General features: G+C 45.5%; 3 protein-coding genes and 1 long non-coding RNA gene across 4 annotated transcripts in view; 3 read left to right on the top strand and 1 right to left on the bottom strand.

Annotated features, from left to right (window-relative positions):
• Positions 1-48,624: 48,624 nt before the first annotated feature.
• LOC115332844 lies at positions 48,625-63,563 on the bottom strand. Its single transcript, XM_040206880.3, has 5 exons — positions 63,308-63,563; positions 62,025-62,151; positions 58,113-58,252; positions 52,304-52,427; positions 48,625-49,311 (listed from the first exon to the last, which is right to left on the bottom strand). The coding sequence occupies exons 1-5, from the start codon at positions 63,375-63,377 to the stop codon at positions 49,065-49,067; spliced, it is 708 nt and encodes a 235-aa protein (XP_040062814.1). The 5' UTR covers positions 63,378-63,563; the 3' UTR covers positions 48,625-49,064.
• A 19,630-nt stretch (positions 63,564-83,193) lies between these two features.
• On the top strand, positions 83,194-115,598 carry LOC8034256 (cytochrome P450 3A24). Its single transcript, XM_029995336.4, has 14 exons — positions 83,194-83,279; positions 85,657-85,753; positions 86,709-86,761; positions 89,798-89,894; positions 92,460-92,576; positions 94,925-95,013; positions 96,949-97,094; positions 99,897-100,012; positions 101,845-101,980; positions 102,449-102,609; positions 105,453-105,544; positions 109,460-109,603; positions 111,467-111,629; positions 115,497-115,598. The coding sequence occupies exons 1-14, from the start codon at positions 83,215-83,217 to the stop codon at positions 115,596-115,598; spliced, it is 1,578 nt and encodes a 525-aa protein (XP_029851196.2). The 5' UTR covers positions 83,194-83,214.
• A 23,341-nt stretch (positions 115,599-138,939) lies between these two features.
• On the top strand, positions 138,940-140,438 carry LOC120837486. Its single transcript, XR_005714913.1, has 3 exons — positions 138,940-139,000; positions 139,804-139,856; positions 140,398-140,438. It is a non-coding gene; the product is annotated as an uncharacterized LOC120837486 (long non-coding RNA).
• Positions 140,439-143,523: 3,085 nt separating this feature from the next.
• LOC8034680 (cytochrome P450 3A43-like) overlaps positions 143,524-144,179 on the top strand; it is a 36,605-nt gene continuing 35,949 nt past the window's right edge. The window contains exon 1 of the mRNA XM_040206885.3: positions 143,524-143,773. Coding sequence (XP_040062819.1) covers positions 143,524-143,773 — 250 coding nt within the window. The remainder of the gene's footprint in view (positions 143,774-144,179) is intronic.

The following is a 144,179-nucleotide window of genomic DNA, read 5'->3' as shown; positions in this document are numbered from 1 at the left end:
TTGCGCAAAGAAAACATTTCGACCCATCTTCTGAAGTGGTCGGTCACTGCTAGCAAATATTGATTGCCGCCTGGACTGCGGGGAATGAGACCGACAACGTCGCAGGCAACACACTCCCAGGGGTACTTGCTTTCGACCGACTGGATTAAACCCGGTGGATGGCCACCTCAGGGTTTCGCCTTCTTACAAACCGTGCAGCTACGTGTGTACCTCACAGCATCCTGCCTCATGCCTGGCCACGTTCCGATTTGGAATCACTTTTCGTAAGTTTCGCTCCCGCCGCTGTTGCCTGCCAAGGCGAGGTCACGCATATATCCTATCAATGACTTACGCAGTTTACGTGGTATTTCAGTCCGGAATGGCGGGCCGCTGGACCCATCGTCCGCCTAAAGGATGTACCGCAGCAAGAGGCCGTCGCTGCTCAGCAGGCATGAGTCAGCGTCTCTGGTATTCCCAGCGTCAGCTGCGTTTTCTTCTGCCAGCTGGTGCATCACCTTCTGACGAAGTCCATCGGACAGCTGGGCCGCCCGGAGCTCCTCTCTGCTCACCAGGGTTTCCGACTGCAAATCTACTGTGATGGGTGCCGCATTGGCCAGTGCCACCAAGTCGGGATCCACCTGCATTTCCTGCCCGAGAAGTGGAGCACGGGACGACGCATCTGCAACGTGGTTATCCACTCCACGCCTGCACTCGATTGTGAAATTGTAGCGCTGGAGCAAAAGGGCCCGTCGGGCGAGTCGTCCTGCAGGGTTTTGAAGCCCTTTGAGCCCCACGTTGGGCACCAGTGTGAGAATTCTGTTTCTGCTACCGGTCTTGGGGAATGACACAGCACACCGGTTCAACAACACGAAGACATTTACTCACCGTAATCGCCTGCGCCGTGATCCCAAAAGCCCCCGCATATACGCTGCGACGGCACTTCATCAGCGGCGGAGTGCCACTTGCGTGTCCAGCTGTCCTTGGCCCCCTCGCGGTGCAGATCACCACTGACGATTTTCGGAGGGGAAACCTGGGACAAACGCATTGAATCTCCAGGTTGCCCACAACCAGAATACAACTGTAACCGAAATTGAGAACTTGGTATTGAACCCGACACGGAATGGAACAGTAATTTTATGTGGCGGTTACCGGTTCATTGGAAACAGTTTGGAGCAATAAAATGTGAGCCGTGTCTTTGCGGGATGCGGCGTGAAGCCAATTAAATATTCGCGACGGTGGCGTCAGAAGCTCAGTTGTGACTAAGCAAATGGCAGTGGCCACATGGAGACAGCGCAATAAGAATGCAACAAATGAGTATATTTCACGTCTATGTACAGCACAAATTGGCATCGGCAAGTCGGTGTGGAGGCGTACAGTTGTACACTTAATTTCACCTTACGATGGACCACAAAGTGCGCTACGAGGCACCGGAGCCAATTCATAGCTCAGAGGGTGTTACGTGTCCTTCCGATTGGGCGAAGTGACACGGGGAGCGCGAAGTAATGAGACGAGCTATATGGATTGGCTTGTGTAGGTATATTGTCTATCGCAGTGAAACCGAATTTATCTGACTTAAGACATATTGTTGTCTCAGTGGGAGTATTTTATTTTCTTGCTGATAAGCAATATTCCTCAAAGAGAAGGCGAACATAAATATCAAAATAAAAACAAAAAGTTGAAGGCTGTCGGCGTGTTTGTTCCGCTGTGGCGAAATCTGGAGGCGCCAAGAGGTGAAGCCGCAACGAGTGCGACACTACGGCGCCGGTCTCCAGTTGCCCAGTGACCGGTTCGACCCCCTGCTTTTAACTCAGCCGATCGTCTACACTGTTTTCATGAAACGCAAATAAAGAATTACAATGAATATGTTAAGAAATCAAAAGAATAGTACTGCAAACGTAAAATTTTACGTTCTGAGGCGGATCGTATCATATGGCGCTACTGTCGCTTTCACTGGCGCTGTGTACCGATTACACTTTGTCAGCGGTTTTTTGTTCTTGCCGCAGTGAATGGAGATTTGCGAGAGGTATACGCGGCGTCGCTTGTAGCACCGTACCAGCGGTGCTGTTGTGCAAGCACCGAAGCAGAAAGCAAGATATGTATTCTTGCGTCACGCACAGACTCGACATTTTTAAGGCCTTATCTAACAAATAACACTTTAATCATGCATGTGCGAGGGACGGTCTGTTTGCGAAAAATATTGGTGGTTTTAATTTTCAGCGACTGTCGCGACTCGCAAGCTTTTTACGTTCCATCGCCTTTTTACGCTCCATTGCGCGATCGATGTGCGCAGTGATACCAATTGCCACGAAGCGCTTCGTGCGACCACGCTTTGGCTCGATTGAGTGCTTTGAGGAAGCTTTTGCATATTTATGCGGTCTTTAAACATGAGGAAGATACACAGAAAGGGGGGACGGACAACGAAGACCCCTTTCCCCCCTTTCTGTGTATCTTCCTCATGTTTATTTACTGTTACCAACACGCTCGTTTTGTACTTAATTATGCGGTCTCTCCGCGTTTAATGTCAACAGCTTAATGCTGCTTTTTGTTTTCAGTAATAGAACGCGGCTGTCAAGTTTTTTTTTTTTTTTTTTTTTTTTTTTAATGTTTAGGAAGTAGAGGAATGGAATGGTGGAGTTTAGCCATTCCAGTAGCGGGAATGGGTCTAGTGTCTCCATTCCAAGAAGTTGAAAGGAATGAAACCATCGGAAACTCCAATTTCCTGGAGTGGAATTGGAATGGAATGGGGGTGCCTATTTCGCGACACTAGTAACAGGTTTGTCGGGACAGGGCGACGGAGAAGAAAGTTGACCAACTGTTGATGAACATGTTTGTTGCTGCCAGCGCCGTGTTTGCTCTATGTGACACCTAAACTTTGGTCCAACTCCGTGTCCCGCGATAACACCCTAAAAAACTTCTGTAAGTCTACTTTCACGCACAACACTCGGAGAGCCAATCACCGCAACTTACGGAGGCAGCTCAGCGAATGACGATGCGGAAACACATGTTTAGACCAAAAAACGCAGTCTGAGTTGTGACATTAAGCAGTGCAAAACGCCACGCTTGCATTGCTTAATGTCACTACTCAGACTGCGTTTTTTGGTCTGAACATATGTTTCCGCATCGTCATTCGCTGAGCTGCCTTCGTAAGTTGCGGTGATTGGCTCTCCGAGCGTTGTGCGTGAAAGTAGACACACAGACTTTTTTTAGAGCGAAGCTCCTAAGGCATTATGATAAAATATGCCTCTGTAAAGTTAACATCTGTTTGATTTTCCCATGATGTGGTATAAACCGAGTGTGCAATTGCACGAAAATATTAATCAGCTGTCTAATTTTTTAGAGCGCAGCTCTTAGGCGCCCATTTGCGGCTTGAGCGGCGTCGCCGTCGCCGTCGCCGTCAGCGTCGGCGTAACCGCGACCCCCCCCCCCTCCCCCCCCCCCCCCCCCCCCCCAAGGAGCTCGGGAGGACCTCGGGAGGACCTAGGGTTTCTTCGGGAGGACCTCGGGTTCCTTCGGGAGGACTTCGTGTTCCTTCGGGAGGACCTCGGGTACTCTCGGCGATTTCGGGGGGGGGGGGGGGGGGTCACCTCACTCCCCTCCAGGTCACGTGACCCCCCCCCCTCCCCCCCCCCCCCCCGAGGAGCTCGGGAGGACCTCGGGTTTCTTCGGAAGACCTCGAGTTCCTTCGGGAGGACCTCAGGAGGACTTCGGGTTCCTTCGGGAGGACCTCGGGTACTCTCGGCGACCTCGGGGGGGGGGGGGGGTCACCTCACACCCCCCCAGGTCACGTGACCCCCCCCCCCCCCCCCCCAGGAGCTCGGGAGGACCTCGGGTTTCTTCGGGAGGACCTCGGGTTCCTTCGGGAGGACCTCGGGAGGACTTCGGGTTCCTTCGGGAGAACCTCGGGTACCTTCGGTGACCTCGGGGGGGGGGGGGGGAGGTCACGGAAGGTACAACGACGTACAACGAAAACGCGACCTAAAATAATCCTATGTTGCTCGCCAGTGGCGCTGCCCAAAACTTGGGAGCTGCATCCATATTGCTGCCCCCCCCCACCCCCCCCCCTCCCCCCCTTTGTGATTTGCACAAGCGGGAAAGCGATTGTTTTCGCAATCTGAGAGTGTGTGTAGTGCCGATATTTACGGAAGACTTTTCGCCCACTCCAAGGGAAGTGGTTTGTCGTAAAGAAGCGTGTTTGAATAGATAGCGAAGTTTAAGGAAGGGCGCACAGGTGTCAGCCATTATGAAGGAGCCCGATCCCCGTCCGCGTCCACGAATCATATGACTACATTGAGCGTGCACGTGAACTGAATATGTAGGATAGTGGGGTGACAATGGATGACGTAACAAATCATTTTCAATTTAACCAAGCCTTTGCGTATGTAATATTTAGTGAGAGACTTGGGTTTTGGAAAGGTCTTGTTTAACGACTGGATGCCGACTAAGCACGGCATTTAGCTGCTAGATGTTTTCAGGAAAGTTGTATGCGCGAAACAGACCAACATAAAGAAGGGGACACAGACCACCGCTTGTTCGTGTCTCCTTCGCGTTCGCTTCTGTTTACAAGTTTCCTAAGAAGCATCATTAATCAACCAGCCCAACAACAAGTCTTGTTAAGCTGCAAGTCTGTTACGACTACATGGCTTTCAGTGCGGCTTTCTTAAAACTATACCACTGTACCGCAGGCTTCAATCTTCGCTCTTTATCTACTTGTGCATGTTTAAACACGGTCGACATTCGTGTACATCCATCGACTAGTTAGACGTCGAGCCACTCGGAGAGAAAAGGCCACGCAAACTCCGTCACAACCACTTCTTACCGAAAGTTGTATGAACCTGGTCACTTTTGAAAGGAAGATAAACCGACTGCTTCCTATTGGCTCACAGAGTTCAAACTTTCCCAAAGTCAGTGCGAGTCCTCCTTCGCAGATATATCCGAAACCGCTTCAAGAGGAAACTACGAGGACTGGAAATCATTTCGCGAGAAAAAACACAGAATGTAACTGCGTCGGGTTTAACAAAACGCTCGTGGTCAGGGCGTTCGACGTCAAAGTGGTTAGGTTAGGTGTTTCCTTCAGGCGGGCCGCTTACCTCTGCAAGACCAGGAAGTCATGGGAGATTACCAGAAACTGACTAATATGACTTTGCGCATTGCCGCCTCTCGGGTAAGTCGAAAACGCAGGCGTTCAACTTGCTCTTGTACGTGTGCAGTGAATTGCTTGACTGTATAGTCACTAAAAACGCAAGGAGACATGCTGCAGGGAAATTTGTGTTTTTTTTAGAGCGCAGCTCTTAGGGGCCCGTTTCCAGCCTGAGCGGCGTCGGCGTCGCCGTCGGCGTAACCGGAGGGGGGGGTGTCACGTGACCCCCCCGCGAGGTCACGTGACCCCCCCCCGCGAGGTCACGTGACACCCCCTCAGTACCCTTCCCTACTCCTCCTCAAGAGCTGCGCTCCAATTCGGCGTTACAGGGATTTGTAAACGGCTTTCATTTTTTTATACTTGCGCTAATTGAATGATATTTTTACGTTTTTCAGTGCATGACCTTCTTTTTATATGTCTGGTGTTAGTTTTTATGTAGCTTGTTTTTATGTTCAAAATGTCACGGGCATCCAGAAAAAAAAAAAAAAAAAAAAAACATGTTCTTCCGCACACGTGGGGCTTGGCAACACACTTAAAAAAGCCTAGTAAATTAATCTACTTCGCTCATTTTAAACCAGTGAGTACAAAGAACAACAGAAATAAGTTCTGCGTGGCGTATATTATTTTGTAAAAAATAGAAACCAAAGAAAGAAAAAACCGCCATTGTCAAACGGTCCACAAAATATTCTTATTTTTTCATAAATGTGAAGCAAAATATAAATCCTTACAAAACCTTAATAGTCCCCTTCTGCGTATTCTAAAACATATGCATGCCAAATTTACCCGTGATAGTACAACATTAAGAACAGCAATTCTCGTGTGCGAACTGTAGAAAACCGCGCTGGGGAGGAGACGGCTAGGACTGCTTCTCAACATAAATAGGATGTGGCGGGCGACGTTAAGATTTGAAGAGCGGCGCACACAAAGAATGGAACGAATTTATGACATTTTGAACTGCAGTTCTTGAAATGCGACTAATTTCGCGATCGTAACCTATCATTATTGTTTTTATACATAAAGTAAAATATTCAAAGATAATAAAACACCATATCACTCAAAATCAACTTTTTTTTGTTTGCAAAATATTGACGTTTTGTTTAGTTTTTCCTACCTTTAAAAAGCGCAAGGGGCGGGGTTTAATATGTTGACGCTTTCTGATTCGTCCTTCGGTGTTGTTAATTGCTAATTCTGCAGTCTGATTGGCCCTTGAGCGGTAATGAGATGATTGCAACGCCCTGTGTTTCTTAGGTCTGGTAGTGACTCTGTATCTATTCTCTCGAATGCATTGGTAAAGAAACTATGGTCTTCGTTTGCCCTATACCTGTAATAGGCACGCTACGCTCCGGAGACAAATTATGTGGAAACGGCCCTTAAACATGTCACCATTTCTTTTTTTTTTTTTTCTTTTTTTTTTTTTAATTTGTGACGGCTGCTGGAATGAACTTTTTGGTGTGCATTGTGGCGAAACCGTTTGTAGAAAAGAAAGAGTTTTTTAATAATTGGCTCTTTTGTTTCCATTCAAATCCTGGATGAGGGGCTGGCAAGGGCAATCGCGTACGGGTTTTTACCTTTCTGCTGAGCCGTGCACGCCACCCTGGATCACATTTTTGTATGCAAATAAGTAATAATAATATTATTATTATTTGAGGAAACGGACAGTCGATGAGTTTCGCAGTTCAAACGAAATGAGAATGACTTGTAGTTCTCTAAAATTGACGTTCTGGCACAATATAGCACAATATAACTTGCAAACACCCATTGTTTATTTTTTTTTTAAAGTTGCAGTGAGCAGGCATTAGCTATAATGTCACAATTTAACCAATGCGATTCATGGCAATGTTGTTAATACTGACATATAATTTAGGTTATTTATAAACATATAAAATTTAATTCGGGAACGCACAAACTGACTAGGACTAAATGAGAAACTGAACACTCAAACTAAGATACAAAAATAGATCACAGAGCTTGAAGTACAGACATGATAAAAAAATGTTTTGATGTAAATTTGTTTTTCTATTGAATATAATGCCGACAAAACACGAAGACGTTATGAACTTACCGTTAACAAGCAAGCCTTGAGGAACCAGGGTTTGTTTGGACTCTGAACTGGGAAGTTAGTCCACAAAAGGACAAGCTGCATGAGGGGATACGCAGCTAACTGTAAGCGGAAACATGATAAATATAAAGTACTTGGTAAACCACGTGTGATGTGAAGTGACGAAGATGTCGTACCTAATTTCTATAGGGAGTATTCACTGGCGGCCATAGCTGTGTGCGCAAATTCTGAGCGCGTGCTGATGGCGAGCTTCCACAGTTCTTTTGCAACGTGCATTCCGCACCATCAAGAGTGCCGGTCTTAGCAGCTATATTGATGTGAGCTCGTTCTGAGCATGCGCTTTAAACAGCACCCACAAATATGGCGTCCAGTAAATACTTCCTATATGAATTTATTGCAGTGTTGAGAAGTACTTTGAGTACATTGTGATTGAAGTACTACTTCAAGTAGGTTCTAAAAACTTGTATTTTACTTGAGGTACAGTTTCTGAGTATGTAGTTGTACCTTACGTAATTTTTTTTTCAGATACTTTCCGAGGAAAGCACAACTCCCGACATCAAAGTATACAATTCGCAAATTTGATCTTGTTAAATTTGTATCATAAGATGATGCTTTGCGAAATCTGAAGAAGTACCGGGAGGGATATTCTACTCTCACCAGAAACGCGAGCAGACGAAGCATCGTCCTGTTTGTAGGGGGGGGGGGGGGGGGGGGGGTGGCTTCCTGGCAGCATTTGGAACTCTCGCTACCTCTCGCGGGGTCAGCGTACGCGAGAAAGTTGTTAGGAGAGGACACTCCCCCACGAGAGGATTGCTTGCGGAAGCGGCGGGGCTGGCGTCATGCTCTCTCCTATTACGTTTAAACCTCTTCAGTGCAACTACTCTGTGTCCACTTCATGATTATTCTCCGCCATTCCAAAAGAACTGGTGCACACCAATTTTCCTTGAAACAATCCATACCCGTTTAGAAGAAAAAAACAACAACAGCAACAAAAAAACACTGTATACAGGGGAACGAAGGGGCATAATAAAATATTGCGTTAGAAGTACATGTACGTTCATTTGAAAAGTACATTGTATTTATAGCACTTTACTTCAAATACAGCGCGCCTGGTGTACTTACTACTTAACTTCATGTACATAACCCCTTATTTACTTCGTACTTTACTTCAAGCACTTGTTAGATGTACTTTACCAAACACTACGTATTTGTAATCACTTCCGATCAGGTGCTCAATACATTTTCAGCATTTGCAATACTCTGGCAGCGTCGGTGCAAGCTGCGTTAGCTAGAGACAATCAAAAAGTGGAAACTAAAAGTAGAAAAAGAAGTTTGCAAACGCGGAAGTACAATCTTTTTTTTTTTTTTTTTTTTTCTTTTTCCCCAATATTCTAGTTGCTTCCCCTTTCGATGCCAGAGGCTTGCGAAAATGGGAAGATAATTTTGAAAGGCCTGTCCGGGTACATGGTTCAACTCCTCTCTCAAGGCCTGGGATTCAAGTGAGCACGTTCAAGCAACACGCCCTAGACTCCGGAGAAAGACAAAAAAAATATTCCAAATGTTAACTCTTTGCAGCGACACTCACACATGCACGCACGCACGCACACAAAAAAGAACGTATTTTATCCTTAAAATTACACAGCGATAAAACAGCGTCTGGGTCAGTGACATTAAAGGGACCCTGCAGTCATATGTGTCTACTTCCTTTTCTGTTTCCAAGTCTCTTGGGGTTCGGGCAAACCAGCGGGCACGGAGAGAGTAACTAAATATCAGTGCGTCGTATTTGAACCAGACGCCGCGCAAACCTCCTCCACCTACGGGGGCGACGCGCGGTGTTGAAAGAGCGCGATATGTGACGTCTTCGGCCCTGGGCTTACTACTGGTCAGAATCGCTAAAAGCTTCTTTTTAGTCGAAATACAAAATATAAGTGGCGCGAACCGTTTCAGTTATCTATAAAAGTAGTTTTTGTTCGCTATTTTCGATCAGAAACGTAACAAATGCAGTTTAGAAAGTACGGAAACAAGAAATGACCCGTCGACATACCCGCCACCAAGTGGTGGAAAGGGCGGCGCATGTTAGAAAAATGTAATGGGATCAGGCACCAACGTGCGGTGAGCGTAGAAAGGTCCCGGATGTACGCGGTGGCGCTGCGGTCGTATGGACTGGAGGATTCGACCGGTTCCGAGCGTTCCCAAGGCCTTTAGCAAGCAGCTGTGGCTTGCGGTTTGGCCTTTTGGCGATATGGCAGCGCGAAGTGGCTCCCGTTCTGAATTGATCTTTACCCAGTGTTAGCTGTCGTTTGTGGCCAATGAAGTGTCATGCCGAATTAGTGTTTAATCGCGCAGCAAATGCAATGCGAGCCGCCCTGGCTGACCGCTGTATACAGCCTACCCAGAACATGATTTAGTGGCGCCCTCTCGAGCCGTCGACACAAAGTGCGGCAGCCGTGAGCGCTCGCTGAGCTCACTACCCCTCCTCTAGCTCACGGCCACTCAAGCAACCAAGGACGTCATGAAGGAGGTTATTTTAGAGCGCAGCTCTTAGGCACCCGTTTCCGGCTTGAGCGGCGTCGGCGTCGCCGTCGGCGTATCCAAGGTCGCCCCAAGGACACGTGACCCCCAGGACACGTGACCCCCAAGGTCACGTGACCCCCTCTGAAGGTCACCCCAAGGTCACGTGACCACTCCCAAGGTCACCCTAAGGTCGCGTGACCCCTCACAAGGTCACGTGACCCCCGAGATCACGTGGCCCCCCAGGTCACGTGGCCCCCCTCCCCCCCGAGGTCACGTGACCCCCTCCCCCCGAGGCCAGGTGACCCCCGGAGCATATTAAAGAATGAGGGGAGGAGGAGGAGGAGGAGGAGGAGGAGGAGGAGGGGTCTACCCTCCCCTCAGTACCCTTCCCTCCTCCTCCTCAAGAGCTGCGCTCCAATTCGGCGTTACAGGGAGTTGTAAACGGCTTTCACTTTTAGAGCGCAGCTCTTAGGGGCCCGTTTCCGGCTTGAGCGGCGTCGCCGTCGCCGTCGCCGTCGCCGTCGGCGTAACCGCGCGGTGCATCATGGGAAATGTCCCATAATGCACCGCGCGAGCCCCCCACCGGGGTCACGTGACCTCGTGGGGGTCACGTGACCCCCCGAAGTCACGTGACTCCCCTGAGGTCACGTGACCCCCTCCTCGAGGTCACGTGACCCCCCGATGTCACGTGACCCCCGCCGATGTCGCGTGACCCCCCGATGACGTCATCGTCACTGATGACGTCACCGGCATCCACATCGTCATCGTCATCATCACTGATGACGTCATCGGCATCCACATCGTCATCGTCATCATCACTGATGTCGTCATCGGCATCCACATCGTCATCGTCATCATCACTGATGACGTCACCGGTATCCACATCGTCATCGTCATCATCACTGATGACGTCACCGGCATCCATATTGTCATCGTCATCATCACTGATGACGTCATCGGCATCCACATCGTCATCGTCATCATCACTAATGACGTCACCGGCATTCACATCGTCATCGTCATCATCACTGATGACGTCACCAGCATCCACATCGTCATCGTCATCATCACTGATGACGTCACCGGCATCCACATCGTCATCGTCATCATCACTGATGACGTCACCGGCATCCGCATCGTCATCGTCATCATCACTGATGACGTTACCGACATCCGCATCGTCATCGTCATCATCACTGATGACGTCATCAGTGACGTCACTGATGTCGTCACCGGCATCGGCATCGTCATCGTCATCATCACTGATGACGTCATCAGCGACGTCACTGATGACGTCACCGACAATCGCATCGTCATCGTCATCATCACTGGTGAAGTCATCAGTGACGTCACTAATGACGTCATCGGTACCCGCATCGTCATCGTCACTGATGACGTCATCAGTGACGTCAGTGATGACATCATCGGCATTGGGGGTCACGTGACCCCCCCCCTGGTTAGTTTAACCCCCCCCCCCCCCCCCAGTGCCCTTCCCTCCTCCTCCTCAAGAGCTGCGCTCCAATTCGGCGTTACAGGGAGTTGTAAGCGGCTTTCATTTTAGAGCGCAGCTCTTAGGGGCCCGTTCCCGGCTTGAGCGGCGTCGCCGTCGCCGCCGCCGTCGCCGTCGCCGTCGGCGTCGCCGTCGGCGTAACCGCGCGGTGCATCATGAAAAATGCCCCATAATGCACCGCGCGAGTCCCCCCTTCCGAGGTCACGTGACCCCCCGAAGTCACGTGACTCCCCTGAGGTCACGTGACCCCCTCCTCGAGGTCACGTGACCCCCCGAGGTCACGTGACCCCCACCGATGTCGCGTGACCCCCCGATGACGTCATCGTCACTGATGACGTCACCGGCATCCACATCGTCATCGGCATCATCACTGATGACGTCACCGGCATCGACATCGTCATCGTCACTGATGACGTCACCGGCATCTGCATCGTCATCGTCATCATCACTGATGACGTCACCAGCATCCACATCGTCATCGTCATCATCACTGATGACGTCACCGGCATCCACATTGTCATCGTCATCATCACTGATGACGTCACCGGCATCCACATCGTCATCGTCATCATCACTGATGACGTCACCGGCATCCACATCGTCATCGTCATCATCACTGATGACGTCACCGGCATCCGCATCGTCATCGTCATCATCACTGATGACGTCACCGGCATCCACATCGTCATCGTCATCATCACTGATGACGTCACCGGCATCCACATCGTCATCGTCATCATCACTGATGACGTCACCGGCATCCACATCGTCATCGTCATCATCACTGATGACGTCACCGGCATCCACATCGTCATCGTCATCATCACTGATGACGTCACCGGCATCCGCATCGTCATCGTCATCATCACTGATGACGTTACCGACATCCGCATCGTCATCGTCATCATCACTGATGACGTCATCAGTGACGTCACTGATGTCGTGACCGGCATCCGCATCGTCATCGTCATCATCACTGATGACGTCATCAGCGACGTCACTGATGACGTCACCGACATTCGCATCGTCATCGTCATCATCACTGGTGAAGTCATCAGTGACGTCACTAATGACGTCATCGGTACTCGCATCGCCATCGTCACTGATGACGTCATCAGTGACGTCAGTGATGACATCATCAGCATTGGGGGTCACGTGACCCCCAAGGTCCATGACCCCCTCCCTGGTTAGTTTAACCCCCCCCCCCCCAGTGCCCTTCCCTCCTCCTCCTCCTCAAGAGCTGCGCTCTAATTCGGCGTTACAGGGAGTTGTAAGCGGCTTTCATTTTTTTTGCTTATTTTTTGTAATTTTAATTTGCCTATAACTTTTAAAAATAAAGCAAAATTCGAGAGAAGTTTTATTAAGTTACTACGTTCAATACGCTCAGGTTCGGTGCAAATTAAAAACAGTAAAGAAGTCCTTGCAGAGCCCCTTTGAGTCTTAATGCTCTTGGGTCAGGCTAGCTAGGACCAGTAGGCTTGCTCAAAGTGAAAAGCATTCCTACCCAGTGTAGTTGATCGGCACCTTTAAGGTTACGTGCAGCCTCATAATCTAAAATCCTCGATAAGGCTTTGTGTGCAATAGACACTGGGATTCGTACCTTCCTGAGATATCAGCAGTATGCGTAGACACGCGCGTTTACAGTAATTGACTAGGAGTTGCCACGCAATCAGGTCTTGAGGGCGGTTAACACCATTTAGAGGACGAGACCTACGCGTGACGTCATCATTGGTGGATCCCCAACCCACCCCGACCGGCAAACTGGCTCAAGCTCAACGAGGGACACAGCAAACCCTTACAAAAATCTGTAGTTAAATTCTTTTGAATTTTTGTTGAAAATTTTCTGGAGTCGTATTGAATTTCTTTATAAACTTTTTTGATGTTTTTTAGACTTTGTTTTGACAACTTATTTAACTCCTAGTTAAAATTGGCCACTTAAATTTTTTAGAATTCCTTCTTACATACATTCTTTTAAATTCCTTCTTACATACATTCTTTTGAGTTCCTTCTTACATACATTCTTTTGAATTCCTTCTTACAAAAATTTTGTTGAATTCCTTTTGACAAAACCGCAGATTAACGCTTAAAAAAACACTATATTTTTTAATGTTTTTTTAATTTCGTTAGGAAATAGTGTCTTTTTGAAACATACACAACCCACAAATAAGCAATGTAAACAAACACAAACACCATCAAGCACTCAACACCAGAAACACAGTCCTGTTGACAACACCAGAGCCTTATATAGCCTACATATTGAAGGTAATCATTTGGCCGGTGACCACCTCAGCACTTACTAAGTTTCCAAGTTTCCGGTCTCCTTCTCGAAAGTCTGTCAAAGGAAAGACAGTGTTTCGAAGTTCGTGGATTCTATCTCTTACTAAAAAGCATTGGTACAACTAATAATAATTTCGTGTAGTCGCTAAAACAACATCTACAAAACGGCTCATAGAACAAATGTTATCGCTTCTCTGCATAGCACCACGCGGGACGAAGCCAGTGAAGGTGGTTGCTCCACTTTAAAATAGTTATTTTGCTCTTCTTTACTAGTTGAATAGGGTCAATAATGCAACGATAGTCATTTACAAAGTGAGAACGGCAGGGCGTGTTTTTCGAACGCCTGGCCTCCAGCACGCGCCCCATGACTTCCTTCGTGCTTTGACTGCGCAGTCGTGCTTGAGGGGCGCGAGACGTTGAAGAGTTGTCAAGGATAGAAGGCTCGCTCTGGAGGCAGGAGAACGGAAGCTCCTCCCTACGGTTCTTAACTTGTCAGAGACTATTGAGAAACTTAGTGACTTTTGACATTTAGTCAAAATGTATTATGTTCAATTAGAAGTCAACAGAAAGTCTGTAGCTTTTCTTTTGACACTGGCTACAGAAAGTCAACTGTATAATTTAAACACGAAGTAAATAGAACGTCTGCAGTATTTCTGATAACACTTTCAACAGGAAGTCAACAGAAAAAGATCCAACGTAGAATTAATAGAAAGTCAATAGCTTTTCTTTTGACTCAGGCAGAAGAAAACCATAATAAAAGTTTCAACACCAAATCAACAAACTTTCTGTTGACCATGTCAACAGGAAGTAAGTCAAAATAAAGTAATCGAAGTGAACAAGAAGTCAACACATTTTCAATAAAAAGTAAAAAAAAAAAAAAATCCGTCATATCGGACCCCGCACACGACCGTAGACCAAATAAAATAATAAAAAAATGTCTCTTTTTATAAAATATTATAAAGAAATAATGTCAAAAGGTTTTTTTTATTTTTTAGAAAATAACCTACAAAAAACGTTGTAAAACTTTTTATTTTTTTATAAATAAGTCTACAAAACAAAATCTATTGTTTTCCCTTTTGAATTTTTTTAGAAAATAATCTACAGAAAAACGTCTTTACAAGTTCTTTTTTAATTTTTTTATAAATAAATCTACAAAACAAAATCTATTGTTTTTCCTTTTGAATTTTTTTAGAAAATAATCTACAGAAAAACGTCTTTACAAGTTCTTTTTAATTTTTTTATAAATAAGTCCACAAAACAATATCTAGAGTTTTTCCTTTTGAATTTTTTTAGAAAATATCCTATAGAAAAACGTCTTTACAAGTTCTTTTTAATTTTTTTATAAATAAGTCTACAAAAAAATTCAATATTTTTTCTTTTGAAAGTTTTTTGACAACAGTCAAAACAAAGTGCGTTTATAAAGGAATTGAATAGGATCGCGGAAAGTCAATAAGAAGTCTAAAAAAATTAAAAAAGAATGTTGAGACCCGTTTTTGTAAGGGAAGGTCCGTCTTGACGTCGCGGGTAGCGTCGTTCTCGTTGGGAGAAGCTGCGAGACCGGCTGGTGACGATACTGACGTGAGCTAGGCGGCGGTATGGGGATCCTCTAGTGATGATGGTTGGGGATGAAAGGTCTTGTCTTCTAGGTGCTGTATATTCACAGCTGAGATGAATAAACCGGTGGATCACCCACGGCCAAGTTGACATGTTGTGCATCTCGCCGTCCACGAGGCATGGAATTTATTGAGTAAATCGCGCAAGAAAGTTCCTGTGTTCTTAAAAGCAATATTAACAAATTGATTGGCATGTATATATGTACGCTTTAATAAAGTGTTTAATTGTAAATGTACCATAATTTTTGAAGGGGCGTGAAACAATGTTTGGACTCACTGTACGGTAAAATAATTATAGTAGTTGTTCCCTGTCATGTCTGTATAAAAGAACTGAAAATAAATGTTTCATCTTACTCATTTTTCCGAGTCTCGTGCGCAGTGACGCGCAACGGGGATAGTGAAGATCCGGTTGCGTTCTCTTTCAGAGCCTCCAGCGCGCGCGGCCTCTGCTTGCAAATCACATGGAATTAAATACTGATAATTTTTGTGTTATCATTGCATCATTATACATTTACCTATGAGCATATAAATGTCATTGACAGAAAAACTTCTATCACCTCATACAAAATAAATTTGGCTGTAGGGCAAATATTTATAGTTATTTACAATATCGTTAAAATACACGTTGAAGAGTAGTGGCCTTAATACGGCAACCCTGTGGCACACCACGAAGCACAGGTTGAGCCTTCGACCGCATATTATTTATTTGCACGACTTGGTCGATCTCGTTGTCTGTAGAACAATAACAGGAGGTTCTGGATTCGCCACGCCTTGAGTTTCTAGAGCTGTCAGTGACGTGTCATCAAGAACGAAGGCCTGTGCACACGCTTGCGTTTGACTACGACGGACTGAGTCAAGATTGGCTTTTAAGCCTCTTGTGACTTCGTAGGAACGGCTGCGCAGCAATGCAGCCGGCTTATAACGTGTTTTCAGCCTTATGTAAACAGTCGCATGTGTGTGAACCAGCCTTAAGGCCCGTTCACACACTTGCGATTGACTACGACCGACTGAGACAAGACCGGTTTTTAAGCCTCTTCTGACGTCTCATAGCCGGCTCTGCAGGAGCGCATCCGGCCGTAAGCCGCCGCAAGAGGCTTAAAAACCGGTCTTGTTTCGGTCAGTCGTACTCGGTTCCAAATATGTGAACGGGTCTTTAAGAGCGATGATCGTTCTTTATTTTCGGAGGTCCACCATCCATGTGCCCTCGGACGGCAACTGGGGAGGCCGGAGGCCGGACGGGTCGTGGGGTGGCCAGGTGGGCCTTGTCGTTCGAAACGTAAGAACAATTGTCACTTCCCCAATTATTTATGAGCGCATTTTGTCTAGTTATCAATTTTGGTTTATTAACAACCGTTTCTGTCCCACATTAAACGATGGTAGAGACCCGTCGTAGCACTCCGGCTGCGCGCGTTGCTGCACCTGCCAGAGAGTTTCAATAATGAATCGCGGGAGGTCCTTTGATGTCCTAACATGCCATGTACCGACAGACACTCTGCGTTCGAGGCAATCCTGTAGTCACATGATGTTCGGCCTTGCAAACCATGACTAACAGGAAACTTTCCCGAGCATGACCTCCTGCTTCAGTAAAAGCCTGTACATCCCCCCCAAAATAGCTTGCTATCTCTCGGTATTCCAACCTTTTCTTATTAACCACATCATTCACACAGCATAAAATAACTGAGCACAAAATCGGTATCTATATATATATATATATATATAAAAAATAAACATGGCAATGAGCGCAAGTGTCTTGTCCGGTATTTCATTTTAACTTGTCTCATGGTTTAGGTTGCGAAGCTTGACTAACTGTGTTGGCGCTACTTGCTTTCTGATTTGTGCTTCGGTGTTCTTATCGGCAATCTAATCGGCTTTAAACGACACAAAAAAGCCTGCGCGTGGCAGTCAACGATACGCTAAGACATGTCCTTTATGCCCTCAAGGAACAAGGATTTTCAGCCAAAAGTCGGCTAACGCTCTGAGTCGTCCTGGAGGTTCCTTCACATGAAATAAAGGCTGGTTCCCGCAGGCAACACAACCCAGAAGACAAGGCCTTAGTGCTGATATTTCTGCGTCATCAGGGAAAGCCAACGCAGGACACAGATTAGAAACGAGCGCTCTATCAGCGCTCGGCTTCGAGTCAAGTTTGAGCCGAACATTGACGCAATCGTCGTGTCCAATCGGGGATCAGCGAAGGTCTTTGCGGATGACGGCATCTCTATTAGCACTATACGGCTTTGTTATCTAGGAGGTGTTGACACAGCCCCGTCTTCTTACGTTGCGCGTTGCGAAAGCTTACGTCTGCTTGTGACGAAGTTGACGGTTAGTTCCCATGGCAACCAGCGACGCAAGGCTCGTCGTAACGTATATCGTAATGAGTTGGGTTTGGTACAATTTTTCCTTGTGGTCTCTTAAAGAAAGCTTTCAATGGACTAATAGGACTCGAGGAAGCACGGCGCCCGCGCATGCGCGCAAGGCTCCGCGACCAGCTGTGCTTTGCCAAATGGCGACGCCGAGGGAGGGGGCGAGGCCTCGTGGACGCCGATGGAAACCCTCGTTTTTTTCTTGAGGCGTCTACGTAGATCATTCTGTCATCATAGGTATCTACTGCGAATTCCGTGTCCTTTGTATGATGAATTAGCAGATTGACCGCGGTTACGGTATGGTGTACAATCGCGTCTCTCGTGGCGTTCCTTGGGAACGGCCATGGAGATCCTTACGATGGAAGTGCACGTATATAGTACGGAAACTGTCCCTGCAGGTGTGCAATGTGGCTGCCGGTCCCATGGCCATGAACGCGGACCGTGTGAGCGCCATGCAGCCTCTACCGGCCTACTTCTACGCGGACGCCGGCCACATGGCCGGCAGACGGCAAGTGTACAGCACCGACGTCTTCGGATACATATACGCTTTCGATGAACAGGTACGCCGTCTTACCCGTGTGCCCTTAGGGGCATCCTGGTTGCACCAAAATCGCTGAGACTGTTGAGTCACGTGAAAGTAGTCTTCGCTCCTTAAAAGGAAACGAAAGTGCGGTAATCTGATGGCCAATGACCGGGCAGTTGCTCAAGAGTGATTAAAAAAAATATTTAGACTCTTGCTGTAGAAGTTATTTGAGACAAAAACCTTTCGAAACCCAAGCCTGTCAAGAAGTATTGCGTAGGCAAAGGCTTGCTTGATTTGCGAAGGACTTGTCACGTAATCCACTGTCACTCCTATACAACAGCATCAGTTCACGTGCACGCTCCATGTAGTCATGATCAGTGGACGCGGGCGGGCGTCGGGCCCCTTGCTTATGGCTGACACATATCCGTTCTTCCTCAAACTTCGCTATCCATTTAAACACGCTTCTGTGCGACAAAGTACTTCTTTTATAGTGTGCACAAAGTCTTCGGTAAATATTGGCAACATACTCTCAGATCGCAAAAACGATTGCTCCCCCGCTTGTACAAATCACAAGCGGGGCAGCCATAGGCCTGTAGCTCTCATCTCTTGAGTAACGGCCCTGGCGAGCAACATCGAATACTTTTAGCTCGCGTTTCCGTTGGACGTCGCGTTGCGTCCTTTCAAACGCTCTGTTAGAGCTCGTGGACAGACGCTGTCAAATGCTAATTCACTCCCGTGTATCGTTCATGATGGGACATTGGGACGCCGCTTGACGACATCATTAAATGGTCGCGTCTCGCGGTCGCTAGCGAAGGTGCCTCTTTTATGATCGCGTTTCTTGGACGCTACATCGGCCCCTGGCCGAGAGAAACAAACTTATGCGGAGCACCAATTCGTCTGCTTCTTTTGAAAAGGTTGTGGTGACGTCAGAACGCCGAGCTCTCATTGGCTCCCATTGAAGGGTAGTGGTAAGCCTCAAACTTCAAAGCAAGCTACCTTGAGGTCTACCCAGTATCCTTCAATCAGAGCCAATCAGAGCCAATCAGAGCGCAGCGTTCGGACGTCACCACAACCTCTGCAAGAACAAGCAGACGAACTTGCGCCCCGCATTTTTCCTCGCACCGCAGTCACAGCTGAACTGACTTAACAGGTTCAAACCTGCACAGCTGCATTGACTGGAGAGACAGCGACCTTGTATGAAAAGCACTGATAAGACCGTGTGGCCAACATAGGTTTTAAGGTAACCACAGTGCTGATAATGTTTTAATTACCCTCGTGGATGTGACTTCAAAACCTGCCTAGAGGGCTGCCATATGATCTGAACAATATATCTAGCAGCTGCTTTCCCGCTACACGAAGAGGAAGTTCACTGATCAACGACGAAAATTATTTTAATGAAATATAACGTTTTCTATTTTCTCTACATTGAAAAATAAAGGCCGAGCAACTTTTGGTTTCCATGAACCAGATAATGTCAACAGTTTTAAACAAACACAAATTCTAAAAGAATAAAAAAATCACGTTAAAAATAGGACAGTTCATTAATATTGTTGAACAGTTGCAGAGCAAAGTGCATGTATAGGTTTAATAGGTGTCAGGCCCAAATACCTGACATAAAAACGCTGCGCCACGCAGATGGTGGCGCGGAGTTCGCTTGTATTGTTTGTCTGCTTTCAGGACGGCGCTAACAATTGCCATCTCAGGTTCTACAAGATGTCTCTAATGTTACCACTTGATGTGCTACCCGCAAAGACTTCCAAGGAGTCGGCCACGTTGAAAATAAAGTGCGCTTCTGGGAGAAAAGTACTCAAAACCCAATCACACATTTCCCTCTCTTACTACCGGGTCCTTGAGGCCTCTCAAAACGAGAGAAGACAATGACACGCTAGCGTCATCTATGTGGTGACCCTGGAACTCTATGGCATTAGACATGACCTTCGAGATTTTCGCGCGCTGGGCCAACACCTTCTAGGCTGCTTTCAAAACCTGCGCATCACGTGACATGACGTCACGTCCCGTAGACCTGAACGGGCGCTGATTGGGTGCGCGTGCCGCGTCAGCGTTCGCCCGTGGGACTCGTTTCCTATCACAGTCCCACGCGAAGGCTGACACGGCACTCGCGTCCAATCAGCTCTCCCGTGCAGGCCACCGGGACGTGACGTCACGTCACGTGACGCGCAGACTTGAAAGCTGTCTCGGAGGTGTTGGCAGGGCGCTATCCTCGCCGCGTGGCGGCGAGTACGCAACAGCTTTTGCTTGACGAACTTTCGACAGGACCGTCGGAAATCCGGCGAGTGGCTGCACCAGCGTCGGTTTTCGAAGCACTCTCTGTGGGCCTGTAAAAAAAAAAACAAAAAAAAAAAAAACTGCCACTGTGATAAAAACATCCCGTGATGTAATAAACTTAGGTAAGGTGTCGTGCGGATATATACGTACGCCGCAGGCCACACTATCATGATACATGCACACGCTTGTTCCGCTCTCATTTAAAAAACTTCTTACTAAACTAATCCGTACATACGTAAGGACAAGCGGCAATCGGCGTTCGATGTTTTGTTCAGTTGCGGAACGATCTCCACCGACGTGAGCAGTAACGAACGTACAGGAGATAATTCATTGCGATCATGCTTAACGAGATCATCTGACAGCTCGCGTAATCTTCAACAAACAAAAGACAAGTCCTTTTTTTTATTTTTTTTTTATCATACCTTTTCTTGGGTTTCGCGTTACATTTATGAACCAGCTTGTCTACAATTTACACTTATGTTTTTAAATAACAAAGGTGTTGTGCTTATGAAATGGTTTTCATATTTTGAGGTGTGGCAGCTCGAGTTACACGCATGCGCTTTTCGAATGAACGGCCTTTCAGGAACGTGTCGGCTCTGCAGCCGCAACAAATTTTATGTTTCCGGCGATGGTCTCCGTCACTATTACGTAATTTGCACAAGTCATACTCTGGTGTTTATTGACGCGTGATGCACCGATTACGAGCCTACCCGCCGGGAAATTAATCCGCTAGTGTTTGCAAACCGGGAAATACTAGCCATTTTTGGTAAAGTGGGCAATATTTAAAGCCGATTATAAAAAGGGGCTGGCTTTTCAACAAACTTTGAGTTATGAGGCATATCTGGCACAAACAATTCTACCACTCTTTGACGCAACTCGCTGAGAAAACAGACAATAAGATGTCGCGAAAAATAACAGTTTATTTACGAGTCCTACACATTTCTACACAAAGTAAACGAGAGGTTACACAATTCCTCTCTAGCTCCGTCGTCGGCGAGTCAACTCGACGCTCTTTTGAGACCCACCAAAACCAAAACCACTGGGAATAAAAGGTGGTTTACATTCAAAATAGGGCGAATAGAAAAGAAAAAAAAAAAAAAAGAATACAGCAACGGGCTAAAAGCGTCATGCAGTAGTGCTTGTATAAGACGCAGTTTCGTGAAACCGGCCTATCGTGACGGTGTTTCTACAGATACCGCTCTGCCTAGCTTATTATTATTATTTTTTTTTGTTGCATACCGTATTTTTTTTATGCTCAAGAAGTTGCCAAGAAACCTCGTAGCGTTGCTTGACGAATTCCTTGAAGAGGAGCTCTGTAGAACGTGGGCAGAAATACGTGCCCACGTGATTTCTTTAGGACTGCAAACTCGCACAGCCATCAGGCCCGTGTGGCGAGCAGGGCTTTAGCACGACTTCAGGTTTCGATTCAAAACGTCTTTATTGAGCCAAAAGATTACGGCGTAGGTTCAAAGAGCCTAAAGCGGCTGCCCTTAGACCGCCCTTTTCTACGAAGCCCCGACTATGAATTTGCTGGATTTGGTCGAGCTTAAAATCTTGTACTGACGGTGCAGATGCATAAGAAGTTTAATGATGGGAAAAAGAAGGTAAACACCATTGCTTAGGTGTTTATCTTCCCTTTCTCTGATCGCCACACGCCCGTGTTGTGGCAATCCGAGTTTCACAATGGTGCTCGCCACACGCCCGTGTGGCGAGCACCATTGTGATACTCTGCTCCGCAAGCGGAGCATGTGCAGTAACTCTAGCTTGGCTGGGTCTATGGCGCCACTTACAGAGCACGGAGGAGTTAGCATGTGACGCTCTTCCTGCTGAGGGAACGTCTCATGCTAATGGTACGGTGGGACGGTCGGTGAAGTGGAAATTTCGGACGCCATGAAGGTTTTGCGGTATTTTCGAGATCGAACGTACTATAATCGGGGAAAAATGAAATGCGAACAGAGGAGCGCGTGGCTCGCGGTACAGGCTGCGCCGCCTGGAAGTGAGCCTAGGAGCGAGGGCGCGTGGCCTACTTCGATGTGTTCACGCCCCTCCCTCTGATCTCCCCAAGCTTCAGCAGTGCGCCTCTTAGTGCGCTGAAAGCTGTGACCGCTATCTTTGCACCGCTGAGCCTGCAAAGATAGCGGCGATAGCTTTCAGCGTACTAAGAGGCGCACTGCCGAAGTTTGGGGAGCGCCGAGCGAGGGGCGTGGACCCGTCGGAGTAGGCCACACACTCTCGCCCTACAGGCTCACTTCCAGGCGGCGCAGCCTGTACCGCGAGCCACGCGCTCCTCTGTTCGCATTTCACTTTCATTTTTCAAAAAAGAAACTCCATTCACCCCTGATCTGAGACTGCGAGGGAAGCAACGACCGCGTTCGACCAGTAATACGTCGATCCTTCGCCGCGTGACCACGCTCTCGCCCACATCCTCGCGGCGTGGAGAGCTGGGTCAGGTGATGAAAGGGAGGCTGTTGATTGGTCCGGCGAGAGCGTAGCCCCCACCGCGGTCTCATGCTTAGGAGTGAACAGAGTATAGCGACGAGAAATGGTCGTTTATAACATTGTCAAAAGTTTTGTGAGCCAAAATAAAAAGAATGATGCGCAAAAAAAAAAAATGTAGAAAACACACTGAGATGATGATTAGAGTGACGTTGTGGGAAACTTGCCGAACTGTCTTATCAGCCGTGGAATTATTAGAGGCATATGAAATAAATAAGCAAGAGGGAAACAACTGCGTAAGTCAAACTTCTGTTTACTTGCACAAAAAAGACATAACCTACTTGGACACGTCTAAGTCAAACTTCTGTTTACTTGCACAAAAAACACATAACCTACTTGGACACGTGTTGTTATGACAGTGATTTAGTGGTTTACTTCGTTGTTGTCGTTTTTCTTTTCTTCTTTTCAATCGATATTTAGTTATTAGTTTAGCGCTCGTCCTGTGTACTTCTTTCACGTCTTCGTTGTTTCATATACAGTGCGATTTTTTTTAAATCTTTACAGATTTGTTTTAAAAAAAAGCCGTGAAAGTTGCACTTATAGGCTTTGGGCAGGTGAGTTATACGGCAAGAGAGACATTATGTGTGTGACTAATTTTTGCGATAAGTCGACTAATAAATTAAAATTCGTTAATTAACTTTTTGATTAGTGAAAATTGACATATGGTTCTAATTAGAAACTTACTGAGCGTAATCGAAAACCCGTAAATGAACTCTTTTTAGAGAGACTTGAAGCTTGTGGGAAATTCAAGGGCGCGCCATAATCACCCCTCGTGAAGCAGGCCCAAAGCTAGCGGTGGCGGAACGCAGATGATAAGATTATGATCGCGTTCCGCCACTGCTAGCTTTGCGCCTGCTTCACGGGAACGTCGATCTATGCGGAGAGGAAGTTTGTCTGCTTTTTGCACAGGGGTGGCGATGATATCAAAATTCATTGGCCAATTAAAAAAAAAAGAATAGTGGTTAGACCTTAAGGTATCTAGCATAGGAGGTCTACCCACTATCCTTTCAATCAAAGCCAATCAGAGCTCGGCGTTGTTCTGACGTCACCACAACTCCTGCTCAAGAAGCAGACGACTTGCTCTCCGTATAGTCACGCAGGACGGGGCGTTTTACGATCCCACTTTCTGCTTCGTGATTCGTTCTTAGGCGTCCTTATCGGCTAATGCTACGATCTCATTGGCTGCGGAGCGATAATGAGATGCAAGGGGTTCGCTAAGCCCTGCGTTTGTTTGAGAGGTCAGCGACTATACGGCGCGCAAGTTTGTCCGCCGCTTCCGCACCTGGTGCGTTTGTTTACCCGCCACATGCGTCCAAGTGCTTTTTAGAGCGCAGCTCTTAGGGGCCCATTTCCAGCCTGAGCGGCGTCGGCGTCGGCGTAACCGGCAGGGGGGGGGGGGTCACGTGACCCCCCCAGGTCACGTGACCCCCCCCCCCCCCCCAACGAGGTCACGTGAACCCCCCGAGGTCATGTGACCCCCCTCCCCCGAGATCACGTTACCCCCCCGGGGTCACGTGACTACCCGCAGGTGACGTGACCCCCCTCAGTACCCTTCCCTACTCTTCCTCAAGAGCTGCGCTCCAATTCGGCGTTACAGGGATTTGTAAACGGCTTTCATTTTTTTTTTCCCCGACCTCAGCCAATGACGGCACACGCTTGGCTGTTTAGTCGTCGCGCGTATTCTGCGTGTTCTTTTTGTTGGCCCTTTGATTGGCCTGCTGCTCCTTGAATTTCAATGCGACAAAAAACGCCTTTTGGAACACTTGCTTGCCGTACGGTCTGCCCGCAAAGCTGGGCTTCAAGATCAGTCTGAAAACGTGTGATGTACGAACCTGAGTTGTAGGGCTTGTATCTACCTTACTCTTTCAGGTGTGGATGGCACTTGGAATTGCGTTGTTCGCCACCGCAGTCGTCATGGTCCTGTTCCAAAACAACTTCAAGCGCGCCGGTGCCGTCAGGAAGTTTGTCGATTACGTATTCCTACTCTTCGCGATGCTCCTCACTAAGGGTGAGCGTTGTCTATGATTATGCCTACCTCGCATGTAACGCCTTCCGATTTGTCCATGTTTTCTTTTTAAATACGATAATGGAAGTAGATGATGCAAATCTCTGCGGTACTGCTTCTGAAGCGCCTTCTGATCATAAGCACATACGTAAACCGACAGAAATATAACGGTTCATTATTTACTGCGTGATAATTCCCGAGACTAAAGGATCATCTTTTAAGTGCGAATCTTCATCGAGGTATGCAGCATAAATAAAATTTCAACGTGAAAAGCAATAGACCCTTTCCGAAATTCTTCGCCATCTAGCGGCGGCGTTTCAAAACTACGCGCGAGCGCTGTTGGCCACCGTCGGCGGCCATTCGTATGGCGGCGAATATATATCGGGTCAGTGATCGGGTGCTCGCGTAAGCCTGGTCTTGGTCTGGCCGCCTTCCTTTGTTTTTCCTTTCCTACTGCAACGCTGTGACTGCCGCTGCTGCGACGCTGCTCGGGGTCTCGGAAGATGCCTTTACATTGCTGCGTGCCCCTCTGCAAGCAGAGAGGTGTAAAAGATAATAACGGAAACAAGGTGAGACTTCTTGTTTTGCTATTAAGTAGAAACAGCATGCAAGCGATTTGGCGAACAACGGAAGAGAGAAGCGTGAGACATGCGACGGCGACCGGCTTCGCTGTCGTCGGTCATTCGCGCGACGGGAGCAAGCGAACAAGGCGATGAGCGACGTTTTCTAGAAATGCGAGAACCGAGCGACGCTACGGGCGACAGTGAGATATTTCCGTCGCTCATCGATGATTCTCGTCGCTGTCGCCGACGCTCGTCTCATCGCTCGCGAATTCGGTTACATGCGGTTCGGCCTAATCTTTAAAGCGCGAGGTTGTAACTTTAGGTCTATGTGGACGAAAGAGAAAACACGAGCTAACAGCGCCTATGCTTGGGAGTATAAAGTGCGCCACATTGAAAGGATACGAATTTTTGAGCGGTGGCCTGCGAGCTTACGCTTCGCAGCCCATCTCTGTTTTCGACACTTCCCCAGAGCTTAAGAAGAATACGAATTTTGAAGAGTCTAGGTTGTCTGCGGGTGGTGTGACAGGCCCGTTCAAAATTCCGTGATCGCGCGTTCGCTTCAACCGTGTTTATGAGTATGATCGTGACATGATCTGATTCGGCGAACCCTATTCTGTTTATCTTTCCAGGTATCATTTTTTGCTTTCCCGAAAGAGCCGACTGTGCGCAAGAAATGGGTGATTGCCATTAAACGGGACGAAGGCAAACTATTCATCATCACAAAATACACAAAGGTGTGTTCACTACATTTTCAAGAGAAGGATTTTCTCATCAATATCGCCTCAGGTTTCCGTTTCTTGAAGGAAAGAGTTGCACCGAGCGTGTTTGGATTTAACGCCGCCAAGAAGCCTCCTAGGAGAGCGCCCCTTCAAAGGGTGCAAGCTACGAGCAAACTGACCGCTGCTGACGAAGACGCAACAGATCATGCGATCACCGACATGGACAATGTTGCCAGCAACGTTACAACAAGTGCTATAAACAGCAACGCCGGGACTGAACTCTTGACCACCGACCCCCCTCCTGGCTACGCCACAGTCCAGTTTGTGGACACCACTGTCAACGAAGACGAAATCAGCTGCCCAGTTGCCTTGAGAGATTGCACCATCGGCGACAACACAAACGACGCAATCACCGCTGCCAGGGCTGAGGACGACACCTGCAACTCGGCGGTCAACATCAACAACCCCACCAACGACGCCGGGACTGAAGTGTTGACCACCGACCTCCCTCCTGGCTACGCCACAGTCCAGTTCGTGGACGCCACCGTCAACGAAATCAGCTGCCCAGTTGCCTTGAGGGATTGCACCATCGACGACAACACAAACGACACAATCACCGCTGCCAGGGCTGAGGACGACACCTGCAACTCGGCGGTCAACATCAACAACCTCACCAACGACGCCGGGACTGAAGTGTTGACCACCGACCTCCCTCCTGGCTACGCCACAATCCAGTTCGTGGACGCCACCGTCAACGAAATCAGCTGCCCAGTTGCCTTGAGGGATTGCACCATCGACGACAACACAAACGACGCAATCACCGCTGTTAGGGCTGAGGACGACGCCTGTGACTCGGCGGTCAACATCGACAGCCCTACCAACGACGCCGGGACTGAAGTCGTGACCACCGATCCCCCTCCTGGCTACGCCACAGTCCAGTTCGTGGACACGACTCAGCTACGACAGCTCGAGGAAAAGACATCATTCCAAGCGGAGATAATCAAGAGCTTGCAAGTTCAACTAACTAAAATAGAGTGTGCCCTGCCTGAAGCCCAAACAAAACTTCAACTCGCACTCACCAAATGTAGGTCACTTGAGAGACGCGAAGCAGAGCTTGCAGAAACGAAGCAAGCTCTGTACAAAACTCAAAGACAGCTTGAACTTGCTCTGGCTAAATGCGATACACTTGAGGCAAAGTCAAGTCGTAGATTTTGTATAGATTCTTTTAAAGGCAGTCCGGCAGACATCCAGTTTTACACCGGCCTTCCAAGTTATGGGAAGTTCATGAGCCTCTGGTCTTTCTTAAAACCTGGTGAGGATGGCGAAAATGTGAAAGTGTGGGCCACCACATACAGTGGAAAGGTCACGAAAGCTGGAAGACCTTCCATCTTGTCTTCTAAAGATCAGTTATTTTTACTGCTGGTCCGCCTACGCCTCGGGCTATTTGAGCGAGATCTGGCATACAGGTTTCGAGTTTCAACTGCGACAGTCTCCAAGATTTGTATAACTTGGATTAGTTATTTGTATTTACACCTTGGCCAGATACCGCTGTGGCTGACCAGGGAGGAAGTAGATGACTCAATGCCACCAGCATTTAAGGATCGTTATCCAACAACAAGGGTTATCCTTGATGTCACTGAAGTCAAGTTTCAAGCTTCAAGTTCACTAGTACTGCAGTCAGCCACCTTTTCAGCTTATAAGTCAACCAATACCTTCAAGGGCCTCATTGGCATTTCCCCCGATGGAACGGTGACTTTTGTATCGGAGTTATTTACCGGCTCGATGTCAGATAATGAATGTGTCGAAACAAGTGGATTCCTGAAGCTGCGATTTAATAACAAAGATTCTGTCATGGCCGATAAGGGCTTCAGGATAGAGGACCAGTTGAAAGAGATCAATGTTGAACTGAACACACCTCCTTTCCTTCGGAAGGGTAACTTCACAACTGAAGAGGTGAAAGAAACAGAAGAAATTGCATCTCTGTGAATACACGTTGAGCGACGCATCCAACGAATCAAGGGATTTCACATCTTTGACCGGCCCGTTTCGATCTCGCTTGCCCCTGTTGTCATTGAAATGTGGTTTATTTGTGCCGTTCTCACCAACTTGCAAAGTCCCCTGATGAGGACAAGTGATGACTAACGGTCATCACTTGTCCTGTACACAAGCATTGAAATGTTAAAAGTTACTGTTTTTGCGAAGAAACATTTTTTTTTTCAAAAAGTAAGAGTGAGAGGTTCATTTTAAAGATCATGTTTAAATTGTTTTGAGTGCTCATCTGAAGAGTGAATTTTCAGTGTTAATGGTGGGCTCTTGTAAAAAATGCAATGTGCATAGAACTTTACTCCCTTGTCACTCCAAAACATTTGTTGGCACGAATAAAGCGCGAGTTTCTGAATGCTAAGTAATGCAGTGAAACAGAGTGGTCACCAATTTTTCATACTTTATCATTCCCCTGAGTGTAACCAAATGAAAACGAGGTGGACTTAGTATAGCAAAGGGTTACTTTATTTGTAAAAATTGCACTGCTGATAAATTACCGAAGCATTAAAAAAAATTAGTACATACACTGTATCACATCACGGAGTCTCAAAATTTATTTACAGAACTATGCATGCTGGTGCACACTACACTGTTCATTGCAAAAATGTTTTTACACGGGGCACTGTCAAAATGAAATGAAGGCTCATTGGCTCAACCTTGGGAAGTTTCATGAATAAATGGACTGTAGAGATAAAGTAGGAAACTGCCCATACACTTCTCAAGATGGCAGTGTAAACATTGATTGAAAAGCCTCTGTAGTAAGAGCGACAGCATAAACGAAGAAGGAAAGAGAAGGCAACGGTCATATTTTCTTAGTAACTGCTTATGCTGCTACACTCATCGGAAGAAAAAAAGCATGTCCACGAAGTGGCTCTCATCCCGACTTGGACCACATAAACCGATGCTTTTCGAGCTCAAATCTTGCATGATCTTATAAAATACCAAACCACTGAGTTATCTTTAGGGTTCCGTGTTTTTGGGGTTTATTTTTCTTCGAAGTCGGGGGGTGTTTTTCTGTGTTTTATTTATTTTCTAGCATTCGGTGTATATATTTAGTGCCGGGCAAGGAAAAGGCAGTTATCGGGCTTATTTTGTCAAAAGGCTTAATATCTAACTGAATGACCTTTAGTACAGATTGGGTTCAAGGTCACAAAGAAAAGAAAATGCTGACAAAGGTCAAAGGTTTTCCCACTTTGAAAAGTCGGTTTTTCCTATTTAAGGACGGCTCCAGGGTTTCTGGTTTTTACCAATCAGGAAGAAACCACCTCGGGGGGGTTATTTATCGGTATTTACCGAGAAAAAAAAAAACGCAACCCTCGCTATGATGCACGTACAAATGCCACATAAAGGGATAGCTGATGTTTATGTTCAAAAACCCCAATTCATTTTTCTCACTCTGTATTGTCTTTGTTACTCTGTCATTTATTCTAGAGTCCATTGCAACTCAAGAAGGTAGGGCAAGGGTAAGACGGACCGGGGAGGAGGAAGCAGACGGAACGCTAAAGAGAGAAGGAGGTTCCCCCTCTCTCCTCCAGCATTCCGTCTGCTTCCTCCTCTCCGGCCCCCGTCTCACCCTCGCGCTATCTTCTTGAGTTGCAACGGACTATAGTAACCAAACTAGCATGCTGCCCTCCATTCAGTCAAGATTTCACTAATCACACCTTCGTGCTAGGTATGGCAGTAGTGTCTGAAAATAAAACTTGTTAAGCACTTCCTTGCATTCCGTCCAGTCAGAAAGAGAAATTCTAATCCTCTCCACAATCAAAAACTTCTTGCAGGAAACCACAAAATCGCCCCACATTAAGCCTGAAAGCGCCATTTGCCCCAACAGTTGGTGGTAATAGTTATGGTCGCGCCTTAATCTGTATGTTCCCGAGTCGTCTTTCACCATGTAGAAGGTCTGCGAGTCAGGATCGGCCGAGTGGTACATGGTATAAGGACACTTGCCTTCCAGAACTCCATGAGGGACAGGCTCCTTGGGGTCATATACAAGTCTGTCCGGAGACGCTCCCAGCCATGGCAAAGATGGATCCACCATAATGCCACAGCAGGTAGTCTGGATGCTGTGGCCACGACAACGAAGTGCTCTTTCGTAGTTCCTCACTGCATGGGGCTCGTGAGTGACACCATGCCTGCAAAAGAACAGGGCAATGAAAACATTGAAAAAAGTAATTTTCATGAATAGTTACAGAATGGACGGAGGAGATGCTCGTACCAGTTTTAAGTTCATATTAACAGTTACAACAAAACAAAAGTAATCTGCTAGGGCAGGGATTCTCTCTGTGAAGCGCTTCAGCGGTGTCCGCTGAGCTGAGCGTGGGAAAGCGGAGTCAGGCAGTTAGGTTTAACCCTATTTCTAATGAAAAGGGGCTGCTTCATAAGCCCCTGGCTCTGGGCAGTACAAACAGCTGGTCAAGCAACGCCCACGACCTGGCTATGCCCACACATCAATAACGGCTCCTCCTCGTAAAGTGCCGACTGCGACAGAAAAAGCGGAACGCAAGGCTAGACTTCACGCAACAGCGAGGGAACATCGGGCTCATCAAACCGAAGAGCAGAGATCATTGTAAGCAGTTCACCGTCGCCGCCAGGAGAGCACTGAAGTGCGTGCCTGCGATAATAGCTGCGTTTACATGAATGCGACTTCAGCATATCGACTCCAATCGGCCTTCGAATGAAGCCAACGTGGCAATGTTTGCATGAATGTGCACCAAGCCCTACGCGAAGGTGGCGCCATGCTGTGTCAGAGCTCAAAGTTAAAGCTGTGTTTCCGGCACCGGCTGCACCACGTGACCACATTTTCCGATGCATCGCACATGAAGGCTTTTCAACACTTTCCGCAAGCGTAGATTGTGCCCGCCGTCTTCAATGCTGTACAAGAAGTTATGAGACGGAAGGAGCATCAAAACCCAAGTGTTTTGGGTTCCAGGTCGGACCGCTAGGTCACTCTGGATCAGAGGCGACGTACCTGTGCACGGCCTGGCGAGCGAGATCATTTGCAACCATTGTGAGGACGCCACCACGCTGCGCCTCGCCAAACCTTGCCAACCGCGACCGGACCCCGAGGCCAAAAGGCTCCAGCACAGCCAGGAACAGCGCCGAGGTAGGAGCTGCTTGTTCTGTGCTAAAATGCAGTGCTAGGAGCTCTCGGCGTCGTTCGTGCTTGCGCCGAAGCCTCTTGAAACGCCCTCGGATGCGCAAGTCGCATTTCGCAAGGCTTGGACGGGGGCGACCAAGCTGCTCACCAAGCTGCTCAGCTATATTCCGCTCACTTATGATGGAAATAAAAGCTCGCGTTTCTTCTCGGGAGAGAACTGGGGGCGACCACACAGGACCGCTATCTGCCGCCGCCAGTAAGGCTGGCTACCGCCATATTCTCAGCTGTTCACTCGCTGCCACAGCGAGCGCTTTCCCATAATCCTCCCCGTTCCAAAATGTGATGCGAGCTCCGTTTACATGGGTTAAATGAATGCGTATTTGCCATCTCGATCCACCTCTGTCTAGCGACTTGAATGTGTTGCACTTTCCTAGCGCATCATACCATTTACATAACTGCATTCAATACAACAACTGCATTTGATGCGACTAAGTCGCATTCATGTAAGCGATGCTAATGAGGGTCCGAGTGTGGTGTTGCAGCTATCGCTGTGACTCTACTGTGGATTCAGACATGCCGTTTCATGTTGTACTGCAAGTATTCTTGTGCATGCATCTTTCTATCAAAAAGAGGAGTCTAGTTGAAGAGTGTGTTCTGAAAAGAGAAAAACTATCTTGCCCGCAAATAGTGCGTAAGCACTCACTTGACGGCTCTCACTCGAGAAAGATCTCGTTCTTCAGTGAGGTTCCGTAGCCCCACATTCGTCCACGACTCTCTGGTTGCAACGGTCCCGAATGAAGACGCCGTGAGCCTGTTGGTGCGGGCAGCCTTCCACGTTGCGCTTTTTGCTTGTTGGCGGCTGTCCTTTTCCAGTTGGCGTGCTTCTTCCGGGGTTAAAACCAAGCTCTACGTAGACAAAGACAAGGTAATGCATAACAGGAAGATAAATATAAAGTGAAAATGTGAAGCAAGTGGAACAATACCTGAAGAAGCGATGTACTGGTAGCATTTAGGAACTCCGTCCCGAGCTTGTAGGTGTTTGACGAGGTGAACAGCACCGGCCAGGTAGGGAGCACAGGTTTGGAGGCATCTGTGCCACACTGCACAATGTTCGGGCTGATGTATGTCTTGAATCCATGTGGAGACACTGGGTGCTGGTAAGATATTCCAGAGCCCTCGGGGACTATGCCAAACATTGAATCAGTGCCCAGCACTTGCAGGGAACGCAGATGCTTCGCAAAAGGCGAATCCTCGAGGTGGCCGAGATCGACGCCCAAAGTGTGGAGGTCCTGCTGCATGTCTGTCATGCTCCTCTTGCTTTTTCTCGCGTCGTAGAGCTTCGAAGAAAGTGCTTCGGAAGGCCCTCCTTCCCTCACGCTCCTCCAGTCCAGGTCGCTGACGCTCCCAGGATTGATCTGCGATCCCCGAGGACGACGCCACTGCTGCGGAAGTTCCGTGCATGTCACTTCCAGGGGTGCTTCCCTGTACCCTTCTTTCTTGAGAAGGGCAATCATTTGTAGCAGTGCTAAAGAATGATTGCACAAGCCTTCTTTGGCAGCGCAATGGCAGGTACTCGTCGAGACCGAGCCGTCTGCTGCGATCGTTGCAGTTGCGCGGTAGGGCTTGGATGACTTTCTCTGGCTCGCGTAGCACTGCCCGCGCGCCACGACGAAGCTCACATTCCTGTGTATAAGAAAAACAAGTTTTGAAAATGCTTATCGTACACTTTATAACGCGCAGTAGTCGCTAATGCAGAATCGACAACTTACCCGTTGTTAACTATCGCAGTTTCGAGCGACGACGGCTCAACGTAGCTTTCGGTCATGAATTTGTAACTACGTCGCCGGTTACGCTCACTCGTCTTCCGGGCGGCGTAATACTTATTCACCTGGTCAGCAGTGAAGTTATCCGGAATCGTTGTCAAAGTTTTGCTCCATAGTAGACCGGCAGCGATAGCGCCGGGCGAACTAGACGCTGCAGCGGCCGCCATACCAATGGCTGCCCCCCGCGCCCCCTCGATATCAGTGTTGTCTGTCGTGTTTTGAAGAAAAGCCAAGTTCAGCGGATCATGGTTGCCTGCCGCAATTTCGGAAAGGGTCTATAAAAAAAATTCTAAAATTAACTTTATTTGTTTTCACAAAAAGCTTTACGAAATTCTTACGAAATTCCTACCTCCCGTTTTAATTGAGTAGAAACAAAATATATATAGACATACCACCGAAATCTTGGCATTAGCCTTTGTTCCTTCTTCCTGTCTTCCTGTCTTCCTTCGCCGTCGGCAATGTTTGGCATTCAGCAACATGCAGTGTAACGGGGCGCTAGTTAAACAAATATAGGTGGGCTACAAATAAAGAACGCAAAAGGATATCAGACGTACATTTTCTTTCTGAAAGGTCAGGTGCATCATTCGGCGTAACAGTGATTTCGGTTAGAATGTTATAATAGCTATAAGACTTATTATATCTCAATCCTGGCAATATATGCCCGCGATAAAGCATCAAGAGACGCGATGGTAAGTGGGCGCTTCTTCCAGGTCCGTCACGATGTCCGGACAACACGAGGGTGCTCATCGGGGTCTGGTGGGTGGCCGTCATCTTCACGACCACCACGTTCACGAGTTACATGCAAGCCAGCATGACGGTCAAGACGGAAATTCCGCGCATCGAAAGCGTCAAGGACTTCGTCAACAGACCCGACATCTTGCCCATCATCATTGACGGCATGTCCTTCGACATCATTCTTAACGTATGTCCTGCTAGATGTTGCGCAACATTTTAGTCTGAATCACAGGTTCAGTGTGAATGAAATGTTTTCAGTGTCTTTCCCGACCCCCCCAAAGTCACCTTGGCGATCACCCTCACGGCATGATTATAGTTACAGAAATGCGTCGGGTGAAAAATAAAACTAAATAAAAACAACGTAAAAAAAAAGACGCCTTTACAAAAAAAGAAAAAAGAAAAAAAAGGCTTTTCTCTTGCAAGGCGCAATTTAGGTGAAGGTGAATGCCCGCTGTAGCCCTGCCCACAGATCAAAGGCCCGCCCATTAACATTGGATTGGCTTGGCTGCTCGGCCAAGCACGCTAACAAGCCTATAGTGTCTCCCATTCGCGATATCCGGTGCGTCTAGACTCACGTCGGACACCGCCTGCTAGTTGTGCGGGCAGACGCGCGGCAGGACGGATGCGCGGCAGCCACAGGCGTCTACTACTATATCACCACCGTCTATCGTCGTCTGCAATGCCCCTAAAACGCAGACTTCGTTTTCGTCTTCGTCCGTCTGCCGATCCGCCCCCGTCGAACAACGTCAGCAACGCGCGCAAGACGCGACCACGAAAGCGGCGTTTTAGCGTTTCATCACGCACGAGCCACAGTCCAACAGAAGCGTTTTTCAGCTTCTCTCGATGTGCGGCAACAAGCGACCGGGAGGACTCCGAACAACAAAATTAATACGCAGTCATTTTAGCTTTTCTATTCTTGTTATTTTGTTTTTCACGTGACATCCGCGAGCAAGGTCAGCGAGCGTCTCGACGCACAATTAAAACGCGGCCTAAAAAGATTCGCTTTGGTAGACCAGGTGCACTGGAAAAATTGAGGGCTTCTTGCCTTTCGAATCGAAATGACGTGAACATATCTGGACAAGCTTGATGCGAGCCGAACGCCCGATTGCCACCAGCGAAATGGCTCGCCAACTCTTAGCTGTGTAAGTATCGATGTTGAAATCGTGGTTGCAATCACGACGGTTGCACAATTCACAAAGCAACGGTGCCGTTTTTACGGGAACCAATATCTTTGTTCAGCATCAACACACTCAAACGAACAAATCAAGCCGGATTGACCAACATGGTTGGCGTGGGGCGCCAGGCTTAGGCCATTCCCGCTACGAAAACAAGCACCCGCCAAGCGTTTCCAACGGCGCCTACTCGTGACAATTGTTTGTGGCAAATTACGTCGGACGAGGAGATCTTCCTCTAAACACCTCGGTTAACGCAAAACGACTCGCACTCATACAAATATACGACCTCGACCAACTGCGCACGTTCAGCACTCCGCAAACGCCGGCAGCTAAGTTTGTTATCGCTTGAAACCAATGCGGAAAAGGCGATACACTCTAAAAAAAAAAGCCCGTGCGTCTGCTTTCCCGCACAACAGTCGGAGAGCCAATCAACGCAACTTACGGAGGCAGCTCAGCGAATGACGATGCCGAACCATATGTTTAGACTAAAAAACGCAGTTTGAGTTGTGACATTAAGCAATGTAAGCGTGACGTTTTGCATTGCTTAATGTCACAACTCAGACAGCGTTTTTTGGGCTAAACATATGTTTCGGCATCGTCATTCGCTGAGCTGCCTCCGTAAGTTGCGCTGATTGACTCTCCGAGTGATGTGCGGGAAAACAAACACACGGGAGTTTTTTAGAGTGTATTGGGATACTTCTGAAAGCAATAATGACTCTTTTTAATTATTTGTTTCTGAAACGTAAGAATGTTGTCGATTAAATTGATACTACGGCACGTATGAACAATTTTACAACGAACAATCTATAAATCAATCATCTCTCCAACCAGCGAGAGCCGAGGAATGGGCTATAGTTACACGTTCCTGGGAGGGGCCTAGGACAGGCTACCTCCACCTAAATTACGTCTAGGACAGGCTACATCCACCTAAATTACGTCTAACGGCGTAAATACTGCGCAAACTTTTTTTTTTTCGTGGGAAAAAAATAGGAAACAGATACATGTCCCAACTGAGCCCTTCCAAAAAAAAAGGATTTTCTTAATTTTAGCGTCCCTCTAAGAGGGGAGCAAATATGTATTTCTCTGTTTTTTAGGCTAGGTGGCGAAGCTGCTACTCGTTATAAAGCATACAACTGTTAAATCAATCCATTCATCTGGTCCTGGTCGAGGTTTGTTTCTTGGGATATTTTTTTTTCATCCAGTCTCAGAGTATAGTTATTCTCGCGGAAAGTATCTTAGCCCGAATACTCACTAAAAAACTGCCTGCGCGTGTACTTTGTTACAAAGAACGTAATGGCCCAATCACTGCCATCTGATCAGTGAGTCCAGCGAATGAGGAGCCTCAAACTCGTATTGGCTCCTATACTCTGTTTCACCTTATGATGTACCGTAGGAAAGGCTGCAAGCGCGAGGTCCTTGCTGTGGGGCACATCTCGGCGGCACAAGCTCTCGTGAATTAAGAGCGGTTGCCAACGCTGGGAGCACGCGCTTATAGCCTTCGCTGTGGTACAACATAAGGTGAAACGGAGTATAGAAGCGATTGGCACAGGGTCATTGAGAGCGAACGTTTTCCTAACTCGATGTCTGTGCGAAAAAGACCACGTTCTCGAGTCAACCGGTTTTGTGTACCTCACCGTCGGTTGAACGTACTGCATAGAATGCCCTATCTGGCGTACCATGTGCTTTGTGGCGACGTGGACGCCTTGGTTTCGTTATTAGAAGTACTAGCAGCAGGACATTACTGCAACTGTTACGACTTGTATGCACCAGCAACTCTCATGAGCTTTAGCCTCGAGTTCTACACAAACACTTCCTCCTCTACCGTGCAATGAGTAGAGTTTTAAGTTCAGAGTCGCTTCACCACCGTTTCGCAAACTAAATTATGCGTTCGCCTAAAATTCACTATACTCACTGACAGGATATAAGAACAGCACTTCGGCGTCTTGTGAGCTGCGAGCGAGCACGGGCAGCCAATGCACGACTCAAGGCAACCCGCGCGAGCTGGAGGCATCCAAAAACACTCCCTGTCGCTTTCATCCTATCAGCGACTAAGCATTGTCAAACTGTCTGTACAGTGCAATCGGAAGGACGTGTGCGTTCATCTTCATTCTCTTGGGCAGCTTATTAGACCGCCGTGGGTGACGAGTTCTCTGGCTATATGATGCACAGACGTGTGGTGATCTGCATACAAACACCCTCCCACTACGCCAGCGGGAGGTCTTGAGCATGACTCGTGCCACCTCTTGTGCGCAGACCTCGACCTTCCCCGAAGATAACCAGCTGTGGCGGCGCATCCAGAAGCTGCAGAGCCAGTGGCCCTTCAAACGTGTCTTCTCACAGGACACCTACGAAGACGTGTTGGACGGCAAGAAGGTCGTCTTCATGGAGCAGTCTCTGTACCACTACGGCGTCCAGCTACTCTACCCCGATGAACTACCCAAGGGACAGTTCTACTTCGGCAAGGAGAAGCGTGTCACGCTCCCTGCCTCCATGTACGTCAGCTACGACGCGCCTCAGCGTGTCAAGAAATCTCTGCACCGAATGTACGTAGCCATTTTTGATTCACTTACAATCTTTGCGCATTTTGTTCCGCAGATCATTGCCTCATCAAAGGCAGGCGATAAAGTAGCTATCCGACCATATAGCATTTTGCATCTCATTCGGCATACCTACGTAGAACATAGGGTGCACGCTAAAAGCCTTTACAAACTTAAGGGTGTAAAAACGCACTTCCAGAAACTTAGGCCCACTGCTTCACCTCTTCAGCACACTTATTTCGACTCAACTACTTAATTTTCAATCGTAAAATAGAGCATGAAAACACTCCCCTAAAGTTACAGTCCCATTTGGCTCCATTGGATTCTATATCGTCGGCTGCATTCGGACTTACTTTGAAACGAAGTACAGTCACTGATAAAACTGAAATACTTTCACAAGACTCCGCTCTAAGGGACACATTTGCTTAACCCGGCTCTGCAGAAAAATCGCGAAAACATGACGACATATCCAAGTCGGACGAGTATCGCTGGCTGCTAATGAAACATATATACAGACACGTCAGCAGTACCTATAATAATCAAAACTTGCGAACCTCCTCTACCTCTCTATACCTTCATAGAACGTCATCACCCTATGGCATAGCGCCAGATCAGCAATTAGGCTCGAGCCTGCGACTGAGCGTTCTTGGACGCATTGACTGGAAGTGAGGTTCAGCCCAACGCTAACAAGCGCTCGTGTTCCATCTGTGTCTGCGCTAAATCTCACTATGATGACATAAACACTTTAGAGTTCCCGGCCTTTGATTGTTCCAGGCGGTGTTAGGCAAGGTCCCCGGTTGATCACCCGTGGTATATAGTATATGTATATATACATACCACTCTTCTCGCAGGTCCCGCTGGATCTGCGAGTCCGGCATGATCGACATGCACCTCAACAACGTGCTTCTTAAGACCTGGAAGATGCTCGACTTGCAGCAGCTCAGTGCCAACGCCCTAAGCCTGGACGACGTGTTCGGTTTGTTCGCTCTCTTGGCCATCGGCATGGCTCTGGCAGCGACGGCTCTCCTGGTCGAGTGCGTGCTCGTGGCCATCCGGAAGCTTCGAAAGCCCAAGATACGACCCACATTGCGTTCTCTTACTATCGTAGACGAATAGCCTGTGCATTGCTCAAAGAGCATCTTTAGAGGGAGAGAGAGGGAAAGACTTCTCAGGAGTCCTACAAGCACTGAGAGCTAGTCTCAAGATGGGAGCGTCATGTCTATGCGGATTGTAAGTACGTCTGCTTCTTGGGCAGGTGTTGCAGTGACGTCAGAACGTCGAGCTTTGATTGGCTGCAATTGGAAGGATAGTGGGTAGACCTCAAGCAGCTAGCATTCAGATTCACCCACTATCCTTCTAATCACAGCCAATCAAAGCTCGTCGCTCTGACGTCACCGCAACCCCTGTGTAAAAAGCAGACGTACCTGCGCTAGGCATAGTCACTAAGAGCTTAAAAAAACGCAGGGCTTGGCGAACTCCGAGCATCTGATTATCGTCGAGTAGCCAATCAGAATGCGGCATTAGCCGATAGGAACGTGGATGAACCAACCACGAAGCACTCAAAGATGAACGTTTTGCGTTTTTCTAAGCTGCCTAGATGAGCGGCCTGAACATTGAACAGATGGCATTTGAAAGACAAAAAAGAAAAGAAAAGAACCTCCTCAAGAGGTATAGCCTCCTGGAAACCTTTGCACAGCGGCTGTACGCAAGTGGAGGTAATTTTTAAAAATTCGCGCCCCGCGCTCCTTTAATGGGGGCTGAAACCGCGTGTACATCCAACTCTACAGTTGAGCTTTCCGCTCTATCCATGAGATGGCGCAAGCTGTCTGCCGTTTTGAGAAAAACAAAAATGGCGGGGAATCGATGCACCGGGGAGCTTCGCCATGCTCGGGTTTTCAGTAATTTTTTATCACTACTTCTATTTTGTTTGATATTCTAATCCACGCTGTGCAGAGTTAAACAAGATGTCTGGCCCACTGTCGACACAGCTTTGAAATCTTTCATCCGAGAGAAACCTTTAAAAATGTGCTGGTGTACAGCTGGCTGTACTCCAGGCCTCTTTTCATTAGTTTTGTGCGATATTTTGTGAAAATGAGCAAATTGCATTTTCCTCACTCAGTGAGCTGTTTGAGGAAAAAGTACAACTTTTCATGTTCATTATCTAAATCATGATGAAATTATGAATTTACTCGCTGAGTCGTCTGATATCGAGGACTTGTCAGACGGTGTAATCAAGATTACACGGGTCCTAACGGTACAGTTGTACGAGAAACCAGTGAATGAAGCTCCTCCACCCCAAAAGAACCTGATGTTGGGCCCCCAACCCAAAGAAGGGCGCCAAGTACATCGGGGCGTCATAAGGAAGCTAGATGGAAAAAAAAAAAAAAAAAAAAGCAAAATAATATTTTGCGAAAAAAAAAATGCAATGAAAGTTTCCTAGATTATATTGTTTTAGTTCCACATCTAGCTTTCATTCTACCCGGAAATTGCCCGTCTTTTTTTTCAAACGAAGCTGAGCGCACAAATGTTGCCTTCAGTTAAATTTTTGTCACCTAAACCCAGTGTACAGTTTACTGTACGGGCCATAAAAACAAATCAAATAAACCGATCGAGCCAAATGAATTGCTTTGCTCTCCTCCGAACCGCAGGGACACCAAATTGCAGTGCTAAGCAAATATTCTTCTGTCAAATATTCTATAATATATTTATCTCAGCCCGGAAGCATCCTCACTAATGAGAAATATGTTATGTGAGGTTATATCCAAAGTTAAGCCAAACTTGGAGATTTTACGTGTCGAAGCAACGACGGACATCTGGCACGCCCCAGCGGAGGACTGAGAAATCATTTGGACCACCTGGGGATCTTTTGACGTGCATCCGAAAGCCAGACGACGGGGGCTCACGGCCGGAATTCGAACCCCCACCTGGGAGGTCATACCCCGATAAAATAAATTTCTAATAGATTTCCTTATTTGTAGCTCATACCTCCCTTCGGGCACCCGCAAAAGTGATTACAATATCCGCTACTACGACCTCGCGGTTCATCTTGCACTTGAAGAGGTGTCGGCACGAGTTCCATTCGACGAAGATAATAAAGCTGCGTGACAAAAGACTCACTTCCGAATGTGTAAAGAGCGCTGGATTGTGACGAGCAGACCGCAGTCTCTTATCAGCCTTATTTCTAACGAGGGATGTGGACGCGCCTATGGTGTAACCGCACATCCCTCCACGAACTTCTCCCTTATGTGGAGACCACTTTAAGCACTTTTACACTCGAAACACAGCATACAAAAGACAGTCTGCAGGGACTGTCCTTGTACGACGTTTCTGTCACGTTGGTCAGACAAGGGTACATACGAACGAAGTAAACACCCTTGTGACGTATCCGCAGATAACTTTGTCATCATGCCTGCTGCTAACTCTTTATTTATTTTTATTTTTGTTAGCTCCTGAAGTGCCGGTACGCCATTGTCGCAGGGAGCGGGCAAACAAGAAAAATAGCGTGTCATCATTTTCGGCGCAAACCGTAACTTCATCAGGCGGATTCCAGTCTTTGACTGTTTTAACAAAACACAAATCGACATAGCTTTGTCTTGGTGCGTACTCGCAGATTGTGTGCATATGGTGGTGTTTGCGATGAGAAAAGTGGTTGGTGCTAAAAAGTAAGATAAGCTGTCAATACCACTGGCTTCATGATGCGTACCATATACCAAATTTCAAGCTTAAAAAGTGCGGGACAACAATGTTTGCACTTTGGCCAACTCACTGCGGGAATTAAACTGTGTCCCATACGAAACGAAGGACAGAAAACCGTAATTTTTTTTGCGCGTGCTAGTTCTTTTCTGTAAAAAAATAAAATAAAGCAAATCTAAGGTCGAAGTGACTCTCAACTCTCACGTCGCCTTTCGAGTGACGTACTTTGGGGGGCCACCTGGTTTTCCGTTGGGTTCTCTCTTCAGCGACTCCTGCTGCACCCTCCGCGATTGTCTGCTCTTCAAGGGTTAGCTTCGTCGAGGGTCGAGTCGAGCGATCGACACGAATGACGGTTCGCCATGGGTCTGGCGGTGAGTGTAGCAACGGAGGGGGACAGTTTTTGTTGCCTCCCGCTTGTCCCCCAGAGACGTGCCACTGTAGTTCCCGTAACCACCATACGCGGCTGCAGATAGGGAAATAATTCGTTTTTTCCTTTACGATTACGCGGCGGAATAGCAGTTTTCCGGGGCAAGATGACTCGTTTCTTATCACTCGTTGTGTCTAGATGAACAATAGAAAAAATACAAACTACAAATCAGCGACGTAGTGTTCCATTTTCCCGGGCCGGGGGGGGGGGGGGGGGGGGGGGGGGGGGTGTTGCACCTTTCGCCAGAACTCGAGATTGAAGCCAAAGAAAGCACGCTGGGATTCCATTTCCAATGTATTTTTGTCAATAAAGGCAACGCGAGCGTTATTTTGTTTACATGCCAGTGCTAGAAGCTCGTTACATGGCACATAAACAGCGTCTCGGTAAGGATCATGGCCCGGGAAAGGGGTGGGGGGGGGGGGGCTCTGCCTCCCCCCCCCCCCCCCTTCCCTTCGAATTTTATTAGGGGGGCACGAGCCCCGATGCCCCCCTGAAGTCTACGCCTATGCTACAAATCCTTTCGACATTAAAATCGTTGCACTATCCCTCCGATGGACACCAGCCTAGCAATTTTTTTTCATATTAGTAACTTTTGAAAATTTATTGTACTGGCCCACAACACAGCGAGTGCCACGATTCTGTATATTCTTTTCATACCCTCAGTGTGATTTTCTTGATAAGGGTCCCACACAGTGCAGGCAGTATCTAGAATAAGCCGTACGTAGACAAGGTACGCGAGCCCCTTTATTTGCCGTGGGTCATTTTTCAGGTTACGTTGAGCGAAGCCAAGTACTCGAGCCGCGCTTATATCGACATTGTCAAGGCGTAGTCAAAAAATGAAATAATCCCGAAATATTTTTATTGAAGCCTCATTTGACACCATATTATTCAAATAATTCAAAATCTAAAGTTTTTTGTTTGTTTTTTACGTGTGAAACTGACATTATTAATCTTACTTACGTTAAGCGGCATCTGCTACTCATTGTACCACTGTTTTACTCGATCTAGATCAGTCTGCAGCTGCCTGGAACCCTTCTCATCTTTTTTTTTTTTTCATTTGTAAGCAACACCATAATCGGCAAACAATCTTAAATGGGAAATTACATCATGCTGAATATTGTTTACAAAGCTCCACGTCTTTTGTATGGCCTTTGATCCGTGACACTGAGGCGGTATGGTGTTATTCGAGCCACAGGCAAGTTAGAGCCAAAGCCAAGTCGAAACCCCTACTCCCAAAATGGTCGTGTAACTCGAGATTATATAAACGATAATTAGGGACGTCAGGAAACTGTCAAGGGTCAAGTTGAACGCTTCGAATTTTGTACGCAAAGCTCGACAGAAGTTCGACAGAAGTTAAACTTCCCTTTGGTAAGCTAAGCAAAATAAGGGAAATTTGGCATGATTTTCGTTATAACGTGTAAAATTTAAAGCGAACTAAAATATTGCGTTATTTTTAACCCAGATATCTAACAATTCCCGTATATAAAAGTAGGGCATCACTGTTCAAGAGTCGAACTCCGTCAAAATTTGAAAAAAATTCGAAGGTGTCGAACCAGTCGAACATCAGTTTCGACAAACGCTCGCAATATTCTTAGTAATAATGACCTTCAAGAGTAGGTGGCCCCCGCTAAAGAGTTTTAGTAGATCGTTCCGATACCTCCGATAACGGTGCCCGACAACGATACGAAGTACTACGCGCAAAGGCGTCGGCAGGGTATTGGGCGTTCTTATCGGGGCCATCGAATCTACTAAAACTTTCTGTTGAGGGATTAGCAGACAGGCCGCTTACAAGTCTAGTGGGGGTGACAGTAGGAATATGTATACATAAACACGGTGCTTACAAATAGGGCAGCGTTAGCCCACAGTAGGTGTGGGCAATGCCCGTGCGCAGAAACCCCCTTCGCGTGCAGTGATTCTTCTGCGCATGCGCCGTGCCGACAGCAGCGCCACCGCAGCCGAATGACGTCAGAGCCACGTTTTGGCCACGCCGTAAAAGTAAGCGAATCCGCAAAGCAGTTCCTCGTAAACGAACCTTGGTCACTTATACGAATTAGACCAAGACGGTCGTCTAGGTTAAAGACTACGAGGTTTGGCGTTTCTTTCTCATAAGAATCGCTGTTTGAATGTACCGGCGGTTCCCGAGGAAACAGAACCGTGCTCTTCGGCACCGGTAACTAAACTATATGCATCGCAGAAAGCTCTAACTCCGCGAGAATGTTACTCTAGGGGTCGGGATGAAACGCCAAGGTTTTAGAACATGACTTTACCTGGATCAAAGGAGTAGTGAAAAATACGAAATTTTTTTATGGGCCCCCCCTTAACCCTAACATCGTCAAGACGAGAAATGACATTGTGGGCGGCATGTATTTCAGAGAGAAAAACGTGTCGCCAGAAAGAAAACAATATCAACTTTCTTCTTGACAGATGCATTTCGTTGATAGAAATCCCACTAGGGTCCACAATGTCGGTTCTTGTTTGGACGCGATATTGGGCTACAGGTTTACGTCGGCTCACAAAGAAATTTCATTTTTCTCAAGAATATTTTGATCCAGGTAACGTCATGTTTTCAAACTTCCACGTTCTATTCCCAAGCCGAAAAACAATGTTTTTTTTTTCTTTTTTTTTCTCGGGAACTGCATGTACATATTCCATGGATTTAAATACCGTAGGCCGTCTTTTTTTCGCGCACCTGTGAAAGTACTTGTTTTTGTGGGTTTGTATCTTGTAAAAGTCCTTTAGTCGGCACATCTGTTGTTTTCAGTCGATATAAGGTGAAGCAAAAAAAAAAAAGAAAGATAAATTAAGCGGAATGCTTTGTTGTTAGTGTCCATACGCAAACACTCCAAACTGCAATGCCGTCTGCAATATGTGCACGAAACTGACTGCATAACACATGCAGAAACAGCCCGTGTTATATTTGGACATTTAGAGCCCACAAGTGTACACGTACACAGGAAGAACAGAAAAGAAAACGCGCTACTGCTTCAAAGAGCTAAATAAATCGAACTCAGCCTTTGTGGCCGATTTTGCTTGACTCTAAGGCGAACGATCTCATGGACAGCAATCGTGATACACAATTACAGAAAACTCAAAACAGAAGTTCCAGATTATCATAATGTTTTTTTTTTAGTTCAAGTTTGTGCATTTAGTTTTAGTTCACATGTCAGTTCAGTTTATTTCTATGTAAACAAAGCTAACCTGGTAAAATGTAGCGCCTGAGGGCAAAATATTTTAAATAAATAAATAAAAACAACCACGTCGAATGGACGGAAATGATTTATGATATAAATTGAGGTTCACAATTGGATCTACCTTTTGCCTAAAAGCTACACAAAGTTAGTAAAATTTGAATGGGTTTTTGACAGATAAGACATTGGTCCCATGAGGGATAGTTAACACGTGCCAAAACAGCAACGCCGTGCTGTTTTGACGCGTGCTGTTTTGTCGCCGTGCTGTTTTGACGCTGTGCTGTTTTGTCGCGTGCTGTTTTGTCGTGTGCTGTTCTGTCGTGGTGCCGAGACTCGAGATAACACCCCCAAAGAACCAAAGCAAAGACCGTCTCCACCAGCACCAAGCTCGACAGCATGACGTACATCGGGCAATATTCAACCATCTAAAAGCTACAGGCCACCAAAAGCTCCTCAAGCTTTGCATCTTCCACGGCTTGATTCGCATCAACAAGGTGATATGACCAAACTACTGATCCCTATGTTTTTTGTAGCCCTTCAAGTCATCCTCTAAACAACACCAGGGCCCGTTTGCTCGAAGCACTAACCGCGGCTAAAGTTAGCCGCAGTACCTAGAAGAGGGATTTTGAGATCACGTGACTGGCTCGGTAGGGATGCGGGGAAACATGGCGGTGCCCCAGTGAGTGAGTGCCGCTCGCTTTGGAACTAATATGTCGTTGTGGTTGCTATATCGGGCGCGTTAGTCAGCAACGAATGGTGCAGGAGGCTTTCGCTTTGCCTTAGCTCACTTAAACTGCAAAGCACGGGCAATGACATCGCCGCATTTTTGAGACAGTGTTTCGATTCTGGGCACTCCTAGGCCTAAATTAACGCGATAATTGTCGGCATAGCAACGTCTTTGGAAAGTGGATTGTTGATAGCACACAAAAGCAGACGGCGTCCCAACAGACCTTTTTTTGTAAATTATCCAAGCACCGAGGAGCATGCTACGACTGTAGTTGCACGCGTCGCACGCGCTGGCGTCTGCAGTAGTAACCGTTCTAAAGCAAAAAGTATAAAACAAATTTTGCCTTACACGCGCGTTCGTCAGGGCCTTATTATGAGTATTCAAATCTTTTATAAGAGGAAGGCCAGCGCGCGTGAACAGTAGAATTACACTTCCAGCGTTCTCCTCGCGATGCTTGGATAATTTAGAAAAAAGTCTGTCGGGACGCTGTCTGCTTTTGTGCGCTATCAACAATCTGCTTTCCAAAGAGGTTGCCATGCCGACAATTATTGCGTTCATTTAGGGTTAGGAATGCCCAGAATCGAAACACTATCTAAAAAATGCGGCGATGTCAATGCCCATGCTTTGCGGTTTAAGTGAGGTAAGACAAAGCGAAAGCCTCCTGCATTATTCGTTGCTGACTAACGCGCCCAATATTGCAGCTACAACGACATATTAGTACCAAAGCGAGCGGCGCTCACTCACTGGAGCACCGCCATGTTTCCCCGCATCCCTACCGAGCCAGTCACGTGGTCTCAAAATCCCTCTCCTAGGTACTGCGGCTAACTTTAGCCGCGGTTAGTGCTTCGAGCAAACGGGCCCAGATGCCAACAAGTTCCATGAAGTCAAGGCTTTTCTTACTTTGGAACATCTAATATCGTAAACTTGGCTTTAAATCAATAGAAAACAAGGTCCCACGTAATGGAAGACATATAAGGCAGCAACAGTATTTCAATGGAATGCAAGCGGGTTAAGATTACGACTATCTGACTTCCGTCAGTTGGCACTCAAGTATAAATATCCCATCATAGTGATGTGTGAATCGAAGTTACCCCAGAATCTACAACTGTCAGATTACGAAAAATTTGATTCATCGCGTACTGCTGGGGAAAGCCGAGTTAGGCTATTCATCCGGACCTCACGTACATGCCACATGTCATTCCACCTCATGAGGACAACGAGTACGCGTGTGCTTTAATCTCTGACGATAAGCTCTCGTTCACAATAGCTGCAACGTATATACCGCCCAAATCGAAATTTAAGAGACGTCTAGAAAGCATTCTAAATACGGTAACCCCACCTCACATTATAACTGGCGATTTTAATGCTCATTACCATCTATGGGGTAGTGTTCGAACGACTCCTCGCGGGAGATGCCTTGCTGATATAGCTGACGTCCATAACGTATTGATCCTGAATGATGGAAGTCCCACATATCTACATGGGACAAGTGGCAGCAGTTGCCTTCACTTGACATTCGTGTCATCGAGCTTGGCATAATCTGTTGTCTGGTTCACAGGTGTAGAAACGCGCGGGAGTGATCATATCCCAACCTACACAATAATTCAAGATTTTGTCAAAAAACAAAAAGGCAACATAATCCAGCAAGTGAATTGGTTGCAATTTAAAAAGGCAAGGAAACAAACTTTCAGCCTTTCCACTCTGGTGAAGGAGAAAGACCAGCGGAACTGTACAATCGGAAGTAATAGCCGGCCGCAAATCGGCAAGCCAGAGTGGAAAGGCTGCCGCCACCTATGAACGACGGCGGCAACCAGATACGTGGCTTGCCGCCGTCGCTCATAGATGGCGGTAGGTGTCCAGAGTTCGATTTCTTCATTTATTTATGGGGGACATGATCCTGGAGAAAGTAACCCTTAACAGCTCCGCTGTAAAAACAGAACAATGAACAGCCTCCATGAATTTGTAACTGCAATTATACTCCGTTTCATACTTAGCGTGCAACGCTGCCAAAGCTACTGGCGCGAGCGCGTGGCTTCATCTATGGTTTTGTTTGCGCGAGAACGCGTGCAAATGATCAACGAGATCGAGCACCACGCTCGCGCCAGTAGCTTTGACAGCGTTGCACACTAAGTATGAAACGGAGTATACGTATTCTGCAAAATCATCAACGCACGGTTACAAACTTCCAGGTCATCGAACAGTGATCGATGCTGAGTATGCACATCTCCGCGCAATACGACGGCAGGCAGAACGGCGCGCTAAACAATTTAAACTTAAAGGGATACTTCAACGAAATTTGAAATACATCCGCAGTGTTCAGAAGTAGGTTGAATATGATCCACAATATCCGTTAATGACAATCGCACGTTTGTATTTTGAGCCTGGTGACTGTATTTTTCGTTATGAACGGCCCACTGTGGCAAGCGCTTGGAGAACAGCCAGCGGAGAACGTGTGACATTCAACGCAATCGTGAGATAGTTCGTCTCGGGACGAGCAAAGCTACGGCGAGGCTGACGTCGAGAGGATGGCCTAGTCGTTCCAGCCACCGAAGCGGCTGCTTTTGTACGGATTTCGAGCGACTGGTTAATCTTCTATAATCTCGTAGGGGGACAATAGCGACTTCTGCGACACACAAAAGGGATTCTCGGAAAGAAGGGAGTTCCTCCTTCCCCTCTTCCCTCGTCATGGCCGGAGGTGAGACAGTTACCGTCACTAGCTGTCAAGGTTCCTAGACGGGCATTACAAACGAGGAGTTAGCGACATCCACCAGGTGCTTTTTGTTAATCGCTTAATTTGTTTTAAAATTCCCTTTCGTGACTTTTTTAACAAGATATTGGTGTGTTCGTTGTGATCCTGGTTCTTTGAACGCATATAGACCAAAAAATGAGCGCCGAAATTTCGTTGTAGTATCCCTTTAAGGATGATCTTCGAGCGGCAAAAAGACTACAAAAAAAAAAAAAAAAAAAAAGTCGTCATTGAGGTAAAATCGGCAGGTCATTCACAGCGGAACGTGAACGAGAATTGAGCGGTCGTGCCTACATTAATAAAGAAAAGTGAATATAAACCATACAATGATGAATAGCACTTCATTTTGGGACAAATGTAGTACATCACAAACTTATTCAAAGCTCGAAACGAACTACTGGTCAACATTTTATTCAATGATATATAATCAACATAGGAAAGAATAATCCGTCTATTTATGTTATGGCTCGCGTTAGCTCCGCTGCATCTATCGTATTCTTCGAAATTCAGAATACCAGGACGTCAGGGCTGGTTTGGATAAAACAGTCTTTGCGAAGAGTTCGCGAAAGAAAGCGCTTCCAAAGCTAAGGGATGAACGCAGTGGCAAGTGAGGTCGAGTCCAAGTCGAGGTGCCCCAAGTGCTCACGCGTCTCGGGCTTGGCAGGCTTTCTTTCACGCAGCCTCAGCTAAGACGTCCATTCTAGCAAGCCGGCTCAGATATCTTAACATGGCGTAGCTGCGTATAGAAAGCGCTTTCTCGTTGTTTGCAGAGACTGTTTTTTAAGCGTCCGGAAAGGAAGGCTACGAGCGTACAATGATGCTGAGTTTAGCTCTAAGCTTGCAACATGGGTGCTTGATACAAGAGTGGGTACAATAACGTGGAACACAGGGCTCCCAAGATCACCGAGTTCCAAGGTGCGGAAATAGAGCCCGCGTCCCCGCCGTCACCCAGAGTCGGACATCTTTCTAGCGCTAGAAGGCCGCGGATGAATTCTTTCCTGGCCTCTGTTCCTGGCTGGGCAGCTGGGGGACACCCTGTTGTCGCTTGCAGCGTGCAGTCAAATTCCGTTTTGAAGGCTCTGCAAGAAACAAAAACAGGCGGGCGTATGGTATATGCCATGAAGGCAAAGACTACACTGCCCTGTCCGTACAACGCAGACAATCGGTATTACGTCACAGTTGCAGAGTAAAGATGGACGACCCTTTTGGAGCAGCGTTCTGTCAGTGAAGAATATTGAAATTCTTCGTCGACTAAAGCTGCGATATGCTGAAGCTTATCTGTCACTCTAGCAAGTGCACTAGGAAGTTCACAACTGCGTGAGTTCCGCGACAGTCTCTCCTGGACAGCACAGGCACACTGAGAGGTAAAAACAGTTCATTGCAGCGAAGGAAGTCATCTTAATGTAAAAGAAAGTCACCGAGATACTGTGAATATCAGGTCATCGTTCTCGCCCCTAGTGATTACCACATTTTTGTACCGCTCAAGACAATGGGAGGAATGCATGTTTGGTTGAATGAAAAGCTGCAACACGCGGTGTATAAATGACTTTGCAAGCTACAAAACAAATGTTGATGGGAAATTTCGGCAATTATTCAGCGCTAAAAGCCTTGTATTGTGCGGAATGGAAACTTTTTAAAACATAGTGTAGACTCAGTGTCCCACTTTTGGGTGTAATAAATTTGTAGCAAAAATAATTTAAGGTTCTTATTTCACCGTCCCCCGTATCTGCAGTTTTAATATGATAGGGAACTCGTGCCTAAGATGGCAAAACATCATATTAACTTTTTTGACATTTTAGAGCGCAGCTCTTAGGCGCCCGTTTCCGGCTTGAGCGGCGTCGGCGTCGGCGGCGACGAGTAGCGAGGGCCTCCCGGAGGACCTCGGGTTCCTTCGGGAGGACCTCGGGAGGACCTCGGGTTTTTTCGGGAGGACCTCGGGAGGACGTCCGGAGGACCTGGGTACCTTCGGTGATTTCGGGGAGGGGGGTCACGTGATCTCGGGGTGATCACGTGACCCCCCCACCGCGAAATCACATCACCCCCCCCCCCCCTCAGTACCCTTTCCTCCTCCTCCTCAAGACCTGCGCTCTAATTCGGCGTCACAGGGAGTTGTAAACGGCTTTCACTTTTTAGAGCGCAGCTCTTAGGGGTCCGTTTCCGGCGTGAGCGGCGTCGCCGTCGCCGTCGGCGTAACCGCGAGGTCACGTGACCCCCAGATCACGTGCCCGTGACCCCCCCCCCCCCCCCCCCATCGAAGTCATGTGACCCCCTCCCCCTCCCCGCAATTACGCATTTGTTACGCAATTATTAGCGCTGGAAGACGTGTATTGTAGGGATTGAAGAATACTATGTCCAAAGATAGTAAATAACGTGTTTTACTTTTGTGTAATGAATTCGCATAAAAAATAACTTAAAGGACTGATTTGGCGGTCCCTCGTACCCTAGTGAAAAATCTAATACGTATAAGAAATTTCTTTGTTCAAAGAACGCATCTGATCAATGAGATCATATCAGTACATATAATAAAATACAAGAGTATATAATAAGTTTTAAGAAACGGATAAGTCAATTCTTACAACTTCCTAGATAATATTATATTGCTCTTATAAGGTTTTTATATGCTCTTATATGATTTTATTTGATCCTACGCGTTTAATGCACGAAAGTATTTCTTATGTACATAAGATTTTTCACTAGGATACTTCAGTGTTTATTTGACAAAGAACGCGTGCCTATAAGATGGCAGAAAAAAACTCAAAGGAAGAAAGAACGGAACTGAAATGCAGAGGCTGATTAATGGGTCATTGTCCCGGTTTGGTTCCTTTGTGCCGAGGGAAGGGACGATGGTGAGGCTAAATGAGAACTTGAAAGAGGAGGGGAAAAAATACTTAAAAGTGACACATTCTGACCACTATATAAGCACGGCACACTGTTCACGAACACCGAGATTCAGCGTCTACAAGTAAAAGCGAACGTGTGCTTCCTTCCAAGCCGCAGTCTCCACTTCTCGTTGGTTGTACGAAAGGCCCTTCCGTGTTCGTTTCAGGCAGGATAATGACTGAAGCATCTGCGGACAAGCCTGAAGCCTGTTCGAAATAAGTTTGCTTTAAGCTTCAACATGTTTGCACACAGCTTTGCTTTAAGCTTCAACATGTTTGCAGACAGCTTTCATTTATTTTTTACCAATGTCACAGGGCCATGCGGATTCTTGGGCGAGTTGGAACTGAAACTTGGAGAACATAATAGCGCTTCACGACAGGGACGAAGAGTAGGAACGAGACAGCACAATGCGATTGTGTTGTCTCGTTCCTACTCTTCGTCCCTGTCGTGAAGCGCTATTATGTTCTCCAAGTCACAGGGCCGTCATGCAAAGAAAGAAATACGCCCCATAGAGTGTCGGCATGCAGATTGTTTTTTTTTTTCAATTAATATTATGTACGACCACGGCTTTAAGCTCTCAGTGCCGGTCACACAGAGGACAGTCTTCAGACACTGCCTCAGTCGTGTTTCACCCGTGTAATGATGATCCAGTAATGGTGATGTAAAAGTTGCCTCCATACATGTTTCAAGTATGTATGAAGCTAACATGTTACTATAAGATGCTCGAGGTGTGCGTGACTGCAGCCCCAATACCGTGTCAGTTTAGCACGATGTATATATGAACAGCGTTTACCACGTCCAACAATCTGACGTCCATCGAAATACCCCTACTTTAGCCTCCTATATCCTGACAAAGCCTGGCAGATCGCCATGAGAAGCGGCCGCCGAAATAGAAAAGGTGGAGCGGAGGACAACGGATGAGAGGAGAGCCACGTGACTGGCGCCCCGCTGCGGCGAGACGCCGAAACACACTTCTAACGAGCGAACAAGTGTGTTTCGGGTCCTCGCCGCATCAGAAGCTGTGCGCGGACGTCCAGGTTCACCGAGAAATGGCTCTTTGATGCTCGGTGCTACCAGATCGTCGCGGTCCAACTCTACGACCGGGCACTCTATGGCTCCGTCGTCGAACTGCCAAGCTTTGTGAATTTAGAGGAGGATATGTGCCCCTACACACGAGGCCGGGAACGTTACCTGCACTTGGCGTCTTCGGAGAATGTGGTCTTGTTCCGCGAACCCTGCTTCTCGTGGTGACGGGCTGCCGTCCGGCACGTCTCCATGATGCGCGCGTCTCTGCACCTGCTGAACTCGATGATGCCTGGAACCAGCAACTTTGATAATGTAGACGCGGCCTTCAGTGGCATCAAGCGGCAGCGTGATCTGAACCTTATGTAATGCCCTAACTGGGCCTTTAAGGTGAAATAAATGAAATGTAATTAAGATGAGAAATGGAATGGGGGCGATCGAGAGAGGGGGAGGCGATCGTGCAATCGAGTACTTTTATATATTGAGGCTCGCTCGTACACTGGCAACTGCTTGAACACGTAGAGGTTTGAGGCCTGTTCACGCGCTTGCGTTTGACTACGACCCATTGAGACGATATCGGTTTTTAAACCTCTTCTGAGGGCTTACGACCGGCTGCGCAGCACTGTAGCCGGCCGTAAGCCGTCACGAGTGGCCTAAACAAAAGGTCTTATCTTCTCTGGTCGTAAACAGTTGAGTGTGTGGTCCAGAATTAAAAACGGGTTTTTAAGCCCGTTGCAACCGCTCACCTGGCTGCGCAGCTGCACAGCCGGTCGTAAGTATAGTCGCAAGAGACTTAAAAGCCGGTTATAAGCCTCTCCTGTTGTAAGCAGTCGCAAGCGTGCGATCCAGTTTTTATACCACGAAAACGAAAACATATTCGAGCGTGAATTCTACGCTCGAATATGTGAGTTTCATGTCCTCGGTTTGAAGGACAGGCACAATGTACTTGAAATAATTGTCTGCGCAATCAACATGGTGAAATTTCTGCATTGCTTCGAACGGCGACCGTTTGGAGCAGTTGCAATCGGTATTCCTTTAAGGTTGTAGCTTCAGGTCGCGCAAGTACTGCTGCGCTATGCTCACTAAGGTAAGCTTTCACGCCGGACTTGAACTTGGAAATCTTCCGTTCAATCGGGTTGAAGAACGGACTGTATGCCCGTAAGTACCTCAAAGAGTGCCCCTGGGACAAGGCGGCATCTGCGGCTCGTCGATGTGCGGGAACATTATAAAATATTATGACCACACTATAAAAAAACGCCCGTACGTCTACTTCTTCGCACAACACTCGAAGAGCTAAATACCGCAACTTACGGACGCAGCTCAGCGAATGACGATGCCGAATCATATGTTTAAACCAAAAAAATGCAGTCTCAGTTGCGTGTTTAAGCAATGCAAAATGCCATGCTTCCATTGCTTAATGGCAACTCAGACTGGTTTTTTTTTTTTACTATGTTTTGGCGTCGTCATTCGTTGAGCTGCCTCCGCAAGTTGCGGTGATTGGCTCTCCAAGTGTTTTGGGGGAAAGTAGACGCAAGGTTTTTTTTAGAGTGCAGGAGTTGTTTGCCAATATCTCCCTCGAAACTTCCTCAAGGAAATCGTTGAAAGTCAACCAGGGAACTTTTTCCACACTTCTCCACATGAACCCTCTTGTACCTGCCGTTCTTACGACGGCGTCTTTCCTACGTCTTGACCTCCCAAGCCTTCGACTACACACATATTAGAGTTTGAGTCGTCAACGTAATATTGAAGTTGAAGCGTGCCGTCTCCCTGCAGCCACGAAGCGTATTCTTTTCTTGCACTTGTTACGCCATCGCGATATTAGTCTACGGGCTGCAGAGAAAGTTTTTGTGGTTTGACCGCCGGTTCATCCAAGAGTTTTTCAATTGTAGATAGGCTGATTTTAATCCCTGGTCGAGTCGCTTCAATTTCTTGTTTGAGTTGCTTCAGCGTGTAGGTTGGGTGTTCATCCACCATAGCTGCCAGATCCTGCACAACTTCGGAGTCGCATGTTCTTTTGTTTTTTTTTAGCCTCCTCTGGGTTTTAGTTCATTTCTCAGTCTTCGCAACTGAACGAGCAGTTTTCACGTAAATTCCTAGTGTTTCCGCAAGTTGCTCGATGTTAGCGCCTCGTCGCCAGCAGTCAAGCAGCCGCGCCCGATCTTGATCGGATTCCTTTTAGTAGGATTGTTTAGGTATGTTTGGATCCTTTCGAGAGCAATCTCGGCACCTTGCATTAGGTAAACCCATTGCGAAGAGCGTTCACAAATGCGGGTTACTTGCATGCAAATCGTCGAACCACTCCAATCATTTTTATCTGCCTCGGAGACTTGAGAATCAGCCGATGTCTGAAACCAAGAAGGAGATGCCAGGTTATCGTCTCGAACCGCGACACGGCGCGTGTTTGCAGGCAATTTAAAGTAGCAGACGAAACCCGTTGATGAAGCAGCGGCCCAGCTCAAATATATTGCGAAATTTACGCTGACGGTCACTGTGGAATTGCAGACGGCGTCCGTTGATGAAACCATAGGACAGCGCTTCTTGCGTCGTCTGCAAGCACTTCGTGGTATGCTTGCGCAGTGCCGCGGTTGCCGACGATAACCTGGCATCTCCCTCTTGGTTTAAGGTGTCGGCCAACTCTCAATTTTCCGAACCAGATAAAAACGATTAGAGCGGCTCGACGATTTGCACACAAGTCACCCGTACTTCTGAACGCTCTTGGCAATAAGTTTGTCTAAGGCAAGGTGTCGAGGTCAGCCTCGAAAAAATTTAAACCTACCTAAGCAATCCTACCAAAAGGTATCCGATCAAGATGTGGCACGGCTGCTTGACTCCTGGTGACGAGGCGTTATCAGCAAGCAACATGCTGAAACACTAGGAATTTACGCGAAAACTGCTCGGTCAATTGCGAAGACTGGCAGAGGTGAACCGAAAGCTCACAGGAGGCTCAAAGAAGATATTCGCCTCTAATGTTGTGCAAGGTCTGGCGGCTATGATAAATGAACATCCAACCTACACTCAGAAGCAAGCCAAACAAAAGCTTGGAGCAACTGGTCTAGGTATTTAAATCAACCTATCTACAATTGGCAGACTTTTGGATGGACACGGTTAAACAACAAAGCAACTTTCTCTGCAGACGGTAGACCAAAATGGCGATGATGTAAAAAAGGCAAGGAATGGATCCTCTTCGTGTCTGCAGGGGGACGGCCCAATTCAACTTCGTCATTATGTAGACGTGACAAACTCTTGTATTTGATGCATAGTCGAAGGTTTGGGAGGTCGGAATGTGGGAAGGACCCCGTTGCGAGAACTAAGGTACCAGAGGGCATAATATCACAATCCTCGCATGCATGTCTGCTGACGGGATCCTCTTGCGGAGAAGTGTGGAAAACGTGTCCTTACTGGTGGAGTTTCAGCTACCTCCTGGCAAAAGTTTCAAGAGAGATCATAGCAACAGCTGCTGACCAGGATGCGGGCAGTATATTTGATAATGCTCCCGCACACCAACGAGCCGCAGACGCCGCCTTATCTCTGGGGCACTCTTTGAAGTACTTACTGCCATACAGTCCTTTCTCCAACCTAATTGAAGGGAGGTTTTCCAAGTATAAGTCTAGCGTGAAAACTTACCTCAGTGAGCCTTGCGCAGCAGTACTTTCACGGCCTGGAGCTACCACCGTGAAGGAACACCGATGGCAGACGCTCCAAACGGTCGCCGTTTGAAGCAATGCAGAAAATTCAACGTGTCGATTGCGCGGCGTAGGATCGCAATCATTTCAAGCAGATTGTGCTTGCCCTTCAAACCGAGGACATGCAACCCGCCTATTCCAGCGGCGAATACACGCCGTCAAAAATCAGCATCTTGATTTGCAATGAAAATGTTTCATTGATTTCATACGCTTAACTGAAATCCCAACTTTCCAAACACGGTTTCATTGTCAAGCTTTTGAAAAATTTCGTTACTTTTCTAAAACCGACAAAACACAGTCTCAAACTTACGTAATATGGTCTAAGAAGTCCCTCAAAATTCAAGAGAGAACCAGTCACGCATGACTTTCAAGCAATTTAGACCTCTAAAACGGTTGTAACAGACGAGTTAATACTCACATTTATTTGACATATTTTAACGGATTAAATTTAGCGACTCTCGAATTAAAATAATGGTATTGGGATTAAATTGTTGGACACTTGGCTTAAATTTATTGACACTTGAATTAAATTCGTGTAAAACTGGAATAAATTCAGGTACACTCAAATAAAAACAAAAAAAAAAAAACTGGCACTTGGATTATTACGAGCGGGAAAACCCGATTATTTTAATATGACCGTGTCAGGAGGAAGTCTATACTTCTTCCTACCTTAGCATGGACTAACTGCGAAGGCTGTTCAAGCGCGATTGGAGCACTCGCCGCACAAGCGCTTGTGCAGCCGGCGAGGCCTCATCCAAAGCAAACAGCTCGCACTTTTAGCATGCGCGGCTAACAATAGTTCATGCTAAGGTGAGGCGAAATATAGAGACCCTTTTGTCGGACGCGGTGAGTCGGAGAGGCATTCCAGGCCATACAGGTATTATAATATACACTAGAGGTTCAACTGGCACTAGGGTGCTGTCGCACATTCAAGCAGACAGCAACCGGTGGAAAATTGACTTCCGGTAATGAATTTCTATGGAAAAAGCGAGTGCATTCTCTTTCTGCGCTCGATTAGAAATGAAAATATCCCGAATAATTTCTTCGGACTAGGTATCCTGGAGCATTTCTCAGTCAGGCGGGCAAAATAATTAATCATTTACGGCGGTTTCCATTCAAAATCATTGCATTTTAAGAGCGGTGCTAAAAAGCCTTAGTACATGCATTTATGTGCACTGTCGGACATTGTTAGCGCGAACACGACGTTAGCGCTTTTCAGCATGGGGGATATACTTGCCAAACGAACCAAGGAGATGTGGAAAACCAAAAGACATAGCAAGAACTACGCAGTAACACTAGATCAGTAACTCCCTGGGCATGTGCGATAAAAATAAATTGAAGGCCACGTAACATAGTCTGATTTTCAATAGGTAAGTACTGGATTATTCTTTCTGCTCTGTTTGAAGACGCTTTTTCTATGTTCAACACCTAACCCGCACGCTCGAAATCTTTGAGAACAAGTGCCCGATAAAAGCTGCCTGGGATAGAAAAGAATAAAACGAGACACTTTACATAGCCCACGTCAATATGAACGCCAAACACACCCTGCTACTGGAGCCTGTCGTCTAGGTTGCCGCCCGCCGTAGACCCTGGCAAGTTTCTTGGCCCTATTTTTTTACTAAAAGAGATCTACGCTTTGTAATTTTACAAAAAAAAAAAAAAAAAAGACCAGTGAATTACACTTTAGACGAAAAGTTTAGATCGCTACGTGCAGGCGTCAATTTTTACGGTCCATTTTAGATCGAGCCTGCTGACTTGGCACCACCCTATAGACGCTTTCAGGCAGCTGTGCATGGGCGCCGCCATAAGCGACCTTCAGTTTTTGTTTCCTCTTATTCCGTTCGATCCACTTCATCATTACCACAGCAGGACAGGTAATTGCCATTTCAGATTCTACCGTGTCCTTCTCCCCAGCACAGGCCTTTGTGGAGACTCGTCAACGCCCGCTTCAGTCGCTCGACATCTCGGTAAGACAAGAGAAGGTCGGCTATGGCGGCTGAATTTGGCGCGCGCTGAAAGCGTCTTATAGACTCGTTGCTGTCTGCTTCTATCTAGAATTATAATTCCATGTTCCGGGCATTATATGGACAGCTTAATAATTGCAATGCATGGTGATAATTTCCTCTCGTCGCTCCGCAGGAAATGGTGTTTCTTCGTCAGTCGATTCGAATGCCCAAGAGCAAATCATAGAGGAAGAAGCGTGATCAGAATGGGCATCGTCCGTTGTTTCTTAAGTTCTGATTGACTGTATTGTCTGATATGTCAGAAGGCGGAGTCGACGAAAATTTACATACCCACGAGGACGTCTTTGCCGCAGAGAGTATCGCGTACGAGACCAAAGTTCGCTTGCACAGTAGGCAGAGCACGTTTCACCTCTTCTGAACATCCATCGACGATCACCTCGTTCGTGCACGTCAGTGCGTCGTTCACCTTACTGGAAATATTAGAGGTAAAAGAAGATCAGGGACTATAGAAAATATCTGTCGTAGCAACAAAAAAAAAAAACACCGAAAAAAAATTTAGAACGTGTCCTAAAAGGGAGTATTCACTGGACGCCATATTTGTGGGTGCTGTTTAGAGCGCATGCTCAGAACGAGCTCACATCAGTAGGCTGCTAAGACCGACAGTCTTGATGGTGCGGAATGCACGTTGCAAAAAAACTGAGGAAGCTCGCCGTCAGCACGCGCTCAGTATTTGCGCACACAGCTATGGCCGCCAGTGGAAAGTAGCGCGCGCCCTCAAGCGGCGCGCGTGAGGCATTATGGGAACAATGAGGGTCGCTGCTCCGTCGTCTGCTGCAACAGCCGTACCACCTGCGTGGACCACGTTAGATACGTTCGCGTTCGGTCCCTGTGTACGGCAGACGGTAATCATTGGAGCGCCCCGTGCCTCGCGCTGCTTTTCCCTCATGATGTCAGAAACCCCCAACCGCACCACGTCTGTCCACTCTCTTTTTAGAGCGCAGCTCTTGGGCGCCCGTTTCCGCGTTTCGCGGCGTCGCCGTCGGCGTAACCGCTCCGCTAAATTTAGCGGAAGATTAAATTGGTGTTGAGGTCACGTGATGTCAATTTTCCCCCTATATCTAGCGTAGAAACTGTATTTGTTCAAAGGTGATGTGACATGAGGTCTTGGGACGTCATTTTCTCCGCTAAATTTAGCGGATAAAAATTACCCGCTAAAATTATCAGCAAACTTTCCCCGCTAAATTTAGCGGACAAAATGCTTTCGCTAAATTAAGCGGGGAATTTTGTCGCTAAATTTAGCTGCAAATTTCCCTGTTAAATTTAGAGGAAAAACTTCCCCGCTAAATTTCGTGGGAAATTTCCCCGCTGGGTTCAGCGGGTTAAGGAGAAGGGGGGTAGGGTACGGAGGAGCCAACGTTACTAAAACACTCAGTTGGGAAACTCCCATAGAGGCAGCTTTGATAAAGTGGCCCCAAACTGTCTCCGAGCACCGAGCTAATGACGAACACAACGCCACCATTTCTCCCGCAGCGGCCACCAGAAAAACTGCACATGACTTCTATTTTGGCTTTAAGAACAGATACAGCGGTAGAGGTTACAGGGATGCCACCCCCGTCTCCCCGGCGGACGCGCCGCGTTGAACTACAGAAGTTAAAATGCACCTAGGGCGGGACGTGCTACCTGAAAGGCCCGCCGAGGCATGGTTGTATAAAAACAATATTAATTGTGCCGCAAAACCCTGCAAACTAGAGATTTTAAAAACATAACGCGCCCCTCTTTTGGTACTAAACTCCAATAAATTTCATACAAAGAGAGTCTTTTTCGTTTGTTTTTACGCAAAAACAGGCTTTCAAAAAGCTCAAGGTGACCACAGTACAGACAAATGATAAAGAGTGGCGCTGTTGTCGCATTTAGCTCGGTCTCGGTCGACGCCAGCGGCCCAGTTTTCGACGGCGAGTTTCCCAACTGAGTGTTTTAGTAACGTTGGGAGGAGCATAACCTCCTCAAGAGCTGCGCCCTAATTTCGCATTGCAGAGATATCTAAACGTCTTTCATATTTTAATTTGGCCAACATTCTGGATAAGCCACCGTTTTTTTTTTCTTTTTTTTTTTTATGGCTTATTGCACGCGGGCCATGCGCCAAAAGAGCGAGGTATTACTCAATCATCCATGGGTTTTTCTTCTTTTTTTTTTTTTGCTACGGAAATTAGCTTAGCTATACATTGTTTCACCATACGATGGACCGCAAAGGAAGCTACGAGCAACCGGAGCCAATTCATAGTTGAAAGGGTGTCGGGTGTCCTTCCGGTAGAGCGGAGCGACGCGGCGAGCTCGAATTCACAAGACAAGCTACGAACTATGCATTGGCTCGTGTAGGTCGTCGCGTCCATTGCGGTACATCGTACACTGAAACAGAGTATAGTTGGTACATGTTGTTTTTCCTTCGCCAACAAAAATAAAAACGCAGTTCGGGAAACAGCGTTCGAACACCGTTAAAATAATAAAAAAAACTGGGGTGTGTGTGGGTTTAAACAGCCTAGAACTTGGTCTGCCTCAACGGGCCACTTGTCTCCCAGCTGTAGATGAGAAATATAGCCAGTGCAGTACAACCGCTAGCTTTGGGTCTTTAAAGCGGTATTCACGCGAGGCACGCGCGCATCACGAGATAAAAACGCGAGGCTTTTGCACATCGCATAGCCTGACGTTTTCGTCGTGGGATGCGCGTGCCGCATGTGTGAATACCCCTTAACGTGCATCACGCAGTAGTGATACACGACCGCACGCCGGTACGATGCTCATCCAGATCGAAACGGGCAGGGGTAGGGATTAAAGGCACTGGATCCTGAGAAAGTAGTGCCATTGCCTTCTTTACCTGCTAGCCGGACACAAACGGTTACTGACATACAGACAACCAAAACCTCGCAAGGCGATTGGCTAACCTGGTCAGAAAAGTTTATTTACAACAGTGGTATCATGACTAGGAGAAAAACCTGATTATAACTTTTATTTACAACACTGTGGACAGGACTTCGTTGCCATGGAAATAGCCATCTCAGTCCAATCAAATTATCGAAGCTTCCAGGAGGTCGTTCTAAACTTGTCGCGTCAAGATCACCATGGAGTATCTTCCTACTGGAAGCGTTTTACGCCAATGTAAGCGTTTTCGGCACTACGTATGCAATCGACTTATCAATCATGCCCATGCCCATTTATCTCTTACAATAATAGTGTTCTTCTTGCGTACTTCAATACAGAAAAATTATTTTTCAGTGCCTCCAAGTACCGACACCGCATGTGGTAGTGGTACGAGGATGTACGCTTGTTTCGTCGGTGTGTGGATAGCGAAATCTCGGTCTACAAGAAACGTCTCCATAAAGCTACTTGTCAACAGCGAATTTAGATCGGTTCACCGAGAACGGAGGGGTCATGGAGAAGTTGCTTATTTCACGGACCGAACTGGCGACCACACAGGGAACTTGGCGCGACTTTCCCAGGGCCCAGTGGCTTTAGTGGGAATTGAACCCAGGATCCCTAGGTAGTGCAGCGCCAACTTTCGCTCCATGTGCTCCGAGCTGGTGTGCTCTAGCCCAATCGACCAATTCCCCCTCGCCTGGTTCCAGTAAAGCCCCATGATAAAGGCACTTTTTTTACAAGTACCGCCGACCATTGTAGTGGAAACGCGCAAGGCACGTGCCGCGAGCGGGTGCTCCGCCGCCATTCGCTTCAAAAAGCCACTCATTTCAGTGCTGCGCCGCCAATTTCTTCCAAGAGCCGCTCGAGAGTCGGGCCTCGTGCACTGGCGCATTTGATGCTACTTGCACGACAAACGCGAACACATTGAGGGGCTTTAAGTTCCGGCGGTAGCGTGAGCTACTTAGCATGCAGAAGCTCGACTAGTCTAGACTTGGTTTGGCTAAAGGGCGCGACACCCTCCCAGTTCCCACAATGCCCCGGAGCACTCACTGGCAGCGCTGGCGTTTCCAGAAAGGTCCATTCGCGAGACACACGGGCAAAGTTTCATGACGGAAGCCATCGCGTTGGATCATAAAAGTACCTCATTTAGAGATGCCAATAGGCTTATTTATGTTTCTTCGAAGTGTTATTTTATATATATATATATATATATATATATATATGTGTGTGTGTGTGTGTGTGTGTGTGTGCGTGTGTGTGTGTGTGTGTTTGTGTGTGTGTTTGTTTGTGTGTGTGTGTGTGTGTGTGTGTGTGCAGGAAGGGGCTTACTTGCAGGAGTTAATCACGTCGAGTTCTGTGCTGCCCTCCATAAAAAGCATATGGGGATTTATCATGTTCTTCGTAATGCAGGAAGCAAGTTTATCCGCCTCGCAGCGCGACACACTGCCGCATGCAGCTGAAAAAGAAAAACACGGTGACATGCTACGAAGAAGGTAGCACAAAAGACCGAAGGGATCCTGGAATAGACCCTTTTCAAAAGACCATCGAGCAACATGCGGTCGCCGCTTCTTGACCACAAGAGTTGCGATTGAATCCAAGTTCCTGCCGAATGCTGACGCAGCCCTCGTGTCCATTAGATGGTCAGAATGCGTACCCAAGCGCTGGCGGACTGTGATAATTGGAGAACCAGGCTACTAGGTGGCGAACACTTTTGAAAAGGGTTTATTCGGCAGGAAACTGGCGGCGTCCTGACTGAAGCGCCGAACATAATTATACAGTCTCGTCTTGCAGCTATCGTCAACAACAGCTTGGCTATTGACACGCGGGGCGTGACAGTAAGTTCCGAGTTTTGTCATTGTCTCCGCAGCCCGTGAAGCTGTCAGGAGCGGATGAAAAATGGCCGAAACAAATCACAAAGCAAGAAGGTAATACCGACCTCAAGCCGCTCCTCATACAAATAGTTCTTTTTCTTTATTCCACACTTTTTGAGTTGCATACACCCATTCAAGAAGCATATTTATCTTAACAGCAAGCAGTTCGTCATCTTCTCTATCGAACATCTCTGCTGCCATAATGCACGTATAACGGTTTCATGAACGCCTCCATTTTTCTGCTATCGTCAACACGGACCGCGCCCTGCCGTTGAGACAGAATCGAAATGATCGTCTGCTAACATTGATATCCCCCTCGGCTCCCCGCCGTTATGCCTGAGACATGGAGGGAATCCCGCTGGTTCTGCAGATCACTGACGTCACGCACATCTTTACCCGAAAAGTATTCACCGTGTGAATACCCCTTAAGCCGTTACAAATATGTGAACTAACGTTGAGATTGTAGAGTGTGTCATCCCCTCCTCCGTGTGTGCGCAGTTGCAAATCGAGAGAAAACCCTCGGTTAAATGTGGTCTCGTGTTGCAGGGAGTTTACTCGGGAAGAGGAGGGAGGGAGGGGGGGGGGGAGGCTGAGGTGTCTGGCCACTTCCACAGGTCATAGATATCGCATGCAGTTTTGAGGGGGGGGGGGGGGGGGCTGAAGCTTCATAAGCCTCCCCTCTGGCAACGCTACTGCACACATGGAATCGTATTTTTGCACCTGTGTGAACGATTTGCTTACCTCTTTGAAGCAGCAACATTGCCCAGAGAAACATGAAGAGGGTGAGACTGAACGGAGCATGAATGCCCATGGTTGTGTCTCCGAGATCTTGTTCGCAACGTTCGCAACTCCAAAGACGATCGGTTTTAGCGCAGCCTTTTACGCACCCTTATCTTTTGCTCTGCGTGTGCACGGATTACGATAAAAAATTTTCCGGAACCATAAACGGAATTTCTGTCCCAGACAAAAGAAAAAGAAAAAAAAAAGAAGCAAAGGGCACTTGAGCAGCGTCACTATAACGGCGGTAACGCCTGTATCACGGCAGAGCGAACGGCCAATCATCGCAATCTATAACCGCTGATAAGCGAATAAAGTGAAGACAATAAGGTATACCCGATGATAAACGAATACTCCACTGGGGTCACGAAGCAGTTCTCCTATCGCGTGTTGCAAGAACGACATTCAATGATGGTCCCGATCAAATCCTCATATCAGACATCACAAGGGCTCGATTAAGACCTACGGCTGCATTACATAGAGTAGCAGTCCTATATTTGGAACAAAAAAGGAAGGATAAGGTGGTCGGGCGCGTTGACTCTCCACAACTCGGAGCACCTGGGGCAAAAACTCTCGCTATGGATTGCGGTAAGGGGATCCTGCAGCTCCATTCCCATGCCCCCCCGTTTGGATGTGGATTAGCATCGTACTGGCGTGGGGTTGTGCGTCATCTATTGCGTGATGCACATTAAAAAGCTCAGGCTAGCGCGGGGCCCGAGACTGACTGAAAATGTCGTCTACAGGAAAGACCCGTACCAGGGCCGGATTTCTAGGAAAGAAAGCACTGCCAAATTTTGCGCACGAGCGGAGAGGCGTCTCGAGTCGAGTCTCAACAGCTCGCACGCCTAAAAGCCGGTTCAGACACTTGCGTTTGATTGCGTTTGACTGCGTTGCGTCGAGTGCGGAAAGCTAGTCACCAGCACATCTGTGCTTCGTATGAAGCGTGCAATCCAATTCAAGGAATCATCTTGGCACGCGATATAAGCAGCAGGGATGTCCTGGTTTCTCGCTGCCGCAACGCAGTCAAACGCAGTCAAACGCAACTGTCTGAACCAGGCTTTAGGCTTGGCAGGCTTTCTTTCACACGCTCAAGTTTTATGTATTTCGCTCAAATACCACTTAGAACGGATCCCTGACGTTAAGGACCTCTGAAATACCCGTTTGTTTTTCACCACACGCAATCAAAGTTCCATAAATAATTTAAAAAAAAACTAGCATCGTTTATTTCTCAACTCGCAGCCAGAACAAGCGGCCACGTGATCCGGAGCCGAGTATATGCCGCCAATGTTGATCATAGCCATGCGCTGGGGTTGGCAAGGCACAGAGCACGCGCTGAGTACCAGACATTGTTATGGTTCGTCTATTGTCGTCATTGCAGCAATTGGACACAGGACACTACCCAAATTCTTCTTGCAAGTGGGATTCCGGCTTAACCTCAAACCGCGCGCCAAGGTGAGGCGGACCTACTCTCCAGCTGCAGGACGTTCGCTGGTTGTCGTACAATGTTGCCAAGCGTCTCTCGCCGAAGCGTACACCACTGAGCGCAGAAAGAAATTTAAAAAAATAGTTATAAAACGTACACGTGTCGTCTTCGACAGCGAAATAGCAAGTACAATTAAATAAAATGCCTAAAGCGGTAACAAATCGAAAATTTTCAAAAAGATCTAAAGTCTCAAGGCGCTCTCTTCAGAATGCGCCAAAAGTCGCAGGGCTTTTGCATCAACGATGGCTGCGCTCGCGGCGGCTCTGGCTTCCACAACATGCAGGAACAGAGGCTGCGATCGTTATAAAGTCAGCTCCAACCCTGAAAGATGCCCCGTCCTACAATATGTGACGCTACGATTCTTTGTGGATACCTCCTCCTGCGTTCCGAGACAGTAAGTGTGCCGCTAACGTAACCCATCGGCGATGCAGCAAACGGCCCCATCTCATCACGCACCCCACTGACGTGCCCCTGGCGCACCCCAGCATGGCGGAAACGGTACGGGGCGCCAGCATCGCTCAAAATGGCAGCGCACAGGAGCCTTTCTTGCAAACGTGTATAGATTATCACGAGCTCAAATCGAGTGCCCACGCAATGCTTGGGTCCAATCTATGAGCCGCATTGAAATATCGTCACTATGCGGTACTGCTACCGCCCAGCTACGTCATCAGGTTTCGCGAAGGAGAGATTGAATGGAAACGCTCGGTTTTGTCCTCGAAATTACAGCGCAACGAAGGAGTTTCTTGTTCAGTGGCGTTACGTGCGAGTTTCCTTGAGTCCCACTAGTGCCAGTAAGCTTGTGTGAAGTGAAAAATATTCGAATTGAATATCGTTGCACCGCCCCTTCAAAAAAGCACTGAAGTCATTTTTGAAAAAAAAAAGATCGTTTTTGATCTTATATTGTTTAAAAGGTGTTAGTTCTCTCAAATAACAAAGTCCTATAATACAATACTGCCTATTCATCTCAGGACAATAGAAAAACATCTGGACTCTTTTTTTTTTCTTTTTCTGGCGGACTGCTTTGTGCGGACCAAGGAAACCCCTTCAACACGCGCAGATTCCGAATGATTCTATTATAACTCGTTTTGAGGAGAGTTTTATAGGTACAGCATAGGATAATCCTCCTCTTTTTCTCTGCGGGTAAAGCTATCGCTTGCAACTCGCCGACAAGCGCCCATAGAAAAGCGCCACGGAAATTCACAATTTTTCATACATTGCAATTCTGTATATGACGATTCGATCAAGACATAGGAATAAAGGGGCCAATTATTTATTCCCAAATATTCATTACGTAATAGTACTAACAAAAAAAAAAAGCAAAGCAAAATTATCTTGAACCTTTCTGAACCGGTTACCGTTATAATTTTTTCCAGCTCAGTTCCGGTTCCATTCAAAGATGGCGGCGAAGATTTCGGTTTGGTTCAGTTCCGGTTTGTCTGAAAATAACGGTTCGGTTCCGGTTTTTGGTTCGGATCGAATCGGTTCCGGATCGACACCCTGTCGCCGTCTAGAACCTAGAACAAAACCACCCTGTGCATATATTATAGTATAGTTTTTGTTTGTTTTTTTTCCTCAACGATCCCTTATCGTGGGCGTAAAATAATTCCGATAGCGAGAGAATATTCCTTATACTCCAGAAGTGTTTCCGCCGATACCCGGTGGATGGCGCCGGGGTGCCAGTGTGCTCTCTTGCCGTACGCGGTTAGAGCGAACGCAACGCACCCGAGCACACTCAAACGCACATGTGTGAACCGGCTTTTATGCGGCCCGAGAAGCGCATCAGTAAACAGAAATATAAAAAAGGGCCCCGGAGACAGAAAACTGAGTGTTTCATTGGCATTTCCCAAAGGCGTTTTAAATACTTGGGATTTATACTGCGCCCTCGAGTGGGCACAGCAGAAAAGAGGCCGTTCGAAGGCGCATTCCGAGGGTCTTGCGAATACATAAGGCAGTCACAGTGTCACGCGATACTCTGACGTCACATGACGTCATGATATGCCACGTGACGACGTGATGTCGCGTGACGACACGATGTCACGTGACCTCGTGATGTCACGTGACGCTGTAATGTCATTGAGGCTCCGCGCCACGGACACACAAATCCTGAGGCTGGCACTCTTGGGCCCCAGTGACACTGCTCATTACATAGTGCAAAAGACAGTCTGCAGAGACTGTCTGAAGCGTTGTACGACGGTCATATGGGTCATACAAACACTGTCTGCGGACATGTTCAAGCATGTGTGAATCAAACGTTACTCGAGGCGTTCCGAAGAGCCTTCTTTCATCGTCTGTAGCGAACAGTGCGTCTCTTGTACGATGTAGGACAAGGGTGACTGCTGTTTTGTTGCTCAGCATTTAAAACTCATTGGTTTCCGGTAAAAGGCGGACAAAGCGACAGATGTGTTCCATCCTCTCGGCGATCAAACATCCGAACAAATGTCGGCGAGGCGTCTGCACATCCGGCCATTTAGGGGCACACTTAGGATGACGAGGGAGGTCGTAGAAGCTTTTCACATTTCCTGTCACGGGCAATCAACACTCAAGGATGGTTCAGACATCTGCAGCGGGCGCGTTAGCTACGAGTCATTACGCACGTAAACTGCCAGAAAGTGTTCAGTTAAGCAGCTGACATGTCGAGTGCATTAAATACTACTTTGTATCATTCAACAAAAATCGCCAATTAGCAAGGCTGAGGATTATTTGGAGAATTGAGGTGACCAGCATCTTATCAAGAACGAACCACAACAGCAGGCTATGCCGCTTATCCTAATTCCTGTATAAAAAAAATGTTTACTTGGGTTTGGCGATATTTTAGGCCAGATTCAATCTGAGCAATCAGAAAAACAAGCATTGTGATTGCCGCTTAGTGTTCTTATAAAAGATAGACTGAATGGGCTTGTCTTCAAACTTTCAGAACAGTTTGAAAATGTTTTTGCTTTTAGATCAGTTGTGTCACCATAATACTGTGAATCGTATTTCCTAAGGCATAGCTCATAATATATATGGTGACGAGGTGCCCTTCTCGTGATTTTATGCACGGTAATGAGTTTTTAGCTCAAGGGCACAGCCACAATTTAACTTATAATACTGCGCCGCAAAGTTGTACCAATCACGGGTATTTGATACGACCACCACACTTCGCGACGACGTTTTGATTCCGGGCTCTGGTAAACAAACAGATGTTGAGTTTCGTATAAACACGACGTTTTGTACGTTAATGTAGATTTTCTTTTACTCCTGTGTTGAAATTAAATAACAAAGCTTCATAATTTTGGTACCTGTAAACAAACGATAGAAAAGGCTAGCTAATCGTTTGACGACGTAAATAGTGCCTATTGCCAAAACAATGCGTAAAATGTATCGTCACTTTAGCAGTTCAAACCAGTTCTAACCAGTTTGAACCGTTGGAACCGTTAGTGTTGCTCTTCCGAACTGTACCGGAACTGAACCGAAAGCCGTGAACCCGAACCCAAACCGAACCGATCAAATTTTCGGTTCTACACTCTGGCATGGCGCTGCAGTGTGCAAATGTGTTTCCCCAGTGTGATCGAGCACAATGGAACGCAAAGCACTCGAGCTCATTCAAACGCAAATGTGTGAACCACCTCTCAAATGGAAAGCTAACATTCGCGCTAATGCACTCTTGATTATGAGATTGTGCTATATTAGCCAACAATATTGCGGGAGAGTGCCGGGACCAAACCGAGTGAAGAAAATAAGTTGCACTCTGCTTTTCTTAAATGCAAGGCTCACAAACTTGCGACCGCTTAGGACCAAGTGTCTTAAAACCTCTTGCGATCTTTTACCACGAGAGAACACACTGGCGCCGTCTATCGGGAAGCCATGGGACACTTAGCATTTCCGTACATTTCTACTTTTTTAACACATCATTCTTCTACTTTTGCTTAATTTTTTTTTTAAAGTTATACACGCCCATTTTACAAATTTCGTGCCCATTTGATATTGCAAATACTGCAAAACCTTCACTTTAGCGAAATGCAGTTCCAGGGTCAGCTCGTAGATGGCGCCAGCGTGTGTTCTCTCCTCGTAAGAGAGTCCAAGAGCTCGGTCCCCAGTAAAGGCAAGTATGTGAAGGGGCCTTGAGGTTTTTAGGAACAATACATTCGAACAGAATACGCGGTGCACGCCGATCGCTGCAATCCAGAACGTCCAAAGTTTGGGATTCGGTTTTCTATCGGAGCGCATTTTTGCAGCGGGGGTCCTGCTCCCCCGTGGTCAAAGCGCGCTGCTACCGCGTCGCCTACCTGGTAGGAAAGACTGAAGGGAACTTGGCGCGAGGCCGCGAAATGAAATGCTGCGCGGTTGGAATGACAATACAAGAACACGCCTTCATTTTTGGGTTCACCTCCATCATACGAAGAAGGCAGTCGAAGAAGGCAGTAAGGTACTTTGTTGGGCTAGTTGGTTCATCTTAGTAAAACATATAAAATAGCGCAACAGACTTCTTGTCCTTGTTTCTGTTGCGCTATTTTATATGTTTTACTAAGGCGAAGAAGGCAGGTTGCACGCTTCGGCCACGGCGGGAGGGGGTAGGACTGCGGGCGGAGAAGTACATCTTAATAGGAAGCGGAAACTTCAAAATGCTTCCAAATAGAGCGTTATCTTCAGAACGCTGAAAAATGCTCCGCAAACTTTTTTCTTTAAACTTGCTGATAGATTGGTTTCGGTGGTTCCCCAAAAAAAGCCCATACCTTTGAATTTATCACTTAAAAAGTTGAATACTGAAAAGTAGTAAGCTCATAATTACATCGAACGTTATTATGTTTCCTAATATGCCCTTGGCAGATACCAATGCGATATCAGCCTTCTTTCTGTGCAATGCGTACTCTTTGCAGAAACAATTTGGTCCGCTTTCCGTGAAACGCCCTTTAAGGCTGAAGTCCATGGGACGAATACGCTGCGAATAACCGACGGAGTTTGCCCGGCAGCTTTTGCTCTGCGGGTGGAATAAACACAGTGGCTGCTACGTCGCGCGCAAAGCAGGGATGGGCAATATTTCAAATACAAGTATTTGAAATACGCATTTCAAATACTTTGTGTATTTTGTATTTGTATTTAATTACAAATTGGGTAATGTATTTGATGTGTGAATTTAAATACTAAAACGTGGGTATTTCAAATACAATTGATATTAAATACAATTTTGTGGGCGAAAATACATCCCTCAAATTTATTGTCACTGTCCAGAGCAGAAAGAAAACTACGTTCTGCACCGGATGCAGTGTATTTCAATCAAGCACAAGTGTTTAGTGACTTTGTGATTACGTGCTAGTCCAGGGCAAGAATAGTGACGAAATCGACGTTCACAGGCAGACTGGCTAAATAAGTGCCTGTGACAACTTGTGATGCTTTCCAGCCTGATTTCCATCCATATTTTTGCCCATGGAACATTCTAAATGCGCGGGTCGTCGAGATTTTCGTAACTGGTGCGAGTTGCAACAATAAAAATTTGTCTAGCTAGTGCTGAGCGTCTTGGTCGTCTTGGTTCTTTGTTACAAAAATGTAATCGACAAAAAAAAGCTGCATGAAGCTCTGTACTTTTTTCACCTATTACGTCCCAGCTGATTACAATTTTTTGTGATTATATTTCTATTATGTTACTAGAGCCTCGCACACCAACTCCAGAGTGTGCAATGCAAAATTAAAATGAGATACCCAGAAACCCGTTGCAGGTGCCCTGAAGTCGCTGTCGCAAATTTCGAGGAATGTATTTGGAAAAGTATTTGGAGGAGACCAAATACAATTGGTTGTATTTGTATCTTGTACTTAAATGCTTTTTTTTGGGGGGGAAATGTAATTAGATTTGTAATTAAATACATTTTTGACGAAGTATTTTGTATTTGCATTTCGATACATATTTGCATGTATTTTGCCCATCCCTGGCGCAAAGCGAGCGCGCCGTAGGGCGGCGTTTGCCAGTTATTCGTCACATAATTCGTTCCATGGAGTTCAGCCCTTATGTGGAGATAGTTTCGGCAGTTCGGCAGTAGTGCCCTTTGCCAACAAGCATCCACCAACAAACTTCGAAATCGCAGATACCGCCGAAGTACTGGACTCATCACCGGGCAGGAAGACCTGCAGACCGTCATCGCTTTACCGACAGGTGTCGAGGATCGTAGCTCCCTCCGGCGGCCATCTAGACCTGCGACACTACAAGCGGCGAGAATCCTGGATCGTTCTCAGTTCAGCAGCAGTGCTTTGCAAACGGGCATCTAATAACAAACTTTAAAATAGCAGGTAAGAGCGCAAGCTAACCTTTTCCTATTCTTTTTGTTTTTGCCCTGCTGACGTTCACAGCTGTATTTACTTTTCGGGTTGCATGGTGTACTGCGCAACTTCGTCTATTTTTAACGTGAAAAGTTTATAAGACTGTAAAAAATAATTGTGTAAAAAGAAAAAAAAAACAGAAAAAGCTTGGCAGCTCTTTTGCCCTAAATTATCTGTTTTCGTCTGTTTCCCTGTTTCCGTATTTTTGGTAAAAAATAATCTTTTCGGTTCTTGTCCTTTTTCTAAAATGATAATATTTTTGTCGCCCAGCCTCCTACAAAAACAGTTTCTGTTCTTAGAAATAACAGATCTTGAATGCAGGTTTCCATTGTGGAAGTTTATGAAAAAAACAATTTATGTTTTTATAGATAACAAACATTTTGTAAGCAAAAAACGGGTTTCTCTTCTGGAAGTTAGTGAAAAAAAAGTTTCTATTTTTTTCCAGGTTTCGAAAAACGTTGTACGGCGAACTGTGTCGCTGGTGTTTACCCCGCCCTTCAGCTCCAAATACACACAAAAAAAGCGAGAAAATAGGATACATTGAACACACACATACACACATAACACACAAATTACAGCAACACAACTGCTAAACGAATCACGCACCTTGCATACCAAGTTCACCCGATCGCTATATGCAGCCTTATTTCTTAATTCGACTTGGCCGGTGACTGCGACATTTGTCGCATAAACGTGTCGAGACTTACCAAATATGAATCCTACTGAATATTTCTTCGACATTTTCGCAGTGAATAGCTAATATCTCTTAATTCAGCGCCTTCATAAACGTCACGCTTCGCTGCTCGCAGCAGGAGCAAGCTGCTTGCGCGCGCGTCCGTCCAGCATGACCGCAGCGTCATGCTCCTTCCTTACTTGCACCGTTCATTTATTTTCATACGCGTTGTGATTTTTTGTATGAAGAGTATAGCAGAAACGGTGCGACATTCGATAAAGAAGAACAAGAGGGTACTCAAGGCGGCTTCTGACGCCTACGTGAGGTAAATCACTCGGCAGACTTTTATATATATGAGCTTCCAGTGTTCACTCTGTATCCCCTCTAGTTCTTGTGTCTCGTGTGCGGCCTTAAGATTTCCAAAATACAGGTCCACCAGCTCCTGCATTCACCACACATTTGAACCAAATGCAGTAACTTTATCATTGGGGACTTTTAGCAAACCGTTAGTACCGCGTACCGCACTACCAGAGCCTTAAAAGCATGCTTTTGAGCGCGCGCACCGTTGTCACGAAATCACCCGGGAGCGCACTTAAAAGCCTGCCTTCAAGGTTTGGTGCGGTACGCGGAACATGGTAACGGTTTGCTTAAAGTCCTCATTTGAAGCCACATTTCGCAGTCAGCTATAATGTCGTTCAGCGCGCCTATTAAATCTTCACCCCGTGTGTCAGAAACGTGAAATAGAAGTTAACAGTTCGTTCGTTCACAGAAGACGTGTGGAGCTTGATTGGCGTCTGTTACCAGAACCACGCTGATATCCTTGTGAGAAACCGAGAGCTCATGGCTCCTGCGAAATAGCGCTCTACGGAACTTGCTTTGTTTGACTAAAAATAATTTATTATAGGCAACATTGAAGCAAAGAATGTAGTCCTGGCTCCTGGGTATATTTATTGATTTTACGAAAGTGTTCGACTACATTAATCATAAAGTGCTCATTCGAAAACTTGGAATTTATGGTACGAGAGGGCATGCTGGGGGGGGGGGGGGGGGGTTCTTTTAATCAAATCGGCTTTAGAAAATCGGCACCAATTTGTTAATATCCACAATCACTCCTCTGATATTAAACCAATTAAATCTGGAGTACCACAGGGCAGCATACTGGGCCGTTACTTTTTAAGATATATCTTAATGACATTGTTAACGTTGCGCAGCAGGTAAAGTACATAATTTACGCAGATGACAACAGCCACTTTTTTTTACCTAAAATTTGTAATGAGGTGTCGCATGTGGCTACACTAAAACGTCTCGAAATATGGGATACCACAAATAATCTCGTATTATATAAAAATAAAATAAAGGCCATCTTCTTTAGCTTCCAAAATACGAATCTTTATACAAGTGATATTTAATTAGGCTCCTCGCCTATTTAAGTAGTTTGTACGTTTAAAAGCCTTGGGGGTGATTTTCACGAATTGCATAACTTAGACTGAACATGTGGAATATTTTCTAAACTCGCTTGTACTATTCGTATATTACATAGACATCGTCATGTCCTTCCAACACCACCTAAGTTGCTATTCTATAACTCATTATTTATGACCCGTCTGAACTACTGTAATCTTAGTCTGGGGTACGACAACCAAACGTAATCTCCAAAACCTATTCTTACTTCAGAAAAAAGTGATAAGAATCGTGTGCGGCGTGCCTTATAATCATCATACTTACCAAGTTTTTGATAAGCTGGGTGTTCTAAAAATATTTCAATACTATAAATTTTGACTTTCTATGAAGTATAAACAGTAGCTTTTTTATTCTTTTTGGCATCACTTAGAAACAAACCGAAACAAACAAACCTCGTATACAGGGTGCCAACAAGCATCTACCAACAAACTTCGAAATCGCAGATACTGCCGAAGTACTCCCCTCGTCACCGGGGAGGAGAAGCTGCGAACCGGCATCGCGTTAGCGACAGGTGGTGAAGATCGTAGCGCCCTCCAGCAGCCGTCCGGACTTGCGAAAACTACAAGTAGCGACAATCCTGGGTCGTTCTCAGTTCGGCAGCAGTGCTTTGCTAACAAGCATCTAACAAAAAACTTCGAAATCGCAGGTAAGAGCGCAAGCTAACTTTTTCCTCTGCTTCTTTTGTTTGCCCTGCTGGCAAACACAGCTGCTTTTCCTATCCGTGTTGCATCGTGTACTGCGCCACGTCGCCTGTTTTCGACGGGTAAGGTTTATAGGCTAGGTCTTAGCAGGAACTCAGACCCTTTAGGAACAGATTTTTTTAGTAACCGGAACCGGAACGAAATCGTGATTTGAAATTTATGAGAACCGTAACCGTAACTATCACCGTAAATTATTTCCCGGTAACCGATACTGACCAATATTAACCGAAAAATAAATATATTAGTTTTTATCAAGAATGACCTTGAGGGGGATCTTAAAATATCGTGGTTGTTTGAGAGAGTTACCGCCAGCGAGTGATGCATCTGGTATTACATTTTTGTTCATTATAAATTTAGGATTAAGAATACTTAGTTGGAATCAGTTGGTTTAGGCTTAGAATTAAGGATGAATTAATATACGGTTAAGAATATATAGTTGGAATCGAACCGGTTGATGTTCCAGTTTGACCAAGTTCGACTTTTTAGAAATTTAGTTGGAAAGTTCGAGGAGAAAGTTCAACTAGGGTTCGACTGTTATGCGCATGCGCGACGGGCTGAATTTGATTTGGATAGTGATGACTAAATGATCAAGTCAAACATTCTACTTTATGTGATTGCCCATTGGGGATACCACGTAGAAATACAGAAATTTTCTTGGATCCGTATAATGACGTGTTTATTGACGATAACGCCACACGTCTGCCCGAGGGCCAACAGTGTCCGAGATAACGGCGCTGTCTCTTTTGACTGTATCACCACTCGGAATCCGCGCGGCCGACATTGACAGTATAACGGAAGGGGGAGGGTCAGAACAAGAAAGGAAGGCTCTGTCAAGCAGAGCCCCCCCAGCGAGAGTCGCCCCTAGCCGTTGAATTTGGCCGTCTTATATGGCCTGCGGGAATGGACGCGCCCGGGGTGATCGGACGTAGGTTGGCTTCCCGGAGGGGAGACGCATCCAAGGCTCAAATCTTAAGAGGTGTGCCTTCGGCAGGTCACCCGAGAAGGGCGAGGAAGAGTCCTCCACAAGGGAATACGGCCTCACCTCGCATCCGAAGCGAGCCCCGACATGGTGACGCTCCACAACCTGCCTGAGCTAGGCCTATAGATAGGGGTCCGGAGAACACGTGGTTCCCACAACTTTTAGCAAAAGCAGCACAGTATAGTAGTTTTGGTAATATAGCAAGACTAAATTTCGTTATTAACTTTTAAGTTATTATAATGAAGTTGCGTTGATTTGAACTTTTTATAAAATAAAACAACCTATTCCATAAAAACATGTTATCCAAACCTAGGCACGCTCGTATGTAAGTCTAGCCACACTGTTCACAAAATCGAACCTTGTAGACCCTGATTAAAAGTTCGAAGGTTCATCCACCCAGTCGATCCTTAAGGTTCGACGTAAAAATCCGGGTCGACGAAAGTTCGTGCAAAACTTGAAAGAATAAAACAGCGAGGACGACGACGGGAACACCCCGTCCTCGTCCTCGCGGTTTTATACTTTCAAGTTTTGTATCTATTAACTAATACGCTCGTTTTCACTTGGAAAGTTCGTGACATCCCTGGTTAAAACATATCTGCAGGAAAAGCTCCGCCACCAACCCCCGGAGAGAAATGGCACTACTATATAAATGCACAATTTTTCTAGTGCCACAGAATCAGACAGCGAGAAACTTGCGCTTCAATAATCACATGCATTTGCTTAGAAATAGCAAATACGACGTAGGTGTAGCAGCGCGCAACAGCAAAGACTAGGGAAAGGAACCAGCAACACGTGACATATTGTTACAGCTTCCTATGTTGTTCAATCCTCTCCTTGGTCTTCCTTGTTTTGCGCTATTGCATTTACACTAGGTTTGACTTTCACCAACTCTCCCTCTCAATTCCATTACTTTACTCCAGTTAGCAGTATTTTACTAGAGGAAGGTTATAGTTCTGTTCCTTCTTTCAAAGTGTGGCCTAAGCCTTTTCTGTATATCTTAGGTTGCAACAAACTATAGCGACGAGAAGGTGCGAATGCTTCTTCCAGCACTGTGGGAACTTTTTGAAGGTTGTTTACATAAGCTGCCGAACAACAAAGTATCGATGTTTATTAGTATCTTTATTATATAGAATGAGATGATCCCCGAGTAGCGGGGGTAATATATATGCTTGGGTATCAAGCTATATAATGCAAATAGATGTAGTCAACAAACCTTGGAGCTAGAAACGTGTGCAACTTTTGACCATTTAGAAGCACTAACACGTTTTTGAGTTATTTGCTTTGCGAATGTCTTGTTGTTGGATAGCTGGGACTATTTTAAACCGTCTATTATAAAGCGGTGTCTAGCATTTCATAAAAGAAGTTATTGAAGCAACCGAAAAAAAAACATTTTTTTTTAGAAAAGTGTAACCAATAACCGAAACCGTAAAAAAACAAAAAAAACTAAGCGAAACCGATATGAACAGGAAACAGTAACCGTAACGGAAACGTTACATTTTTTTTTCGGTATGAGTCCCTGGTTTTCAGACGAAGTGAAGCCTCAAAAAACGTAACCGCAAACTTTCACGCTAGATTTCGCGGATAAAAGGACGTCACATGGCGTCATCTCACGTGGCGTATACGCAAATTCAGTTTCCCCGCTAGACTTAGCGGGAAAATTAACGTCACATGACCTACGCATAAATTTAGTTCACCCGCTACATTTACCGGGAGAATGGAGAAGTAAAAAGTGAAGTTAACACCACTAACTCCGCTAACTCCGCTAACTCTAGCTAACCTTAATTCTAACTGTAACTCAGACTCTAACTAACTCTAAGTAGCTCTTACTCTAACTTTAACTAAAACTAACTCACCGCTTACTGCACTAAACACTTGGTTTAGCGCCAGTGGCTTAGCTCCACCAGCGCTAAACCAAGAACGCTCCATGTCGCAACACAATTGCGGGGCTTTTTGTAAAACATTTGTTTTTCCTTATCATGGCGAAGAAAAAAAAAACATTTTGCGAAGGAGATAGATGATCAACGCCATCAGATTAGGGCTGATCTCCGGTCAGCCTAATTGCATGCGCTTTCTGTGGCGTTCTATAAAAAATGCACTGTTCATAAAGGGAAAAAAGCGGCTGTTTGCAACTGAAACACTGGGCTTCAGTGGCCCGGCTAATGTCGTTTTTATAAACGAAGATTACACGCAACAAAACAATCAGGTGGTGGGCGCGGCTAGCACAAGAAAAGGGGACGTCGGATGGAAGTATGTTTGGACCACAGGCGGAAACGTTAAATCACGCGGGACCGACGACTCAGATATCTTGAGGGTTGCTACCCTAGCCGACATAGCAAGGATGGTGCAGGAAGGAAACTGTATAGATTATGTTTATTAAAGCCACCTTCTTTTAAATGCCGGAAAAACAGCCATGTGACTTTACAAAATAATATTTCGATAAACTGAGGGACACTTTCCATCTGCGTTCTCAGCTGTTCAAATAAGCGCAAGAAGTATTAGTGGCAAATAAGACTCACTTGATATATTTCTTTTGTTCGCTTTATCTTCGTTTTGGCGTCATTATTTTTACCCAACCGTTGTTGCGCAAAAATGATCAACCGCCGCATTTTGGACACTAAAGTTGCGTCAGCTTAATGTGGGCACTAAAAGAAGTGGGGGAATCCGTATATATGTCAGGAAACAGTTACTTTTATTTAGTTATCAGCGCTTTCTCGTTCATAAACGAAAATGTTCAGTGTCTCGCGGTACATCTAGAAGGTACACTAATCGCTGCCGTGTTTTGACTTTCATAAGAAAACAAAAGGAGGTATTCTTGAATTTTACAATGGCTGGTTCGGTTTTTTTTTTTTTTCACTTCAGAATCACTCTCATATTTTACAATGGGTGATGTTAATATAAACAGCTCCTCAGACACACTACATGCTACAGATTTGATTGATGTGACAATGTGCTACGGCTGTAGCAATTTCATAACGCTGCCAACTAGGATCACATTAGAAAGCGACATATCAATGATTCAATCGAGACCTGTGTAACAAATTTAAGCACGAGTGATGTCATGGCCGTAATGTTTACGCAGGATATTAGGGACCACTTTCCCCATTTGTTGGATTACCTCTACCCCCAGCTATTGCAAAGTGACAGAGTAACACTCACTTCAATATCGCAGAATCGGTGATGAAGCAATGGACAAATTCAAGGGATTAGTTGATAATGAAGACTCCAGTGCGGTATTTTTTTGAAGAAAATCCTAGCCTGCCTTACAATGAGTTTGTCTGCAGGAACTCAGCATACAGAACAAAAGCTTGAGCGGCGTTAAACTTGCTGACACAATAAACTAACATTTTATCAATGTACAGTTGCCAGATAAACCTCCAATTACTCGTACGTGTAACAACAGAGCAAGTAGACCTTGTATACCGGGATCAATTATGCTGGCGCCGACAACTCCGAGTACAGTACACAAGCAACTAATGTGGCTACAAAAGATGTAACTGATGTACTTGAGAATATTAAAGACGTAACAATAAAGAAACCATATTCTACAATAAGCATCATTCTACCAAAATTAAACAGCATGTTCGCGTTCGGAGTTTTTCGTTGTGACTTAAAAGCAGTGTTGTTCGAAACGACGTTCCTGGAACGCGTTCCTTTTAGGAGGAACGTGGGAACGCCATCGTTCCATTTTGCCTTGGTGGTACTGGAACGAGAGCTCGTTACATTTCTGCTGGAACGGAAAAAGGAACGGCATTCCTTTTTTCGTTTTGTGGGGTGATTTTTAATTTTTTTTTCTAATTGGGAAAATCTAAACTTATAAAAACAATATTTTTACGAAGAGCAGTAACTCGTTAACTTTTGTGTTACTCATCTTAGGTTTTTTTTTGTGTGTGTGGTCCTCGCTTGGTAACAGTCGGGTGCAGGGGAGCTAATGGGTATTGATCCTTTTTTCAGTGCCGAGGCTGCGGTACAAAAAGCAAAACATTTAGTCAAAGAAAAAGACAGAGAAAGAGGGAAATTTCAAACTCTGCTACTTTCCTTGCTTCCGTGGATCCTCATACACCCAAAAATATAAGGCCGACTCCAGCCATCACTGAATTTCCACAAAGAGACCTACAGTTACAAGAAAAGAACGAGTTAGCAGTCATCGAACGCACCCTTGTATACCGAACATTGGTCACTTAAAAGATACGCAAAAAATTACTTTTCTTCTTCTCCCCTTGTCCCCCCCCCCCCCCCCTTTCAAACGGAACATCGAATCCAACCTTCACGAAGAATGACTTGTAGTTTGCAAGACTGATCTTCCAAAAGCATTACCCTCTTCTTCACCGGCTCGTCTTGCGTACAGCAACATCAAGAAGCAACTGTTGTTAAGTTTGAACAAGGGACTTCGTTAGTTCGATCGAAACGTGCGAGGTTGCGTTAAAACGCTGGTGCAACCGGGGGTAACAGTACATTTGGCTCGTCTGAATCGCCAACCACAAACATGAATATGGCTTAAGGCTGAAAGTTTTAGACGTGAATATATCAACAAATGAAACTTTGCTTCCGCTTGTTTTCTTCTCCTGCTGCCCTTCCATAACGGTATCCAAATTTGTATGTTGCCATTTCGTGGGATAGGTAAAAAAAAAGAAGAAATCTTTGTTGGATCTAACTAAGTATGTTAATCACCGAAATGCAAATGTAATGTATATGCAGGGGCGGATTTAGAGGGGGGTCCGGATGTCCTGACCCCCCTCTTGATTTATGCATGTGTAAAATTTAGGGCGTGCAACGAGGGAGAGGGGGAGGGGGTTCCTAAACATATGGTACGCTGACCAACACCTGACCCCCCCTCAGGAAATTCCTGCATCCGCCCTGTGTATATGTAACGATACGTTCCATTTGTTTACTGTAACGGGAACGAGTTCCTTTTTTACATATGAAACGGGGAACGCGTTCCAAAAATTAGAAGGAACGAGAAACGTGCTTTTGTTCCTTTTTTTTGAGCAAGGTGTACAACATTGTTCAAAAGTAGCTTGTGTTAGCCATGTATAAAAAGGCGGAGGAGAAAATAACCTGAAAAGCTATCGTCTTATATTTGCGTCGGCCGTCTTCTTACAAAAAAAAAAAAAAAATTGAAGGTGTGTTAAATGATAGGCTAGTAAACTTTTTCAATACATATAATGTTATTACCGCCGCTCAGTATGGCTTTCGAAAAGGAAAATCCTCCGAATCGGCACTCAAAAAAATCTATGATAGAATCGTAGATGACACTAAAAACGAAATACTTACCATAGGATTATTCTGAGACTTTAGAAAAGCCTTCAATAGAATTCAACACAATATACACTTTATTTTAAATTGCAAAATTATGGAATACGTGGTGTCGCATATTGAAACTATAACATCATAGCTAGAAAACCGTTTTCAATGCGTTCAAATTCCAAACAAGTCTCAGAAAAGCTATAAATTAAGTGTGGCGCCCACCAAGTTTCCATTTTGGGACCAGTATTGTTTCTGGCATAAACAAACAAATTTAAGGGCCATTCAAGATTCACCAAATCTAGTTATGTACGCAAATGACACAAATGTATTTTTCACTGGTAAGACAAAATCCGCTCTAGGATTATCGGCGATTAAAATAAATCTAGCTGTCGTCCTGGCTTCAAAATAACAAATTGCAGCTAAACACGGATAAAACCAAATATATGATATTTAGACCTCAGAATAAGCCCAGTGGGGGCTTAATTTCTATTAAATATGAAGATTATTTTATTAAAAAATACGGAATCAAATAATTCTGGGTGTTTGTTAATAAAGAAATAAAATGGAAAACCAATAAGACAAAACGCAATCCAGAATTAAGCAGATCGGTTGATTGCATACAAAAAAATAGCCAATTTTGTTCTTATCTGGCTGGAGAAAATGCTGCATGGTTCTAATTTAAAATATGCTGCGTACTTTTGATATGGGGTGCAGGAGGCGTTACGAATTAAAGCAAATGAATTGTTGTACAGAATAAAGCGTTACGCCTGCCCGAAAAGTACAAAGGAAATATAATCGAATTTAAAAGTTCGCATAATTTCAGAAAACAAGCAATTCTTAAGGCAAACCAAATATATATTTTAATTTATTGCAAGTCATATATATATATATATATAAAATAAACTTTATGAAACAGATAAAGACAGTTCAAATAAACGATTCCCATTTGGACATAACACAAGAAAAAAGCCGAGCATACTTACCAACTGTGGTAAACAAAAAGAAAAATAGTTATCAGGCAATCAACTTGTTCAATCAAGTTGATACTCATCTCAGTTTTACTCAGTCTTATTTAAAATATAAAGACGTTACGAAGAATACTCTTATATCGCGCAATATTACTTACTTATATTTATCAAAGGTTAAACGTACCAGCATGTATAGTATCTTCATGAGTCGGCGGTGTGTTTATTTTTATTTCCTTTCCTATGTCACCATTCGCTGCGGATATGGAATGCGTCTTCTAACATGCTTTAGGCCGCGTTCTTGCTTTTTCCTTGTGCACGTTTTGCTTTTGGTTGAAATATATATATATTTTTTTGTCATTTGGGTTGTTTGAACGCGCAATAAATGCCTAATATTTTATTATACATATAAATATATATATATATATATATTGTTTCACTTTCATATTGCGATATCTGCTGTATAGCCTGCATTTTCTTCTTTGCATTTTGTGTGTGTGATACTAGACAGTTTACCTTTCATGAGGGCGAGGATTTTACAATTTACTTTTCGTGTGTGGGATGACACCATTCCGATTTTAATTAGGGTGAGTGTTACCCTCCTGTTGTTTCTCTTTCGTATTTTATTTTATACTGCTCGGCGTTTCAGTTATGTAACATGTTAATGGCGTATATTTAGTGTGACACATGTTCCTCTCAAGCACGTAGCGAGGATTTTTTTTGGGGGGGAAAGGGGGGGGGGGCGCCGTTGATGACAAAATGTTGTATGAGGGGGAGGGGGGAAAAAGGCCCCAGCAAAATGGCAGATTTCGGGGGGGGGGGGGGGCGGGGAGGGGGGGGGCCTCATGGGCCCCATGCCCCCCCCCCCCCCTGGCTACTTGCCTGGTTCCTCTGCACGATGATCTGAACTGCACAGGGGGTGAGGGACCGGTTGGGCAGCTATGCCTTTTGTCCCTGCCTCCTTACTTGGTTATGTCGGTGAAAATCCAAATAACAAAATAAAGAGAGACAGCATGCAAACGCATGTTTCCGCAGCGGATATCTAAAAAAACAACAGCGTTTTTTTTGTGTGTGTGTGCATTGAATATTTAACGAAGTAGCCATCGTTTGTTGGTTTTTCGCAATTATTTTTGTTTTTTCGCACATCGAAAGTTCATTTAACGGCATTGAACGAGATAAAAAAAAAAGATCTCCGGCGACCTATTTTATTTTACGTCTGAAGGCTCGTCTGTGGCGTCGCAGTTTCACAGAAAGAATCAAAACGATAAATTTCGCGTAAAATGTTATCGCCTTCTTTGCACCGGTTGAATGTAAGGCTCCTTCACCCTCAGTAAACATAGTCACTGCCTTTACTCAAGTTGTTGGTGAGTAACACTATTGCTCCAGTGGCCGCGTGTCATTCGCCTGCGAATTTGAACGCGGTTTGCTGGAAAGGATCCTATATTCAACACGATTTCAGAAAGTGCTTGTATTACACCATCGACTGTCCACTCAAAAACTGACTTAAGGTAACTTATCGATTAAAGCAGCGTGGATCCATGCGGGATATCTCTTTCGCGCATATTATGTAAATTAAGTTGTTGCAGGAAACATGTTAAGTGCACTATACTGCGTGACAATCGTGCACTTAATGCCGGAATGCTTTACCCCGTGTTCGCACGTTAGATTACGGAATTAAATGGTTTTAATGACTGCTTATTGGTGAGTAATTGTATGCGCCATCCTGTCCTCTTCTTCAGAAAGCCACGCATATTTTTGAGATTTCAGAAGTGTTTATTTCTGTATTTTAATATTGTAATATTGTTGTACCTTACCAATTTGTTTGTATGAGATTTACCCCACTGCTACATTTCAATAATTTCGTAAGTCCTCTCATGCAAAAGCTCATATATCTGTAAAAGCATCATGGCTTACTGTGAAGACAGTAGCCCTTGTTGCATATACGTACATAAACATGGTTCAAACACGCGATCGGTGTTAATCCTCTAAAACGTCTTCGTATTTTCTTTTCTTTTGCAGGCGTTGTATTTCAGATTGACGTTCTTCTTGTCCGTGTGCGCAATACAACGTCATCGGGATGCTGTTCCTTGGCTTTGTTGATTGGATTATTTTGGTTGTAACAGCAATTGCTCTGCTGTACTTGTGAGTTACGATTCTATTTGGTTGTTGTTTATACATAACCCCCGTGTAATTTCGTCTTGCCAACTCTATACCTATCCTCATCTAAGTGTATATCATCTGATGCTAATGGCTGCCTTTTGATGGCTAATGAAGGACAAATTTAAAAACAGGCACCTATGCGGAGCCTGAACATTGCAGACGATAGTTCCCTACGAATATAAATGTGTGATGTTAATCCTTTGAATGCTTGGCTTTGGAAAGCTCCAGACTGCGCCTGACAATAAAATGTGATTCATATTTATTAAGGGATATACTCAAGTAAGCCCTTCGTACAAACTGTTACATTTTTACGTTATTAAACATGAAAAACATGAAAAAAAAACTGTACATTGAAGAACACCCCAACGTTCGTGCGTCGGCCGTTGAGGAAGCAGAACTTTGCACTGATATTTGAGTCACTAGGTGGCACTGGATTTTTAAAAATCTATTAAACTACCCACTATAATTATTTATACATAATGTACACTGACAGAACGAACGGCTAACATGGAAGTCGTAGTTTCCCGATTACAGAACTTATCTTTCGAGACAAAGTCTCGCAGAAGATTAGACTAGAGCCACAGGATGAGCCGCGCCTCCGGCTAACAACGGTTAAGCCATACTGCTGCTTCAAAGTATTAGTGCCAATTATCTGAAGCTCTATCTAAAATAGCGGGAAACGGTTTCCTGGCCTCCAGAAATCCTAAAGCAGTCACGGCTAGCAATCACCAATTTCACGAAAGATCTGCTTAGGGGAGTCGTGGGACTGAAGATAGTGGTGCGTTTATTGGCGTTATACACCAACTGAACTTTCTGATGTCACAGCATAGTAATGGCTTTGCTGTCGGCACAGCGAATGAGTAGACGTTTTGCTTCACGGAGATCTGGTTTCTTGGGAAGCGCTGGCTTGCTCGCAAAGCTGTGCCCGTTACTCGAAAAATGGAATGGATTACAATTACAACTCACCGAGCCTAAGAAGTAATGGATTACCGTTACAAATTACCTTTACCGAAAGGAAACGGACTACTTTTCTCTTTACGTTACCTTTTTACTTTCAAGTTACTTTTCCCCTACAGACAACACTAGGAACAATTTTGATGTTTTCGAAAGTGTTCCGCAACAGTACTTTCCATTTCTCATACGTGGGAAAAGAAAAACACGATGGAAGGCGATGGAAAGAGGGAGAGCCTATGTCGGCGTTGTGTTCTTGATCTTTGGTTTTTCGATTGTCTTTCTATCGCTTCTTGCGAGCGGTCCTACAAAATATCGTGTTTCAGTTTTCGGTTATTCTCCTTTTCGAGATGTTTTCTATCTCGATGAACCTGCTATCTTTCTGCTGCGGAATCGCCCGCTCAAATTGATCCTGTTTCTGTATTAAGTTCATATTTAAAAAATAGTTACGAGTAATTAAAGTAATCCGTAACCAATATTTGTAACAAAATTACTTTGCATATTATTGCCGCAAAAAATAATGCTCAATAACAAGGTTACTTTTAAAAGTAACGGATTACAAGTAATCGTTACTTGTAACTGATTTTATGCAACGTCTGTTGTAAACTGCGCTCTGCCATCTTTGTCTGCTGGACTGTGCAACGCGTTCTAAGCATGCGCTGTAGCTCCCTTGTGCGGTATACCAGACCGTGCGCATACGTCCTCAGTTCAGTGACTCAGCACATTTTTGACCGGGTGATAAGCGCTGGAAAGATGTATTCAGTGTTCGTTCATTGCCTCCTTTGTGAGATATGAATGGTCGCGAGCAAGGAACGAACAAAAAAATAAAAAAAAATAAGAGAGAGCCTACAACCTATGTTGGAGTAGGTTTGATCATTTTACCTTGTCACTGGCTATAGTGTTTACGTCTATGGTTTATGCATTTTCAAGGTGCTTGGCCCTATAACAACTTAGATGAACTTGGTATTGATATTTTTGGATGCGAACGAACATTTAGAAAGTGCATCGATGTCTTCCTTTCGTTCTGACATGTCAAAACTTGTTCTTGAGATGCGAATTCTTTTTATTTAGACGTAGTGCACCACTAAGAAGGCGTATAGCTGTTTGTGCGGCACCGAAAATAAAACAAATAAATGAATGAATAATGCAAACATCCTTTCTGTCGCTCGGTTACTTTTGAACAGAGCTTTTTACGCGCGCGTGCACACACGCACACAGACACACAGAGACACACACACACACACATACACACACATATGTTATTTTTTACACTCGCGAAATTCTTTAAGGATATTAGCGCATATTTTCGATGTTGTTTTGCCGTGCGAATGATCATATTGATTGTGTGATTGAGAAATTTCTTGGCTGATTAGTTATTTGACCAATTTCAATTTTTGCGTCATTCCAGCTACGCGTCAAGGCACCGGAACTACTGGAAGGACCAAAATGTCGTCCATGAAAAGTATTCTTTGATATTAGGACCCATCAGTCGATTCTTCTTCAAAGTAAGTCTCGTTTTGAAAAAGAAATTGCGGCTGTGTTTTGGTCTCTAAACCGTTATACGCAAATTGCATTTTATGAGGAACGGATGCTGACGTCATCTCTAGCCCGGCAATCGCCACCCTGCCATTATTTTTTTCTTTTTTTTAAGGCTTTTGGAAGCAGAAGGCACAGGCATTTTCCCTGTTGTCCCGTTCCGTTTTAAGGAAACCCAGTTCGGCAACCCCACCAAAACCTTCCTCTATTATAGATTAAAACTTCTAGAATCTAGACTATAAAGTATAGACAGAACAAGATACAACACAGCACGAAAGTCATTTAACATTTGTGGAAAAGTTGCTTGGTGTTCGCTCTTTATGGTAATCCTTTCACTCTTTCATTTTTTTTTTTGTGAAGATGTTTGAGGGAACTAAACAAACAGGAATTTCGGCAACAAAATATCAACTGTGTTTTTTTGTTTTTGTTTTACTTTTGCGATATGTCGCTCCCTGTAGTTTCGGTGTTTTCGTCGGTTCGACCATCATCAGTTTGTTTGCACCTTCCTGTTCCAACTTCGTTTGTCCCCCCACGGTACCTACCATGTTCTATGTTTGGGTTCACCTTATGCCGGAGCGCTGTCAAAGCCAGAAGACGATCAAGGACAGAATACAGACATTAGAGGACACTGCAGAATAAAAGCTCAAGGTCGCGGCGCTCTTCCTGGAAGAGCCGGCGGATATGCACGAATAGAGAGACGGCGAACTCCATGGCGTGGCAGTTTCGGCACTGCTTGACTGGCTGGTGACATCGGCCGCGCTCCGACCTTCAGGATTTCACCGTCAGGATTTCGGACAGTGCAAAGCGATATTTTTTTCTACCTCTTTTTTTTTAATTGCTTCTAAAAAATGAATCTAAATTATGCCTAAAGTATTAAAACACACGGCGCATATACCTCACTTCAAATATCCCGTCACTTTCCAGCCTTTCCATATGATGAACCATGAACGATACATCAAGTACGGGAGATTGTTTGGGTGAGCTGCTTTCACACTTCAGTATTTCGCCTATCTAATTAACCGTGCTTTGGCCGTCAGTTCAAAGCAGTAGAGTGCGCTCATCAAACACATAAACATTCTTAACCATGAATTATTGTTACAAACGCACACTTAATTGCACTATTTCTAAGTTCCTTTATGTTTCATTCGTCAAAACATTTAACAGGGGAAGAGTTTCTGAATAAATATCTGTTAAAACAAAACAAAAAAAAAATAGATACGTGCGTTGTGCCTAGTTCTAATCTCCTAATCAGGGCTCGCATTGCTACCATGCTTTAGTATATTCATAATATTCGCATAGAAAGTTAAGAAGAAAAAAAAACAGTTTGATCGTCATTATCGTCATTCACACTCTCGAGTCCCAAGGGAAAATTACCCTGCAGTCTCGGAGACAAAAGAGCCTTCCAGCCTTTTTCTGACTGAACTCAATAATTAAAGATCAATGATTGGTGCAATTTAGGGTTAACGTAAACCGTAACCAGGGGTGCTATGTTCGACAAATGTTTCGTCTCTCCTAAAAAGAAACAGAAGTGACGATATCGTGTCTGATCGGCTAGAGGCTCAAAGGACGAAAAAGAGAACTTTCGTCATTTGAGCCTCTAACCAATCAGACGCGATATCGTCACTACCGTCGCTTCCGTTTCTTTTAAGGAGAAACGAAACATTTGTCGAGCATAGCTTCTGTGCTTACATTTAAGTGTATTAAAGTGAGGAAGGTTTGCGTTGCCACGTGTAGATTTGCCACAGTGCTTTAAACCTTGGAGAACGATCCGAAGAAAAAAAAATCGGCGCCTACACATACCTAGGAATCTGAAACTCTCACCGAATGTGCATTTAAATTGTAGATTTCACCATGTGAAGTTTCAAGGCGTTGATTTGTTCCTGTACAAAAATGAGACCAAACAACTTGAAAAAGTCAAAGATGGACCTGTATCAGGGTATACCAACACACGTCCTCCTTTGCAGACAACACAGTACAACTACTCTCTTGTCCACTGGCTTCGACTATAGAGAGATGGCACCACATTTGCGTTCGTTGCTAACTCGGTCCCCTGCGACTCCGTCCACCATTGACTTTGTCAAGTTTCTTGGTTTTACATTTTACAGGAAGACAAATGCATCTTGAAACCTCACGAGATAAACTCCACATTCGGTGAAAGTGCGACCTTTCTACGCGGACGCGTCAATTTTTTTCTAGTTTGTTTTCCAGCGTAGGAACCACTTCGTCCAGACTACAAGGTTTTAAACCTGTTAATCTTTTTAAGCTTTACGCTGTTAAGCTGTTAAGCTTTTTAAGCGCCCAGACTACAAAGGTTTAAACCTGTAAAGCTTCTTAAGCTTAACGGGTTCGTTTAAAAAAAGTTGTGAAAGTTACACTAATGTGGTTTGTAGAGGTGAGTTGTACGATCAGTCGGAGGGACATAGCTAAGGGGACTAATCGTAACGTTCGGATTATTAACTAAAATATGATAATTAACTTTTAGTTATTGAAAATAAGCATATGGTTCTAATTAGCAACGTGTTCAGCGACATCAAAAATCACTAGGACAGTAAATTTACGAAAGTCTTGGAGCACGTGGGGCGCAGGGTGGAGCGCTAAATTTACCCCTCGTGCAGCAGGAGGAAGGCCATCCGTGCGATATCGCGTCCGAGCGGATTTTCAGACTGTTACCATCACAGCCCCATTATTTTCCTTGTTCGATGAGTGGTAAGTTTAGCGCACTACTGAGCTCCTCACGCGCTCAGGTCCTTTCTAAAGATGACTTATTTTGTGGTTCTCGAAGACGCTCAGCAAGTTTCTATTTGAAACCATGCGTCTATTTTCACTTATTAAAAAGTTAATTAACAAATTCTAGTTAATGCTTTGACTTAACGTGACGATTAGCCTCCTATATTATATCTCCCTGGGTGCATAACTAACCTGCACAAACTGCATTAATGCAACTTTCACGGGTATATATATATTTTTTTTTGACAAATCAGAAGTTTAAAGGGCAACCCCGGTTAAAAACGAAACCGAAATAAATTACTGGTACCGCCTCAGTGACACGAAATATGATCGCAGACGAAATATTACGTCGAAGTGAAGCCGCTTACTCCACTAATGGTACATTTACACTTGCGATTCCGCCAGCGAATCCGCCAAGCTTCTGCCGCTGGGGCGTAACGCTGGGCGGAAAACGCGGCGGCAAGCCGTATAGGTCCGGGACCTATTTCTGCCGCCGAACGAGGCGTTTCGCTGACCGGAAGTGACATTCTTGCGCAGCGCGACGCTGCCTACGTCACGAGTACGCGTTCTTCCGGGAGCAGCAACGCCCGGGAGAGACAGTCGAGATGGGAACGACTCTCGCGCCTTCTCGTCATATTTGACGGGATGTTACGAGAACAGCTGGCCGCAGCCGGTGCAGCCGCCGCCGCTCGAAGGAAATAGATGTAAACGCAACCCGCCCGTCGCCGCCGCCGCCGGAAGCGGATCCGCTCCCGCGGCAGCGGATTTCTTCTCAAGTGTAAACGTACCATAAAACCAGTTTTAAAGATGCTACCAGCTGCTTTTTAGCGGTCGGCAACCGGGTAAGCTTTTAGTCAAGCAACACTGGCGCAGCACCCTTGCGACGTCACGTCGCGGTGGCGCTGCGGTCGGTTGGTTGTACGAGCACCTCAGCGCCCTCGTGACGTTCCGTCGCAACCGTAAGCCTGATGATCAGTGTTGCCATCCTCCTAGCAGATAGTTTAAATTTTTCCGTAGACGACCAAAACCAAATTTTGAGCGGCGATATTTATAAAAGTATACGCAATTTCGAGAAAAAAAAACAAAACAAAAAAAAACCGAAAAACAACTCTTTACCTTGTAATTCAGAAAACAGTTGTAATCCTACATTCAAGAAACGTATCGACCGGAGTTGCCCTTTGAAAAGAAACGCACTGTATAGTATTTACACCCTGAAGGTATATCTTGATAGTATTTAGTTACTGAAGCTATAGTTTGAACCCTGCATCCTTGCGGTTGCCTCGCAGGGTCTTCGAGGGCAGCCAACCGGTACTGGTCGTTGCGGATCCCGAGCTGGTCAAGCTGGTGTTGGTTAAGGACTTTACCAGTCTGCCGGACAGAAGGGTAGGAAACACGCCTCGGACACTGTTTGAAAATGGAACTTTCAAAAGTACCTTAATCTTTTATTTTATAAAAGAAGATAAGTAACCCTATTGAAAATCGCTCTGATGGGACTTCAGGAGTTTTTTAAAGGGTGTGAAGGGGACTTCAAGAATTTCTGAGGTGTTTGACGGGGGCACCGATATTTCCTGGTGGGTTCACTGGCCCCGTCAGAGGCTCTCCTGAAATGTCTGAAGTCCCCTTTACGATGCCTTGAAATGTCTGAAAGCCTGTCAAGAACTTTTCTAGTGGGGTCGGGAAAACCTTCAGGCCTCTTGATATGTCTGTGTGGGCAACGGCCCAGGTGGAAAAAACACATTTCGCAGAATTAATGAACGTAGCTGCTTATTGTACGCTACGGGGGAAAAATAAGTATTTGGAGAATACCGATCGTGTGTGAGTACGGTCAGATTTTTATTACTGCTCTTCTATCAAATACGAGTGGGCTCCTGGACCCGTCTGTCACTGCCCGGGTGTTCGGTCGCGAAAGAGGCTACTGAGGGCGACGGCCCATGTGGAGAATTGACGAGCCGCGGGCCGAGTGGTGTTGGCCGAGCGGCGTTTTGAGGCGAACGCAATCCTGTCCGCTCGAGGCGAAATACGTGCAGCTAGGGTGCCTCAATGTCCTTCTGTTTAGGGTGATGCCACCCTTTGTAGTACCCGATGCCGACAGCACGCGCTCACGGCTAAAATACAAAGAAATCGACGAAAACAAAATGTGGCCGTAGCACAGTCAGCGCCACGAGCGCGTGCAGGGACACGTTCTTTCACGCGCTTCTGAACAAAAAATAAAAATAAAAGTGTGAGACAAAATGGCCAGATGTCTCCACCCTAAGCAAAGCGCACATGAAGGCACCCTACGTGCAGCCATGTATAAAAAAAAAAAAACAAGGAAAAAAGAAAAAAAAAAAGAAGAAGCCGAGAGCAGTGCGCGCTTTCCAGGAACAGGGACGCACGCGGGAGCGACTCGTTCCGGGAACCGGTCCCCCCACGGGGGACTGTCCCCAAAAAGCAATCGCCTCTCTCCGCCCGGCGACGGGGAGAGGGTGCAGGCCTGCCAGGCCAGCGGTCGGGGGGAGGAGGGTGGTGTGTGCAAGCGGGGGAGGCCATAGCCATTTTCTCTCTCCTCGTGTGCGGTTCCGGTTTTCCCACGAGCCGGGATGTTTGGAGCGGACCGATTCCCTACAGGAAGGTGAGCATGCATGGTTTTTAGGGCTCGCCCCTTGGTCTGTTTTGATCCGTGCAGTTTCTTTCTTGGTACCGCAGGTGAACCATAGTTCGGCGCAGGCCGCCTTCAGCACCGCTCGAGCGCCATTGTGTTCAGCGCATTCAAGGAGATGGTGGCCGGTGTCGGCTTACTCGCTGCAAAGCCTGGCAGTCGGGGTCAGCGTCCCACCGCATGTTGTGCCTGCGCACCAAGATTATGCCACTGTGGGTGTTGAGACAGTGGATGACGGCCGCTGCCCGGACTTGTTCCTTGCGCCTCTTCGTCCGTCCGACTTCAGACCAGCGAGCGAAAAATACGCCGAAGACTCCGGCGCGATGTCATCATGGACGAAACCGTGACTGTGCTCGGGATTTCTCAACGGCGGCGGGTGCTGCTTACGAGTTCGTGGTTTTCGCTAAACGTGCTGACAGACTGTGTATGTGTCCGTGAGGTGCGCCTGCTCTGTTTTATTAGCTGAACTACCGTACATCAGGAATATACCCAGCGGCATTGTGAGTACTTTGAAAGGTATTTTCCTTTGTGATAAGGATGTCAGATGTGATCCCTTTCGTCTACAGCTCCTTGCGCCGGGTTTGAACAAGCGTTGCTTTTTGAGTTCTAATATGCATGTAAAACTAAATTTCGGCAATAAATTTTCAGTGTCTTGACCTGCATTTTTGTCTATGGTTCACAGTCCTTTGGGCGTCTAAAGGGTTGATGGGCTAAAGGGCCTGAGGGGTCGAAGGGCTGTAGGGCTAAAGGGTTTTTCTATGGGGTATCCTTGAAGGGTTTTTCTGTAGGGTATCTTTGAAGGGTTTTGAAGGCCTGTGTGGTCCCATAATCCTTCAAGGCTGACGGGCCCTTTAGAAATATTTTCAATAGGGAATGTGTATACGATATAAAAGCAAGGTGAGATGCTTTTATTGCTTTAGTTAGTTAATAAGGTCAACTAATGAAACAATAGAATCAAAACAAATATTATTGCACTTTTTCCTTCCTCCCCCGCCAAGTTATGCCAGCTCGTTTTCAAATTCTTTGGCATGCGCACAAAAGTTAAACTTCAGTCGACCTTTTTCTTGTTTTTGTTTTTTTTTCTTTTTTGTCGAATTTGGGGTTCGACTGCTTCGGCGAACCTTCAAGCTTTTAGGTAAGTTCGACGACGAATCGAGATATGGTGAATGCTGCCTGGCTTCTAAGCAAAAAAAAATAAAAAAATGTTTCGGATGTTGAGCAACCATTACATATATCTATAAAATATTACGACAATTGGCCTGGCGCAAATGAGTAATCAAGCGTGATTTTCTTCCCCTTTTGTCCCGAAGCCCATCCCGTTCGTTCAACCTCTGCTGGAAGAAATGATGGCCTTCGTCACTTTGAAGAAATGGAGGAAACTGCGCCCCTCGGCGAGTCCAGCATTTGCCTCGGGAAAGCTGCGCAAGGTGAGAGTTTCGACATATGCCCGCTCGACTTCAAGGGCTCCTCCAATGACTTTTTGAACTGGTTTGATGCTCCGAAACGAACCTCGTCGAACGTAGAAGCACGGAGAAAACATTTTTGGCCGGAAATTCGAATTATTGTGGCAGTTATGACCTAAATAAAATTAGAAAAAGAAAAGGAACATTTTTTTTCTCCACGACACAATCGACTAATTTCAAGGATTGTACGGATGGAGCGAAAAAGGGCATAGGGAGCGAAGCGGCTAGCCAATCGGCTGCGAGTTTTTTTGCCGCGCCGATAACGCGCACGAATCGTCGCCTCGTCGGCCTCATCGCTAAAGCCCTCGCATCACTTCAAAACATGTCTGTGCGTCTACTTTCACGCACAACATTCGGAGAGCCAATCAGCGCAACTTACGGAGGCAGCTCAGCGAATGTCGATGCGAAAACATCTGTTTAGACCAAGAAAACGCAGTCTGAGTTGTGACATTAAGCAATGCAAAACGTCACGCTTGCATTGCTTAATGTCACAACTCGGACTGTATTTTTTGGTAAACATATGTTTCGGCATCGTTATTCGCTCAGCTGCCTCCGTAAGTTGCGCTGAATGGTTCTCCGAATGTCGTGCGGGGAAAGTAGACGCACGGTCCTTTTTTGTAGTGATCATCTTATGTTTAGGCTCCGAACGCGATCGGCTTTACCAATGGACGTGGGCTGTTTATGGTTCGGTGTCGGCGAACCCAAATTCGCGCCGTCGTAGAACGATGTTCGTCGTCCACTTCGTCGCACCCGTCATAAAATCCAGCGCGGTGGGATCAAAGTAGCGATTCGGGGCAGGGAGTTGAACCCCGATAGGCTCGAAGGGGAAAAATATCAAATGCTGGGAATGTCGAGTGCAAATAAGCATTTATTTTCTATCAAATGCCACACGAAAACCATCGAGAGAAAAAAAAAAGACTAAGAGATTACGATGTCGCTTCCGTCAGAGCATCTGCCGGCAGTTTTCGAAGGATATGGTGCGGTCGCGTTTCGCAGACGTCTTTCCCGTTGATTTGCGCATAACATCGAAGGGAGCGAATGATCCCCAAATTACGCCGTTTAAGGCGCTCGAAATAGCAGCGCACTTCGAATCATCTCGGGACATTTTGCAATTGTTCTTTTGAGCGGGGACGGCTGCCGGCGAGATACGACTACCGCATGATCATACACAGCTCATACACGTGGTCGTCCAGAATTCTGATTACCTCTACCTTTGGTTCGTCATCGAGCTTTAAGCTTTGGATGGCACCTCGTAAAAGCGCGTCCGGCTCGTTAGGCCTACGAAGCGTCTCGGGGTAGCGCATAGATATCCCACACGCTAGGTGATGTTAAAATGCAGAAAGGGAACAAATTGGCTTAGCAGGGCGGGGAGATGAATCATAATTTGTGGTTTCTCGGCAAGGTGGCGCAAGCTACCGCCCATTACATACTGTTTGGTTATTAGCATTCATCGATTCATTCTTGCGCCTCTGAGACAGCTCTGTAAGCTGACTGCGTCTGACTCTGTATATGCTTGTATGTTGCATAGAGGTAGGAAACTTCTGAAGATGACATGGCGCCATTAGAGGTGAAGCCGGGGGGAGTCTTCCTGGTTGGAGGGACACGCCCGCAACGATGACCAAACCCATAAGCCGCTGTTGGACGAAATGTAGGGCTTATTTATCGTCGATGGCTGTCTGGTCACCCTAGGTGGCACTCCCACCGACAGCAACCTCAATTTTTGTATTCCCTTAGGATTTTCTTGTTTGGCTGGTATGAGCCGGTATGTCGCCTCCTCTTCTTTCTACCTCCATGATATGTTGTGATGTGTTGTCCATGTCAACAGCGCTCTGTTATCCTCTCGAGCATGGTGTTTCAGAAAATGCAATTCTCCCGTTTATTTTCGTAGTTTTCTGCATGCTCACTAGGAGGCGCAAGCAGCCGCCCAATTTTATTTTAGCCGTCTATACGTCCGTTTACTGCCTAGGGAACTATAATCATTAGCTGCGTTCGACTTACCTGCACCTCCTCCACCGGTGCAGAAAAATGTAGGGTGGTGACCTACACTTTTGAGGTTTACCCACTATCCTTCCAATCGGAGCCAATCAGAACTATGCGTCGTTGTGACGTCACCGCCACCCCTGCAAACGAAGCTGACGAACTTGCTCTCCGCAAAGGTGGCGCAGCGTGGACTCACTGTTGATGACGTGTTGTGGGCAAAGGCGCAGGCATTTTCTTCTATGTGGTTTCGGTTGAGGTAACCGAGTACCCAAGGTTATCGCCGCACCGCCCAACAAAGCGTAAAGGCGGGTTTTTTTTGTTTTTTTTTACAGATGTACCCACGGATAAATGACAGCATCCGTGCTACGGTTACGTTTCTTAAGGAGGCTGCTGAAAAGGACACAGAAGTGGACATAAGAACGTGAGTCTGCTACCATACCGCCACCATTTTCTTCGTTCCTACAACCGCTTCGTCAGACCCATCGGCATGCAATGCAAAGAGGAATTTCACCCCCTACTTGCGTGTAGCACGAAGTCCGCCTTTCCTTTCAAACCTTTGGCTTTTTAGTCGGGTTGATGTTGTTGGTGTTGTTTATACTTTTTGGGTTTTCGGAGTTTTTTTCTTATTTTTAAATCGATAATTTCCTTTTATTATCTTTTCCACACATTTTCGGTGTTTTTCAATATTTCTTTTGAACGTCGAGCCAACAACAAATGTAAGTTTTTAATGACGCTTAGATCGACGCAAATGGTACACCGGATTTGGATTTCCCAACTTCGGGGGAACTTGCATGGGACCCTGCGAATACTTGAAAAAAGTCACGGAACCTACATGAGAATAAAACGAGATTGAGTGATTTGTTTCCCGAAAAATCATGCAGCCTCGGGAAAGTGTTGTACGAGTTCTTGCAAACCAAAAGCGAAAGCTTTTTTCTCGTTCCTTCTCAATCTTTGGAACGAGTTCCCGTTAAAAATTCCTGTGGTTCGAAAGGAACGCGTTCGCGCTACACGTCTAAGATAGGAACGTGTCGTTACAATAACGTTACATTTTCCGTATTTTAACGAAACGTTCTGCGGGATAATCCGTAGATAAAATAGCGAGCAAGGGTAAATACCCGTATGGAACTCAAATTGTCGAGTCGCCACGATCACATTTGTTTAATTTTTTTCGTTTTAGATTTTTTTTTTTTAGGTTCTTCCCTATTCCTTGAATTCGGAGGTTGAGATGGCCGAGAATAAATCACGTAAAGTCCTACCGAATTCAAGTAAAATTGTAATAAATAGACAAAAAAAAAAAAAACGGCGGTTTTTTTATCGTTTTCTGGAACACGTAATGATCGAGCTCCCGTTCCAGTTCCACCGACACGAGATGGAACTGTGGCGTCCTTTCCTCCCTCTTAAAAGGAACGTCGTTCCATGAAACGCCGTTCCGTACACTTCCTCGCGGACAGTTCAGTGGGGGCCGTGCTTTGGGTTAACCCAAAGTAAACCTGGAGATAGATAACGTCTACTCTTAACTTATCGTCCCGAAGTTTGCCGGTATTTATCAAAAATACGGAGCTCTATGTTTTTTCCCCCAAGTGATTCGTTAGTTCAGGCAGGTTTCATTCGGTGCTTTCCGTTCACGTGTCCTCTATACCAATTTAATCCCCAAGCTAAATTTAACGGGAAACCTCAAGTCACGTGACCTATTCACCAGTTTCGTTTCACCGCTAGATTTAACCGGAAAATTGAGGTCACGTGACATATATACACCAATTGAGTTTCCTCGCTAAGTATGGCGAGGAGTTTCTTGTCATGTGATCTAGGCACCGTGAGTGTCCCGGCTAAATTTAGCGAGGAAATCGATACCACTAGTTCTCCTACACTCCCCGAAACGGCTCACTTAACGCGTTCGAAACGAATATAAACGATCGCTCCCTGAATACCGCATTTTTGATTTATTTATTTATTTATTTACAGATACTACTGCCTTCTCAAGGAGGGCGTTGTAGGACGGGCTTCTAAACAATGACTGAAACGTACAATATGGGACAAGGCCAGTGCAACGAACATATTAAAGAGCAGAAACCGTGAAACCGACAACCGACGACATTTTAGCATTTACGCTAGAAAGCGAACAAGACATTGAACGATGTTATATACACAAACGACCAACACAACTTAGTTCGAGATATATAGCTGCCAAACTATTTCAGGAGCAGTGCATTGAAAAATTGGCTAACAGACAGCAGTCACAACAAAATCAAAACAATAAGCAATAAGTAGCCTCGAGGTTATTTAAATAATGAAAAGAGCATTTCTTGCTTTATAAACCTTGAAATAAAGGTCGCTGCCATTTTTTTTTTCTTTCTAGCTTGTTCTCCAATTACGCCCTCGACGCCATTGCCAGATGCGCCTTCGGCACGAAAATGGAGTCTCATCTCAAAGAGGTCGACGATTTCGCCGCCAAAAACAAGTCCTTTTTCGCTGCTCCCCAGGCTCTTTCCGGCGTCATTTCGCGTAAGACTCGTGTGCTTATAGACCTACTCATGTTTGCAAATAAACCGGAGCGCCCCTAGCGGACGCCACCGGCGCCGCGCATGCGCGATGGAGTGTGGCCAAGAAGCTCGCCGTCGCCCATAAACAAACCATTGAAATGCGATGTTGTCGGCGTCGGTGTAAGTTTCCGTGCTCTTTTTTTTTTTTTTTTTTTCTCGTTGGAATTGTTGATTTTACGTCTTCTTGGGCAATGTCTGACTACTTGAGTGGCCTTGGCGAAATTACTGAAGCTCGTTACACCGCAAAACTTCGCTTGAATAATATGACAAGCGGCGAGTCATTCCGTGTGGACGCCGCAGAATGGACGCTAAAGTCTGATTCGCAAGATGAGATTCCGCTCGCAGTTTTCAGTCGCAACGTCGCTCGGGCTGCAAAAGCGTGAACCGTAGCTGGAGATGGTCGACGTCGATACTGAAAATCGCAAGCGGAATCGGATCGAGTGAATCAGGCATAACAAGTTGGTGATAGCCACTGCTAACAACGATCAGCATGTCATTTTATCTACTGTTTACACCGAGCCTGCTTACCCCAACCAACATCTAAACTTAAAAAAAGTCCTTTAAGGCCTGCACTTACGTCTTATCGCAATTACCGGGTCAGCATATGGTCTACGGGCCGGTGTCGTTTGCCACGAGCAGACAAGAAGCAGAAACGTTTGAAAGAGTAGACGACAGTTCGAACGATAAAGTGGTCGTTTGAACTTGAAGACGCACTGAACGTCAGGCACGTAGCCAAGGGAGGGTGGGGCCCATGGCCTGTTTTGAGGTCACGTGTGCCACGTCACGGATGTTTGTTAATCCCCCGTTTACGTGGAGAGCAGCGCAGAATCTGCGGCCGACCTACAGAATATCTGTCGTCCCGTCCGAATAATCGCTTTCCCTCCTTTTCGGGAAGGATTAGGGTCAGTAGCATTGATCAAGGGAAAGCGGGGCGAAGCTATCCCCAACCTAAAGTTTGCGTCGTTCCGTGCATTTCGCGCTAAACTTAGCGAGCAAATTGTTGTCACGTGACCTAAACACTAATTCAATTTTTCCGCTAAATTTAGCGAGAAAACCTGATGTCAACTGACCTTACGTTACGTCCAGTTTTTCTTTTTTCAGTTTTCCCGCTAAATTCAGCGGGAAAAATTGACGTCACATGACCTCGAGTTTTAGGTAAAAAATGCTGTCACATCACCTATGCTACACAAGACTTTATACAGACTTCTAAACAAATTAAAACTATCACTTCTTAAATACTGCCATTACTATTATTTTTCTTTCCCTGCGCCACGTTTAAGGCAGTGAACGTCACAGACTACAGGTTCGTGCCAAGAAAGACTCCGCCGACACAACCAAACGCGATTCCGTCGTGCATAATTGCTCGCTCGTATTTTCTGCACCGGCTTCTCCTTTTCGCAACTCCGTGAGGTCTGTCGTGCGGATCCACCGCAAACCAAACTTGCACCACTGCTGATACATCATTAAAAGAACACGGTGTTCGCGGCACACAGAATGATGTGCGGACACACACGCCTCACGTATGTCCGAAGCACGATGGCTTCACATATCTGTAATCTTCGAAACTATCTGCAGGCAGTTTTGTATGGCCTGTGTGATTAAACACGCATAAAACACTGTATGAAGAATGTTTTTGTTTATTTTTTTTTGTATAATGTATGATTTATTTATTTATTTGTACATACTGCTAGCCCGTAGGGCCGTGGCAGGGAGGAAAAAAAAACAACAAAAAAACACACACACACAAAAAAAAGAATATGACTCATACCTCCAACAGAGCTACGAACAATAAAGTGGTTACAAGATTAAATACAAAACGCGCCGAGAGCGCAAAATAGAAAACAAGAGCACTAAATGCACGTAAAAAGTGATAATAAATTTAACAATGACAATATACTGACAAAAATTATCACCAATAACTAATAACTGAGGGCACGTGCCGTGTACAAAAACACTATATACAAAAGAAAAGCAGTACAATATTTAAAGTATCACGTAATATATGCATATTTAACCCCAAAAAGAGAGAAAAAAAAAAAAAGACAAAATAACACCAGGCAATATGCTCACTCTTTAAACAGAGTAAAAAAGTCTAACGGCGTCTTCGAACACTGAAACATCGTCGTGACTTACGATATGTTCGGGAAGCTTATTCCAATCGTTAATTGTATTTGCAAAAAAGGAATACTTGAAAACATCGATTCTGGGCAGATACGACTGCAATGCTTTGGAATGATTTAATCTAGCTGATCTATTGGTTATGTTTCTAAGATAAGTGTCTCGGTTGATCTTTACTTGTCCATGATAAATCAAAAACAAAAACTTTAGGCGTGCAATTTTTCTCCTAACCGCTAAGGGTTCAAGCCCGCAGGCACTCAACATTTCTGTCACAGAGGACGTTGATTTGTAATTTGAAGTTATGAAACGTGCAGCCTTCCTCTGTATTCTCTCGAGCCTGTCTATGTCAGTCTTGGTTGCGGGGTCCCAAACGACAGAGGCATATTCTAGAGTGGGTCGTATTAGAGTTTTGTAGGCCGTAAGTTTTATTTCTTCATTGCTATTTTTAAGTTTATTTTTAAGTTTATTTCCATGATCTCGGAATAGGCACGAAACCTCGACGAGTCATTGTCCCGTCTCGTGTGAGTTGTTTCGATTATGAACAAGGGTCACTAAGTTGCCCATCTTACTACCTTGCTGTCGCTCTAAGTTATACCTGTTTTTTTAACGTTTATTTATTACCGATTCGTGTTTCAACCTGTTTCAGTGTTGCTCCCTAGTCTGGCGAAGCTCTTGCGGCTAGATGCCCTCAAATCCGATAGGCTGCCTTATTTCATGGCCCTCTCGGAATCGATCATAAGGGAGCGAAAACACCAAGAAAACGTGAGATGAACTTCTTCCTTTGAAATTTCTACGTGCGAGGGCTTTTCATTTTGATTTAACGTGGTTCCTAAAGCCCTTTCATACTCTTGCGGTTTGCTTACGACCGAGTTCTTGTTACCTCTTATGACCAGAGGACACACTGGTACGCTGGCGCCATCTAAGGTGACCTTGGAACTGCATTTCACTAGAGCGACGGTGGTTTTGCGGTGTTTGCGAGATGAAGTGTAGGAAGCATTAATGAGAAATGGTCGCTTGTAACATTGTCAAAAGTCAAGTAAAGTCCTGCCAACTTGGCTTCACTGATTATGTCTCCCGTATGACAGACGAAACGTCCGACTAAATTGTTATATTTGTAATGTAAAGTCGGTGTAGTTTGATTCATCGTGATATGTTCCGGCTTCTGGGACATTTTTGCATTCTCAAACGTTTTTCGAGACGATGAGTAAATAGTGATGCTAAAAAAATGTAATGGAGCGCAGCGGAACGAACGGTTCTTGAAATTCTTTGACGATTACGCTTTGGTAGATTGTAGAGTGGGGACCCTTAGCGGCTTTTCCCATCACCTCCCACCTTCCACCTGCCCCGCGGCTCCATCTGCTAGTGTCGTTTGACGTCACGTGACCTAGATCAGAAAGGGTTAACCTATCGGCCACTCGGAAAGGTCGCGTGGCCAGGAGGGGTGGTGCGGGAACAGTACCGAGCTGACAACGGGGACGAGCGGCCGCTACTGACTTGCTCTTGAGTCTTGACTGGACCCCCGAGCGAGAAGGACCTACCTGGCTGCTGTCGCGGACTCACGCGGACGTCGACATCGGGCCGCCTCCGTGGGTGCCGGCGCTGTCCGCCTCAGGCCATCCTATTGTCAAGACGAGGAAAAATTGACCATCCTGGGACAGCGGGCTCAGGCCGAACCTCCACGCCCCCCGCAGGACCGGGCCGTGAGCGAGTAAACAGTTCCGTGAGAGCTTGACTGCGATGTGATCCCATTCGGAGGTGACCGGTTGGAAATGTAAAAAACGACACGAGGGAAAGGAAAAAAAGAATAAGTGAAATGAATGGAAATGCCAAGTGTTCCAAAGCTACCCGATAGATGGCGCCAGTGTGCTCAGATTTTAAAATGGTTTTAAGGCATTCAGTAGCAAGAACAAGCAAGTATTTCGTCTCTTTCTGTCCCTGTTTATAACGCGCTGTTTCTATTAATATTATCTCAAATCATCAACTCGCTCAAGGTTCCATTTCAACAAGCTGAAAATATGCTTAGACCTAAAAGAAACAGGTCTGCGCTGTGGCACTAAGCATGGTGTTACGTCATGCTCAAGGACGTAGCACCATGCCCGTCCTTCGTCGAACTCCCACCACAGTTAGCAGCGACTGACTCTTTCGAGTGCTTAGCCGGAAAAGTAGGCGCTCCAGAATTCTTAAGAGTGTATTGATTCGTGTATTCAATATGCACCAACACAGGACCCTGACGCCATGCAGCTCAGGTGGCGGTGCTTATCAATTGATGGTGAATTCTTATGCGAAGCGCAAGTTCGTCTGCTTCGTTTGCAGCTAGGGGTTGTGGTGACGTCAGAAAGATGCCGAGCACTGGTTGGCTCTGGTTGAAAAATAGAGGGTAGACCTCAAGGCAGCTTGCTTTGAGGTCTACCCACTATCCTTCGATCAGAGCCAATTGGAGCCCGGCGTTCTGACGTCACCGAAACCCCTGCAAAAAAAGCAATCGAACTTCGATGATAACTTGCTCGGGTATCGCCATACCCTGCGTGAGTGCCTATACTCTAGGAGTGCGCGCGGCCCGGTGTAGTTACGTAAACCACACACCCGATTTGCAGAGACAAGAGGACTTCTTACAACTCATGATGGACGTGCAAGAAGAGACCAGTTCCTCTGGCGCTGATTCCCAAACTGACGACAGACTTTTCAATCCGGAGTCCGGCTCCAAAGCCTTTTCCATGGGCAGAAGAAGGGGTCTGTCTTTTTTGGCTACGCGGCGACTGGTCCACTTCATTCCAGTGCAGAATAGACTCGTTTCAAAAGTGCGCGCCACCCAATAGTTGCTGCGCCAGTTATCCGAATCTTCCACTGGCGTTTGTTCCCCTAATATGATCATGTATTAGACACGGGTGCCGCGTCAGCATTCGGCGAGGGCTCGAATCAAATTAGGTGCTTCTTTCCCAAGAAATGGCGACTGCCATTGATGCTTTATGGACTTTTCAAAGGGTGTACTGTCCCGGCACAAAATGCATTTTTAGATCTAATATCGTATCCCGAGCTCTGTCGTTTGCTAGGCCCCTTCTAGTGTTCGCCGTATTTCACTAATTCTCCATGTTCTACAAAACGAAATTACGTGTTTTGTTTTTATTGTGTATAGTATTTACGGGACGACAAGCACAGTGATTGGGGAATTAAGTGCTGGCGCCTTTTCCCACGTTTCAGCCTTGACGAAAAGCGAGGCGCTTGCCCAGTGCATCATGTTCTTTCTCGCTGGCCGCGACACGTCTGCGACGTTGCTGGCACATGCCATCTACATGCTCGCCCTGCACCCCGAAGCCCAAGCAAAGCTGAGGAAAGAGGCGGACGAATGCTTCGAGAAACACGTAAGGAAATCGGGGAGGCGGGTTTGGCAGTCATTAAATGCAAGACATGCACATCCGTCATCATTATTGGATCTTAGCGGAAAACAAACAGCGCAAGGACAAGGACAGAGTAGAAGGCGGTAGACACACACAGCGCTGTTTGTTTTCCGCTAATATGAATGACCAACCAGCCCACTCGTCAACACTACTGAATTATTGGATCACACACCCGCCCTAAGTGGCAATCGCGCTGAGGCTTCACGAGAGTAAGGAAGAAAGCGGTAGACGCACGCGTCTTATCGTCCTCGCGTGTCAGCATTTCGCTCGTTGGCAGACGCTGCAAGACCAGCTGGCGACGACACTGACGCGAGCTAAACGGTGCTGCATGAATCAACTATTGGTGACGTTTAGGAGGAAAGGCGTGGACCAAATGTCTTTTAGGCGGTTTTGGGTATGCACCCTCAATAGACCTTTTTCAAAACTCAGTCAGGCAACTTTGGTAACAATCATCATCAGCAACAGCAGAGGTGGACAGTGGATAGCACTGACAGCGGCAGTGTAGAGGAGGTGCAGATTTGTATCACAATGGAGACGACCACAAGGGAATGGGATAAGGCAGAAAGTAAGGTTCCAGCAGTGTTGTAAGGAACGGCGTTCCTGGAAATCGTACCTTTTAGGAGGAACGAAGGAACGCCGCCGTTACATCTTGCATCGGTGGAACTGGAACGGGAACTCATTCCCTTTTTACTAGGACGGAAACAAGAACGGCGTTCCTTTTTTTCGTCCTGCGAGGTAATTTTTATTTTATTTCTAAGAGGGAAATTCTAAAAGTATTAAAAACAATATATTTACAGAGAGCGGGATCTCGTTAACTGTTTGGTTACTCTTCTTAGGTTTTATTTAGTGTGGTCCTTGTTTGGTAACACTCACGTGCGGGAAAGCCAGTAAACATTGATTCCTCTTTTTTTTTTTTTAATTGGGGGGGAGACTGTGGTACAAAACTTTTAGTCGAAGGAAAAGATAAAGAAAGCGAGACTTTTCAAACTCAGCTTTGTTTTTTTGCTTCAACGCATCTTCATGCACCCAGAAAGCTAAGGCCAACTACAGCCATCACCGACTACAGCCATCACTGAACTTCTACAAAAAGACCTACAGTTGGTCACTCGAAAGATACACAAAAACAAAACTTTGTTCCTTCTCCCCTTATCCCCCCTCCTTCAAACTTCACAAACAATCCAACCTTCACGAAGAAGGGCTTGTAGTTTTCAAGGCTGACTTTCCCAATGCACTACCCTCTTCTTAACTTGCTTCTCTTGCGGACAGCAACACCGAGAAGCAACTGTTGTCAAGTTCAAACAAGGGACTTCGTTAGATTGAAGCGTGTGAGGTTGTTGTTAAACGCTCATGCAATATGGGGAACAGTACACTTGGCTGAGTTGGCTCGTGTGAATCGTCCTCCACAGACATGAAAATGGTTAAAAGCTGAGATTTGTAAAGTTGAATATATCAACAAAACAAACCCTGCTTCCGCTTGTTTTCTTCTCTTGGGTACCCTTTCATCACGGCATACAAAATCGCATGTTCCCATTTGATGGGATAGATGAGAAAAAGAAAACTTTACTTAATCTAACTAAATGTGGTAATCAGTAAAATACAAATGTAACGTATAGGTAATTATATGTTCCATTTTTGTCACTGTAACGGGAGCGAGTTCCTTTCTCACAGATGGAGCTTGTAACGGGAACGCGTTCTAAAAATCAGAAGGAACGAGGAACGAGCTTTCGGTTCCTTTTTTTTAAAAAAACGTGTGCAACACTGGTCTTGAGCGGGTGCAGCGACAAGCGCAGACGACACAAGTATACTAGGAAAAACAAGCGGATTGAAGTTGTGGAATGTGATTAATCAAATAATTATGGGAAAAGAGGTACCTGATGATCGAAAACTAGGTAAAATGATACTAATTTATAACGGCAGGGGTCCACGAATGACAACCTAATACACAGACCTCGTCTTCTGAGTGGTATTGGCCCAAGTGGTCAGAGTTTATGTTTGTGCAGGGTTACAAGATAATTTAAAGGTTCTTTTGTTGGAATCATGGATTTTTTTTTTCTTTCAACCAACACGGCATTCAGACACAGCGTTTAGATCACCATCTTAAAACTAAACACGTACACGCGCAAACTAACATGTACACAAATTCGCGTCTTCTCGCCTTTTCGCATTGGAACAGCCTTTCCAAGGAAATTGCATCCATTAGTGATCATATGTCTACTTTTTTTTTGTAGCCGTGAACGTGACGAATATTCGCATATCAAATATAACGATATATATTAAACAGGTACTATAAAAATATGTGCACAAAACAGAAGACGAATATGGCAATTCAACTTAATCCATAGATTAAGTTGAATTTCCATATTCTTCTGTTTGATGAAAGCTATAATTCTGATAGTAATTTTTAATATATATTTAATTGCTGCCGAAAAAGTCGATATGCGTTGAAATATTCGTTGTATGCATGAATTGCATATTTTTTTATGTGTGTTGCTTGTTTTTTTTTTCCTCAAATTATTCTACTGTTTGTGCGTTTAGGGTAAGTAAATATTTAAATACAAAAAAATTCAGCCTCATTTTCTTTTAAGCTGTAGCTTTTAAGAATTAGGTCGGTTTACCTAACGACAGAAATGTTTTGCGCTTTTTTCTGTGATTAAGCCGAGAAACGTGAAAGCATGTGTTTTCTTAAAAGTTTTTTTTTTCTAACCTTGATTTTTCACATCCGGGCAGTTTTTAAAAGCGAACGGTTGCGTCTTACTTAAGTTAAGAGGTACAATAAATAGGACAATTTTTTTGTTGTTGCTTCCCAGGGAGAAGAGTTAACAATGGACGTGGTTGCAAAGCTCAAGTACGTTCGTGGGGTGGTTTCGGAGACTCTCCGGATGCTGCCACCTGCAACCAGGTGAGGACGATTTGATCTTGGAGAATTCCCCATTCGGGCTTTAGCCAACGACTTCACTTTCCCTCTAAGCGTAGTAATGTCCTGAATCGTTTGGGACACCAAGGCCCATTCACATATTTCCGTTTTCTAACGATGCATGTTTTGTTTTTGTTTCGGAAGTTTATCGGCAAACGTAGCACAGATGTCCTGGTGATTCATGGTGTAACCTAAGAAGACTTAAGCAAACAATGCTCCGTGAATGGGCCTTTAACTACATTCTAAAAAACAAGTCCGCGTGGTTGCTTTTCTGCAGAACATAAAGACCGCCAATCGTGAAGGATGAGAGTGAATAGCAAAACTCAGGAAACGACAAAAAAAAAAAAAAAAAAAAAGAAAGTGCCACGTTTGCATAAACAGTAGACATGATTTGTTGCTGTTTTTCTTTTTTTTTTTTTACTCGCTCATCTTTCCTCCGCACATTTCATTTTGAGATTTAATCCTATTCCGAGTTTCGTCATTCGCTCGGATCCTTCAATTGTCCGCCGGGGTTAGCTGCTTTTATAATGTGCAGAAAAATTAACACGCATGTTATATATATATATGTCATCATCATCATTTATTAAACCTTGAAGGCCATTGCTGGCATTACACAAGGTGGGAGTAACTGCTGAAGAAACAATATATAAAGGAACAAACAAAAAGTGGGTTACATGCTGGAAAACATTGTGATATAAAGCAGCAAAAACAGGAAAAAAAAAACACTTAAAACATTTTTAGGGAAAAACAGCTGATGAAACAGAAAAATACCCAAACAAAACATTTCTATGAACACGAGTTGACTTTGCTATTAGTGCAAATGCAGATGGATGGTCAGTTGGGATATGAATGTATTATAATCTGTCTGGGTCACGATACTGTTAGGCAGGCTATTCCAGTCCGTTATTGTGAATGGCAAGGTGGAGTTAAAAACGAAACTGACGAGGCGAAAATTGGACGAACTTTACAGACGTTATCAATGCGAGGAAATATGCGAGTGGCTGGGGATAATAGTGAAGTTCTGATGTCATGGTTATGATAGCAAATCTTGTGAAAAAGAGACAGGCGTGATAATTTTCTTCTGGTTGAGAGGAGATCAAGGTTAGCTTTCATTCGTAAAGAAGTGATGCTGGTGTCTCGTGAGTAATCTGAAAAAATGAATCTGATTGCGCGATTTTGAAGTGCCTCTATGTTTGTTATCAATGAATGTTGCCAAGGGGACCAGATGGATGACGCGTATTCAAGTTGCGATCTTACGAGTGTAGTGTAGGCTAGTTGTTTAACTGATGATGGTGCTAGTTTCAGATTCCGTCGAAGATAGCCAAGAGAGCGGTTAGCATTAGACAGGACGTGTGTTATTGCGTGTTCCATGAGAGATCGTCAGATAAGGGAACACCCAGATATTTGTAAGATGGACACTTGGTAATTACCTGACTGCACATAGTGGACAATGAGCACGCGTGAAGGAAACGAGATTTGTTTTAGAAACGTTAATTGCCATTTTCCACTGTTTACACCAGTCGGCTATTAGGTTAAGGTCAGCTTGTAGGGTTATGTCATCGTTCAGGTTAGATACAGATCGGTAAATTACGCAGTCATCAGCAAAAAGTCGAATACAGGATGTTATGCGATGTGGTAGGTCATTTACAAATGTTAAAAAAAGCAGAGGTCCGAGAACACTGCCCTGGGGGACTCCGGATGATATGTACAGGAGAATAAGCTGACGACTGGTTGTTAATCACAGTATGCTGAGTACGATTGGTTAAAAATTGTCCTATCCATGATGTTAGGAGTGGATGACTGTGAAGTTGGTTTATCTTGAGCATGAGTAAACTGTGGGATACCTTATCGAATGCTTTAGAAAAATCAATGAATATGGCGTCTGTCTGTATGTTATTATCGATGTTACTGTGTATTTCATGAACAAGGTGTACAAGTAGCGTTTCGCAAGAATATGATTGTCTGAACCCGTGTTGGTTTGGAAAGAGGATGAGGTTATTTTCGAAATGCTTCATGACATCTGAATATATTATGTGCTCAAGTAGCTTGCAGGGGACACTGGTTAGAGATATAGGACGATAATTTGATGGTGAAGCTCGAACCCCCAATTTGTGTATGGGGACCACTCTGCCAATTTTCCAATCTGTAGGAAGCTCGCCGCAAGACAAAGATTGTTGGAAGATAATTAACAAAAAACGAGCTGAGTGTAATTTAGTGTTTTTCAGTAATTTGGAATTAATTTTGTCGACCCCAGAACTCGACGACAACTGTAACCTTTCTATAGAGCTCATGATACCTGCATACGTTATTTCAATGGCAGCCATGGGAGTGTGATATGCGTTGTTAAGATGAGGCATGTTACTGTGGTCATCTGTGGTGAAGACTGAGGTGAAATAGTCGTTAAGACAGTTGGCGCTTTCTTTATCCGATAATGGCAACCGATCATCGCTCATTAGTTGTACAGGTCTAGACGTTTTTGGATTAATTACCTCCCAGAACTTTTTAGGTTTGTTGCGAAGAATGTTTACTAAGTCATTGTTAAAGAATTTTGCCTTCGCCTCTGTAATAGATTTCTTATAAATTTTAGCAATATCATTGTACTGTTTCCAAGCGAGATCGGTAGTCAGTGGTTTGGCACGGCTGAATAGTCTTTTCTTTTTTCTGTTTATTTGGTTAAGCGTTTTTTCAACCAGGTATTTGATTTGTCACGAGTTATGTTTATTGATGGGATGTAAGTGTTGGCAAGGTGTGCAAGTTTATTTCTGAAGAGAATCCAGTTTTCATCGACTGTCCTGCTCATACAGCCATGCTGAAAACTATCGGAAAAATATTTCAAGCTCATTGTTAATTGCGGAGTAATTAGTTTTATTCTAGTCTTTAATGGTTTTAAAATGTGGTGATTTCCGCTGAGTTTCAAATTCAATGTTGAAATGAATTACGTCATGGTCACTAATGGGTGGGTGGTATGTTATATTTTTAACAAGTGTAGTGTCAGTAGTGAGGCATAGATCTAAAATATGACTTGTTCTTTGGGTTGATCTGGTAGGTTGAGTAATCAGCTGCGATAGATTAAATGTAAGACATGTGTCTATGAGTTCTCCTGAAATATGATTCGAGGACGAAAGAGTATTGCAAATGATGTCAGGACAATTGAAGTCGCCTAAGAGAATGCATGATGCGTTTCGGGATTGGTTGAAGATGAAAGAGAGCGCGTCATGAAGCTTATAAAAAAAAAACCATTAACAAAGTCGGGCGGTCTATACACACTTCCACGACGCTATGATTTTTTAGAAAGCCAATCGAGCAAAGCCAAAAGTGCTTCGTCACGATCACTCTCACGTCTAAAAAAGACAATCCGTTCGCTGCGGATACGATGATAGAGTTATCAGCGGATATTCCTCGAACATGTGCGAATCATCCTTGCTTCATACAAGCCTATACTTGCAACATGTCTGCAGACGGTTTTTCTAAGACCAATGTAATGCGGAGTGCAAGTTCGTCCGCTTCTCTTGCAGGGGTTGTGATGACGTCAGAGAGACGCCGACCTTTGATTGGCTCTGGTGGAAACATAGTGGGTAGACGTCCAGGCAGCTTGCTTTGAGGTCTACCCACTATCCTTCCAATCAGAGCCAATCAGACCTCGGCGCTCTGACGTCACCACAACCCCTACTAAAAGAAGCAGAAGAACTTGCGTTTCGCATAGGGCCGTCTCAGAGGGAGGATACACTCGTCAGACAGTGTCCGCAAACTGTCTTCTGTAGGATGTACTAGCGCTGCAACCGCGGCATAAATCTGCAGCTACGGTTCCCGCGGCTGTGAAAGCGACCATCGAAGGACCCTCTCCGACAGTTGGTGACGTTGGCAGTAGTGTTCTTGTGTTTCTTTTTTCTTCTTCTGCAGACTCGAACGATTAGCTGCGGAAGACTACGTTCTCGGCGACACAGGCATCAGGGTTCCCAAAGGGTGCATCATCGCGATTCCCATCTACTCGATGCACCATGACCCGGAGTACTTCCCCGATCCCTTCGCTTTCAAACCAGAAAGGCAAGAAACATTCAGGACGGTTCACGCACTTTGTGACCGCTTACGACCGTATGTCTTGGAAACCCTTAAAATGTCTTACGACGACAGAACACACTGGTGCAATCTATCGGGGAGCCGTGAAACTCTTGGTATCTTGGCATATTTCTTTTTCTGTTTTTTTTTTTCGCGCCTCATTTCTTTTTATTTGGAAAATCTTTTGGCAATGTTGTGAGCGACCATTTCTTTTTAGATATGCATACATTTCATCTCGCAAATACCACAAAATCCTCGCTCTAGTGAAATGCAGTTCCAGGGTCACCTCATAGGAGGCGCCAAAAAGCGCCACTGGTATACCGCTGTAACACCGAGGTAAAGTGAACTAGAAAAGATTGAGTGGGGCCACCGGAGTGCTATTTTTGAAGCTCCGCATGTGGAAAAATTAATGGAGCGTGCTACGAGCGAAGTGGCTTGGATTTACATAAAAAAGGAGACGAGTGCTACAACATAAGCTCTTGACCAAACGCGCAGATAATCTTTAACACAGAACGTATTATGTCAGCCGGTTATTATGCTCCTCTAGCTGCTATGCCTTGCACCGCACACATTTATTTTGTTCTTTATTCGCTGAATTGCCTTGGGACATTTGTTTAATGGAATAGAGGGGTTCACTTGCAATCTTTTTCGTGTAAAGCGAGATGTCCCGCCGGTGATGACTTTAGAGACAGTGCGTGTTTTCTCAATCTCACGTTCACACAACGGCCATTCGGGCCTACGTGCACCTTGCCCTACGAGAAAGGAATCTCGTACACTACGCCTTCGAGGCAGTTCACAAACTTGTTAACATGCTTGACACCGCATTCTTCCTGTTTGTCGTGTTGAGAGCTGATTTCAGGGCACAGCCTCCCTAGTAAAAAAAATCATTTGTATGAGAAATTTCTTGTGTCCAATAAACACATATCAATCATACAAGATATATAAGAACATATAAGAACATATAAGAACCATATAAGAATTTTATGAGAACTATATAAGAATTATATAAGATGTATAAGAACCCCATAAGAAACGTATAAGAAACTTCCCACTGGTTTCTTATATGGTGCTTGTATGTTCTCATATATCTTATATAGTTCTTATATAGCTCTTATATGGTTCTTATACGGTTCTTATATGTTCTTATATATCTCGTATGATTCATATGTGTTTATTGGACACAGAAATTTCTCATACAAATGAGAATTTTCAATAGGGAGCTGTCGGGTGCAGAAAGCACCACCTTCACACAAAACCTGTTGGCTAACCCCTTTCAAGTTATGTGAAACGCAATGTGAAACTCAAACTACACTAATGCAAGTTTCGTAGTGATTAAATTAGATTATACTGACGTAGTCAAAATTCAATGTTGAACTAAAAACACTACTTGGCTAGGTGGCGCAAGTCACCGCCCGATTCAAAGGGAATAGCCACCATCCATCCATCCATCCAACCATTCATGCGTTCTCTTGAGAGCCTGTGTTACAGGGTTTCCAACTGCTCGATCGAAGTCACGCGGTCTATAATCCCCATTTGCAATACGAGCTGCGAGGAGGTGCCGAAAGCGTCCATCTACTGCGAACGTCTTCACCTTTCCGCCTGCTTTCCTCCTCGCCACCTGAAAACGCTGCGCATGCGCACCTCTACTGATCTCCGCCGCAGGAGGCATCCGCCATTAAATTGCAAATGCTTCCCACGGTTTGAGACGAGCCCTCTCTTCAATCTAGGCTCTCTCGTATTCTCTCGTCGTAAGAGATCGCAAGAGGCAAATGTCGTGTTCGCGCTAACATTGTCCCTTAGTGCATGCCACTTTACTCTTGTTTGCCTGTTGCGTTTTCTTTCTCACGACAGATTCATCGGCGAGAATATCGAGTCAATTCGTCCGTATACCTACCTACCGTTCGGGGCTGGTCCTAGGAACTGCATCGGCGACCGGTTCGCCCTGGAAGCCATCAAGATTGCCCTGCTTCACGTGGTCCGAAGCGTCGAATTCTACCGTAGCCAAAACACTCGGGTGCGTAAAATAGTTACCGAAGACCTTCATCTTCAAGGTCCTAAGATGCATGGAATGCATTATGTAGAAAGTGATGGTTTGAAATTTGTTTAGAAGGCGTAAAACACTCGTTTCGGGGAACGGAGAAAAACTGTGTATTCGTTTACTCGCTCAATTTTGCGAGAAATTGACGTCACGTGATATGACGTTAAGTGTCGTCGTGGTATTCCGTGACACCAGGACTTGACGTGGCCTAATCTTATAGGATACCAAGTCACGTGACTTCAATTTGCCCGCTAAATTTAGAGGGGTTTTCACTTTATATGGCCAGGGGCCACATGACGTGGCGCCACGGTGTTCCTTGATCTAATGTCACACGTTGCCAGGTCAAGTGACCTCAATTTTCTCGTTAAATTTAGCGGTGAATGCACGGACGGTCGAACAGGTTTATAGGATTAGATGGGTTCGTTAAAAACCTTTTCACGCCTTAAAAGCGATCATCTTGTAGCCCGTTTCCAGCTTCACAATCTCGGATATGAGTCGAAGCTTGTTCACTCACATATAAAACTTGAGGTAACAACAAATGGACCCACACCCTAAGATCAAGCCCCACATGCGCCTTCTAGCTGGCTGGTGACAGCTAAGAAAAAATCCGCCTGGTCCGGGATTCGATCTCGGGACCTCTCCTAGACTAGCGGAGCGCTCTGAGATAACCAGGAGCTGGCCATGAGTTAGCGAACGAAATTTAACACTTTTTCGGCGATCTTCAGTCTCATGGAGGGCGCCAGTGGCGCTCCGATTAAGTGGGGAAGTTCATTTAGTCTTATTATCTCCGTCGGAGACTTTTCCTAAAATTATCATATCAAACATTAACGTCTCATTTCACCCTTCCGGTGGTAATGATGAGAACTGGTGGCAACTGTTGACATTCGGTTGCTCTACTCATTGTCATGTCCTGGTTAGCTGAACTGGTAGACGCACTAACCAACCACACCCCCTTTAAAGCTCCTAGGGGCCCTGAGAGTATATTGCAACTAAAAAAATAAATATAGCACTCCGCTAGTCTCAAAGAAGATACGGGACCGAACATCGGACCAAGTGGATTTTTTGAGCGGCGACCAGTTGCCTGGTTGCGCGAATTTCGCTCTGTTTTTAAGTGGGAAGTCAATTTATTCTTACGCGAATTTTCTCCATCTTTGGGACTTCCATTAACATCATTGTATCAATGAACCCACTCAATATCTAAACCAAGAAGTTGCATCGGCATAAACCAACCAATTCATGCCAACCCAGCACGTAAAATATCTCGCAAAAAAAAAAGGGATTGCAACAGGAGATTTAGTGATTGTTCCTCGAGGCCGACGAATGAGAAATCAGCCGGTTTTGTTCGTTCAGTTTAGGCCTATGAGGTATTGGAGCAGCATGGCCCCCTAATAATCATGCGACCCCCGTGGCAAATAAAAAAATGGACGCTGCCCCTTCCGTCAGCCATTGGTACCAAATACTGATCGCCCTTCTCATTGGCTGGAGTGATTCAAAGAAAGCAATGAGTGGCATTCCCTGTGTGCGTAACCGGGCAGTGTAATACACCGATGGACTTCTTCAGAATGCGCGTAGTTGAGTCGACTGGCTTGACTGATTTTGTCCAACGGTTCCGTAAATCCCCGGTCGCACCACTAATACATCATAGAAAAGATTGCAGACACCGCCTGATACATGTTTCTTCCTTGTATGACGAAACTGTCAAACTGGTCATACAGAAATTGTTCCGAGACATGTTTTCAAGCGTACATCCCCAACTGTCTTGTACATCAACGCCTCGGCACATGCAATAAAATGATAATTTCCAAATGAACAATAACAAAGCTTGCAATGCTCCATGGGAATATTTTCGATGATAGTCATGAAACATCGATTAAACTTTCGGACGCCTATAGTTTTTATTCCACAGCTCTACAAATATATATATATATATATTTTTTTTTTTGCTTTGAATTTTATGTGTCACATTCATGAAATTGTCAATATTAGCTTTTCTCGACAATAGATCGTTATGTTACCGAAGAACGTAATCGCCTGGGTATCATAAAACGCAAATCAAATGGAATTTTGATATTTCTTCGAGAACTTTTTATTCCACGGAACGTCCAAGAAGGTAGGCTATGCAAATCAACGATGGTAACACTCCCAAACGTGCTTGAGGCATAACCGCAGATAATTTTGCCATTCTGTCTGCACAAAACAGCGTGTCTTTTGCTCGATGTACGAGCAGTGTGAATTCGGCTTAAAGGGCGTCTCCAGCCTAAAATGAGGGTCATTAATTTTATAAAAAAAACCTCGTGGAAGGTACCAGGACCTTCTCGTGGAAGTGTCCAGAAAAGTTCAGTTGAATCGTAGAATAGAGTGTATAAAACGCTTATGGAAATTCCGGCATTGCAACTCACTCGATAAACGAGCGGTGACCTAACAGGGTCAGGATACCCGTCTCCTTAGGGCTCTCCTACCTCCGCCCTTCTCGCCATCCATACGTTGCTCAGTTTCCCGCCGTCCCGCCTGTTGTCATTGCGTCGGTCGCGTCGCGTCGCTCACATGTCTGCGGCAACTGCACGTTACAAACGAAGGCAAAAGGGTAGGACGCAAGAAAAAACACAGCGCTGACTTTTACGTTTCTCTTTCTATTTCTCTGCAAGAAGCAAGGACTTGGCACAAAGAAAACAACGTTACTAGTGCTCAATTAGTACTCAACTAGTGATGTTGAATGCAACGTTACATGAGAACTCAATTGGGAAACTGCCATAAAAGTCACCTTTCAGAAAATGGCTCCGTTCTGTGCATGAGAACTGAACTAATAGGGAGTATTCACTGGCGGCCATAGCTGTGTGCGCGAATACTGAGCGCGTGCTGATGGCGAGCTTCCACAGTTCTTTTGCAACGTGCATTCCCCACCATCGAAAGTGCCGGTCTTAGCAGCCTATTGATGTGAGCTCGTTCTGAGCATGCGCTCTAAACAGCACCCACAAATATGGCGTCCAGTGAATACTCCCTATAGCGATCACAACACAGCCATTTCTCCCGCACCGGTTACTCCGGTAAATACACGGCTGCACGTATAGACCTTTTCTGCAAGTGCGCCGCCATCTTGAATTGACGTCACTTCCAGTATGGGCGAAAACATTGTTTTGCCTTTGCCACGCCAATAGAAGGCATTTAGGATATAAGCGTAACCGTCACACATTCTCGTTTTACCTCCCCTTTATTTTTTACTATTTGCAGGTTGAAACGGTGCATTATTTTTTCGTCGCCCATACCGGATACGCCTAAAGCCCCTCGATGTGTTTGCGTTTGTCTTGCAAGTAGCGTCAATTGCGCGAGTGCACGAGGCCCATGTCTCGAGCGGCCCTTGGAAGCAAATGGCGGCGCAGCACTGAAATGAGGGGGCCTTGGAAGCAAATGGCAGCGGAGCACCCGCTCATGGCACGTGTCTCGCGCGCTTCCACAACAATGGTTGGCGGTACTTGTAAAAACGCTTTTATCAAGGGGCTTTAGATACGCCTATTAGGTGGCTGGGGACGAGAGTACACAGAAAAGCTAGCCACCAAACGTATAGGTTCAAGTACAGTCGCGCAAGGGCTGGTGGCGCCATCTCGCTGCAGCTATGTAAAGCAACTTTCATGTTTTGACTCGTCGCTAAAGGGTGGCGCTGTTATCGTATTTAGTTTGGTTTCGATGGACGCCTTGCGGTCTAAGTTTCAATGGTACGTTGCCCAACTGAGTGTTTTAGTAACGTTGATTGAAGGCATGTAAAATTGCGCGGGCGTGAAGACGTGCGGCGGCTATTTTTTGGATGGAGAGACCTTTTTTAAGAACTCTTCTGAAATCTTTGTCCAGGTTCCTTTGGAATTTCTTTATCGCCTTAGACTGCTCCAAGCCAAGGACGTCACTGTCGGAATTCGGAAGAGGCCAGTGCAACTTGCCGAAACCGGGTTGTAGGACTTCGTCAGGATCCTGATGCGACGCGACTAATCCTGTGGTCTCGCATACTGTTTTAGGCTAATCAAGGTCAATTTATATACTACATTAACACATTTCGGGATCTGGAGTTGCAAATAAAGCATACGCGTTGTCACGTCAAGAAGAAAAAGAAAACGCAAGTGTTGCGCATTGCTTAGGTTCTGCGCAAAGTAGTTCTTACAAGATTTAGTTGTAGAGAGCAGAAACAATGCGTTTTGCGTTTGAAGCGTGCTCGTCTTGACAATATAACATATAGCTGATATGCCCTTAGCGAAACACCGAGGGAAGCGAAGCTGGCAGAAGAATGCGAAGAGGAAGCTTCAGGTAAACCTCAAAACGGCGTGCCGACGTTTCACTAGGGGACCTAGACCTACATATATATAATTTAATTCAACATATAAAGATGGAAATTAATAAGGTTCCGTGAGTACCCTGACTCTTTTTTTTTTCTTACTGTGGTTCTTGACGTGTATACGAGTATAGCTTACCACGTATTTGTATGTATGCGCGAACTGTTTCACCCTAAAACTCCTAGTGCTTCGACTTTCCCGCACAGCACGCTGGAGAGCCGATCACTCCCCTCTACGGGGAGAGCTCAGTGAATGACAAAATTAAAAATATGTCTAGACCTAAAACAGAGAGGAGAAGCGGAAGCTCTTTACAACTCCCTGTAATGCCGAATTAGAGCGCAGCTCTTGAGAAGGAGCTAGGAGGGCAGGGTACTGAGAAGGGGGGGGGTCACGTGACCTCGGGGAGGGGGGTCACGTGACCTCGGGGAGGGGGGTCACGTGATCCCCCCCCCCGAGAAATTTTTCCGCTAGATTCAGCGGGAAAATTTTTCCGCTAGATTTAGCGGGGAAATTTTTCCAATAAATTTAGCGGGGAAATTTTTCCGCTAGATCTAGCGGGGAAATTTTCCCGCTAGATTTAGCAAAAAGATGTTTCCGCTAAATTTAGCGGGGAAATTTTTTCGCTCAATTTAGCGGGGAAATTTACCCATAATCCACCGCGTGGTAACGCCGACGGCAACGCCGCTCAAGCCGGAAACGGGCGCCTAAGAGCTGCGCTCTAAAAACCGTCAGCGCGGTGGCATTGAATATGGTAGCAGGGCGGACATTTTTTTTTTCTTTGTCCATGCATGCCTTCTGGCCGTTCCCTCCGCATTCCCTTCCCTCCGAAAGAGCATCAAAGGATTATTTCCTTTGTTGCTCTTTCACAGCATTTTACCCGGCAAAATCATATCTCTCTTCTTTCTTAAAGCTTGCAAACAAATTTTCTAATTTAGGACAAAATTAATTAAAAAAGTAATGAGTAATTTTTTCGAAATTAATGCTTGAAAGTAATTCAATGCATTGCTAAATTACTAGGCAAGAGAACTGATTCATTACATTACTCATTACTCCAAAATTTAATTTAATTACTGTAATTCACATACAGTAATGTCATTGCTGCCATCTCTGCTCTCTCTCTCTCTCTCTCTCTCTCTCTATATATATATATATATATATATATATCTATATATATATATATATATCAATGACCAACTGACGACGCGCGGTGCAGAGAAATGTAGGCTGCAGTCTGACAGAATCTTCGGAGATCTATTAGTGAGAACGCACATATTGGCCAAAAATCACCGTGCACCATCATGACACTAATAAGTGCCGACAAGGAGCGATTCGGTAGTCACAGCACAGCGGAGGCTCCAACGCTATATAGCCTGGGACTGGCACTTTCCGCACATGGTTTGTCTTTCGAGTCGGATTAGCCTGTGGCGCCTCGTCGCCTGTGGAGTGCAGCTTCAACATGCTACAGCCTCATGGGTGGTGGGAGGGGTGAATGGGAGGGGGGGGGGGGGGGGGGAGTCGAGTCGGAGCAGCTGTGAGTTGGAGGCATGCGTTTAGAACCTATGGAGGCGGCCCGAGCTTACATCAGCCCTCATCGCAACTGGCAAGGACTCGGCCAGATAGGCCCATCCGGAGGCCGGCGATAGAGGCGATGTGCGCGGACAGCCGCTTTGGAAGGAACGTCGCAAGGTGTGTCGATGAAACGATCCTGAGAACTCTTCGATGAAACGAACTGTCGTTGGAACGTCGCTGTATACGAAACAATATGTCGATGAGACGTCGGTCGAGAAATCAATGACCACCGCTGGGCACGGAACTCGCTCGAGTAGATTTTGTTGAGCTCAAATGTCGAGACCTTTCGCATGAAACATCGAAATATCATCACCACCGTGATGTTCGTGTAGTTTGTGTATGGATTTGAGTATATCTGCCTCACCTTCTTTTCTTTAAAGCAGCTGTTCAACGATTTTAACGTTGAAAGAATTTGCATCTCCTTCCTTCACAATGTTGCAATTCCGCCGTGTAATCGCGAGGCAAGAATTAGAATATTTCCCGACCTGCAGCTGCGAGCGGCGGCCATGAGAACCACGCGGCGTGACGTCAATGGGGGACTTGTATAAAGATAGCGAGTTGTGCGAATACCTCTTCGATGAAAGGCAATTTTTCTATAAATCTTGTTCCAACATAAATATAAATGCATCAAAAACCTGGTATCATCGACAAAACTTTTATTATCTGGAGTTTTAGTGGCGCCATCTATCCGAGGTAACAAGGAGGTTAGAAGTACTAGGAGGGGGCACGTTGCAATATTGGTGAAGCCTAGTCATAAAAAGTTTAAACGATTTTGTGCCCAGCGTGACCGCAGATCTCTCTGGCGATTGGTGCGCGTGACATGTCACGTGTGAGATGGATGGTTGCTTGTAGAAGGACTCCTTGCAGGCTTGCGCGCGCTCCGTCCGGTAGGTTTTATCAGATCGAAGGCTAGACTGCGGTGTATTCTTGTAGCCGATAGCAAGACGAAGGCTAGCTACGGTCACGTGATGTGGTCACGTTGGCATGGTAAGGGAGGAGAGTAAGGAGGAAAATGAGAAAGAGGCGAGGCGTCAAGGGAGCATGGCTTGTGGAGGCTACGCGGCCGACGTCATGCCCTCTCCTACCCTTCTATTCTCCATGGAGGTCAACAAGAGCGTCAGCTCTATCTAGTGCCGCGAACAGTCGCCAGAAACCGGAGGGGTAGGGGGCAGTGCCAGAGCCCGGACGAGGCTTTCCTCCATTCGCCATGTTTATCGCTCTGCGCAAGCACGTGGTCACGTGGTCTCGAGCGGGTGAGTTCTCGCTGCTCACTTATGGCTCTAGAGAGAGAGAGCTTCACAGAAACCCCGCGAGTCCCCCATTGACGTCACAGCGCACGTGACTTGGAAGATGGAGAAGGAGTTGAGAGCTGCCGAAAACCTTAACCTTTGTCAATTTTGTACAATAAAAACGAGGACAGGGAGGCAAAAGCGTTTTTTTGTTCTTTACTTCAGAAAGCTTGAGACGCCAACTCTCAAATTATTTAATCAAAGCACTGAAATTGTTGCACAGCTCCTTTAAAGGGCCAACCGTGGTAACCAAAGTAAGGAGCTGAAGGACAGGTTGTTACTTCTGATCAACGAATCCCAGATAAAAAAGACTGAAGAGGACTCTTGTTGACTCGTACGTTTGCTCTTCACTGGTATTAACTGGATTGGTTGCCACGAGGTGCATGAAACGCACGACGCAGTCAGCGTGCGTTCGAAACTGCCCAGCACCCCAAACTCGTTGTTTTTGTGAACTTGCGGTTATGCTTGATCTTCAAATTTTTGCGCGAGGTCGTGCAAATCATACTAGTGAATAAAAATCTGAATGGTTTCAATCGTGGTTTTATCCAGAATTTAAATCGGGATTAGAAGTAATCCGGTTTTACTGTGATGATTTATATCATACGTTTTATGAAAATAAAGTACCAAATATATATTTTTATCTATCGTTTGTTTGCGACTTAATGCTTTTCATGCGCATTTATTTTGCATTTAATCAAAAATAGCAAAACAATGAAAACATACATCATGCTGAACATAAGCAAAATATATTCTGCTGAGCAAATTAAAAAGGAGCTGTATTTCTCCCTTCCACTTCATTCACATAGTTCTCCGGCATTCCATGTAAGCAAATTGAAATGCGAAGGATGGAAACAAACACAGAAAGTATGCGTCCTCACAAAAGCACACATGCCGACAGAAAGAGATGGAGAGAAAGAAAGAGGGACAGATGGACCGTCACCGAGATGCAGACTGAGTTTTAAATCTAAGGTAGATCTTGCATTGGCCAGTATAATCGTTGTGTCTTACACGAGCTTGCTGCTTTTCTTTTGAGACCATACCACCACCTTACGCTCTTTAAAACTAAATGAAAAAGCCATTTTGATGGGCAACTAGACGAATGTGCACGAGTTCAAAAGCAGAAATCATTATTTTAAGGTAAAGTGACTGAAATCATATAATGCTAATTTGTATTTAAAAAAAAATCCCACTTGAATAAAATAAATTTGGTTTTATGCTTTTTTACCTAAAAATGTTTTCCCTATTCGTGTGAAGTAGGGCGTGAGTGCACGACTTAGAAAGTGCTCTACTAGAGCGAGAAATGATGTGCTAAGCCAAACCACGTGACGTTCCCGTACCCTTGTTAACACACTGTACGCAATTTGCGATATGAAGCACATAGAAAAACTTAGGGGAAACTCCCAAGGTGGAATAGATTTATGCATGAATGGATTTACTTATACCAGCAATGGAGCACACTTCTCGCCTTCCGATGACTTGTCGCCGTTGAAAATATCCGCCAGATCCAGGAGCCGACCAGACCTCTCCAACCTTCATGAACAGCTCTATACCCACTGAACTAACGTGGAGCTAGCCGTCAGTACAGCAAACGAATGTTAACAGGTTCTACCACTCTTGATTGTAAGTGTCACAAGGGTGAGATCGGATGTTTAACTATTAATTATGATCACTGAACGTCTGGGGATCCGTAGAACTAACTGGGGATCTGTAGGTCAGCGCTCCGCCTCGTTGTCTCCGAGGCGGCTATGAAACTAGATAAAGCCTCATAATTGCGATATAGAGTACACGTGATGAATTTGTTCGGTAACAGCCCAAGAAAAAAAATCTTAGCAATGAAAACATAACAACAATAACAAAATCGGAAACGTTTTAGAAGAGTCGGGGCTTTCTTTCCATATTAAGGTGAAGATTTACCGTCACTACAAGTATTTAGGTATTCGACGATCAGAAACATAAAAAGATAATTTTTACAACTGCTCTAATTTCCTCGTGTTTGTTTCATTGGCATTAACATGTTACATTTTTTTAATCTAAAATACTTTCCTAGAAGTTCAACGACTAAACTGTGCCCTGTTTTATCATAAATAAAACTGCAATCAAAGATATGAAGAAAAAAAATGGGAAATCTCGCATTAACGACAGATTATCGCGGCGTATTCACCACATTTGGTTTAACCGATAATCGCACAAACACACAAAGAAAGTGCAAGACCGTGCATTCTTGGCCCGGCTTGATTAGCTTTTTCGGCCCGTACAGTTGACCGCGCCCTGATATAAGCTAAAGCAAAGTCAATTCAGATCTCAGGGTCGAACCAACGAAGGCCATCCCGCACGCACGAGAAAAAAAAAGCGTGTAAACTTCTTGACCAACTGGAGACCTTTTGTCGTGCAACGGAAATCTCAATTCCAGGGCGCTTTCTTCTCGGTAATAGGCCTCCGTTAGGTTGCGACCGTTGCGGACACTTCGGACGCGATTTTTTTCACGGGGCATACTGCAAACGACATAATTTTCGCAAGGACCTAGTTTTCGCGAATTTCGCGAATCGCCTACGATTCGCCAAAAATAGGTCCCGCGAACAATTCCGGTAAAATGTAGACACATTGGAATCTATATTGAGATCCCACGGCGTCGCGAAAACGAGAACCCACAAATTATTCAAGAACTTTATCTTTGACCTAAATCGCGAAATATTGAGCCCGCGAAAAATAAGTCGTTTACAGCATTTCACTTGAGCATACCGATGCACATTGACACGCGCGCAAAAGCAGCTGCGGTCCATTCGCAGCCTTGCGCTTGTTGTTTTTCCATCTCAGGCTCGCTCACTGCGGGCATCTAGGCATATCTGACACCCCTAAATCGGGTGCCAATTTTGTCTCTCGCGTGGCATTCTAAGCGGCACACGACGACAAGTGCCAATCAAGCTATTCTTGAACACGAGTCGTATCTGTATTTTATATTATAAACTGCAACTTGCCGTAACTAAATGGGAAAAGTTTTTGATTGAATACTGAACTTTGCGTGTAATCTATCGATATGCAGTTTCAAGAAAATGTTATATCAAAAGATTCTTCGTAATTTAATGTCTCGTTATTTTCATTAGCTGACATTATTCCGTTTTATAACACGTGGAAATAGCACTATTTTAAACTTTATTTTTTTACTTAAAATTGTGCATTGTTTGCACAGTTCATTGTTTACTTTCTTAATTCCCTACATCTAACAAATCGTTTAGGTAAATTATCATGGACATTGCAACATTATAAATTGAGCAAAAATATTTTCAATATCATAAACTGCACTCGAAGAAATGCTTGCGCGTCTTCTTGCCCGCAAAACACTCAAACAGTTAATCACTGCGATCTACGAAATAAGCTCAGCGAATCATGAGGCGGAACATCCGTTTAGACCTCAAAACTAAATTCTGTGCTCTGGCATTACGCAATGCATGCATGACGCTTTGCATTGCGTAATGCCACAGCGTAGACTTAATTTTGATGTCCAAACAGAGTTTCCGCCTCATCATTTGCTGAGCTGATTTCGTAGATCGCAGAGATTGACTGTTGGAGTGCTTTGAGAGTAAGTAGACGCGCAGGCATTTCTTAGAGCGTGTGGTCCAGTAAAAGACATATAATAAACCAACTATTATTAAACGTAATATTGAGACATTAAAGTAGCGTCACAAAGCGGTTCTTTCATTTGACATTAACTTTATGACTGTAGCACATAGATAAAAAGTTATAAAGCGTCAAAAAAGAAGCAAAACGGCCTCCACGGTGGGGTTGCACCTTAAGGCTTGTCCGTGTCAGTTCATTCTGTATGTCGCTCTTGTGTATGTCGCTCTGTTTAGAACGGGAGAGAGGGAAGGCATCCACGCATTAGTAGTCGCCCTATGCGAAGACAAAACTCGTGTTGCTGGCAAAACGCGGGGAATACACGGAGGACGGCCGGATCCTCCGCGGTAACCGACAGCATCTTCGAAAGACACCGGAAGGATTCTCCATCTCCATCAACACAGCGACTCAGAGGACGGCAACGACGATTGCTTGCTACCATCAAGAGATGGATCACAGCCCTCCTCACCGCCAGAGCCTCCTCGAAACCAGGCGTCGCCTCACCCACCAACCTTACCCGTCCTTGACCAGGCGTCAGCAGGAGCAGGACGTCAGTCTAAGAGACCTAGAAGGCTACCACAACGCCTGGGCTACATGCAAGGCTTCCAACAGGCAGAACTAATCTAAACGAGTACAGTCCGCTCCACGCGCTGCTCGTGGTTGTTGTGTATAACTTTGTTCTGTTTGTTTTCTACTTTCCCTTTTAAGTTATGCTTTCTTTGCTCTTTGGTCTTTTCTGTTTTGTCCTTTGTTCCTTCAAAGAAAGGGGGATGTACCATATGCTAGCGGGAGCAACACTGCGTGCACGCGAAGAGACAAAAGGAGCGCGTGCTCAAGAATAAAGAAGTTGTTCTTGTAGGTGGCACTGATCGTGAACACACTATTGCTACACGTACGGCAATTGACCCCGTAAGTGACTACGTCACAACATGGTGTCTGGGTCCAAACAAACCGTTGCTAGGGACGTTGCAATGGACTAATGCATGGAGACTCCACATGAGGCTAGATTTTTGCCTACATGTAAGTAAATATTTTTTCGAAGCAACCTAACTTCTTGATATCTAATTATGAAGATGTTCTTGTCGTCTCAGTGTCGTATTGCAACGATGAAAGTCATTACTGAAGTATTCCACTCCGCTTTGCTTTGGTAGCAGACGACACGATAGATTTGCTGGCCTCTGTTGCAGCGGGCGTCTTCATTGAATTGCGTCGGTAAACGAGCAACAAAAACAAGTGCATCGCCATGGCCGTAGAAGCCTCCGCAACGTGCGTTTTTTTTTTTTTTTTTTGTGAAGAACCCAGCTTTGTTTAGAGGGGTGAAAACGTAAAATCAAACCACGTCAGGCAGATCACTTACGCCGACGACCTGAAGTGCATTCCCGGCGTAGTGCAGGCCAACATGAAAAACAAATCGTTCGCCGTCAAGGTAGGTCGTTTGTTACTATTATTGTTGAGATTGTCAGTTTATTAAAGAATTGCATTTATATCGCAACTTCGAAGTATTTTTTTCCTTTGGTATACATCGAATTCCGTGGATGTGCTCTTTTGGTGAAGATCTCCGTCGAACCCGCGATGCGAGTACAATCTGTAATAAACTCACCTTATGTTTTTTATGCAGTTCTTTCGCCCTTGGGGTCTTGCGGAAATCTGAAGAAACTGCAAAAAATCTTTCTCCACGCGATGGTTACAACCATGGAAGGTACGAAACACCCTCCCATAGCGCGAGTCCGCAAACAAAGTTTGGTATCTCAACCGATCGCCTGAAGTGCTTTTCTCACGAGTGCAATGCGATCTTTCAGCAGACGATCATTTCCATCGACGTCCGGACATTCGATAAACCATATTTTGCATCGCACCCCACTATGAATTCTTATAAGTGTCTGAAACTCATTATAATTTAAAAATATGCAATATCAGAATATCGTCTTTATTCACAGAATTCAGTCGCCGGCGCCGGCTTGGCCGGCGGGCGTGTGGCAGACGCCATACTACTTGCAATCGTCGTCTGCTGCAGGCATCTTGAGGACCGGAAGTTGCAGTCAGAAATAATTGAGAAACAAGCGATTACCGGCACATTTCTGTCGAAGCATATATGACACTCAAGCTTTCTATATCTGTAGTTTTTAGAAGTTTAAATCCTAAACCTGATTTTTGAACGGTCGGGTTTTCGTGGCAAAACCTAGCCACATGTATTTGTCCATAACAATGACCCTAGCAACGGTTTGTTTGGACCCATAACGTCACGGTTACGGAGCCAATGGAAGGACGACCATCTCACACGGTATCTCGTGGTGAACTGAATTAATATGACTTCGTAAAAGAAAAGGAAAATAAAGAGGGTAGATTTCTGAAAGTAGCGATATGTAGGACGACACATAGAACTGAAACAGAAACAGCAGAACACAACAGGCGCGTATACCTAAGTGCGCAAGCATGACAAAACCTTCGTGTTGTAGACCACCGCGCTGTTTACGGACGAGCGCACGTTCACCCAACGTTTGCGTTTGCCCACACCTGGTTTGAGAAATGCACGTGTGCACAAATTCGCGAGAAATGAAGCGTGTGCGCGTCTGTCGTGCCGAAATGAGCGCCTCAGCGGCGACATAGTGTCTAGGTAGGCATATCGGAAGAGTCCTAAGGCTACCTCATAGGTGGCGTCAGTATGCCAATGGGTCCTCTCGTCGTGAGCGGTCACGAGAGAAACGCACTCGATCACACTTAAACGCAAATCCGTGAACCAACATTTATTCTCTCAATAAACTACAACATGAATATCATAATGTAAACCCCGAGACAAGAAGAAATTTTTAAACAAGGCAAAGGACACAAAGCGTGACTGGCTAGCCTTCTGTCATTCGACGAAAATACAAATGGCGTAGTTATCATGCAAGTAATCTACAACAATAAAGTCTCAACCATAATGACCACAGGCGCTAAAAAAAGGAACTAGTCGGTACTTCTTATGAGGCAGTCTTGTCCACGCCCCTATGCGCTACATGGCAAAACAAGTCGGTGTTGGCCCACACCAGGTGAAGGCGCCACTGCGAGTGCGCAGAAACCAATTCGCGTGAGATCATAACCGTCTGCGCATGCGCAATGCCGACAGCAGCGCCATCAAAACAGCGTGATGTCAGAGTCCCGCGTTGCTCTGTGCGGCGTGCAATTTTGTCTGCTCCATGAGCACCTGGTGCTTCGGGATTTGCCAGCTGAACGAAGGAAGAGACACACAGGATAGAGAGAGACGAGGAACATGCACATGCACAACGCTGGTGCAACCAACGCTGTGATTTCCTGGAGCTGAGCTGCTTGGTGCAAGCAACCAGCTCAGCTTCAGGCAATCGCAGCGTTTGTTTACCCCCTCAAACGCACCCACCTGCTTTTATTTAAACCCGACCACAATCAATGACGGCGTGCGGTTGGCCGTCTTGTCATCGCGCGTTCCCTTCGCCTTCTTTACGTTGCCTTTGATTAGCTTGACTCGTCCTTACGTGTCGATGCTCCAAAGATGCATTTTGAAACACTTGATCGCCGCATACAGAATATGAAAAAAGCTCGTTTTTGGTGCTGGAGACGTGGATACAGCGCAAACTCAACATACATTTTTTTTTTTTTCATTTTTTTTTTATCCGTGAGCGTCTACGTATGATTTCTATCGCAGCAAATACCGTCGCAAGCATGATTTGGTGCATATTTGAAAGTTGTAGTGAATTGAGTTCCTGTATAGACGCTTTACACACGCGCCAAATTACAGCCGCCATTGCTGACCTTCTCTTGTCTTACCGAGATGCCGAGCAACTGAAACGGTAGTTGACGATCCTCTACAAAGGCCGATGCTTTAAAAAAGGACACAGTTGAATCTAATGTGGCAATAACCTGGCCTGCTATGGCAATGATGAACTGAAAGAAACGATATAAGAGGAAACAAAAACTGAAGGTCCGTTATGGCGGCGTCCATGCACAGCTGCTGCAAAGCGTCTATAGGCTCCGTACGGAAGCCAGAGTTGCGCGTTCATCTCCGTAGCGCCGTCTTTCCTGCACGGCATGTTGATTCCGCTCGTCACGTGACTGAATTCGGCGAATAGCGGCGCCGCGCGTTCGAGGCGCGCGGCGCGCTCAAAAGCAGGGGAACATACGCCGGGGCGCGTGCAACGTCTACTTTCCTACACGGCACTTGATCCGGCTCCTCACGTGATCGCGCAAATCTGGCTCCCCTAGGGAGCCTAGCTATACAGGAACTCTTGTAGTGAACGCACAAGAGCGCATCACTGCGACAATAAAATGGGTCATCCAGGTAAAGTAACAAAATTTATTGAAACCACCGTGCGAAGGGTTTGGACCGGAACCGCCGCTTTTATAGTGCATGGATTTTATAGTTTTGGGTATGTTGCCTGTTATCGTTTTGCTCCAGTAAAAACGACTATGTACACTAAATTTTAAGGAAAGCTTCACTAAACGGGGAATTCATATCTGGACTATTTAATTTCAAATCGTGCAGAAAGAAGGGGTCATGTCTCAAAATCCTTTGAATAAAATATGCATGCATGGCAATTTTTTTTTTTACTAGGACGAAACTGGAAACCATTGTTACGTCATATTTTTCTAGCTCTCAGGCTTTTGCCTTTTAAAGGACCAGAGGCAGATTTCGAAATTTGGGCGATCGTCATACGAATTTCTTTTTTTTTTTATACCACAGTAAAGGAAATAAATATCCATAAAACGTGTTATATTCTATTTATTTTTAAAAAATCCAGAATCTAGCTTTTTTGTTTACAATAATTTCGGTAGATTATACGATCTAACGTTTGTTACATGCAAAGCTGAGGCATAAATATACATCAATGAAAGCTTAAACGAATATCTATTCAACAGTACAATGTCGTTATAGTTAAATTAAGCTATCTGAAAAAATAGCTTTGAATATGAAAGGTATCTCAAAAAGTACAAATTTCAACATCAATTTTCTTTTAAAAAAATCGATCTTTTTTAATATTTCCGTGTTTTTTTAATAAAGAGCCTTTGCTATGGTATAAAACATACAATAAACTCATATGTAACATAAGATTTGGACATACAGATTCGTTCGAAAAGGCGAAACATTTGAAGTTCTCTTCCATGATGCAAAGCCTGGTCTTTTCCATAGAGAGAGAAAAAAAAATTGTGCTTAACAAAGAAAACAATATTCTCCCTCTTAATGCCAACTTTCTGCGATACATAGTTTATTTACGTTGGCCTGAAAACATGTTTTTGTTTTTACTCGCGGTCGCCCGGTACTGCGTGAGAGCCTCGACAATAGTATCCGGCCATTCAAGTCGCGGGAGTCCTGGTCGTAACTCGCGTGAGTCAATTAACGCATCAGAACGATTTAGAAAATAGTTCCGGTAACTCCGATAACGATTTCCAATGGTCCACCCCTATCGCTATCGGGGCGCTTATCGGAGTCATCGAAACAATCTACTGAAACACTTTAGCTTCCCGGCAGTTATCTGAATTCATATAGCATTAAGGTTATACAACCGTGATCCTGCGATACGCTTTCAGACAATGGACACTTTTTTTATAAAGCTTTAGCATAAGTATTTACAAAACAGAGAAGATATGACGGCGTCCGTTCTGTGGACAAAACAGTGGAAGGGGGAGCGCGCCGCGTAGAGAGGAGGAGAGGAGGACAAAGGCGAGAGGTTGGTGACGTCACGAGGCGGAAGCCAATGAGCGCGCGGATGCTGGGGCGGTTCTGAACTTCCAAGTGTACGGAGCGCTTATGCCTTGGTTTGTGGTACAAAGTGAAATGTGAACCAAGTACAAGCGCTGGTCCAAGTGGCGGCAAGAAAGTAAAGAAACATCCATCGGTGTATCTTCAGGAAATGCATCAGCATGACCTTTGTTGACACGCCACACTCGCCCCCCTATGGGAAACGCTAGCACTGACCCCGTAACGAATTTAAAAAGAGGCAGCAAAAAAAGGAAGCAAAAGAGAAATCCCGAACAGAAAAGTGAAGTGGTCAGCGTCGGCGTTCCCAAAGGGGGACGTCTGTGGCGTTTTCAAAGGGTCATGCTAACGCATTTTCTAAGGATCCACCAATGGAACTTCCTTTAGCTTCTTTTTTTACAGCGACAGTCAATAATGAAGAGATTTAACATATCGTTTCGATGTTGGAATCAAAGCTTACGGAGTGCGCCTATTCGACTGTCGTCATGATGACGTCGCACTTTTGTCGCCGAAGTCCAAAGGGCGCGCTCGGCAAACTTTCGGCTCTATAACTGTGTGTTGGGCGAGTCCAGAGCCCAGAGCCCCCTGAAATCACTAGGGGGCCCAGGTTGCAGTATTCGCGAGATCAATGTACGTATTATCCATGAGAACTAGTCATTTATAACATACTCGAAAATGCTTTAAAGAAAAAAAATAACAAGAACGATGCGCCAAAGGAAACGGAAAGTATACGGCAATGCCATGTGTTCCACGGCAACGCGATAGATGGCGCCACTGTGTTCTCTCGTCGTAAAAGGTCACAAGAGGTTTTCAGGAACACGGTCGTAGGCAGTCGCAAAAGTGTGGACTAGCCTTTACTTTGACGCAGTTCTATTTTTTCTTTTCTTTTTTCTTCCTAATATATAGAGCCTTTCATCCTGCCGCGCATGTGCTTGGTCTTTTGCTTTGATTTTTGAATCTGACGGCACGTTAAAGTTAAAGCTATGCTTCATTTTTGTTGCAGCAATTGCTCGAGGTATCCTACAAAAAACAACCGCGATTCTATTTTGGGTCACTGTCGTATTCCGCTAACCGTCCGTCCTGTATAACCCAGACATTGCGGGAAAAAAAAAGGCGCGGCAAAGCGAATAAAGATGACGTGTCGCAGTGGCTCCAGTTGTTAGTCATGTAGATGGGCCTATCCCAATTTATATATTTTTTTCTACTCTATATAGTCGCTAACGTCGATGTAGTTTTTGGCGTCTAGATTTTTAAGCCTTCTGCTTCAACAAAAACAGCGAGAAGCATGCAGATGAAAAATATACTCAATATGCCCGACAATATTCGCATATCCAATTGTGCTACAACTTTTGGCGAGTTCTTCTGCAATTAAGTAATTTTACTGCAAATATGGATGCACTATCGGGGAAAAATGAAATGCGGAATGAGGAACGCGTGGCTCGCGGTACAGGCTGCGCCACCTGGAAGGGAGACTAGGCGCAAGGGTGCGTGGCCAAAAAAAAAAACCATTTTCTTACGTTAAGTTACGTTACGGAATATTACGTTGAAGTCACCGGGACCTGTGTGCTTCATGTTAAGCGAGGCTACCACTTCAAGGAGAAAGAAAGAGTGACACGCGACATTCGAGACACGAAGGTTTCGGTGACGTATACGTATCGTAACTTAACGTAAGAAAGTGGGGCAGTATGAATGAGCGTTTAGCGCGCTGAAAGTCATCACCGCTATTTTTGCTCGCTCGGTGCGTGCGACGCGAGGAAGCTCGCCGCTAGCAGCAGCTAGAGCGGGCGCTGAGCCAGCGCCCGCTTTACCGTCCTAACATGTAGCGCTAGCGGTTCGAACCGGATGCCAAAGTTTCCGAACCAAGCGTTACCTTATTCAAAAATTAGAACTGATTTTCCGAAAATCGCAATGGGAAAATGGGGCCCGTTTTCGGCCTCCGGCGTCATTCAGCTCCGTGTATTCGAGGTCACCTTAGGCCGCCATTTTCCCGTGGAAAATATAAGAAAACAACGTGTAACTCTCTAATAACATAGCGGTTACTTCTGGAACTTTCGCATCTAATTCGGAACGCTAGCGCAACATTTGGGCGGATAATTAGTGATCTGGAATGCGCAGTTGAGTTTTTCAAAAAAACAAAAATCTGTATATATATTTTTAGGGGCACATCCTTTGGGTACAGAGGACGTTCAAGACGAGCGATGCAAAACTTATTGAATCAGGACGCTGCTTTGTGCGAGTTTGAGCTATTCGAGGCTCCTGTCGGAGACAAATTTACGTAAAGTTTCTCCGCTCATATATATACGTCCTCTTTTAAGAAACGGCGAGATTTAGCCGAATTGCAGCTTTACCCGCAATTTATACGTAAGGACTCATCACGATTCCTAGAAACTTTCTATCCGCTATATGAAACAGCGCGAGGAACAACGAGGACGGGAAAAAAGAATCAAATAGCAAATACTCCGGTAATTTTTTGAATCGAAAAAAGTCATGCGGTGCCTGGCTTGGAGACTGGGGAACCAAACCTTCTAAATTTATGGGTATTCAGTGGTCAGAATCAGTGACGACCTACTTGGGGACCAACTTAGACTTTCGTGAAGGTGCGGCGTCATTATGGAAGAAGCGCATCGGAGCACAAGGAGCAAAGCTGTTTCCATGGAAATCCCGGCACGTATCTTTTTTTTACAAGAAGCTACCTGTGCAACGCCATATCATATGTCCAGCCATCCTCTATTCTGCGCAAGTGATGTGATTCTCTACTTCAAAGGCAGATAAAGTTCAGCGTTCCTGGGCTGTATTTATATGGAAATTGTCCATGGAGCGAATGCGACGCCAAAACCTCGTTCTAAGTCTTGCAAAAGGAGGCTTACCGCCGAATTCAGAAACCTCACTCAGACTACACTCAAACTGAAGGGCCCCTCCACTTCCTTGAGGAAGGCGCGAGGGCCGGCCCTGGCCAATCGCGAGGACGGATCCGCCGTCGCCATTGGCCAGCGCCGGCACTCGCGCCTTCCTCGAGGAAGTGGAGGGGCCCTTCAGTTTGAGTGTAGTCTGAGTGAGGTTTCTGAATTCGGCGGTTAGATCTCATCAATGTCGGCCTGAAGCTCGTCATTCATCGTTTCCTCTTCTTCTGGGATCAGCAAGACCCCTTTATACTGTCTGTATTTCTCCACCTTGGTGCGTCGCAACTTTTGGCATGGCAAGTCACCACTGCTACCCCTACACCCATTTCTCGAGTGCTTTTTTTTTACAAAGAGATCGCTCAGTCGATCCGCCTGCTGCAAAACACTTTTTTGTGGGACTTTCTTCTGAAAACCAACCGTAAGCAACTGTATTGGGTACAGTCTCCGCGCTGATTTCTCCTCCCCTTTACAGACCCTTGACAAACCTGCCAACCGATAACGACGTATTTCATCGTCTAAAACGCTTGCCCGTCGCCACATCATCGAAAGACTTCTTTTTCAAGTTCCACACGGAAGTGCTTCCCGTCAAAGTGTGGCAGCAGGCCGAGGGTTTCTTCTTGCCGTGGTCACACAATTGTGATTTATGTGGTAAAGAAGAAACGCTCGAGCATGCGTTTATTTTTCGTTCCAATGCAGAAATATTTTGGGCCGAACTACAGACTTTCTTTGATCTGGACTTGCAGATTAGTTGGTGTACTTTGAAATTCCTACAGCGGCACGACCAAAGGACGCTCACTGACCTAACTGAGATAATAATGGTTTTAGGCCTACATGCGCTATGGCGGTCAAGAGTAGACATGGCAGAGTGCACACTGAACCCTAAGCCTGCGTGGCGACACTTTTCTAGCAAATTGGACTGGACTATTAGAACTTTAGAACCAGCTGAAATAGAAAAATATCTGAAAGAAACTCTGGTGAAAGGTCAGAAGGTAGCGCTAAATTTTTATGCTTCAGGAAGATTATCCGTCGCCTTCGCACGTGCCTCACTCTAATACATTTTTAACATCTTCAAGTGTAACATACATCCAGAGCCGAATTTACTGCACTCTTTGACAATGTTGTAACCTTTAACTGATTTACTTTGCTCCTGGGTCATTTAATGCAATGTCTAACTTATGTAACGTTCTTTTTCTGCTCTAACATACGTATATACCTGATTTCCTTCATTCTTGCAACTTATGTTTTTAACCTATAAATAAACAACTGCTTAAAAAAAAAAGGATGGGTGGCCGAGTGGACTAGCGCAGCTGCCAGAGTAATAATAATTGGGGTTGTGGGGATATTTATACAGCGTGTAGTTGGTCAGCCATTTAAACTTGCGACGAGTCACACGCTGTAGATGAGCAATTTCGCCAGTGCAGTACAACCGCTAGCCTGGGGTCTTTAACGTGCACCACGCAGTAGTGATACACGACCGCACGCCGGTACGATGCTCATCCAGATCCAAACGGGCAGGGGTGGGGCTCGAACCCAGGATCCCTGGGTTCTGAGTAGCGGCACGCTTTTCCCTTGCCTCCTCTCACCGCGATTGGTCACACGCGGTACCATAGCAACGAGCCGAGCTGGCACCGTGCCCATAGCAACCGAGTGACTACTGGTCACGTGACCTCGCAAAAGCCGTGATGTCACCGGTAAGATGGCAGCGCCCAGAGATGGTGGATGCGAGTTTGTTCGGTGCGGCGGTAGTCGTAATGTACCCCTGCTTGCCGACGATTTCGGACTTCTTTGTGCTCTCTGACGCAGGTATATCGTGAAGATCTGAAAAGTCCTTTCTGTGCAAAATTGCTCTGGATATTAGAGGCTGTGCGACAGCATCAGTCATATCGCCGTAGCGGTGCTTGGATTCCTGGGTGTGTTCGAGGATCGATAAGACTTTTAGCATGCAATTTTTGCATACTCTTGGCTTTGTTTCAACGCTGGAGTGTCTAAGAATCGATACGAAATGTATGCGTCGCATGTCGGGCCTTGGGGAAGGTGGTTCAGGCCCAGGTAACCGCATAATCACAGAAACTTTTAGTGAGGAGGCACCTTCGATCTTTACGTTTTGCACTAATCAACGATTTTACGATATAGCTTTTAGGATTATATTTTCCCATTTTTCTAGCTTCCTTTGGAAGTTTGAATTTCTGAGAATCGAACGAAAGGTAGATCCCACGTTTAGGGCCTAGGAGAAGTTGTTTCAGCCCTGGGTAACCGAATAATCACTGCAACTTTTAGCGAGGAAGCGCCTGCGATCTTTAAGCTTTTGTGCCAATCGACGATTTTACGAATTGGCAGTTTTGAAGAATTAGATATAACGTGCTTGCGTTGCAAAGGCTTGCATTTGATAGCAGTGTTTTTTTTTATTATTATTTTTTTTTTAAGTGACAAGCTGGTGTTTGCTCAAATGACGTATATAAAATGACCTGCTATATAAGAATGCATCAACACATTCTATTCAACTTAAATGCTCGGAGGTGTGTTCGTTTTTGTAATTAACAAGTTTCAGACATAGTTACTTTTTACGAGTGTAATATTTATTTTCTGTAGCTGGGCCCGTTTTGTGCTCATTAACGGTTATGATGTTATCATCATGTGTGTATGGTTCTAAATATCGTCTTTGCAATGCCTACAAAGGCCAAAATGACGTCAGCCGACCCCAGTCCACGCATTGGACACGAAAACTGCGTCACTCGGACGTATGCGCTCGTCAACAATCCAATCGTGGACGAATATTTGAATTCGCGTTCATGGCCAGTGAGCTTGCGAACGCCAAGTTCTATGATGTGCTTAAAAAGCACGCTGGAAGCTTGAGGTCATCGCACCGGTGCCCTAGCATGTCGCGACCGCGTGATTTCACAGTTCGCTTTTGAGTTGAGAATTACAGCTAGGGAAGAAAAAGTAAAAAAATCCTTTCATGGCCCCTTGAACACGGATATGTGTGCTACAGCAGATAAAAATATTAACTTTTTGCGTGCCGGTAAAGTGCCGGACGACCACTTGGTTTGTCGGCTAGACCACCTCATATCTGGCGTCCGTCTCTTTTAACAATCTTCTGGAGACCACCATGTTGTCCTTCTTGGTTTAACCCCGTTGACTGTTCATCGCGCAAACGAGGGTGAGACCGTTGTCGACATCGCTCCTCGCCAGTCGGTGAGATAATCTCATCTTGAATGAATGATTTGGTCTTGAAGAAGTATGATGCTAAGCATACATTCGCTTACTATGAAGCAGTCGAGCAGCAGTCATGTCTCGAGGCAATCGTCCTGTCGTGGCCGGCGTAATCGGACTTTGTTCCATAGGAGCGATGTCCGAAAGTACAAGGACGGTACGTACGTCTCACGAAGCAGCCGCCATCCCGGCAGCGCGGAAAACCACTCGCCTTGTCCGTGCACCCATACGGTACTTAGCAGATCTCGTTGTCATTGGCTGCAAATCGTCTCACTTCACAGAAGAAACAGGGACCATTCCTCTAGCGGCCCGTGCAGTACCGCCATGCCAAGCGTCTTTTACCACTTTTTAATGAACGAGTGGAGCTATCAATTAGAAAAAAGTTGCCGTCTGGTGTCGCTAGCAGCACTGTTACCTTGGCAACCTCCCAGGCCCAAACTGGAGATCACTATCGGTGCTTCTGACGTCGTGCACCTAGATAATTTTGCGTCGTGTCGCTACTCTGGCAGCTACGAGTGGCTCTAGCGCACACCACCTCGGAGCACGTGGAGCGGAAGCTCGCGCTTCGGAACCCAGGGATCCTGGGTTCAATCCCTACCCTTGCCCGTTTCGATCTGAATGAGCATCGTACCGGCGTGCGGTCGTGTATCACTACTGCGTGGTGGACGTTAAAGACCCCAGGCTAGCGGTTGTATATACCGCACTGGCTAAATTTCTTATCTACAGCTGGGAGACTCATCGCCCGTTGAGGCAAACCATGCAAGTTCTGGGCTGTGTAAATATACACACAACCCACATTTTTACCACGTTCTCGGTTTCTATTTTTTCTTCACTCAAACTTTTTTTTTTTTTTCTCGCGTTCTGATTGCGTGAAACGCAGCTCGCAGTCGTTAGTAAGAAGACCGCGCGTTCGCATGAGCGGTGTGCCGTTTGTCATGATGGGGCTGCTGCTTTCGTGTCTGCTCCTCTTTGCCACTGCCCTGTATTTCACGTAAGTATACAAAATATAATATACGCCATACCATAAAAAGAAGAAAAAAACAGCTACCGTAAAAGCGCGGACTTATACTGCTGCTACACCATACAAACGACAATCTACAGACCCTGTCTGAGGCCTGTTTCTTTCTCGCATGACGTTCACATCTTGGTCATACGAAACTTGCCTGCAAACATGTTCATGCACTGTATATACAGGGTGTATGAGTGTGTGATTTCGTTTTAACTTAACATATATATGTTTAGGAAAAACCGTGTAATTTACACAATTGCGATTTGTGCAGGTGAGTTGCACGGCCAGGGGGAACATAGCATAGGAGGCTAATCGTAACGATCATTTGGCTAATTCATTAAAATTCGTTAATTAACTTTTTAAATAATAAAATTAGACATATGGTCCCAACTAGAAACTTGCTCAGCGTCATCGAAAACCACTAAATCGACTCTTTTAAGAAGCATAACGCAGGGGCAGTATATTACGGCGCTCCGTAAAAACGCTCAATTTGGACGCGTTTCTAGGTTTCTGTTTTTTATCGGAGCGCATTACCGCGCCCGCGGTCCTGCTCCCCAGTGGCTGAGACGCGCAACACACGTACGCTCTACTTCCCTCCATTCTACGAGGCAGGCAAGGGGTGGCTTCGCGCCGCGACCACCGGGGGGCAGGACCGCGGGCGCAAAGATGCGCTCCGATACGAATGTGCTTTGCTTCCTGCATATTCCATGCTTTAAGAAATTATAATGCAAATATTCACCACACCCTGACGGATTGTTTTTTAACGCAGTTGGCAAAAATGTTATTGAAACTCAATCGCAAAAATTCAATTGAAACACTATTATTGAATTATTGAATTATTGATTGAAATATTGAATTAAAATGCAATTGCTAAAAATTTAATTGAACGCAGTGGCCAATCACTCTGCAGGTTCAATATTACTCAAAAGAAAAATACCTATTGACTTTCAATTGAGACTCAACGCGGTGTACGAAGTGTATCCTTTACACTTTCACTCTAAACTCCTTTCATTTTTTTTTGTTGTTGTTGTTGTTTTTTTTTGTAAGGGCCTGTTTAACCCCTCATCTCGCAGTCACAAAAAGCGGCCACGTCATCTGGAGCAGATTATACGCCGCCAATATTTTTTAAAAATGACACACAGAGATGTCGGGCAGGAAGGTTTCTCACTTTGCACCAGCTTACTCGCACTACACACTAAACGTCATTACACCCTTGAGGGTGTAAATGACTTGTCCTATAACTAACACCCTTGTTGGCGTAGCAAAACGCCCTAAGAAAAGGGCGTATTTCCTAACTTGCTCCCTTCTTACACCCTTTTTACACGATTATGGGTGTCACAATGTTTAGTATGTAGTGGGACCCAAAAACGGCCACGCCACTCGCCAAGAAGCGACTTCGTCGGGGTGGAATTCTGAGGATAAAAGCGGAACTTTTCTTTCTGTCCCAAATGCGTGTCGAGGCAGCGATTGTCACGAGCCAAAATCGAATGCCTATACGCAGACTTCGAGTCCACTGTACGAGCAGCATTTAAATATCGTCACAGCGGGGATCGCAAACCTTGACGACACACTCCTGGGGGATCGCATTGTTGTCATTGTCCCCACAGCTCCGTCATCAAATTTTGCGAAGGAGAGGCTGAGAGAGAAGATCTGCCTTTGTCTTTGGAAATCCACCGCGACGATAAAGGCCGGTTCAGACACTTGCGTTTGAGTGCGTTTGACTGCGTTGCGCCGAGTGCGGAAAGCTAGTCACCAGCACATCTGTGCTTCGTATGAAGCGTGGAATCCAATCCAAGGAATCATCTTGGCACGCGATATAAGCAGCAGGGATGTCCTGGTTTCTCGCTGCCGCAACGCAGTCAAACGCAGTCAAACGCAACTGTCTGAACCAGGCTTAAGACGCTTTTTGGTCAGTGGCGTTGCGTTCGAGTATTCTTGGGTCCCTCTATGTAAGCTGAGTGCAAAGTGAGAAACGTTCCTGCCCAATATCGTTGCACACGGCCCCTTTAATTTGTGTTTCATTGAGAATGAGGCGGTGCCCAATGCAGTCAGGGAAAGTACCTTTACGAACTCGTGGCACTGATGTCGCAGCGATAGACCATATAGTTAGTACAATATGTACGCTATAGAGGTTTGACTGATGCAAGTGTACTTTGACTGAAGACAGCCACCAGTTAAACATTTACATCCTATGGGGAAAAGCGGGTCCCTTTTTTCTCAGCTCTTGATTATAACTTACGAGAGAAAATATTACGACGACAAAATATTATAACGCAGTAAATAACTTAAACAATTCTCAATATCGTAAACACATATATTAAACAGTTACAGTGTGTTGCTTTTTTTTTAATTTGTGGGAATAAACACAGTGCTAAAACGGCTCTATATTGCATATATGTGCACTGTCGGACACTATTAGCGCCAACACGGCGTCCGCGCTTTTTCTAAAGATGGGATTTCCGTGCCAAACCAACGATGGACATCTATAGAAGACCAAGAGAGACGGCGAGAACCACGCCTTAACATTGATTCAGTAATCCGTGCATGAAGACGATCAAAATAAAGTGAACGCCAAGGAAGCATGGCCCTTTTTGCAATAAATAAGTATTGCCTTAATCTCTCTGCTCGTGTATATTGGCGAAGATGCTTCTTCTGCGCTCAAAACATCACACGCGCACACTCAAGTCTAAAAATACGGAAAACCCAGAAAACCGCTTCCCGACAAAGGCTGCTCGCCATAAAAAAAAAAAAAAAAACTAATATTAAGGAAAACTTGCATAGCCGAAGTACTTCCTTTTTTACGCTTCTAGAATCTACAACCGCTCGTCAAGATAAACGAGGGGCTCATTTTCATATTTTGTCAGGACTGTGACATCAGCAATCGCTTGTTTTAAGACACCTGCTGTAGAACACAGGGTTGAGCTTGAAATATACAGACGTTTCACCATCGCTCATTGTTAAATACAAATACTGTAACTAAAGCAATTACAGCCTTAAAACGATAATAAAGTATTTACTATTTGGAAGGATCCAAATAACAAAAGCGATCCACGTTTGATTGTCCGGCGAAGAGGCCGAATGCACCTGCGTTTTCCCATAGGAATGCACAGGAGCAGCACGAAAGAAGACTGGTTGCTCTCTGCTTCAGTTTGCATCCCGAAAGTTGCGTAGACACTAGCGCCAGTTGAACCTTTAGCGTACATTATACTGACACTTTGCGACGGGTCCCGACACCGCAAGGTTTTTCTATCCTGATGATGGCCAGGCAGAGACATCAGAACCGTTACCCTTTTCTTTTTTCAGTCGGGCACCGCCTCATTCACTGTAAGCAAACCTTTTTTTTTTTTTTGTGTGTGTGTGTGTGTGTGTGTGCACCGCCGTGCATTACCTGCGCCTACGGGTTCCGTGTACCCCGCGAATGGAAGTTGCTGAGTGCGGCTCAATGGAGCATGTGACAGCTATCTGGTGCACACCAAGTGCGCACCCATGAACCCAATGGAAGATGCCATATAAATGTACACCTTTTTTTACACTCTTTAGGGTGTGCATTGCTTCCAGTGTGGAATGTAGAATGACTAGACCGCATTTTTACTATAATTATTGCTGTTTCATTATGATTTTCTTTTTTATCAACTTAGCTGGCGGAAACGGAAGTTCACGCTCTTCGAGACTTTCGGGATTCCTGGACCAACACCAAACATTATCAGCGGCAATTTGCCCGAACTGGTGGAGAAGGTATGATTGATTGAGATACCCGACTGCCTAAAATACCCCCCTCGTCGTTTTGAGAAAGAGACGAAAGCACGAAGTGGCGTCAAAACGCCAAGCCTTGGTCGGAATGATTAGTAGGACCTAGAGTCACTGGATGTTTCCAGACTATCGCATCTGACAACGCCCGCTGTGGCTGTTCCCATTTAACTTTGATCGGCTATTTTGGGACCAAAACGTATACGGTGATACGCCTAGCCCCCGATCTCCCAAGCAGACGCGCCGCGAAATAATGCCCAAGTTAGGACGCACCCGGGTCGGGACCTGATATCACCGGTGAGACATGGTTGCATAAAAACAATACCAATTGTGCCGCAAGACCTTGTAAACTAGAATTTTAGCAAAACATCACGCTCTTGTCATCTTGTTCTAATCTCCAACAAAAATTCCAACAAAAAGCTTTTTCCCGTTTGTCCTTACGCAAAAAAGTGCTTTCCAAAAACTCGTAATGACCACAAAAAAAAAAAAAAAAAAGAATGAGTTGTTATTTTGGCGTTATCGAGCCTACGAGCTTGGGTACTCTGGAAGCATTCAGCGAGTGTAAGTAGGCCTAAAGCTAGCTGCCTTAGTCTAAACTAAACTCGTCGAATGCGTTCGAACGCAGAACACCGGAGTTGGGCTCTTGCATTCGAGCGTATTCGACGAGTGCTCTTACAGACAAATGTGGCTAGCTTTAAAAAAGAAGGACCGAAAGTAAGGCACTATATACATTTTTTTACTAGAAATGAACTATTAAAGCTTGATTTTTCTGTTTCTCGATTACCTTTTAGGGAATTGTGGTGACATTCAAAGAATGGACGCAGAAGTACGGGTCTGTCGTAGGGTACGTGAACGCTCTCACTATTATCGATAAGATTATAGCAGGCTTGATCCCACTTGCAAGCCCACTGATCGCGCAGTCATACGTGCGGTTATTACATTAAACCTTAGAGCGGTACTTGCCCCTCAATCGGTGGTACCGAAGTCAGTGTGTATAATGGAAATACATTCCAGTGGCTAAGTTTGCGATCTTCACCAGTTCTGAATAATATTATAGTTTCTATACAGGGTTTCGTGTTTTCGGTAAGTACCGATAGACCCATCAAATTAACCCTCCAGGTAATTTTATAAAAATCGAGGAAAACAAATTATAGACCTTTATCTTTTAAGTCCTGTAATGTATTAAATAAATAGCATTTAAAGGGCAGAAAATCTTTATGTATACAGTTTTACTTATGTCGACTCGAAACACAGCCCGGGTGGGAGGCTGCTTTCCGGCTTAATTCGGTATATGCCGAAAACACAAAACCCCATTAAATAAAATGACTTCTGAAATAATTTTCAAATTTAAGTAAAGCTTTTTCATGCTCCTTGCGTCTTTTTAGATTTTACAATGGAAGAGTGCCCATGGTGTTAATCAAGGACCTCGACGCTATTAAACAAATTCAAATCGCCAAGTTTAAAGGCTGCAGTTCCCGCGGGGTAAGGTGGTTTTCTCGTTCTGGACGCTTCACACCCTTCGCACTCACTACAGCCAACTATAGATAAAAAATACACTGAAACCCTCCAAAAAACATTTTTTTTAATTTTTTGCCAGGTGATTTAGTATAGTACCAGGAGACTACCCAATCAATATTTTACTACATAGTCCCGCATATTTCAATAAAGCCAAAAAACTCACTGCTCCAAACCGAAACACGAGCACGGAAGCTCATGGCCGGAAGTCACGTGGCTACTCCCGATCACGGTATTTTTTTTTTCTCCGCTTCTGCGACGTGTGAAGTAGACAGCGAAGTTGCGGGCATCGTTTGTCGCGCGATTGTTTCGCACTAATATCCCTTCCGCTCGATGTTCTGCGCATGAAGAATCGATCGGCCGGGACCAGGAACGACGGTTTCGAAGTAGCGGCCCCACGTCCGTCGCAACCACTGCCCTCTATTGTAGTATACTGGAGCCTGGATCGCGGATCGCCAGCCTGTCGGTGGCAGCACCGGGGGCCACTACTTAACACCAGGCAATGCACGCGAGTCTATGAGAGAAGCACACAAAAGTAGGCATACTGAAGCTTGTACGCAGTGCTCGAAGGCGAGTTTATTATTACATGCTTCGATCATTGTGTCAGGTGTTTGCAGTTAGAATCGGTATTTTTCGAGCGTTGGAACACGGATTAAAACAAAATCAAACGTGCCGGAGCACCCTCGGCTGAGCTGGCAAGCCTAATCTCTTATTGGAGTAAACAAAGGAACTTGCCGTTCAATAGGACCGTTCTCGGGGAAGCCCAGAACTTGATGAAAGTCGAAGTTCCCTCTTGACAGCGGCTTTCCGGGAGTGAGTGAATTCCGGGTAGCAAAGCCTACAAATTTGTCGTCTGCTGAACCCAACTCATCGAAACGGCCACCGACTCCGCGATGTACTCCACGTATAACTCTTGTCTCATTAAGCTGCACTACATTTGTCGCCAAGCGGAGTCACTCTTGACCACGAAACATTAATTTATAAGAACTGTGAGGGCTGTCAGTTTTAATGTTCGTGCACAAGCTACTTGAAAGGCTTCTTGAAAAAGAGCCAAAAGGTTTTAGTGCCGACAACGCCTTAGAAACAGGGGATGCGCCATTTTTGTCTCGTTTTTCGTATAGGGTTCCATGGTCCCATGCATTAGCTGGTGTTAACTGATGACTGTTGGTGGTGGCACTCGATCACAGCAAGACAAGCCTCGGTCCGCGATCCAGCCGACTACAGTAGAGAACAGTGGTCGCAAAGTTGGTTCGTCGTGCGCCGCCATCGCGTCGTTCAGCCCGCGGTATGCCTGCGATACGTCGCCATATTGAGAATGACGTGTATTTTTGGTGGTCTGTGCAACATCCTTTTTTTTTTATCCACGTATTTGCAGTTTTTTGGAGGCCACACAAATCGGGTTGGTATTCTTTTCTATTTCCTTAATATTGAATGCTTGCGTTAGATGACCCACGACTTTGAATATATTTGGTGCACATCGTTTGAACACCACGTGACCAGGGAAAAGAAAGTGAGCGCGACTGAAACCGGTCGATTCTCGACCGGGTGTTTTCGATCGGGAAGAAAACGAATTTCGAGCCGCCGATTGCGTTCTGGGAGGTTGGGCTCTTATAGGCCATGTTTAAATAAAAACCTCGGCGAGCGTAAATACCCTGTCGGTGTCCCTTTAGGAAGGGCTGAACTTGCAGCTAGTCCCAAGCATTATCATCGCTCTCCAGCCAGTAAGACTATCAGCCGATGAGTAAAGCCGCAGAAACAATCTCAAAGCAAGAAACACAAACGTCAAGCCCCGCGTTTCTTATGAGGTCTCGGATCTTCTCTCAACATGACGGGTTGCTTTTCTGCAGATCACATCTATGCTCTCTGTTCATCATCCTTTCCGAAAGTTACATATCTTCAACGCTTCGGGTCAGAAATGGCGGACCATCCGTGGAGTGTGCACCAGATCATACAACTCCAACCATCTGAAAAAGGTATAATTGGTTGCCTGAGTAGACAGCTATACTTCTGGGCATGGACTCATTGAACGTAGTGGGCTCCCATGTGCGTGACAATTGAGGCTGCACACTTGCGTCTGCTTACGACTGTATGCCTTAGAACCTCTTAAAATTTCTTCTATAGTAACCAAGACACCAGAACGATAAAAAAGGGGCCAAACAACGAGTCTCAATGACGAAACAATTAAAACCATGTAGAATACTCAAAAGTATTAGCATAGTCTTTCCCACACGTTAAAGTATAAATACTGTCATTTTAACATACTTATACTCCTTCTTGGTATGCGAACGGAAAAGGAGACGAGGGACACACAAAAACACGTCGGACACGGACAGTGTTTTTGTGTGTCCCTTCTCTTCTTATGCGTTCGCATACCAAGATGTTTAACCAACACGCCCTTTTAATTTTATATATACTAATACTGTCATATTAACATAAACAATCCTTCCAGGCTTGCCCATGTTAATACCTTTGAGTATTCTACCTGGTTGCAATCCGTGTCGTCATGGAGACTCGTTTTAGTTTGTCCATTTTTTTATTGTACCGTGTCTCAGGTTACTATGGAAGTTCTTCACCAGCTCGCCAGTGGTTTTGCCCTCTCTTCGATAAAATTTCTTACGACGAAAGAACACACTGGCACCACCTATCGGGTAGCCGTGGAACATTCGGCATTTCCGTATATCTCATGTCGAATATTGAACAGCAGTCTTATCAACCGTATATCTCATTTTAATCGCGCATCATCCTTCCTTTCTTGGCTCGAAAGACTCATGACATTGTTATAAACGATCATTTCTCGTAAATAGTACGTACTTTTGATCTGGGAAACGTCGCAGTACCTTCGCTGTAGTAAAGTGAAGTTCCATGATCAACACATTGATGCCGCCAGCCTGCTAGATTGTTCTTTGGTCGTAAGAGATTTCAAGAGCTCGGTCGTAAGCAAACGCAAGTGCGTGAACCAGCCGATACACGAGAGGTATGCGACGTTCCCGTTTCAGATGTCACACCTCCTGGAACGCTGCACGGATGAGTTCTTGGAAGTCCTCGAAACGACGTGCACCCAAGACGAGTCCATCGACACCTTAGCCATATGCAAAACCTTCGCGGCGAACACGATGCTTCGGACGGGATTCAGCTTCAGGATGGACGAGCGAGACAAGACCGGATGGGAAGTCAGGGACTACGTCACTCAGCTCGCACTTCGGAACATCGCCGTCTTCCAGGAGGGATTCCTGCACTGGCTTTCAAGTACGCATCCGTTGTTTGTTTGTTTTTTGTTTTGTTTTTTTATCATTGTATCGGACAATTTAAATGAAACGCAGGGCTTCGCCTATCGTGATCCTGCTCCTTACTCCTTGATTTGTTCATCGGCGGCCTGGTCGGCTGATTCCGCCAGGATATCCCATTGACTGCGCAGCGATCAGCAGATGTTTAGAACGGCACCGCGATGTGATGAAGGCTAAAGTCCCCAGATAAAAGCTTCCTCCAAGTAGCGACATTCTTTGAAGCGCCGACTACGTGACAGTGCAGGATTTAGGAAGCGAATGGCGGCGCACAGTGGCGGTTTGAACTTCGTTGCTTGGGGGAAGGAGTACCAAGAGACCTCAATGGAGGCAACCAGGCAGCGCCCAAAACTGCCTCGTCAAGGGCAGTC

The sequence above is a fragment of the Ixodes scapularis genome, unplaced genomic scaffold (genome assembly GCF_016920785.2).
Source record: "Ixodes scapularis isolate PalLabHiFi unplaced genomic scaffold, ASM1692078v2 PGA_scaffold8__174_contigs__length_109621045, whole genome shotgun sequence".
Taxonomy (NCBI): domain Eukaryota; kingdom Metazoa; phylum Arthropoda; class Arachnida; order Ixodida; family Ixodidae; genus Ixodes; species Ixodes scapularis.
This window is presented reverse-complemented; position numbering and strand designations above follow the sequence as displayed.

Bases quoted from the DNA above. Each gene is read 5' to 3' on its own strand.
- LOC8034256 (XM_029995336.4), top strand. From the start codon at position 83,215: ATGCTGTTCCTTGGCTTTGTTGATTGGATTATTTTGGTTGTAACAGCA. The intron at 92,577-94,924 runs GTGAGAGTTTCG...TTTTTTTTACAG, and splicing joins CCTCGGGAAAGCTGCGCAAG to ATGTACCCACGGATAAATGA. The intron at 97,095-99,896 runs GTAAGACTCGTG...AACCTGTTTCAG, and splicing joins TCTTTCCGGCGTCATTTCGC to TGTTGCTCCCTAGTCTGGCG.
- LOC115332844 (XM_040206880.3), bottom strand. From the start codon at position 63,377: ATGGGCATTCATGCTCCGTTCAGTCTCACCCTCTTCATGTTTCTCTGG. The intron at 62,152-63,307 runs GTAAGCAAATCG...TTTCTTTTTCAG, and splicing joins AATGTTGCTGCTTCAAAGAG to CTGCATGCGGCAGTGTGTCG. The intron at 49,312-52,303 runs GTAACGTTCCCG...TGTTTCTTGCAG, and splicing joins TCCGAAGACGCCAAGTGCAG to AGCCTTCAAAACGGAATTTG.